Source organism: Strigops habroptila, chromosome 4 (assembly GCF_004027225.2).
Source record: "Strigops habroptila isolate Jane chromosome 4, bStrHab1.2.pri, whole genome shotgun sequence".
NCBI classification, from domain to species: domain Eukaryota; kingdom Metazoa; phylum Chordata; class Aves; order Psittaciformes; family Psittacidae; genus Strigops; species Strigops habroptila.
The window spans coordinates 48827802-48964435 of NC_046358.1; the positions used below are offsets into that span (position 1 = coordinate 48827802).

The 136634-nt window shown below is 48.0% G+C and overlaps 4 protein-coding genes and 1 non-coding gene across 10 annotated transcripts; 3 read left to right on the forward strand and 2 right to left on the reverse strand.

Moving 5' to 3' along the window:
• Positions 1–287: 287 nt before the first annotated feature.
• Positions 288–50300, reverse strand: SLC25A22 (solute carrier family 25 member 22). 5 transcript variants are annotated; one of them, XM_030485363.1, is made up of 11 exons: positions 49905–50290; positions 32925–33008; positions 29882–29996; positions 25672–25797; positions 22641–22696; positions 16814–16904; positions 6689–6807; positions 4867–5038; positions 3922–4076; positions 2982–3057; positions 288–2126 (listed from the first exon to the last, which is right to left on the reverse strand). In XM_030485363.1, exons 3-11 carry the CDS (start codon positions 29899–29901, stop codon positions 1973–1975), a joined length of 969 nt encoding a protein of 322 aa, XP_030341223.1. In that variant the 5' UTR covers positions 29902–29996; positions 32925–33008; positions 49905–50290; the 3' UTR covers positions 288–1972. The 5 variants fall into 5 exon arrangements, with proteins under 5 accessions (XP_030341223.1, XP_030341224.1, XP_030341222.1 ...); XM_030485364.1 differs by lacking the exons at positions 32925–33008; positions 49905–50290 and adding exons at positions 45776–45880; positions 46308–46467; XM_030485362.1 differs by lacking the exon at positions 32925–33008 and having other exon boundaries at positions 49905–50300.
• A 7561-nt stretch (positions 50301–57861) lies between these two features.
• On the reverse strand, positions 57862–75118 carry PIDD1 (p53-induced death domain protein 1). Its single transcript, XM_030485368.1, has 18 exons — positions 75052–75118; positions 73284–73655; positions 71132–71545; positions 70215–70418; positions 69297–69351; positions 68891–69092; positions 68090–68218; positions 67603–67782; positions 66848–66995; positions 65678–65813; positions 65296–65446; positions 64782–64839; positions 64633–64673; positions 63615–63738; positions 62381–62499; positions 61835–61942; positions 60682–60887; positions 57862–59942 (listed from the first exon to the last, which is right to left on the reverse strand). The coding sequence occupies exons 2-18, from the start codon at positions 73546–73548 to the stop codon at positions 59705–59707; spliced, it is 2778 nt and encodes a 925-aa protein (XP_030341228.1). The 5' UTR covers positions 73549–73655; positions 75052–75118; the 3' UTR covers positions 57862–59704.
• Positions 75119–77569: 2451 nt separating this feature from the next.
• On the forward strand, positions 77570–81848 carry RPLP2 (ribosomal protein lateral stalk subunit P2). 2 transcript variants are annotated; one of them, XM_030485369.1, is made up of 5 exons: positions 77570–77754; positions 78268–78391; positions 79455–79503; positions 81198–81296; positions 81727–81848. In XM_030485369.1, exons 2-5 carry the CDS (start codon positions 78269–78271, stop codon positions 81801–81803), a joined length of 348 nt encoding a protein of 115 aa, XP_030341229.1. In that variant the 5' UTR covers positions 77570–77754; position 78268; the 3' UTR covers positions 81804–81848. The 2 variants fall into 2 exon arrangements, with proteins under 2 accessions (XP_030341229.1, XP_030341230.1); XM_030485370.1 differs by lacking the exon at positions 77570–77754 and adding an exon at positions 77798–77931.
• Positions 79663–79795, forward strand: LOC115607775. Its single transcript, XR_003991341.1, has one exon. It is a non-coding gene; the product is annotated as a small nucleolar RNA SNORA52 (small nucleolar RNA).
• A 5603-nt stretch (positions 81849–87451) lies between the features above and the next one.
• On the forward strand, positions 87452–118010 carry PNPLA2 (patatin like phospholipase domain containing 2). Its single transcript, XM_030485374.1, has 9 exons — positions 87452–88020; positions 104298–104530; positions 104774–104839; positions 107964–108173; positions 109100–109160; positions 110096–110263; positions 110708–110840; positions 111660–111782; positions 112561–118010. The coding sequence occupies exons 1-9, from the start codon at positions 87498–87500 to the stop codon at positions 112823–112825; spliced, it is 1782 nt and encodes a 593-aa protein (XP_030341234.1). The 5' UTR covers positions 87452–87497; the 3' UTR covers positions 112826–118010.
• Positions 118011–136634: the final 18624 nt, after the last annotated feature.

A 136634-nucleotide genomic window follows, 5' to 3' on the forward strand; every position in this document is an offset into this window, starting at 1 on the left:
AAGGAAATGCAGAACAAGAGCAGCATCGCAGCACTACACACAGCACAGGCATCTATCACTGCCTTTGCGCAGATACCTTCCCAGATATGCAAAGAAGCCATTAAGAAGAAAGAAAAATTATTCACATATGCAAACTGACAAACAACGAATCAGTCACAGAACAACTTATTGAAGAGAAAAAGGATGTGTTAAGGAACGCAGCCCTCAATACAGAGGTCTTGCAAAAGCCTAACCCAAGAACACTGAAACAGAGGTGGGTTTCATGTAAACATTACAAACAGGGGTTTGTTTTGGTTTTGGTTTTTTTTTTAATTAATTTAAATATACATTTGAAACACAAACACCAAGCAAATGCCTGGAGAACAAAGTGAAAAGAAAGAATGAAAAGTTAATTCAACCAGTTTAATTTAAACACCAAAGTCAGGTCGATTGCACCAAATGGAATAAATAATGGAGAAGATCACACTGGGTTGGTAGATCTCACAATATCTTTTAAGCTAGAATTAATTACACAGCCCAAGAGAGTACTGAAACGAGGAAGTCCTCTGGCAAGTGATGCTAGCTGGGGCAGTGTCCCTTTGACACAGTGCGTTGCAGGTGTGGATTTGCCCCCAGCCGCCCAACAACGATCACCACCCAGAAGCAAACAGGATGATGAGTTTTTATGATCCAGAGGACTCGACCCTGCAACCATGTACACACAAACAGCTCCTTGCTCGGATGCACGAACCCTCTGCCTCTTCGACATTAGCTGGCTCCAAACACACCCACATCAAACATCAAAGCACAACTAGACCTTGTGTTTTCACCTTGCAAGGTAAGCACACAGGCACAGCATTTCTTGCACTGCTCCCTGAGGTTGGGCACCACAGAAGTGGAGCAGGCACCTCCTTTCACACACCTGGGGCCAGGCTGGAAAAAAAAAACAGACCCAAAATCCGACAATCTACACTTGCAGCCACTGCTTTATCACCCTGGGGCTGGGCAGGCTGAAGGAATGTAAGTGGTTTCTTGTTGTTTGGTTTTGCCACCCCACAACCCCTGCGTTAAAAAAAAAAATCACCCAAACACCCAACCCACCCCCCTTCCCTGAACAAAAATAACTTGATCCCAAGTTCCTCTCTCCCCCCTGCCTGTAGCCAAGCAGGGAAGCACCTTCAGACTTTTGTGTGATCCCACAGAATGTGTTCCCTACAGAGCAGACATCTCATCTCTGCACCTCACCTGGATGTGCCTGTGACACCTAGTTAGGAGGAACATCCCTTTGCCTTAAAACAAAAATAATTACAAAGTCAATAGTAACAATGCCCTTTCCCTTCCTCTGATCTCCAAGAACATTGAAGTTCAACTTGTTTTTGAGAAAGGGAGAAAGGAGGGGGGAAGGTTTCCAGACCAAGGAACTTGCCAGGTCCAGCACCCCAACCCGCGGTGCCCCTGGCTGTGGTGAGATGAGCCCCTTTTGCACAGTGCCTGCTCTCCCCCCGAGGCCACCGGAGCTGAGGAGGGGCTTAGGGGAAGGGACACAGCTGCCCCTCCAGCTCCTCATCAGGTAGCGGGCAACTCCAGGAAGAAAGAGGGGAACCAAGTGGATGAGGATTCAGATTATTTCTTTCCCATCCCTCTTCCTCCCCAAGGCTGGGAGGAGAATTCTGGGTCTGCAAGCCCAGCCTGTGCTTACCAGTGTCCTTAAGAATAACAATTAAAAAACAAAAAAAAAAGGAAAGGAGAAGAAAAAAAGATAATGCATAATTAGGTATTGTCCGTGGAAGGAGCGGGAGGGGGCAGGTTCCAGACTGAGACAGAACAGGGACTCTCTCCCTCCCTGCATTTGCTCATCTGGAGACCACATCCCCTCGGCATCCCTGCGCGAACCCTTTGTGCTGTTGCTCTGACATCAGTTGACATGGATGATGAACACGGGGATGAATTCAGCGCTGCAGAGGGCAGGAGGGCACACAAAGGTGTGCTGGGGCTAGGCCCGGTGCTTGGGGAGCATGTCCAGCAGGAACTCCGCAATGCCGATGAAGTAGACAACTTGTGCAATGCCGAAAAGAGGAGCAATGACCAGGGCTCGGCAGTATGCCCCTTTCAAGAAGGCCATGGGCCCTTCCTTCTGCCAGATCTTCCTGGGGAGAAAAGGCACACACAGTTGAGTGTCCATCCCACCACACCAGGAGAACTTCTGGCCATGCCCTGGCTTTTTTGCCTCCCCCCAGAGACTGTCACCTGGCACTGCCTCCACAGCAGATCATCCACCATCCCCAAGTGCTCTGTAAAAGACTGTGCAGGAACATGCCCCACCCCTACATCTGGCCAGGATCAGGAGTGTCTGCCTGGGTCTGGATGTACAGCTAAGAAAACCCCATGCTTGCATCAAAAGGTCCCCGTGTCCAAAAGGTGGGCCCAGCTCCCTCAGCATGGGACACATCCAGATGGCAAGAGACTCTGACAACAACAGCAATACATAGAAGCTGTATTAAGCACTTGTGTTTTGAAATTCCCTTCATGTTTTGAAGCAGCCAGACCACAGTTTTGCAAAGGGTCAGAGGAGAGTGCAGCTGGGGACAGCCCATTCAGACAGTGCTCCTGCAGCTGCTGTTCAGAGTGGTCCCAGGAGGAATATAAGACTTAATGCTGTAGAATTTTCAGGCAACAGGGCCTTAGGAGAGACAACCACTTGCCTCCCTTTGCAGAAATAAAATCTCACAGTTATGACTGTTGGGGCTTGGATAGAACGATTGAACTATAAATGCTATATTTACCTTGCTCAAAATAGAAAAAAATACATATTAACAGTACATATCTGGTCATGTATCTATCATATATCTATCCATATAGATAGATAAAAGCACAGGTTCAGAGGGAACCCGAAACAGAGAAACTGCTGGTTGGGGGCCTAGAACCTGCATTGCCTGCCTGGCGGCAGGCAGCAGCAGATGCCATACATCTGATGTAGTGGCCTGCTTCACAAGGAGGCTTACTTGGTACAGTCCAGGATTCCTGAGTAGGTGTCCTCATTCACACCCCTCTGCAAGGACTGCAGCCGTGTTTTGATCACTGGGGAAAAAGAGAGGAGAGAGATAGGGGTGAGCACTGGGAATGTAGCATGCTCTTCAGCAGGCAAGAGCCACCCTGAGAGTAATGTCTTTGAAACACAGTCAAAACTAAATCACTAAAACCATAGACCATTTTCATACATTTATCAGCAAAAAAAAAGAGAAACCAAACCATTCCTTTACAAACTGATAAAAGAAAACCACAGCCACCAAAATCCCAACCACCTCCTCTCACTGTGACCAAGGTTTCCAAGGCTGAATTAAGCCTTAAAACACTTCCAAATTCAGTTATCCTTCTGCAAAGTGGGAACTGATTTTCAAATACTTATCTCCTTCTCAAGAAGTATCTAAAATATACGATGCTGCTCTTACATTTCTTCGCACCTTGGAGTGCATGCAGTGTTGCAGAGAAAGGATTTACTTTCTGGTGTTTTTCAGAGCAGAGAAACCAAGGTGGCATCTTAAGGCAAATGCTGTGGAGCAGGAGAAAAGGCCACAGATCTGAGTCTGACCTGGTTGTCCATGACTCTTATTTGTATACTATCACTCCACATGGAAATGTGCCTTTTCAGGGGCATGTTCGCAGCCATTCCTGTGAAGAATGACTGAAATGGATGACACCCTCTTCCTGACTTACCTAGTGAGTATTGCAAACCTCTGTGTAAGCTGTGGCCAAAGGTATAGGTCAGCTGAAGAAACCACCATCTGAGCTGGAGGCAGCTCAGACAGCAGAGGTCCCCATCTGCACCTCCCCGTGTGCTCATGCTGCGAAGAGGCAGGTACAATCACCCTGCTCCTCACCTACTCCGCTTCTGTCTCCTGTCACCTGGCACCAGATCACCAGCACAGGCTGCTCAGGACTCACCATCACAAGGGTTGACAGCCACCGCAGCTGTACTGCCAGCCACACACCCGGAGAGGAAGGACACGTAGAACGGAGCCTTGACATTGGGGTCTTTCTGGCCCAGCTTGTTCAGGTTTGCAAACAGTGGGAAGTAAACAATGGAGAATGGGACATCCCTGTGGTGGGAGTGAAGAAGGGAAAAAGAATAAGGATGAGCAAAGTCAGAGTGGGACACCAACAAACTGAGCATTGAAGGAAGGGCTGCAAGCATCATGCGTTGGCAGCACAGCCACAAGTACAACACAAACAACCCAGCTCTGCAACTGCAATGCAGACAGGAGCCAAAACCCAGCAGGGGCAAAACTGACTGCAAAAAAGACAACAGGCCCATGGCAGGGATACAGCCCTGCCGAGTCAATGGCCTCCCCCTGATTTTTCAACACTCAAACTGAAGACCGTAGCATATTCAGAAGTCAATTGTTTGTCCATTTCTGTTAATATCAAGAGGATTGCATCCTGCCTCATCCCACTGAGCATTGCTTTAGCTCTGCCTTTGTTAAGACGAGAGTCATTCTGTGAAAGGGTAAAGAGTGTCAGAGCAGACACCGATCCTTACATCCAACATACTCCATGGGCCAGAACCCATTTTGCACTCTGGAGACTCAGGCTGACAGTTCTGCTTTGACAGCTTACAAGGACTTCTCTACAATGTTAAAATATGGGCCACGTGGGAAAAAAATAAAACCTTCCACAGAAAGCAGCAGAATTAAATCTTCATGGAACAAAAAGGCAGCCTTCCTCACTTCCCTGACCTTCCCTTCTTTAATGTGCAAAACCTGCACATGGAAACCAAACCAAATCACACCCACACCCCCTGAAGCCCCTTTGCAGGCTCCTCCCCTGGCTGGCTGGTGCTTTAGGTTCAAGACTGGGAACACTGCTGCGCTCGAGCCCACGCCATCCTACCTTAGCAGCGTGGCCCCCAGGCCCTTGTAGAGTCCTGCGATGCCTTTGCTCCGCAGCAGCTCCCTTGTTATCTGTGTTGCTGTGGTGCGTGTTTCCACCACTGGCTCTGCCACCCTCGCCGCAGAGGAAGGGGAGAGCTGGGCCTGCGCTGCCATCAGCTTCTTCTGTGCCGCTGGGGAGGAGCAAAGAGAGAAGTGGTCTGCAAGATGCTCAACAGCAGCCTCTTGCTGCCCGGTGCCATGGGATAAGGAGGAAGAGGCAGATCTTACGGTGCATCAAAGCATGCAGATTGAGGCCAGCCAGGTGCCCTGAGAACTTTTGCTCTCATTCTGCCCATGTCCCTCAGCCTGTCCCAGTGTGTGAGCTAGCTGTTGCCACACAACGCTGTCTGCTGCACTGTCATACTGACTGGTTTTACCTAAGCAGGAGCAGCCTGTCACACACAGCCTCTGCAGTGCAGAGAAAAGGAAATGCCATGAGCAGGCAGAGGACGGTACCTGCTTCCAACTATGTCCCCGAGCCCCCAGTAGGACAAACTAAAGATATTCATAAACAAGAGAGGTTCAACAGTTTTGCTCTTTGCTTCCTTCCCTTGAAAGCAATCATTAACCTGGGAGTTCTCAGCCACATTTATAAACTCAACCTGGTTTTCCCAGCCTTTTCACACTGATGCATTTCTGCTCTTTGGCCAGAAGATGGAGAGCACATCAATCTGCAGGCAATCCTCTGGCTGCCACCAGCACACCACAGGCTTCTTGCCACATAGGGAACAGACTGCTCACAGCAGCAAAAACCTCTTCTGAACCCTGAAACCACAGCTTAATTCCTTCGAACATTTTAAAATAATGCACACAAAGAGGATAAGGTCTGCATTAAAAACAGCGAAGACAGAAAAAATAAATCAGTGATTATTCAGGAATGCCACATCAAAGAGAGATTAAAGGACAAAGTGGCCCATTTTCCAGGAAGGGCCACAAACATGGCATCTGATGGTGTCACACAGGGGCTCCTGGGGAACAAGGCAATACCCCACCCAGCTGACCTCTGGAAAGGCGACAGCAAACAGCCCTTTGCTCCAGAGACCCCAGGTCAGACTCCTGTCTCCATTCTCACCAGAAATGCCTCACAGTTTCAGCCAAAAGGCTCACATTGCCTCCTGCCTCTGGCTGCCAGCTCCTGCCCGCAGCCCCCACAGCCTGACCCCCAACCTCTTCCAAATCCAGTGCGCTGGGAGAATTTTATTTACTCTTTCAGCCGAGACAGCTGCTGCTTTTGTCAGGAAGAAAAAAAATAAAAAAGAGAATAAGAGGGGAGACAAGTAATTTAGAAAGGACACATCCCCTTGGGAAGCTGTTAGGGAGGTGATACAAGGAGGCAGAAGAGAGAACAGACATCAGAAAACATGCAGATGGAGGAACTGCTACAGGAAAAGCATTGGAAGATGCTAATCCCTTCTTGGGTGCACAGTAACTAACAAGTTTCAATCACTTGCAAGCTGACCACCCAGTCATCTCTCCTGTCTCTTTCCATCTACCTCAGTATTTACTGTTTCACTTGCTAAAGCTATTGTTTTGAGCAAAAAAAAGAAAATCATCACCTTTTATAACTGTAAGGGCTTCTGCAAAGCCACATGAGCAAAGAAGTAAGTAAGCTGGGAAGAGGAGGAGAAACCTCTGCTGTGGCTTGAGATACTTTTGACTTAGGAGAGCAGGTGGAAGGAAAAGTGTTTTCTCCACTCATTCCCTCCCCCTCTGCCTTGACAGCCCAGTCCCAGCCCTTTTCCCAAAGCTGCTCAGCACCCAGGGAAGAGAAGCCCACATACCAATTCGCCCTGCATCCTGCAGCTGGATTTTGAGCATCTCCATGGGAGTGGTGACAATCACCTGGCAGGTACCTGCGCCGCAGCCTGCCAGCATCTCCCTCAGCAGTGTCAGCTTCTTCCTGCCCCAAGAAAAGAGAGAAACAGTCAGTCGGAGGAGGTGGCCTGGAGTAATACTAGGGCAGCTGGAAGCAGGGGCTCAGGCACATCTCCGACCCTGGGGGTTACAGGAGAGGCAGCTCAGGGGACAGGAGAACCTTCTAGGCTTGACAGCTCAGCATAGCCCCGGCTTGGAATCTCTGCCAGCATCACCTGGTCTGGAAGAAGAGACCCATTTTGGCCCCAGAAACAGAACATTGAGAAAAAGCTACAAGCCCAGCCAGAACAGCCCCAGACGGGAGCGCACAACCCTTTCCATGCCCAGCGAGAGAGCTGCAGCTCTCTTCCAGCACAGCGCTGCCCCTGGTCAGGATACAGCCTTTAGAAAGGGTATCACTTTAGAGGGCAGCAGAGGACCTGAGAATTAGGGGGGATAAGCAGCTTTCCTTCTGCCAGCCTAGTCCTCTAAACACTGTCACCATCCCCACAAACAAACAAACCAACCACCTGGCAAGAAGGGAAAATACCTGAGTTGCTGCTTTGGAGTTCTTTGACAAAAGCAAAATAAATAAACAGCAAAGATGAGAGTCAGGGAGGCAGCTGCCCTGTGCCTGAGCTTCTTTATCTCATCAGCCTTCCCAAACTTGCAAAAGTAGCTTTTGTATTAAACTGGTCCTGCCTGAGGGACAAGGGGTGGGATGGTCCCCCATCACTGCAGCTTTGTGCATCTTCTATATAGAGAGCAGGGATTATCAGCAACATGTTCTTGCCTAACAAAACAGAGCATTTCATAGCTCCCTCTATACCAAAGCCATGGAACAGCCTGGCTAAGACTAAAGAGAGGAATTTAGGATGCAAATGCTCAGAAAGCATCAATTTTTAGAAACTGATGAGTTTTCACCCTGTTTACAGAAAAATAAAAATCTCACCCCTTGGCACCAGAAAACACTGACTTGATTAGAAAAAAAAAGGAAGTGCCTCTGACCTGCTCTTATCTAAAAAGGGAGGAAAAAGCAGCATATATAGATCACACAGCCAGAGGGAAACAGCCTCCTCTTTCTGTTTTAAATGCAAGTACTATTTTTACTCCCTCCAGCCCTGCTCCTGCAGCAATACCTCATCTTAACCTACTCAAGGCAAGTCCCACACTTGCAAAAGCAGTCCCACAATGGTACAACCTATTCCTTTGCAAAAGGAATAGGCTCAAGTCATACTCCCTTACCAGGGGTTTCATATGCACACAGAGCACAGCTGTGGCACTGTGGGCCAGCGGAGAAGTTTCAATGCCAGCCCTATAGGAAAGGGAGGGGAGATGCACTGTAATCCTGCTGATCCAACCACATCAGCCAGACCAATTTCTCCACTTCTCATCTTCTCCAGGGAGGATATTGGAGCAGGGGATTAGAGGCACAGAGCCACAACAGAGATTACCAGTGACTAAATATAGAGCTCTTCTGTGACGCTGAAGGGAGAAACATTTCACAGTCTCCCCTTTCCAAATCCCCCCATAGATGAGAAGCTGCAAAGAACAATCCCTCCCGCAGAGTTGTCCATGGGGCCCCTGAAGTGTGCGCAGCAATCTCTCCTGCAGGGTATGCAAGTATCAGGGTGTGCAAATCCAGAGGTCCTGGAGCTGGCCAGGACCAAAGGAGCTGGCTGCCAGTCCCCTCTACAGCACAGCAGGGCAGCTTCCACTTTAGCAAGAGCGCTGCAGCATCCCTGGAGTACGTATCTCCTAGCTCTCACCCAGGGCAACTGCTTTGATACACAGTTCATAAGATCAGGAAGATTTGCCCTATGTGTTCATCTGTGGATCATTGTGCCAACCAACAAAAGTCAGCCTGCCTTGATTGAACTCCATTGAGCTATGCCAGCATGACCCAGCAAAGGATTTATGTGCATGGGTGTATTTTAGAGATGTCAAACAGGCACACCAAAAGCATCTAGAATAAGGGCTTTCAGCTTTTGGTTTGCATATCCTGGGAACTGCAGGGAGCCCAAGAAAAAAAAAAATAGCCCAAGGTAAGCACATCTTTTGTCAGGCGTTGCCATACAAGGGTCAAACTCCCTCTGCAAAACATCACCAGTCTGCACATAAAAGGAGTTTGAAAACGGTTCATCTCTAGATGACAAAGGGGTTTAAATATTTAAGGCACCACAGGTCTTATCCTCAGTAGTTTAAAAACTGGCACATCTCAACTAACTTCAAAAGCTGCAACAACAGCAAGGATCTGGCCCTACAAACGCAGAAACCATCTTTTACCATAGCAAGAAGGTGTTAAATACAACATATACACAATAGCCCCGAATTGCACACTGGCAGAAATCAGTTGTTCCACTTTTTAAACTAACATGTAATTAATTAGTGACAAATTAACAATGTCAAGGGGGAAGGGTAGAAGACTCATGCTTGATCCAAATGAGAATTTCAAACTACAGCTTAAAAATAATAGTCAAAAAGCAGGAACTATAGGCTTATGAAAGGTTTTTCAAGAGCAATGTATCACTCCAAAGTTAGGATTTCTGAAAGCATTGGAATATTGATGTCACGTGGAAGTAAATCAGGAATTTTTTTTGAGTTTCTGAAAAATGTTGTCTGTGCATGAGTTCACCACAAACAGGGACCAAACCCAGTCATTCTAGAATAAGGATGACAAGATTTCCAAAGACAGGAAATCTCTGACCTAAGGAAACATCCACACAAAGCCGTATGTTTCTATCTGCTACCAAAGAGGCTACTGCCCCAGCTTCCTCACTCACAAAATTACCTTTGCTTCTGGTCTCTTGTGCTGGTTTTGGCTGGGATAGAGTTAATTTTCCCCAGAGTAGCTACTATGGGGTGATGTTTTGGATTTGTGCTGAAAAAAACGTTGATAATACAGGGAATTTTAGTTACTGCTGAGCAGTACCTACACAGACCTAAGGCTTTTCTGCTCCTCACACCACCCCACCAGTGAGTAGGCTGGGGGTGCACAAGGAGTTGGGAGGGGGCACAGCTGGGACAGCTGACCCCAACTGACCAAAGGGATATGCCAGACTATGTGGTGTCATGATCAGCATATAAAGCTGGGGGAAGAATAGGGAAGGGGGGAAATGCCCAGAGTGATGGTGTTTGTCATCCCAAGTAACCACTACATGTGATGAAGCCCTGCTTTCCTGGAGATGGCTGAACACCTGCCTGCCCATGGGAAGTATGAACGAGTTCCTTGGTTTGCTTTGCTTGTGTGCAGCTCTTGCTTTACGTGTTAAAGGTAATTACATCTGTCTTATCTCTACCCAGGAGTTTTCTCACTTTTACTCTTCTGATTCTCTCCCCATTCCACTGTGTGGGGGAAGTGGGCAAGGGGCTGCATGAGGCTTAGCTGCCAGCTGGGTAAAACCACAACATCTGTCAACCCAACAGACTGTAGAAAGCTCCCCAAAAGTTTCAAACCAGAGAGAGTAAGCTGCTTTCAAACCGTTTAAATAGTGGGTCTTTGGTATGGATTAGGGGACTAACACACAGGAGATGTCCTTCAAAGGGAGGGCAAACTGTCAGCAAAAAATGCCTCAGACAAGCAAAACAAAGCACTGATGTAGGACAGATCCACCTCAAAGTAATGCCACCAGCTCTGGCAGATGTTACTCCAGGTATGGTACAACCTACCTCTGGCTGCTCTGTATTGCACATTTGGACCAAGTCAAGAGGAAGGTGACCCTGTGCCTGAACCCATTAGATCAGGTTTGCTGTGGCAGGAGATCCCAAGCGTTCTGTTCCAATACAAATGTCTGTGGAAGTGAACGATGGACAGGGCAACATATCTGGGGCATGCTGAACATGGACACAACCCGTGTTTTGTCCCAAGATATACGCCTGGAATGGAGACAAGAGCAATGCTCCTCTCATGGGTGTATTCTGTGATCAAACAGCCCATCTCTAGCTCCCTCTACATTAACAGTCAAAAGTGCATTTACTTTCTGGTTGACCTTTGATGTCTACAACTTCAACCCACTGCAACTCCCTGAGCCTGTGTGCTAAATAAGAGAGCCCCACACACCCCTAACAGCTATCCCTGAATAGGCACAGTGAGATTATCAGCTCTTAACTGGCTCTTTCTCTGGGGGAAGGGCTGGATTCCCCCACCTAAAGTCCCAGTGGGTTGGATGAAGGTTATCTGCGTTAAGAAGTGTCCAGACATCCAGTGGGTAACTACTGGAGAGGCTGCTTTGGCCCACAAGGGTTCCTGCCCAGAGAAAGACCTAAGCACAGTGTGTGCAAGGTGACACAGCAGCTCAGCACCAGGACTAGCAGCATCCTCCCTCTTTCCTGTAGAGGGCCTCACTTTATAGCCTGTCTAAGCATTCTGCAGCTCAAGGATCAACCAGGCCGCACAATGGCTACCTAAATACATGCCACAGAAGAGATGGTCTGAATTTTTATCAGAGAGCCTGAAAGAGGAGCAGACGAAGGGAGGAGCTCTGGGGGATGTGTCAGCTGGGAAGGCAACAGAGAACAAGCTCCCCATCTGCATGGGAAAAGTGCCTTCGTTGTCTCAGGATTACAGCTGGTGACTTCTCATCTCTGCAAAAAAGCTACAAGGCAGGGGGAAACAGAACAGAAAATCTGCTGACGTCAGCAAAGACACCATTAACACAACCATGCTGGTCTTCCTAGGAAGCCAAGCTGCTCAGTCAGCAGATTTCCAGCCTTTACTCCAGAACAGCAACCAAAATGAAGGTCAAAACTGAAGAGGACAGGAGATGTAATGGTAGAACACACCCTGGAGAAGAGCAGCAGGAAACTCATCCAGGGACACCTGAGAGTTTTTATGAAGAAGAAACTGCTTTTATAAGAAGCCATGAGACACTTTCTACCACAGCCAAGGCAGAGTACTTAACCAAGTACTTAACCAAGTACCAAGTACTTAACCAAGAACCTGAAAAATGACCACAAAACCTGGAACACATGCCAAACACAACAACTGTCTGGCACCCACACTTTGCAAATAAACATGAAATCTTGTAGGACGCTTTAAAGGGATTGGTTTTTATTAAGTGTTTAACACCCAAATTCAAATGAGGACATAGAAAGTAGTCAATACTTACATTTATCAAAGAGGCCTCACACACTGAGCACCCAAAAATCAACAAATGCATGCTGGTGTACTACTGATTTAAATTGCTTTGTTAGCTTTATATCCAAGTGCTTCACCTAGGCCTAGTGACTCCTCTGCTCTGGACAATGAAGCTGCTGCTATTTTAACAGCAGTTGTGAGATTTTGGGTCTCTCAACACATCCAGCTTCAGAAATCCAGAGGAAAGAAAGAATCCCATCTGTTTCCAGCTGCCTGAGGGTTGGAAGTTTCCCCTTCTCACACATCCTGCCTTCCCCAGCCCTGCAGTCTAGCCAGCACAGAGCACCACAGGAACCAGGACCTGCCTGAAGACTTTTCTGTGGGCCACCTCTTCTTCTATTTCTCTTGGGAATTGCATAGGCCCTCAGGCCAAAATCATTACAGGATAATATTTGACCTTTATTGCCTTTCTTAATCAGGGTCACAGGGTGCCCTTCAGGTTTTTCAGTGTTTTGTTTTTCCTCCTTTTCTCCAAGGCACAGCAAAGGGGTTTCCAGCACTCATACAACTTGCTCATGCCTCCCTTGTTCCTAAATGATCAGGACAGCTTGGGAGGACCAAGAGAGTCTTGTTTCCTCATAAAACACGAAGCTGTAGCAGTAGGCTGTCATAATGGTCTTGACATCAAAATAGAAACAGGTAAAGAAGCAGGAATCCAGCCCTCTAGCCTGTGAGCATATTTTTCCTGCACCAAAAGGAGAGGAAAAGCATAGCATGGGAAGGAATGTCCCCCCAAGCTGGTCCCAGGGAGGAGGGAGCTGCAGGAATACACATCTCCAGGCTGAGAGGGATTGGTGCACCAAAAGGGCTCAAAGTCCCATGTGAGGTCCTACTGCCCCACTACTCTACCTCTAGCAGCATCTGAGAGCATGACCAGGGAAAAGGGAGTCTAGCACAAACCTGCTGTGATACACCCCCAAAATACTTTTCCAGCAATTTGCAGCCAGGAGCTTCCTACGCCGCAGATGTTGTTTTCAGTCTGGCCTTTCGAAAACACACTTTATGCCATTTTTTTTTTCCTAACAGTTTAAAAGCAAGTTCATTTCAACTTTAAGTTTTAAAAAGGATTAAAAAAATGCACACTAGAAGTTGTTGTGTAACTTGAGGCTATTTTGGGTTATGCTGGATTTGCCACACTCTCTGTAGTCCTTCTTCCACTTGCACGTGGAGGACATGCTCAGAATATTTTAATTAGCAAATACTGATAGAACACGCACATTTTATCAGACAAGGATCTCCAATCCATGCAACACATTTCAAGGAAGACAAGTGCTAGAAGCTTAGCATCGCAGGCATTCAATGTCAGAAGGTCTAGAAGACTCCTGCAGCTCCGAGTCAGAAAAGCACCAGAGCATCCTTTGGGATGCTGGCCTAAGAGCACAGCATACTGTGAATGTATAGCAGATAGTCTGGCTTGTGCCAATAGCACTTTGGTGGAGCTATTTGTGGTAGCTCAGCATGCAAAAGAAGTCCCCAGCCTTACACTGAGCTTAACTCCGTCAGCTGCGCTTTATACCATGTAGCACCTTCACTGTTGCAATCACATACCCAGAAATTAAACCACATTGACATGCCAGGCAGCTTGAATCTTCACCTTTCTAACCCTGTGCTCTTTTGTTATTTATACCTAGGCTTTGACTGGAGTTGTGAAATAGGTGGCCCAGCCTTGTGATGTGCTAGCAGTTATGTACCCAGTTTTGCCCTGGGTAGGAGAGGAGTTTGGATTCCAGCACTGCTAATCCTGCCCTGTCTCACAGAGACAATCGGGGAGGAGGGGACAGAAGCATCTCAAGGGAGAAACTGGCAGACTGCAAACAGCTTGGAAAGAGGGCAAGAGCAAGGCAAACCCTTGGGGGGCACACAGCTTTGTGAGTCAATTAAATGGCCCCTCGCCATCACTTCTATTTGTCACATGCAACAATAGGAAAAGATCTTGTGAACTGACAAAGGCAGCACGCAGTGACTGCAGCATGGCCAGGCACAACCCTTCCAGCAGGTTACATTCTCCATCTCCAGGCCTGGGATTTCCCTAGCATGGAGAAAAAGAATCCAACAATAAGCAGCTGCCCTACAGTCTCTAAGGGCACCTATCCTCACTGGTAATGTCATGGCCTTTTCCATCACCCCCTGCTCCCAATGTACTAAGCGAGGTCACAATATGCACCAAACCTTCCAGCTAGATTGTAGGTTCACAGCCTATACCAGCCACGGCTAGCCTGCAAGGCGTTTTCTTTCTCATCACATCTTGGAATGACATTTCTACTTAGAAACACTTCAAACCATCTATCACAGCAGTACCACAGAGAGGCTCTGCCTCTCTGTCCAGCTCATGCTGTCTATCCTCATGAGCAGAGCTGACAAGATTTCACTCCTCTAAGCCCCTCATAGTAGATGAATAAGATGAGTGACTCTGACTTCACATGCTGCATAGCTTTTGTCACCTAACTGTGGCTCAACCTTTCTTTTCTCTAAAGGATTAAAGAATGCTTAGTGTCAAGACACAAAGGCTCCTGACTACCTGAGTGGTATCAACCTTCCTGCTCCAGGTCACTGTAGTGCCAGTTCCACCAGTGCATATGTTTTAGGAGAACAGTGTGTCTTAGTCTTGCCAAAATTCTCTCTCCCCTTCATTCTGAATTGAGTACAGCACATCATCCTCGTCATGTGTGGATCAGCCAGGAACCCAGAAGTCAAACTGGAGGATGCCTGGGTGAAGACCTCAGCTGCTTGAGGCAACAGCTGCATCCCACTTACCCAAACACTTGCTCAAAGCCTGCCTCAGCACTGAGAGGCAGATGCACACATTTGTCCCATGAGGAAGTCTTTACATCTCATGGTGCAGGACATGTCATGTTTTAATGGCTGAAACATGACAGCAGTGATTGTCCTCACAGAACACCAAATACATTGCCATGCTGGTCTGATCTCTTTCATGGGCCACTCTCAGTGGTGGTACAAGGAGAGGCAGCTTGGCACCCTGTTGTCTTCCCTGTACCATCTACTAAGCTCTCAAGATACACGTGGTGGCAAAGAGCTAGCTGTGCTCCTGTTTACTGCAGTATGCCAAGGCCCACCGTGTTGTCTGCTGCAGGGATCACATCCACCACTTGGTAGAAGTGAGAAGCAACAAGGACATTGTTACCTCCCCTTGTCTGAGCAGAGCACAGAAGAGACACTATTTGAAGAGACAGAAAAATCACAAGCAGCTGCAAGCTGATGAGTCACACAGACATATGGTAGCTGCTACTTTAAAAGACTCCAGAACAAAAAAATTAGGTACATGAAAAAACTAGATCCCCAACCTGTGTCAGGCCACAATTCCCACTGAAGTTGTTCAGCCACTGATCTCCAGCAGCCAAGACTGATGTGGTACGTTATGGGAAGCTGTTAAACCAAGTAATTGTGGCAGAGCTTAGCATTTTCAGTGAGTAAGGACCACATCCCAAGCAGGCTGTTTTCTAACTACTGTCACTGAGGACTGGAGACAGTGCCCTTCACTGGCTGTCTCTGCAGAGAAGTCTCTGTCTGAAGGGAGACATGAGTGTTCTCCGAATTGCAAAGAAAATGTCTTGGTAAAAACAGCATTAAATATTCAGGGTCTGGCTCCTCTCAACTCCTCAGCTAGCATCTTTTACTCTGTTGTGGTTTAAACCCAGTCAACAACTAAGTACCACACAGCCACTTGCTCACCCCACCAGTGGGATAGGGAGGAGAATCAAAAGAAGGCAAAAACCCACAGGTTGAGGGAAGAACAATTCAATAATTCAAATAATATGAAACATAGTAAGAATAGAAATAATAACAAGCAACAATAATGATAGGAAAAAAAGAGGAATAGGAATAAAACTCAGGAAACTCCACCCCTGGTGGTGTTCAAGGCCAGGTTGGATGGAGTCTTGGATGAAATGGTTTAGTGCGAGGTGTCCCTGCCCAGGGGGAACTAGATGATGTTAATGTCCTTTCCAACCCTAACTATTCTATGATTCTATGAAACACAGGTGACGCACAATACAGCTAGGTGATGCCCAGCAATCCACCTCCTGGCTAACTCCCCCCAGTTTTTATACCGAGCATGACGTGCTGTGGTATGAATCTCTCTTTGGCTAGTTTGGGTCAGGGGTCCTTTCTCTGCTCCCTCCCGGCTTCCTGTGCCCCTCCTCACTGGCAGAGCATGAAAGACTAACAAGTTCTTGATGTAGGGTAGGCACTACTTAGCAAAAACTAAAACATCAGTATGTTGTCAACATTATTCTCACACTAAATCCAAACACAGCATTGTACAAGCTACTAGGTAGACAACTTACTCTATACCAGATGACACCAGGATATACTCACATTTTCACATTTAATTCATATGAACTAATCCCCACTTGCAAACTAAGCAGATAATTTTATTCCTTCAGCATTTATTTGCAGGTCAGCTGCTGGGCAACACTGCAAGTGCCCTTTGTCAATTCAGATTCACTACCTCTCTAAAACTATTTTCAAGCTACAAAAGGACAAGAGGGAAGCTAAGTTTGGGGTCTACAGAACTTGACTTGCCATCTGTTCAAGCCAGAAAGAGCATAACAGCATCCAATGGGATGCCGAAAATAAGGGCCCTCCCAGCAGCTGTTTGAGCAGTGGTTCCTCGCAAATATTTTGCCTACAAATTCTGGACCTGCTAGCCTTGGCTTAGATCTGAGACTATTTTTAGAAGCTTGAATAAAAAGCAGTCATCCAGTGGAGTGCTTTTCACTTCCCATTTTAGACATTACATCCTTAGCCCAAATGACACTACACCCTTAGCACCAGCTGAGCTGTTCAAGGTCCACTCGTATTTCAGTCACCACATCACCCCATTTGACCTTTGCCCTGAAGCCTCAGCAGACTTGTCTTTTAAGGTGAACACAAAAGGCCTGCACCCCCTACTCACCCGTCCTTGGAGAGGTGGTGCCGGAAGAAGTCATTGGCTGCCAGTTTGATGGCCTTTTCTGGTGTCACGAGAGTCAGGTTCACTGCAGCCCCTGGGCAAGGAAAAGAGGAAAAGGCCATTGGAGAACAAGAATAAAGGAACCGTTAACTGGATCTTTCAAGAACATGTTGTAACTCCTGCTCAAAACCAAGGACTTAGGAAGGAGAGCTCCCAAAGCACCAAAGGGGTTAGGAAGCATGAAACACCACTGGAAATTAATAGCATTTCTGCCTCCCAACACCTCGGGTTTTTGAAAACATCCTCTGATGTGTTTCTACTCCATTTGCAAGGCTTTTTGTAATTTCTTTAGCTTCACTACTATCCCCCACCATGCATATATGCATCCTCTTCTCTCATCCAAGGATGCATTCCTAAGAATCCAGAAGGATGCAGATCAGACCTTCAAGAAAGGAGTTTAAGTTGGTTTAATAACCATTCCCAACTCCCTTACAAATATTTCAAGGCTGAGAAGTGGAAGTCCCCCAACCCATGTTCTTGCTAGTGCTCCTGCCCCACTACCACCAAAAGCAGAGCAATTTGCTTACCGGGCAGCCAAGAAAAGGCAGAGCCATTGAAAGACCTGGAGGCTGGTTAAAGTCAACTGGCTCATCTGCACAGAAGTCAACCAGCTCTAGACCAACCCTTGCAGTTAAGTGGCTCCCCTTGTATATCGCCACTGGGTGTCACCCTCAGAACAGCCACCGCTGAAAAGTGGCTTTTTGTCCACCACAAACTGCAGGGTGCAGCAATTCCCCTCTGAGCACCATGGCAAGGCTTGCTGAGGGATCTGGAGTGTAGACAAGCCTTGGCTTCAACCACCAACTCCCGCTGGAATGTCCCTTTGTCAGGAGCAACAAACAGCAAATTCCTGTATTGTGCCTGCCACAGTGGAAGGTCCGCGTGGCCTGGCCGGCTGCTGTGGGCCATGGACACCAGTATTAGTGCAACACAGTGGCTGGGAAGCAGCTTTCAAGCTGCCCTCAGGAACATGTGGTGAGGAGAGGGCCAGTCCCTTCTGAACACACTAGGTTTTGCACCGCTATATTAATACTCCAGAATATTCTCCTTCCTTTAGATCTTATAGCTCAAAAGGTCCTCCAGCAGATGACTGCAAGCTCTCTGTGCCTGCACTGAAGCATTCTGAGCTCCAATGCCTCCGAAGGAGCTTCACTGGAGACTTCCTAATGGCCTATGAATACCTTTGCAAGGACAAACAGAAATGCTAGCATATACCTTTTACCATTATGCTTGTGGTAGAGATTTAAACAACTTGTCCCAAACCTCCGTTTTCCAAAAAGAAGCAGAGAAGCCTGCACTCCCACTAGGCTCTGAACACTTGGGATTAATTTTCAGAAGCTTTGAACCTGAGTTGACAGGAGCTATAAGGGCTCAACACACCTAAAGAAAGGCAACTCAATCCTCCGTTCCTCAGGATGGACTCCTCTCCCTCCAAAAAATATTAAAGAACTCCTGAATTGGACATGGCAATATATAGGTTTTGGGAGAACTTTCCTCAGATTAGGTAGCAAAGTTGCAGCTGGCACTTCTGGGACCAGTACAACTGGGACCAAGACGTGGGAAACCTTGGCTCCACATCCTCTGCTCTACATGTGAGAAATTGTACAAGAAAACAGACAGCTTTGCAGTGCAGGGCTGGGCAGCCCGACACATCTCCCCCTCTTCCAACTGCCACGTTCAGGTTTCACAGAAAACAGAGTAACCCTGCCTCACAGCAAACCAAACCAATGCATTCGTTCCACACTGGCCATGACATCCAACAAATGCCATCATCTTCTACAGGAGCCAAACTACTTACCCAGGGAACAGGGTAGCCCTCTCATACTCCTGAGTTTTTGCAGACTTCAAAGTGTACCAGTGATTGCGCTGCTTCAGTTTGATGTGCTTCCTACACACCACATGCCCCTGCCAAGACTCTTGCATGTGATGAGAAGCCACACAGACATGACCTTCATGCTCTATCTCCACTTTTAACGTCAATTACATCAGGATCTACAAAGCAAATCCATGCAGCCTGATTTTTACGTGGAAATGGCTACCCATGAAGTGTTTCCTGGAAACGCAGTTGAAGATAACTTCAGCCCCACTCCTAATGGCTAGAAAGTTAAACACCTGTATATCACTGTCCTGCAGCACGAATGACCATTTCCTTGGCAAAACAAGGAGAAAAAGAGAGAAGAATAAACCTGCTAATCTACCACCAGTGCAAAGGGTTCACTGAAAGAAAGAAAACAAACTCCAAAACATCAAGCAAGAAAGGTAAGCAAGAAGTACGCTTCGATGTGGTGACCTCCTCCAGGAGCCTAGAGGCTTTCACAGCAATTCCTCCTTCAATTGCAAATAATGTAGAGGGTAATAACGCACAATATACAGAGGAGAGTTAATGAACCTGGGTTTTCTCCTACATCTTTGATATTTTCAGTAAGCTGCTTAGCAGAGAATGGATAATCCCTGTCCTCAATAATCCATAACAGCTTCAATTCACTGGAGGAGGAGAAATTAGATACTTCAGCTGCTGGCTATATACTTCCCATGGCATTTTCTACATTTTTCATAAATCTCCTAGCTCTTCAATTCTCAGTGTGCCAATGACTATTTCCCTAACTAAAGCTAACCTTGGCCTATAGGCAACATGACAGGTACCAGAAGCAATGACACACAAACAGAATGCAAAAGTCAATTACAGTCATTAAAAACCAGAAAATATTTTGCAAAAAAGTACAGAAGCACTACAAAGAATTAAATCAAATACAGTCAAAACCAGCTGTTTGCCAACTGAACTTGTAAGTGCTCTCTTCTCACCAAGCCTTGGGCTTCGTTGTTAACACACATTTCTCATAAAAGGCATATATACCACCAGCGACCTCCCTAACAGCAGGACTGATTCATGCCCAGCATGGCACTGGTGCAATATGGAAGGTATTATTAGCAGAGGCTGGGGAAGGCTGCCACACTATTGTAGCTGAACTGTAGCTACCCTCCAAATGTCACTAACAGCAAAGGGCATTTCCCCAGCCTCATCCAGGCCTTTGACTCCTGCCAGCTAGGCTAAACAGCTGGTCTGCAAATAGCAGTGGGAGTTCCAGGACGCCTGCTGGGATCTCTAAGCGGCTTCTGGATGGACTGTGGCAGGAAGCAGTGGACCTCTCCAAGGTACCCTTCCACTGATGTCCACATAGTCCAGGAGCCTACAGGCACCATGGATTCATTTGCTTGGCATCATGCCTGAAGGCAGCATGCTGTCATCCCTTGAGCACAGACAGGGCTAGACAGCGCCACCCAGTTTTGAGGCACTGCTGCTACCTAAATGTAATGGAAAAAACCATGAGAAAAACACCTCTTTTTCCTCCACCAAACAAATGTAAGAATCCTTGTAACTTGGGAGAAAAATTGGGACTGCCTTATGCATCACACAATCCACTATGGCTACTCATACACAGCAAGGACTGTCTGCCCACATGCCCCCCTTAAGAGATGATTTGCAAAAAAGCACCCTACTGGCTCAAGCCTCTCTCCTGTCTGTACTGAGCTTTGATTCACATGTGAAGGAGATGTGAAGTCACACAGGGGGAATGGCTGCACCCAAGCAGACCTTTTCTGTTCTCCAACAGAGGCCAAGTGCCCTGTGGGGAAGACTGACGCAGTTGCGACTCCTCCACGGGGCACGGCAGGTGGCACTTCAGCACATTAACATATAATCCTCCCAATTTCAGGTTAAAGGCTGCAAATAAGAGCTTATGAGTCATCCCTAGCTTCTGCTAGGGAACTGGGACAGACTGAGGGAGCAGGAACCAATCCAGAATCTGATTTCCATCTTCCCCTGCCTGCAAGTCTGAGCTGTCTCTTTAACCTTCTTCCCAGAAAAGTACTCACGCATTCTTCATGAATACTGGATGTATTTTACCCACCTATCCTCTCCCCAAGAGGGAGCGAAGGGCTACTAATGTCAGCTCACAGAACTGAGGCACAGAACCAGGACTGCTGTACTTGCAGGACTCACCTTTGCACCCTGGCCATTGGGAAATATCTATGAATTTCTGGAGCTATTGACAGAAGCCCTTTCCAAACCCAGCTCCCCATTTAATCGTAGGAGGTGACAGGTCAATTCAAGCCACTCTCAGCTCCCTGAACAGAGAGGTACAAAGTTAGTGGCACATGGACCAAGCTGACCAGACTCATTATGGCTGGGAAAAGCAAGAGCTATGCAAAACCCACTGCACCCTTTGAGATTTTTGCTTGGGAGTGAAAAGTGGACTGGAGATACACATGCCCTCCACCACCCTACACCTTACAGGACTGATCTGTCTCTCCCAAGTGCCCCGATAGGTCCTACAGTCTCATCTGTAAGTCTCAAAGACCAGCTTTTTCCTTCTGCCCCCTGCCAATCAGCCTGCCACTGCATATTTACACCCAAAGTTAATGCAGGCTCTGTTTCCAGCTAGGCACACAGAAGCAGCCAGCTTCTGGGAAAAATCAAAGGGGAACGTGTCACTGCTAGCATTGAAGACAGGCCTTGCCAGGGTTCCTCGGGGTTATTTGTCTTGTTGCCTGCTCCCAGGAGAGCTGGAATGAAGCAGCCAATCCATCCCCAGCATCCACTGCACTCCCCCAAAACGCCCACTGGCAAGTTGGGCAAGAGACACTGCCTCGAGCTCCCAGCTCCCAGGCTGGCTGGCTGCAGCGGCCGTGGCTCCTGAGGAGCTATGGAAGAAGTGGCAAGAGATGCCAACAGCAAGGCACCAGCATCTCTGGATTCCCGCTTGAAACAACAAAGAGCAGGGACTCACTTAATCAAAGTAGTACTTTAATCAGGCTTTATCAGTGAATGAGTGCCACAAAGAATGTTATCAGAATGCCTCAGAGATAAAAAAGAAAATGCATATTCAGGCAATTGAATACCGGTACATAAAATGAACCAGAATTCAGTGACAATTAAGCCAGTTGGACTGTGCTGAAAGCCAAGAAAATATTCCACATTTTCCTCTCCTACAAGTAAAGTCAGAATTTGGCCTGCTGTTCCCTCTTCTCAAAATCTTTAAAAACATTCAATGACTTTGTGTTTAAACTAGAAAAGGTATAATGTCAGCTGAAGAACTCACTGCTGCAACAGACAGCCTAAGCCAAGGAGCCAGGAGATTGCTAGCAGGATAGCACACAACAACCAAACACCTGAAGCTCTACCATGAGCCAACCTCTGATTTTCTTACCACCCCAAGGGAGTTTTTTTCTGGGGGAAAGTTAACTTTTTTTAATTGCAGTTTATCTTAATACTTGAACAAAGCACTCAGGTGTGCTTGAAAGACAGCTAGTTTTGGAGATAACCTACCAATGAGATGGGACAGCAGGCCCGACGATGCTGGTGGTGGGCTTTGACATAAATTCAATCATCAACCACAAAGTAAGACATTTCAAGAGGTTTGCTACTGCCCCTCTGACAAAAGTTACTACGCCCAAGCTGAGAAACACACACACAGAGTCCTGAAACAAAGCCCAGCAGCTTCACTTAAACTGCTAGTAAAGATTAACTTCAGTAAATGGTAAGGTTTAAAACCAAAACAGCCACGGGGAGGACCCAAGTACTCAACGGTGGAGAGCTCAGCAGACACCTGGCAAGGAGGAGTTTATTTTCAAAAACAGCTGGACCTTTTAACATCTTATGATGTTGCTAGGTTATTGCTTTGTAAGCCAGAGAACATGGGGTTTTCCTCCCACTTACGCACCAGTGCCTCCAACACAAAAGCTGCGCCATGCCTGACTCAGCCTAACTTACCTCTGTACATGCCAAAGTAGCCTTCTGACCTAATTGTTTTAATGAGGCAGTCAGACCTGTGGACAAAACAGAGAGAGATAAACCACAGAGGCTCAAAGGTGGTTGACAGCAGAGAAAAACAAAACAAATCTCTTGGAGTGGTTTTCGTTTCTGATCTGTCAGCAAAACCCTGAGCTGAGAAGAGAACCGCGTCAGCCTCTGAATGCACCATTGTTCAGGCCCGAGTCAAATTTTAGCCCCTAATTCACTGGGGCTTTGAAACCCCCAGCTCACCCTGCACGCGCTGTCTGTTTTTGAGAAGCACAAAGGCAAGAGTGTCACTGTGCAGGCTGTTTATCCAGGGTCCCCTGTGGCAAATGTGCATGAGATGCTCCAACAAGCAGATCCCCATGCACATGATTTTAAATCCAGCTCTGGAAGGGAAAACCCCCAGTGCTGACTTGCTTGACTTACTCCGTGAAATTCGACACAAGCACTAGATGACCCGAACACTCAGTCATCTGTGACCTCCCATGAAGATTAAAGCACTTACTTTTAATACATCAGGTCCCATGGCAGGCAGAGAGCACTCAAGCTCTTGCCCTGGGGAGAGTGAGGCAGAGTGCCGTGGAGGTGCACTCCAAGGGGAAAACTGTTGCTTTGTTTCAACTACATTTACTGCAACTGGGAAAACTCAAGACTTTTTGAAGGCACAGACACACACCTAACAAATCTAGAGGCACAGTTCAGGAAGGCAGCGCAGATCCCCTGGCAGTGTTTCCCTCTCTAGACCACAGCTGCAGAGGTTTGGGAACACAAGGAGTAAACTTCATATCTGCTTTGTTGTAGTGCTGGTGTGGGAGAGAAGGAAATAGAGTTCCATTGAGGGCTTTATGGCCCACCTGGGTCAAGGCTTTTCTAGGGTACCCCATGTTATTTGGGCTACAGAACTAATGGATATGGGCACAGCAACACGGTCTACCTGAACTTGTGCAAAGCATTTGATGCTGTCCTGCATGCCATCCTTGTGTCTACATTGGAGAGACACAGATTTAATGAATGGACCGCTCGATGGATAAAGAACAGACTGGATGGCCGCACACAGAGAGTTGCGGTCAACGGCTCAATGTCCAAATGGAGACCTGTAACGAGTGTTCGGACCAATTGTGTTCAACATATTTGTCGGCACATGGACAGTGGGATTGAGAGCACCCTCAGCAAGTTTGCCAGTGACACCAAGCTGTGTGGTTCGGTTGGTACGCTGGAGGGAAGGGATGCCATCCAGAGGGACCTTGACACGCTTGTGAGGTGGGCCGATGCCAACCTCATGAAGTTCAACAAAACAAAGTGCAAGGTCCTACACCTGGGTCGAGGCAATCCCAGGCACAGCCACAGGTTGGGCAGAGAAGTGATTCAGAGCAGCCTGCGGAGAAGGACTTGGGAGTGTTGGTTGATGAGAAGCTTGACATGAGCTGGCTTCAGTGTGCGTTAACAGCCCAGAAAACCAACCATATCCTGGGCTGCATCAAAAGAAGCGTGATCAGCAGGTCAAGGGAGGTGATCCTGCCCCTCTACTCTGCTCTTGTGAGACCTTACTTGGAATACTGTGCACAGTTCTGGTGTTCTCAACATAAGAGCATGGAACTGTTGCAGCAAGTCCAGAAGAGGGCCACAAGGATGATACGGGGGCTAGAGCATTCACATCCAGGCTTTGTTGCAGAATCTTAGGAGGAGCCAGCTCAAATATACAGGGTAAATCCTGGGTATTCCTTAATGGCGCCTCATCCCACAACAACTCCTGGCTAGGGAACAGATTTGCACTTGACTGCTGGAGGTTAAAAGCCTCTCTCCTACTGATCTCCCCACCAGAGAGAAGGATCCTGGCATGCACTCCTAAGGGGACCCTACATCTTGCCCAAATTCCTGTTCCTCTTTCCTATCACATCAAGGGGAGAAGTGATCCTCAGGGAGGAGAGGTAATGTGAATCAGCAGCAAGAGCAGGACAAAACAAAAAGGAGAGGCAAGGCAAGACAGGAGGCTGCGTTCCGCCAGCATGCCTGTACACACAAACAGTGCAGGGAGCAGAGAGAGCTGTAACTGTCAAGGGAAACAACAGTCACTGTGACATGCCAGAGCCTACGACCTAAGTCAATGCACAATTACATGTTGTCAGCTACAGCAAGGAGCCCTGGAGACTGAAACCATCAACGTACAGAGCATTTCCTTCCTATTCGCAGTCTGCCTAAAATTCTTCTGGGCAGGAGAAAGGAAAATATCAGTGTGGAGAAGAAGGTAACACTACTTTTGAACAAAGTGGCAGGAGGACAGGACACAACTTGTCAGTCCCAGCCCCTTCTCCCCCCTCAATGACACCAGGACTTTTGGAAAACTAAGGCCTGACTCTGGTTCCTGCAAGAAAGCAATCTTGTGCTGAGTGTGGTGCACATTCCCACAGCAGATGCACAGCCCTAAGCATCCCACACAAATCCCAGGTGAATTTGGCAGGCTGTATATATTTATGCCTTCTTTTCCCACAGCACTTGATTATTTTGGACACAGGACTGCTGGGATAACTACAGCATGTGTCAACCTTTGAGCCTTCAAAAGATCTACATGCAATGCTCTAGACTGGGAATGAGTGACTGCTTCCTCTTTTTAAAACTGACACAGCAAATGAAGGACCTCCAATAGAGAGCGATGGGAACAGAAGAGAGGCAGAAATTCCCTCACGCACCCAACTGTGGCCCAGCACAGAAACGAATCGGCTCCTTGTGTTTTGGTCCTGTGCCCCAACAGCAGAGAACATGCCATCCTTAAAGCAACAGATAAACAGATGTGTCCTCTGCAGAGATCTCACCTGCTGGGCTCCACAGCCCGAACAGCTGCTTTATTTGCTTTATCTGCTCTAGCACAGCTTGGTTCAAGATTGTCCCGTCTTTCCTGAGGAGAGCCCAGATCCTAGAAATGCTGAACTCACCTGAAAGAGGTAACAAAGTGGAAGGCCTCCCCGCTGGAAGCCCCGAGGGATGCTGCCCATGCAGCGGTACTCACATGCTGGTGTACAGCCGCTGGCCATTCTGCTGGTTCTGCAGGCGAGTTTTTGCCAGGTCAATGGGAAATACACAGGTGACCCCGATCAGCCCAGCTATCCCTCCATTGATCAGCTTGGCAGGTAAACTGTAAGGGGATGAGATGCAGAGAAACAGATTTGTTAGCACTGACATAATGTCAGGGGAGGGAAAGAGGAAAGAATGGAGCTCTTTTGGATGACCAGAGTTAACACATCACTGTGTGACAAGGCTGTCCTCCCCCCATAGCACGAAGGGAGCTCTGAAGGCAAAGCTTGGCCCCTGCTGTACACAAAGGGGAAGACGGGAAAGCAGCACATAGCATCAGGACGAACCACTGGGAAGTGAAGTGGAGGCAAACAGCTAAGCTACACATCACTAAGAACAAGAAAAAACCCTGTTCCCCAGGACCCAAGGGTTTCTGTTGTCCCTAGAGGAGAAGACTGTTGGACCATCCTACAACATAAACTGACTTCAGTTAGGGCCTGCCAGCACCCAAGCCAGAAGGTTTACTGGCAAACGCTTTATAGCACCACAATCAGATATATGCCTAATGAGAGGTTCATGACACATCAGCTGCTACCATCATGTGGGAGTGAGCCCAGAAGCGCCCAGCTGGTAGCTGAGGAGCAGACGGCTGCAGCTCCAGGAAACTGTTTCCAGACCCATGGCCCAGGGCGAGGGGAACACACACAAACCAACAGCACGGCAAAACCACCGGACCAGCAGCCTGCACGGCTGCAGACACAGAGGTGTGAGCTCATACCTCTCAGGGAACTCAAAACCTGGCTGGCTCCATGTGCTTCCAAAATGGGGGGCCTTTTCTGCTCACCTTTGTGTTCCCACAGGGAATTCTTGCAAGTAGCGTTGACTGAAAGCCAGATCAGCTAGACATGGGTTTCCAGCAAATTCAATTGCGAAAAGTGTCCAGCACTTTTATGCTTGACAAACCACTACACACAGAGACAGAGGAAGCCTGTTTGAGTCAGCTCCTTCCAATAAAGCACAGGATATGGCTCTCTGAACACGGGATGTGTCAGATATTAAACTGATGGCAGTCCTGGGTTGCAGCTGGGTGAGTCGGCAAGGCTGAGTCCTCCCATGGCACGAAGGGGCATGCTGCCTGTCATGACAGTGACATGATGCTTCGGATGGGGACACAATCTGCATTACCCTCTGGAAGCAGCAGAGGCAAGGTTGGCCATGGCATGGTGGGGTGAAGCTCTGCAAACACATTCCCCCCAGCAGCACTGCAGAAAGGATCAATAAGCAGCCATGCTGAAAGAACTCCTCTCAGCTTCAGGCTTGAGAGGAAGTCAGGATATGGGGACTCAGGGTTTCAACTTGAGGTCTCCCTGGTGGAAGCAAACAAAAGAGGGTGGACAAAAAAAAAAGTCTTAGCCCACAAGTGCTAAGCATGACCTTGACACTCCAGGAAACTCTGTTCAGCCTCTGCTCTCCGCAGCCAGAGCTCCTTCCTCCCCAACACCTGCACCAATATAACACACACACACACGGCCCCAGGGCTGGCACAGCTGGAAGAAGAGGTGCCAAAGACAGGCAGACAGACCTGAGCTCAGCCCACATCCCCAGACAAGACTGTGCTGACCACGATTAAAACAAGCACAGTACATTAGGAAGACAGGCCCAAATCAGTGTATGAGCTCAACACAGGGCCAGACTGCAAGATCTCACCAGCTCGAGACTCTGTTGCCTCAGGGATCTTTGCACCACAGTCTGAGAAAGGCACAGATTTGCCTGCAAACTCCTACGCTCAACTTCTCAGGACATGGGAAAATTCCAAACAGTGAGCTTCGTATCATGGCACTCTCCTTACTCAACCCACAGTCATACTGAAAGAGGAGGTTAGAGACCAGATAAAAGCATGTCAAGATGGATGCACCAGTGGGAAGGAGGGTGCCTCAAGACAGGGTCACATCAGCATCCCCAAATTCAGCTCTAAAGTCACTGCTGGCAGATCACAGACTGCAAAGCACAATCAGTGCTTTCAGCCTCAGCACTGTCATCGCTTCTCTAAGTGTCCTTGAAACACCTGGGGCAGCAGACACTTGCCTCTTTCAACCTGTTCCAACAGTGAAATCATCACAGGGTTTGTATCAGGTGGGAGCAAGACACAGACACGTGGCAAACATCTTGTCTGCTGGCACCGTAAGTGCAAAAGATTCCCCAGTTTCAGCACAGACCCCAGCAAAAGAGGGAAATAGCCTGGTCTGCCCGGCCAAGCCAAACATTTGGGCAAGACGGGCTGCAAAAAGCCTTTCACTCTGTGGGTGAGAAACCCTTGCTCAACACCCCTATCACACCTAAAACTAACCATCCAGGTTCCCCCAAGCGCACTACAGAGGGAAGCTAGCATAGATGGACCGTGCAGCAGTGTCTGGTGAGACGGTGAGATCAAGTTCCACATGCACTGCTGCTGAAATGCAGTGCCCTTGATCTTACCTTGCAGCAAACCGCTGCTGTGGATTTTAGTCTTTTGGTATCATTCTCATCTTGCTAAGGGGTGACAGATGCACGCTGCAAGGGAGGAGGGGTTCAGTAGATCCTCCAACCTTAAATAGATCTCCTTAGCTTGGCTGCCTGTGACCACTGTAGACTTGTAGTCACATAGATGGGACAGATGACCTAAGCAGGAGAAATGAGGGATTTTGGGCACAAAGAATCTGCAACAGAGGGCACTGCACCTGAATCAAAAGCTTTTTCCCTTGTGACCAAGTCATCCCACTTTTCACGTCAGTGTTCCCTGCTCTCTCATGGAATAAGAATCCACTATGCTTGGTCTCTCTGTCCTATTTAGCTTCTGCACAGCTATTGCCTCTCGCTACCACAGTGCACAGGGCTTAGTGTAACGGGGACAACACAGGCTACCATACAAACAAAGCTGTTTCTCAGTTTAACGCCAGAAGGCACCCCAGTTCTAGTGCTCCTCCTCAGCCCTTTTAACTAGTCCCTGTAGCCAGAAAGGTCCTGTTCACACTGCCAAGAGCACATTGGAGGGGCTGGGGAAGATCTTGGAGGAAGCGTCTTCCCTTCCTTCAAAATTCCAAGCTTCAAATGGCCATGGACAGGTGGTCCTTTTGGTCTGCCAAGGCTATGAGGGACATATACTCCTTAGGCTCCATGGAGGTGAATCTCAGCATACCCTTCATGGGTGTAAGAGAAGTGTGCCAAGTGCTCTCCAGACTGGGTAGCATGATGAGCAAATAAACACTCCACAATGCTGTCTTGTTATCAGCGCGGCTCAGGATTGCTTTCATGTGCCGAAGGCAGGCATGCAGAAAGATATCCTTATCATAGTGAGCACTAAGAAGGGGCAACCCTCTTGCCTGCAGGATCCAGGCATTGCCAAGTCCTGGCCATCTGTCACCAGATTTTATTCACCCACTGACCACTTTTTGTCCTGAGCTGGTAACTCGGAAAAGTAGATGTTAGAAGAGGACCACAAAAACCCCACACAGGAATCCCACAGCACGTAAGAGTCATTTAACTAAAGCAACTTCACAAGCAGCAGAAAGTTAAACCTACATGCAGGACTGTGCAGATCCATCTATCACAGCTCTTAAGAACCTAAGGGTAAAACTCTATCTTTCCAAAAAATGCATCCCAATTCACTTCCAGGGAGGACTCAAATCCAGCCTTTGCATATGCAAGGACCACTGCTCCTAAGTTCCTGCTGTGCACTTAAGTGACACTAATTATTGTTGGTACTTCATGATCCTGCAATCACTCTAGCACTGACTGGCTTTAGAAGAGGGGCACAAGGCTCCATCTGTGTGGACTTTGTAATTACGAGCACTGCATCCTCAGCTGGTCAAGGAGCTGGCTTTGCTCCCCTGATGTCAGCAAGCTGAAGTCAGCAGGTCAAGCTGACCTTTGAAACAGGAAGCAAAAACAAACAGACCTCTGCAGGGTAAAGGGAGAGGATAGAAAGAAAAAGGCAGTGAGAAAAGAGAACTGAATAAAGCAGAGATGCGACAACATGGCAAAGACTGAAAAATAAGAGGTTACAAAAAAGCAGGTAAGAAAGGAGCAGAGAAGAAATCAGAACTGTTTAAGGCCAGAAGAGATGAACAGGCGATCTCGTCCAACCTCCTGTATCACAAAAGTGATTGAAAGATTTTAAATGAAAAATCCAAAGCACAACCAACAACCCAAAAATTTTTTAAAGTTACCTGATCTGTTTATCAGCCATTTAATTCAAACTTGATCTTGTTAAGAAATGAATCTGTTCCTTAAATCGCTTCTCAATTTCTTTTTCAGTCACTTCTTTTTCTCTTCAGTTTCTTCCTGGGAAAGGAGAGAAAGACATCAAGGAGACAAAGTTGAGACACTTGTACTCTTCCTGAAGCTCAGGTCCTACTGGGCAGGCTGCAGGGTGAAGCCAGCTGAGGAACAAGTGACTTAAGGAAGTACCTGCTCTCCTTGGAGAGGAGACTTCAGAGGGAGCCTTATAAATATGTGCATGTGCATAAATATAGGAGCACATAGGAAGGAAAGAGCTGCCAGAGTCATCAGGCTCCACCAGCATATGAGGAAGGGCAGCAGCCAGGCAGTGCACGAGCTCTGCCCAGCATCCAGCACAGCAGTACCCATCACAGCTCTCTCCAACTCCAGGGAGCATTTCAAACTGCACTGTATGGACCTCCAACCCTCTGTGGGTCCACCCAGCCACCCCAAGATAACCACATGCTATTGCAAGACTCATTCACCACTTCCCTCCAACACGTGCTGTTTCCAGAGAACAGTCTTCAAACACCTGCTCCTCCAGTGGTTACAATCCTTCCTTTACTTTCCAGCCCAAAAGGACAGCCCATGCTCAGTCTTGTGCCACACTGTCTAAGCAGCGCCTCTCCCTCCCCAGACTATTGATGTGACTTTGCCCTTTGGACCACTCCTTTCAGCCCAGTGCCTACCGGTACAGCACTGAAGTTCCAAGTCTGCAGAAAACTATTCTAAGACTCCTATTTGCTACTGTTTATCAAGAGCTGGTAGAAGTCACCACAGAAAGAAATCTGGATGCCAGAGAAAATTTCAGAAGCAGACACAACCTTCAGATTTCTGGAGGCATCTTTGTCTCCACCTCCAACCCGGGAATCAGGTGCCCCATGCTTTCCTCAGGCATCTCAGCAGCACTCAGACACTCTCCTCCCTCTCCCCTTCCAGATGCCACCTGGGTGGTGAGCCAGAAGCAGAGGAGATACCTTTGCCCTTTGCCTCTGGAATTAAATGTGCCCCTTAGTTGCAGATTTCCTAAGCCACACAGAATCTCACATCCAGCAGCGTGGCTCTCAGGCTGACACTTCTGCTCTGGAGATGCAACCTGAGGGCCAGAGGCATTCCTGAGAATAAAAGGACCCTGAAAGCGTAAAAAGCTGGTGATGGTACAAACAGCTATGGGAAGGAGCGCGGATGAAGTTACATACAGCTCAGCAACGACCTGCTCCCCTCCCTGTTACATTAAGTGCCGAGGACAGGGCAGCATGAAAGCATTTGTGCAGTCCCACACTTGGATAATGTAAGACTAAACCTGCCTTTTCTGGAGTCCTATGTTTAGCTAAAGCCATGAGAGACCAGAACATGAAGCTCGCTAAGGAAAGGAGCTTCTCTCCAAGACACTGCACACAAACCTCACCCACTGCACTATTACACCTTCCATCCCTTCTGTGACAACCAGGGAAAGGATGCTCCTGCTGCAGCTGCACAGCAGGAACGGGTAAAAATCTTCCTGGGTTTAAAATCAGACAAACTTACAGGTTCCCCTGCTGCTGGCTGTGTGGGCAGCAAATGCCAGGACTAGTGTCATCTCCCCTAACACAAGTGACTCAACTCACGGACAAGCGAGGGGAAGAGAACAATGTGATCATTTTACAGCAGACACCAGCACTTGATAACTGTTTATACAGCATCCGGCACAGCAGAGGCCTGAATGTGTCCATGGTCAGGGGATTTTAACGCATTAAGGGATTTTAATGCACTGAAGTGGAAAGCTTATTTGAACTGTTTGTTTAAACAGAGCTCCAGCAAATGACCATTTGCAAAACAAACCCAAGTCACTGCAAACTCCATCTGAGCACTTCGCTGCTCAGCGAATCTACAGAACTCCCTGAATCCCTCAAAAGATGGTGAATGCTAAAGCCTCCAGCACCCTGGGGAGAGCTGGACCCCAGTCTCTCCCAGGGCAGGAAAATAGCTGCTGCAATCCTGTAGCCTGAAAGGAGGAAAAACACAGGCTGGGAAGAGAACAGCACTAATTTTATAGGATATTCAGAAAATAAATCAAGAACAAATCCATTTAACCTAGAAAGGAAAGAGATTAAGTAAAGAACTGAGTATATATCCCAAGGAACACGATGGTCTTGGGAGCCAGAAAATGCAAACAAAATTAAAGCTTCTGCAGCCAAGCAGCAGAGTTGTCCAGGGCTTCCTGTTTGAGCAGAGTCAGGGAGCAGGGCTTGCATCTTCCCAGGAAACCTCCCACCAGCATATGCACTGGGGCAGCAGACAAGCCAGCAGTACCAGAAAGGTGCTGATGCCTCTTTGGTTAAACTTCACAGCCAGGCAGACAACAGCACTGCTGGAACTGGGAACCTGCATGGCACAAGGAGCAGAGGAGCTGGAAGGAAACTGGTAGTGGGTGGGCAGGAGAAACAAGAGCTGCCAGAGACCCACCTCAAAGCCGAAGAGGCTGAGCAGCCTGCACAGAAGAGGGGTCCTAAATAGAACATCCAGTAATTAAGAGAGTGAGAGCTGCACGGGCAATGAATTATGTGGCATTAATTCCTTCCTAGAGTGCTGTTAACACAGCTAGGCACAGATTAATGCCCCATTACTCGCACAGCAGGATATCCCTTCTACATTTATTAAAATGATCAAGCAAATTTAGTTTCAGAGTGACGCACACACTGCAGCATGGGGAATCACCTCCGTGCTAGGCAGAGCAGCAGTGTAAATGGCCCAAAGCTCACTCTGCTGCACACTGATACCCCAGGACTCTCCTCTATTCCCTTTTTGCAGCTCCCAAAATCCAGCTCCAGAGAGCAACAGAGCAGCCAGACTGGAGGTACCACAATGCAAACCAAGCCAGCTTTGGATGGTCCTTCACAACCTCAGCCACTGCCAAAAAGGTGCTGTTTTGCTTCCCTCCCTTGCCACGCGCCACACACGCTCACCCACCTACACTACCCAGGCAGCAAGGTCTTCTTCAGGATGACCAACCTTTGTAGACTGCAGACCTGCTGCACTCCTGATCAGCCCAGGGCACGGGGATGGACTTCTAACCTTCAGTTCTCGCCTTGTCACCTGAAAGCAAAGTGCTTACTGGAGAATCACAGCCCAGCCTGGGGCATGGAGGAGACAGCACAGGTTCATCACCTGCCGTGTGTGCTGCTGGCAAGCTTGGATGGAGATACATGCACACAACATCTCCACAAGCAGAGACACCACAGGAGAAGGAACAGGTTAATCTTACCCACACCTCTTTGACCATACTGATTGCATCTACTGTACCTATGCAGCACTATGGCTGTAGGTTGCCTCCTCCACCCCCAGATACCGCTGCTCTGCCCACAGTCTGACCCTGGGGGTCCCCACAGCTCAGAACCTTCCTTCTTGTCCTACTTAACCTCTAACAGGCTGCCTAAGCCACCACCAGCATCCTCTAAGCCAAGCTAGCCTACCGTCTCCCCCAGTCCTGCCAACAGCCCCCCCAAAAAGGCCAGCTCTATGCTTCTGCCCTCTGCCAACCCTCCCATTTCCAGACTCCCCCCTCCCAGCTGCTGTGCTGCAGCTGAGCACAGCCTCTCAGGCACAGGCTGTCAGACATGCTGATTTATCTGGGTGCACGCAGGCTGCCATTTTGACAGAAGACCTTTAGCCAACTGGCGCTGCGGCCGAAGGAAGCAATCCCGTCCTCTCCCTACACCCAACTCTGTGTTCCCATCCTGGCTGTCATGCCAGCACAAACATTTGTGCAGAGCGGTCAGGCAGGGATGAGACAGAACTGGAAGCCAGCACATGCTGGAGCCGTCACTGAAAGCAAACATTCAAACCACAACCTTGACTTGAAAATAAACAGCAGAAGGGGAAGACAGGACTCCTTTCCACATATTTCCATTTGTCTTGAGACAGACAAACTCGGTGCCCAGCCGGAGAAGCAGACATCAAGAAGCTGGGATCAAAGGGCAAGAAGGAGGGAGCAAAGCTGTGCCAGCATTCACTATGTTGAGAGGACACAGCCATGCAACCACTCACAATGCGGGGGGGCCAGCAATCAGCAACTAGTACCTGCTGGGAGAGGAGAAGCCCTCTGGGATCAGCACACTGCTTTCCTTCACAGGCAAATGCATGGGAAGGTGCAGACAGCCTGTCAAGTTTTGCTAACGACTGAAGCAAGGCAGCCGTTGCAACAATAATGTTTAAGGAGCGCAAACTGAACTGCAAGTATTTCCTGAGAGAAGCTATCTCATTTACCTTCACATAACAGCAGTCAAGAAAACAAAACCGGCCTTGGAAATGCAGCTACCTTCACCAGTCATCAACAAGGGAAAGGGCTAAGCACTCAAGAGCTTCTTTTGAGCTGGGCCAACCAATCCTCCCATCTCAGGGACATCAAAAGCTGCACCATATGCTGGAGACAGCTCTCTCTCTCTGTCCAGATTTGCCTGCTGGCCTCAGTCACTGCAAAAGAGTTACCGAACACATCAGACAGACACTATACTACACCTAGCAACAGTCCCTCCGTCTGCTTAGGCTCAGCCACACTGGGAAAAGCCAGCCCAGCTGCTGACTCCAGAGCAAGGATCAGTGAGTGGAGGAGCAGGTATTACTGGAAAGGAAGGGCACAAAAGAGCAGAGAAGGAAGTGGGGATCCTCCTGCCTCTGAGCAGTAGAAGCAGGAGGAACACACCCAGTTCTTCCATATTCTTCCTCTGGGCTCTCCATTCTGCTAGAAGCTGCAGGTTGGCCCCTGTTCCCAGTACGGTACTTTCCCTGCTTTGCTGAGAAACCCTATGCAGTAAGTCAAGACAACAAGCATCTCCTGTTACTTCTGTGAGAGCTAAGGCTCGGAGGAAGGCCTCCAAAAGGCACTGTGAGCAGCAAGAGAAACGGCTTCCTGGCCTGGAGAGCTTCTCATGGTAAAACAACCAGCAACTCACTTAGATTAGTGCAGAAGCTGCTTGCCCTGTTGCTTAACAGGAGTCGTCCTGTGGAGGCCCCTCCTTGCATCAACATGATACTTCTCCCAGACAAGTCTTCTACCCCTCAGCTCTACTCCAGCACAGCTCAGGAAACAGAGACCACCAGATATGGTGGTCATAACACCAGATCACACTCCAGTTACTAGAGCACATCCTACTTTGGCTGGGCAGAAAGGTTTGCAAAGGGCAACTGCTCAATGCCAAGCCATCTCCATTCAAGTCAGATAGAAAGACTTGAGCAAGCCTGTGCCAAACCGAAACAAATGCCAGATACACCCTTTGACTTTGCATGTCTTAGGAAACTGTCCTAGACCAAGAACCAGAAAGCTGATGTTCACCTGGAAGCTGGGCTCAGGTATCAGCACTGCAGCACACCAAGAGACCCCAAGGCAGATCTGGGACCCACTACTGTAAGGGCTGCTCTTTCAGTCAAGGACAATCCCTGTCCTGGAGGTTTTGCAGCCGAGCTGCAGGACGGGATGAGTGAAGACAGCCATTAAAAGTGACTCACCCAGGGCTCACACAGCAAGTCTTGCTGTCCAAGACATCGGGACTGCCAAGCGGAAAGAATCAGAGGGAAGGTTTCAGCAGGACAAATGAGTTTGCAGTCATCTCACTGAGAACACACAGCAGAGTTCTGTTCCATAGGAGGGCACATGTTAAAATACTCCCATAAAGTAGTAACTGCAGTATCTTCCCTCACAGGAGAGAGGGAGACACGGGCCTAAGAGTGCTCACAGCACCCCTGGCAAGACTGAGGGGAGCAAAGGGAAACCATGGGAGCTGTTGGCACTCTTCCCATCTGAACCTGCCTCCTCTCCAAGTTCTCAAAAAAGCAACTGGGTCTAGTGAAAGAGACCTCAAGAGACCTGGCTCTTCTGCACTCCACAAATGCCACATAAAGCATGCTACAGCCCTGCTCCCCTCATTCATCTGAAACACTTGCAACACAAGTAACAAGCCTCTAAACTATGGACAAACTATTCATGCTCAAAGACAAACTCAGTCTTGGCTCTCCATGGCTTCTACAGAAACACGGACCAAGAGGCACAGGAGCCAGAGGGCCAAAAACCCCTTCCATGCATCTCTTCTCATAAAATCTTCAGCGATGTGGTGATACGAGGCCAGAGCACGGCCACAGCAGAAATTGAGGCTCAGCATTTTGCTTGAAAATAGTGTTGGGCTCCAGCCTTTGGTCTGTAGAGACCTGCAAGTCCCTGCACCAGTCCAAAGGGATCTGTAAAAAGTAGCTACAGAACAATTAATCCATATGCAGACAAAATGAACTACATATATGTGGCAAGTTCCAAGGAAAATTATTATTTAAGTTTATAATGGTCTATGATGTTTTGCAGCTGAAGATCCAACAGCAGAAGCACAAGCTAACTGACAGATAGTAAAACTGCCCACACATGATCATGCTGGTGTACAAGCAAGTTTGCAGCTTGAACATCTTTGGACGACATAAGTGCGTGCTTATTGCCAGTGATGCCCCTTTCCAAGTGCCGCTTGAGAAATCATGTAGTCATACATCAAGCCGGTGTGATTCAAACTATTTTTAAACCCACCTTCCTCTGGATCAGTTCACCATACCAATTTTCATGAAATTACAGATTCAGAGACATGCAGCATGAGCTGGAGAAAGAAGACAGCTTTGCTGAGAAGTTGGAGTCTAGCAGATGGGAGAAAGAGCTGGGAAAACAAACAAGAACTTATACACAGCATTTCCTTTTCAATAATCAGTAGTGGTCAAGAAAAGCCAGAGCCAACCGAAGGTGACAGACAGACAGACCTGTCTTTGAGCTAAAAGGACCGACCAACCCTTTGATCTAGAAGGACTAATCACTGAGAAACTAAATGGTGCAAATCCCTCACTCAGGTGCTCTTCTAAGAGACCGGCAGAGTAGAAAAAAAGGTTTCCCCCTCCTAGTTTAAAGTAATTACCATGTAAAAAGCAGTAATTAAAAACAACCAACCAAGAAGCCCAGGGGAAAGTGAGGGTTGGATTCTAGATGACTCTCTAGAAACGAGGCAGAGCTCTGAGCTGAGGTCCTGGGGTGCAAAAGAGACTATTCATTTCCCACCAGCAACCAAACCGGGGGTCCTGGCTCTCAGCAGAACCATTTCTTCTGAAAGAAAGGGGCACCAGTGGCCTTGCTGGGCATCTTTTTGGGCCCACTTGCAGCAGTAGCTCATCAGAGCAACACTCAAACACCCACAGAGCTGTTCCTGTTAGATGCATCCTCCTGGGTTAGTGCTGGCTCACTGCAGTCAAACCCAAGGCTGCAGAGGGGAAGGGCTGACAGCGCAGGTCAGTGCTGTCCCCACTGAGGAGCTCCTGCTGAGAGCTGGTGCTCCTGCCTCGGGGCAGGGTAGACAAGATGCAGTTCAAGCCTCTGGAACCCTGACGATGGCCCTCAAGTTGGAGAGCTTGGCAGCAGCTGTGTCAAGGACTGTTACGGATGAGCACCACCTCCATGACAAAAGATGAGTATGGTTTTTCTCAGAACACTGCATGCAGTCCTGGAAAAGGCTTGTTCTCCTTGCAGGGGGCTGGTGGTGGTGGAATACAAATTCTTCTTTTGAGAAGAAAGGAAAACAACCAAGAAAATCCAAGTTTGCTTCCCCTGCCATGTACTCCTTCAGGCAGATAATGAACAAGATACAAGCCAGAAAGAGCCCCAACTTCAGCTACTCCAGGGCTATAAATGAAGCTGCACTCCTTCCAGCCCAGCAGCCAGCAAGGGGCCTGCTGAGCCGAGCCTGGTATACGGCTGCTCCCACAGCACAGTGAGAAGGACGGCCGATGAAGCCACTGGGTTAAACTCCAGGTCAAGGCTTCTCCTTCCTTCTCCAAACTCATCCAAGCCAGTGAGTAGACAGAATGAAGAGAGAGCGGAACACAACTCCTCACTGTCTAAAAACGCTGGCCTGGAAAATGCCCTCTGCCTTGCTGTGTGCCAAGCAGGCCACAGATCTGAGCCAGCAGGCTGCTGTGATCCTGCACAAAAAGCCTCTACCCACCAAGCCAAGCAGTGTCCCTACCTGCCCCTGAAAAATAAGGCGGGGGAGGGAGGAGGAAAGGAAGCACCACCTCCAACCAGCATCTGAGGTACCCCAGCAACCATTTCTCTTCCTGCAGACTTACATTCTTTTTCATCTTTTATTAGTTCCCCCCACACCCCACAGAGCACCCTTTAGGAGCTACACGTGGGGGATACCTCTGTACCACCAGTACAATGTATACTATCACAGCTCCTCACCCCACTAACCACTGACAGTACCTTCATCCAAGCATTGGGCTAATGTGGGAACAGGCTCTGAAGAAGGAGAAATAAATGTATCTGCTCCAACATACCGCAGACAGATGCGTGTGCAACCCTTGTCACTCCACTGAGACTTTTATTTTCCTACCGTCCCTCCCAGGAGGACCAGGTCTTCAGATGCAAGCCAGAAGAGCAAGTTGTCTCTGCTGGAGTCTGGGAGCTTGATCCTCCACCAGCTACAGTGAGAGGGCACATTCTTACATACACAGTTCTGTCCAATTTCATGGGATTTCCTTGTCTGTCTGTCTGTCTGTAACAGCCTCATCTTCTCAATGATGCTCCTGCACAAGCTCACAACGACCTGGAACAGTTCAGAGCTTTACAGCCCAAAATTACTTGGCAAGGGGGAGAAACAGCAAATGAGAAAAGTAAAAAGAGGGAGCAGTAGCAGGCAGGACAGCTGCATCTCACCCCAACAGCTACTTGCAGAAAACCTGACCAAAGCTGTGCAAGCACATCAGCTGCTTTTCAGCAGATTCTTCCTACTCATGATCACCGCGAAGAGCATGACCTGTGATTGTTGCAGGAAGGGGAAGAAGAGAAGAAACGCAGGAAGCCTCCTTTGTATGCACAGTGATCTTGGCTGAAAAGAGCCCCCCAAATGCTTAACTCACTAGTTTTAGAAGCAGTTCAGGACCTTACTATCCCACATGCAGGGCCACAGGAACACAGACGCATGCTGCCATCCTGGACTTGCAGGCTGCATCATTCCAGGGTGGTGGAGCACAAACTGTAATTCACCCCCATAACTTGCATCTTCTGAGAGGAAAACAACAACAACAAAAGACACAAAACACACACACACAAAATAAATAAAAAACCCCAAACAAACAAAACAAGCAAACAAAACTACCTGATGGCAAGCATCCCATGGGACCTGGCTAAGCTCTGTATATGGCAAGACCCAGAGCAGCAAAAGGGACTGAGCACTGCAGAGAATGAAATTGCTTGCAACTATTTTTATCTTTCAAAGAACCTTGCCCTTTTGCAGTTTCACTGATGAGTAGCACCAGAATACACCAGCCACTTCCTCTGCCCCAGGATTCACCGAAAGGAAATAGGTTAGACGAATAAGCAAAATTACTATCAGTATCTAATTCATAAACTGATTGGAGCAGAGTTCAAGCACGGGTTGCCAAAGTTTATTTCTGTACATTTCCACCTCCCAGCCTGTGTCATATCATGCTGATTCATTATATAGACCCTTTTCTTCAGGTACTGTAGAGCACAGGAAATAGTCAGGGCTGGCTGGCTAGCAAACCTGCACTGAAAGCTTCCTTCCGTCTACCGTGCCTCCTGCTAATTCCCTTCACAGCTCTGCTCATTAATAAAAATACAACACAATAAAAGAGAACCACACACATACACACCTTGCCCAAATTCCCTCCATACTGGCTGATCCTGAGTCACCACCAGCGATTAACTGTTGCCATGTGCTGAGGAGGACACAGTTATTAAATTAATAGGGGCTGCTTAACCTGGCTACAAATATACATGAGTTCTTTGTGCCTTAGTGAGCTAATAAGGCATGTGCTAATTACATTAATTCAAACAAGCCCAGTGCACCCTTAGGGCAAAGGGAGAGAAGGGCACAGCAAACCCAAGCTCTTTCATAATAGTTGCATGAGAGCGGAAAGTACTTGCCTTGACAGAGCTTTCGGAGGAGAAGCATAGGAGCACTGCAGCTTGCACCCTACAGTTCGGCTCAGCCCAGCTGCCTGACTCACGTGCAAAAGCCTTGCTCATTCACCCCTCTCCGAGGGGCCAGCCAGCTTGTTCCCTCCTACCTCTGTGGCCCAGAGCACATCACAAGCCTTGGGCTGAGAACCCGCTGCTTTGGGACTGTGAGCCTGGGACCATGCAGGCAGCCCCTTTCCCGCAGGCACCATGTGGCATGAGCAGCCTCCTGCCACGGCGCAGCACCAGGGGCTGCAAGCCACCCAGCATCCTGCCACGTGCCACGCCTCACGCTGACCCATGTCCTCCATGTCCCCAGAGTCAGCCGTGGGCAGCTCGCTGGGAGAGGCTGCAGTGCAAGCTCAACCAAGTTAGGCAATCCCAACCGGCTCCCTAAACCCATCTACAGTGGGGACTGGTGGGACCATGTGCAGCTCCCATGTCAAAATAGGAACAAAGCCTTCAGAAACAGGAGGGAGAAGGGACAGACTGTGGCAGGAAGGAGCAAAAAGACAGCAAAAAAGACACACGCAGTCCCAGCAAGGTTCAGATGTGCTCAGAGAGGAGCCTCCAGTCCCAAGGGTAACCAGTTCCCTCACCTCTGCCACCCCTGGCAAGGAGCCTGCCCCAGCATCAGCTGTGCTCACAGCAGGGGTGCCTGCTAGGCACTGCCATCACCTCCTGGCATGCAAGGGAGGGAGAGGAAGAGGAAGAGGGGAGGAAGTCGGTCGTATTTCTCTGCATCTCCAAGGACACGTGCTCACTGAGCACTTTCTAAAGCATGCACTTGTTCCTGTGAACACTAGGGGACTGTGCCACAGCAAAGCAAAGGTGGTTTTTCCCCTCCCTGTTCCCACTTCCTCCACGCGGTACATAGGGCCATCCCCAGGAGGCCTGGAGAAAGCAACCACCTTTCTCTGGCGGCAGGGACTATGCAATGCAAACTGCAGGGTGTTTTAAAGACACAATGCTGACTCTTCCCCTCAAAGAGAGAAGCTACAGTCAGGCACTAGGCGAGACCCAGGGCTGTGAAAGGGTAACACAACAGTGTCCTGCACAAAGAGGCACTGGTACAGACTCGATGCAGTCTTGACAGTGCAGTGGCAGAGAAGATGCAAATATTTGCATGAAGGAAACCATACGAGGGATTTTTAGCCCTTGGAAAGTGCATCTCTCTTAAGCCATGTGGTTCTTTTTTCCCAGCAAAGGCTACGGTTACTCAACCACTAGTCCAGCATGACTTCAGGCTACTTCCAAAAAAGAGGGAACTCTTCCTTCCCCCAGCAACCAGATGAACTCATTTCAGACCAGGCCTATTCCCAGGTCAATGCATAGCTGTGAAGACACAAATGCTTGTGCCAGCACAAAAAGAGAGAGGCAGGAGTGAGCAGCAGGGCTGCCCCTCCAGCAGCAGCCCCCAGCCTGGCTGTGGTGTGTACTGGAAAAACTAAAATTAAACCAATAAACAACAACAAAATAGAACAAGAATCCCTCCAAGGAAGCCTGGGATATAAGGGCTTCTGGGGCCTGAACAAAATTCAGAGCCCTGCAGGGCTGTATGTCAACCGATAGCTGTCACTTGAAGAGGGACTGCACAAGCCTGGCTGGAACCGCAACGAATCCAGCAAACCTTCCACCCTGCCACTGCAGCAAAGCCACAGTGCACTGACAGCACCAGCCACCAACGTGGGTGCCAATGCCAAAATATCGTAGGTTAATGAAACAGGACTCCAGGGGCTGAAAGGACATAAATCCTCCTGTGTCACCCTCTGGAGTTAGGAGCTGGGCTACACCTAAGGTAATGTGACAGAGAAGCATCAAGCAAGAGCTACCATGTAAGCATGCAACCACTGGTGTATAGGTTGCAAGCTCGGCTGCTTGCTAGAGCCAAGACTGTATTTCAGGTGCCTTTTGCACAAAAGACCAGGCCTGGAGAGTAGACAGGATAACAAAAGGACATCTCCCAGCCTCCCAAACACTGCAACAGCAGGTAGACACCTTCCAGAGGAGGGAATCTTATCTTATTACTAACCACTGAAGGCAGAATTTGACTAATGCTCCCAGTACACCAGAAGAATGTCAGTTAAATGTCATGTTAATCAATATTCCTTGACTCTCAGCCACACGAATAGCAATACAGGACACTGCTGCTGCCAGTTCCTTTGCTGCAGGGATACATGAATGTACCTGCTCTGCTCCTGCATCACAAACAGCATTTCCCTCCTCCCACCTCAGTTTGCTTATGCCAAAGCTGTTCAAATCACAGCAGAATGGTTCTTTGCTAAACGCACGTCAGTGGCCCCACACTAGTGTGTTTGTTGCTCCTAAAGAGGTTAGCAGCTCTTCCAGGGAAAGTCGTGCATGCTCTGTGACAAGCAGAGGAATTGTCTGCAAGGGGACTGCAGCCACCACCTGACAGCTCAGGAGTCTGTGGCATGATGCATTTACCAGCTCTCTGCTCACCCAGAGTGCTGTGAACCAGCAGGAGGGCAGGCAAGGAAAAGAAAAAGAGTGACAGGTAAAAAGTGAAATAAGTCAAACTTTGAAAGTCATTCTCTGGATATTAAATGTCTTACTTGGCTACCCTGCACGTGTGGTGCAAAGCTGCTACCTGCCAGGTGTATCCACAAGAATTTACCTGACACGTTAAGCATCCTCAGTAAAGCAATTCATCTTGCACTGCTGAAGAATCAGACCTGTTTTCAGAAAGTTTCCAAAAAAAAAAAAAAAAAAAAATCACCCCTGAAGCATACCTGACAGCCCTGCTCTAACTACCAACCAACACTGTCTCACTAAAGAGTTCATAGCAGGAACAGCAAACAGCATTAGACACAACAAAATTGTGCCAGCGAGCAATGCAACAGGCACATTGCGTGGGGAGACTAACAATGGTTTGGCAATGCAGGAACCAGACACGCTGCTCTGCTCCAGAGGTCCTTGGACAAGGATTTCTAGGCTCTAATCCATGAGCCATATCAGAGCCAGGTGCGGCTACTGGCTACTGACATGGGAACCTAACTGCCCCATAGCAGAGCCCATATAAGAGGTAGCACAGCCCACTGCTGCTGCCACAGTTGGTGTCAGGACCCCAGGTCTGGTACCAGCTGAAGAAACCATGTTCTCCTTCCCCTGCATGAGCAGTAACCTCATCAGGGGAGAGAGGAGGTTGCCCAAAGCAGCCAGCTCTGCTAGAGTTCTTCAGAGTCCCTGGCCATGACCATGTAAAGTCTCTTTCATTCCATGCCCTTTCAGGCTACCAGCAAGTTTGTCAGCTCACATATATGCATAGGTGTGTCCAAATAGCTGTTTGCCACAGCTGATCTGTTTGCCTCCAGCTCTAGATCACCTCCATTTGCACTGTCACAAGCACAGGCAACCGTGCCAGCGCAAGAGACCACCTGATTGCCGGAAGACCACGGTGTGATCTGACATCTCACCTTACCCAGTGCCTCTGCAAAAGTAACCACAGCTCACCTCCACCAGAGCAGCCCAGCAAGCCAAACCTCCCCCCAGGAGAAGCAGGAGCTCGCTCAACACCAGGGACCTGGCAGGAGCCGCAGGCACTGAGTCAGCGGTGCACAGATGCCTCCCGAGCAGGCAGGGGCTGCAGGAGCAGCCTGCTCAGCCTCCCCGGAGCATGCAGGCAAGCAGCACGCTGCACAGCACACGCAGGCACGCACCCACACACAGAGCAGCAGCGGCCTGGCATTTCTTCCCTCCTTTCCAGAGCCAAATTCAGACCATCTGTTGAGGTATTTCTGCAAATCATCCCTCTTTCAGGAAGGGCCGGGGGCTGAGTTTAGTTGTTTATATAGTGTCTGGCATTTCTGTAGTGCTTACCACTTCAGAATCCAAGCTATTTCTTTCAGGCTCTCCATTAGTTTTGAAGAACCAGAGTGGGGCACCAATGAATCTGGATTGTAAGTTTCTGGAGAGGAAAAAACAAACAAACAAAAGCAGGACAGTTCAGGGAAAGGGTCAGGCCAACACAAGGTAGTTTATGTCCTTTAAAAGAACTACCACCCTTAGAAAATAGCTATAAAAAATAGTTCATAAATAACAGCTGCTGCCAAAGGATGAGATGAACCAGCAAGTGCTCCTGTTGCCTTACAGAGAAGGGCTCAGCTTACCCAGGTCATGGAAAATGAAGCTACCCCCATCTTTGAGGAAGCCAACACATAATGAAAAAGGAAAATGAAGCACCCAGAAGAGACCATTTACTACATGAGATCATACCTTCTGCAACAGCTTGCACTGCTTTTGCTTACAAGCGGCAAAACCCTGGAAATGCTGCTGTCCCTATTCAATTGCAGGGGTAGGGTCAGAGACAGACATTTTACTGCTTATTCAAGGTCATGCTCTGGATCTGTGGCAAAGGTGAACGCTGCACCCAAATTCACAGTTAGCCCTGACATAGCCCTTAAACCATGACACCTGTCCCTAAAACATGCTTCCTTCTTTTTTCCTTTGTAAATCCCTACCTATCACAGACCACAGCACTGAACACCAAACACACCCCCAGTCTGCATGTGGCCTTGGAGAAGGTGTTTCCATCCCACTCTACCCTGCAGGCAACAGGGAACTGCCCTCATCTCCTCTGCCAAGGTGTGCAGGCAGAGTAAACAGCAGCAACAGAAACAACAGACTAAGCACACCACATGCTACCGCTTCCTTCCACACGTTTATCCATGCAAAGCCAGCACTTGCCGGGACTAGGAGCTTTCATATCACAGCGCACAGCTCCTTGAAACAGAAAGAGTTTCACTGTAAGCTGCAACTGAATGCAGAAATGAAGGTTCACGGCTACTGGATTGCCTTCTAGGTTGATCTAAATGAAGAGCTCACTTGCACAGCATCTCTCTCCCACTAAAATGACTTGCTGAAAGTCCTGTATCTCCATGTTCTAAGCAAAAAAGAAAAGCACACATGTCTCTTGCCAAAGGCCTCCTCCAAGCCAGTTAGTCACTCAGTGCAGCAGCACTGCTGCTCTATATATAAGGGGGAGTCTTCCTTCTCCTTCCCTCTCCCCACTTTGTCTATGAAGCTCTTCATAGCTGGGACAGCCTTTAAATCAAGAGTCAAACTCCAGGTGGGGCAGGCAGCATCTTTGGTGGGACTTCAGTCATCTCCAGCTGCTTGAATTCATGCCATTCTGTGAAACTCAGCTGGATCAAAGGAAAAAAACTAAACCCAGACAGCTCTGCTGATACACCACACCAGTTGCTGATACAACACACACCCTGAAAGAGCAGGGCACAGGGAGGTTTGACAAGGCAGAGCCACCCACCTACAAGAGCACCACCAAACCTGAGAACAAGAACCAGTTATCAAAATGTTTAACAAAAGAAGTGTAAGAGTGCATTGCTGTGAGCAGCTCACCACAGGCTGCCTTAAATCAATTGAGACCCCACAAATTAAATAAATGGTATCCCATCACATTTCTCCTGACACAGAATAAGCATTGCAGACCAGGTGCCTTTCCCTTCCCCAGGCACATAATCTCCATGTAGGCGGCCCTCCTAAGACAGCAAGTACTCAAAGCTTTTATATTTGCATATGTGTAAGAGGAAACTGCCAAACAGAAATCCAAACCGCCCAGAGTGACAAGGTCTTTTCATGGGGTTGTCTGGGGTTTTGCCTTGTTTTCTAAAGCTTTTGTACTCCCTGTTACTTTGCCTTCACAATTGGAACTACCAATCAATACTGCAAGGTTAAAGCAACATCCAGTTTCACACTGGACAGCTCAATCCACCTCCTTCTTCCTGCTATGTTTGCGCTAGAAGGCAAACAGAAGAGGACAGGAAAAAGTTATTTTTCTGCTATTGGGATTAACTTGAGCAACACAGCATTAGCTCTAGCAACCCACCGTGCTATTAGCTGGATATGGCCAAATGATGGTCCCCACTCCAACCAGGCACAGGCCAGAGGACTCAACCTTGCAGAAGAAAGGCGGCTTCATCAAATCACGGCCCTAGGGAAGCAAAAACACACTGTCCTGTGAGACTTCAGGCACCTCTTCAGCAGAGGAGGGGATGCACTTGCAGTTGTGTCCCGCTGTCTCACTGCACATAGACAGGCTAGAGTCCATGAGAGAAACTGTGCATTTATGAGAAATGCACCATGAAACACACACACTGTGTATGACATGTTCAACAGTAAGAAATGAAAACAATGCACTGGCTCGCACAGGCAGCATCCATAGCTCATTGGCCGTGAAAGCAATTGGTAATTCCAACTCTCCCAACTTCCTGGTAGTGCAGATGTTTGGGTACTGCTAAGAAAGTGTACAAACTGGGTATTAAAGCAGTCTTCTGCATTTCCTAAAAACACGGTTAAGGATTTAGGTGAACGTATACATAGATGTAAAAGGAATAATAACTCGTTATTTATTTATGTACCTGCAGTAGCAGAAGGCAGGATGCTGTGCCCAGGCAGATTCTTCCCCATCCTGCACTGTCGCTGTTGAAGGAGCAGCACAGGCACTTGCCCTTATGCAGTAGTGCAGATTTAAACAGGGGAGCAGAAGCAGCTGGGAAAGAAGTGTGTCCAGCTGGAAGCCTAACAAGACATTTAGCAAACCTGTGACAGGCTAAACAGGCTGAGTGCCCAGGCACTTCCTGTAGCTCGAGGGCTTCTACATGATAGCCCAACCTCAGCGGCTGCAAACCAGATTTACTCTGCTGTCTCTGCCAGAGCAACATCCACTTACTCCAGCCATGGGTGAAGGTGCACAGCTCCGGGACACTGCTGACCTGCCAGCAGCTGTGTAGAGCAAGGAAAAAAATCCAAACCAAACACTCTGAAAAAGGACAACCAAGGCGGCGGCATTAGGGAGAAATGCCTCTCTGTTCTGAGACAGCCTAGAAAAGGGGAGATTGCAGAAACTCCCTTCGTGGGACATGAGCATCCTATCATAATGCATATGAACTACAGTACTCTGGATCACAAGGAAACTCATTTGTCCCAGCCATTCCAAACCCAGTTTGGTTACACATCATCTCCTCAGCGTAGGATCTCCTAAAAACTGAACAAAAATATTTGGCATTTTTCCACCTCTTTTCCTTCTCCCTTGGTGCCTAGTTCAATGATCTTTTATGTCATTCTGGCAGCACAATTTGACTTGATCCAGGTAGAAACAGCCCATTAAGAGATACACCCTGTACATGGCATCTTACTGGCACTGGAAAATTGGCAGTGCGAAAGATTTGCCATTCCCTGCCCCTAAGTGAGCCCAAGGATCAAGTGACAAAAGAAAGCATCATGGTGGAACAGCCAGCACCAAGGGACACGACTCAGCTACTACACTCAATGCTGCTAACCTTTTCTGGCCACAAACTTCACAAGGACATACCACCTTCCAGCAGCTACTGTGACTATGGCGACTGCCCTCCCATGAGTGTTTTATTTCCACAGGGGGGTGAAAGAGAGTCCAGAGGCTTGCCAACATCTATAAAACAACTAACCCCCAGTCCAGCAGCAAACCCAAAGCCCAGCCCTTTGGAGGACCAGAGAGAGATCACACAGCCTACACCACACCGATGAGCTTCTTGCTGCAGCACAAGGAGCAACTCACCACTCATGCCTCTTACAGCCTCCTGGCTGCAGATTATTCAGATAAAACCCTAAGTGCCAGAGATAATTAACTACTTTTACAGCATGCATGGTCATCACGCACCCTGTAACAAGGGTGTTCCCTAAATCAGTCTTTACCCCTCATGGAAAAGCTGTTCTTAGGGGAATCTGCAAAACTGCTACCCCAGTCAGGGATGCTGACTCTAAACATCTTTTACTCCAGCTAAACACAGCACAACATTTTCCCACCTAAAACGCTGCTGCCCTACGCCAGGAAATGTCTTCCTCCTACTATTTCACAATTCTCAGCATGACAACAGTTACGCAAGAACAACTGTATAGGCACATGAAATGCTTACAGCTCCCAAGCAAGATTTTCCCCATTATAACACCCTCATCAGAGCACAGCTCCAAATCCTCACAGCTCGCAGGCTTTGAGGCACACCAGGCTCCAGCCACTGTGTTTCAGTACCTTCTCTCCATCACACCTTTGCTCTGTCAGAGACCTACAACACAAAACACGACACAGAAGCGAGCAGGGTGGCTGCTTCCACATGTACATGCTGCTGTCACTGTGGCCACCAGGCAGATATTTTCCCTGGTCTTGGCCACTAATTTAAATCTTGGCAGGAAAGGGGGAGCAAATGGCCCTGACAGGCTGTCAGCGATTTCTACCTTCTAGTAACTTAATACAGCACATTACTACTTCTTAAAATGACATCAGGAGGATCTTCTAGGGCCCTGGCATCTTAGTAAGACATTAACAAGATTGCTGGGAATCAAACAAGACTGCAGATTTTCCTTTAGAGCAGTGCCAGGCTCCAATTTATGACACAGATTTGCTCCTTACTCCACTTGGCTGTCCATCCCTGCCACCGATCACCCTTGCCCTCAAAACATAACGTTCCTTACTATGATGGGCACTCGGTGAACAAATGAGCCCAAGGGCGCAGCACCAGGAGAAAAACTTTATCTGTGTGAATGACAAGAAGCAGTAGTAATGCACAGTTAAAAATCCTACAGGCAAGACATTCAAAGGGATAAATCCTCATTTTCTGGTGAAGAGGTAACTCCTCCTGTTAGACCTCATCTACACCTTTCGTTTATAACAGCCTGAGAAGCAAAACACAAGCTGGGGACAAGAAGATGACCACCATCCAAGTTCCGCATGATACATCGTTATCAGCCAAGCACCACTCTAGTTCAATTGCCTTTTGCTTGCCATTGCCAAGAAGCAAGTTCTTGAGAGGCAAAGCCACAGTGACTTGCAGTGATTAAAATCACTGCAGATACCACCCCAAGAGCAGCAGCCACACCACAAGAGGTCAGATCCTACCAGCAGCGAGACTAACGGAGACGAATGCATTGTGGTAAAAACAACCAACCAACCTTTAGCTGTGAACACCTAATACATATTAGGCCAAATAAATATAGCTAGGATTCTGCCCTGATGTTTGTTACTCTGACAGCCTGGCGAGGTATGGAAAACAAAAGCTGAGAAGACCTGCAGGACAAGAGGCCCTGGGCATTGGAAAATCCCATTTCCACAACTGCGCCCTCACCCAGCAGGAGCCTAGCAGCTCTGGGGGGTGCAGAGACAGAGGAAAGGATGCTTGGGGTCCAGTTTCCAGGGTGACCTTGAGGAAATCCCACAGCCTATCCACATTTTCACATTCCCCATCCACAGGAGGAAGAGCACATTAACCTTGACCTAGCTCAGAAAGGCACAGATCTGCCTTAGGAGGGCCTGGAAGGAGCTCAAAGGGGCTTAGATGCAGGATCCTGACCTGTGTCCAGGGTAGCCAGAGGCTCTGAAAACGCGGAGAAACGTGCAAATCGCTTCCAATATAAAAAGCGGGAGCTCCGGGGCACTAAAGGGCACGGCTCAGACCGCACACGTGTCACCCGCAGCCTCCCCGGCGCGAGCAGGGGGAGGACGGGCAGCGCCGCTACAGTCCCCAACGCGCGGCAAGGGCAGCCCCGGCGCCACGGGAAGCACGGGGCGATCTCCCCCAGGCTCGGCGTTGACACACGGGGACCTGCGCCCCAAATCCAGGCAGAGGGACCGCCCCCCGGGGACCGTCAGCGGGGCTGCGGGGACCGGCACTTCCCAGGGTGAGGGGAACAAGTGGAGGGCTTACAACCCTCGGCATAAGGGAGGGAAAGCGGGGTCCAGGGGAGCCTGCGCCCCCCGGGATGAGGAGGGTACGTGGGGGGCCAGGGAGCCTGCAGCCCCCGGGGCGAGGGGCCGGCCCCCCAGGGACCAGGGGTGCAGGAAGGGGGCTCGGCACAGCCCTGAGGCGAGGGGCCGGTGCAGCAGGAGCCAGGCCGGGGAAGGCGAGCTGCAGCCCGGCGGCAGGAGGGGTGCCGGGACACCCAGCGGCACCACCCGAGGGCCGGGGAAAGGCCGCGCCCGCACTTACCGGTCCGGGGCGGCGGCGCCGGGTTCCCGCCGGGGCCGGAGACCGGTGCGGCGCGCGGTGCGGAGCTGCTCGGCGCGGCGCGGCCCGGCCCGGCTCAGCTCTGCCCCCTCTGGCCGCGCTTGGCGCAGGAAAATCCGCCGCCGTCGCCGAGCCCTCCCCGCCGGGGCGGCCGCCGCGTCGCCACGGCAACGCGGGCCAGGGCGGCCGGGCCTGGCCTCGGACTCCCCCGGCGCGGGCGCTTCCCGGGGCGCCGCGTCCCCAGGCGGCGGCAGGCGCGGGGTGCCCCGCCGTTCCCCGCCGTGCCCGCCGCCTTCCACTCCGGCCGCAGACACCCCCCGCCCCCCGCAAGAGCGAGGTGCGCTCTTGCTCACCTCACCCGTCAGCCATCTTGCGGCCACCTGGCGGGGCGGCCCGCGGGTGGAACAACGGGACACGCGAAAATGCCGGGGGCGGGGAGAGGGATAATAAATGTCATTCCCTTCAAAATAAAGACCCTTCAAAGTAAAGACCAAGCTGGTGTGGTCAGTTGGGTCACAGTGCTTACTGCGTGCTGTCCCGCTGGGCAGCCTCCAGGCCAGAGGCGGGCATGGCTTTTGGGTTTAATAGGCTCTGTCATGGTTTCGGGAGCATAATGAGGCCTGAGTCCTTGCACAAAAACATCCACAGAGACCCTTTCAGTGGCTTTGGAAGCTAAGCGAGAAGGTGAGGAGCACAGCAGCAGCCAGCCAGTTCTCTGTGCCTCTTGGGATGATGTCCCCAGGTGTGACACCACCAAGGAAAGAGGGGAAGGTGTCCAGGGGAAGGCTTCTGAAGAGCATCCCTCACGGTTCACGTGCACCAGGCGCGGCGAGCGTGGGGTTACCAGCTCTGTGCCAAAGGCTCTCAGGAGCCAGCAGAGCACTAATACACAGTTAGCCTGTGCAGCAAATTGGAGATGATCAGAGAAGAACGGCTGCAGGGCTGCTGGACTGTGTCAGGCTAATGAGGACATCGTGTACATAGGAGAAGCCACAATTAATGGAAGTCACAATGAACAGCCCAGAAACATCAGTTGTGCATACACCTGGAAATGAGAGGAGCTTGTTAGCACAGTTAGGGGCTTGTAACCCAAGGTGAGAAGATGTTCACCAAACGTCAGCGAAGCATCAGAGGCCAGTGCTAATGAGTTGGATGTAGGCAAGAAAGGGAGCAGCATGTGCACTTTTCAACCTGGCCTGGGCAAAGCATGAGAAGATAGAGCACAGGAGATGGAAAACTCACTCCAGAACAGTGGTGCCTCGCCAAGAAAGAAGACCGGTGCACCATGGCCATTTTTTGGTGTGTACTGGATGAGCACCCACCACAGGATGAAAATTCAAGCGCTATGCCACTGGCATAGTCTGCCCAACCCCACAGCCTTGTCTCCACCATGTCCTTGGGAAAGCAAGCAGCAAGGCACGGGTTGCAGGCAGGCTGCTGTGGCAGTCACTGACGTAGGGCTCCCCCAGTTTGAGGAACTGTGAAACAATGCATGGGAGCTGCAGTCACCCCTTCTGATTCCCCAGCTGCAAAACTCCATCCCAGGCCCTTCCTTCATGGTGGCAGGTCCCCACTCTGCCCTGTTTTGCAAAGGCGTCAGTGGGTTTCACTGGGCTGTACCAACTTGGACAAAAGCTGAACTGAACTCAGGGTGAATTGAGGTGGTTAGATGTTACCATTTATCATAACGTGCCATCCCATAGATGTGCAGATAGGACAGCATTGTCCCCTGGCAAAGCAGAAGTTAACACTGTCCAGCTTTGTGCTGAGTTTTAAGAGGACTGCAATCACCGGTCTTTATTTCTGGTTCTGCTGCAAAAAACCAACTGCTCTTTATAACCCGCATGACACAAAGGAGCCGTTTCTTCCGGCAGCCTTTAAGAGATGTGTTAAAAAAAAGCAGAAGAAAGTTCTCATTCAGCGAGTGCCAGGTTGTCAAGGTTTCCTCTGCACTCAGACACACATTTTTTCCATCTGACAGACACAAGAGGGATTTAAAACTGTTTAGTACAAAATGGAGCTTCAAAAGCAGCAATGTCCGTGTCAGATACAAGATGAAGAGCAGAGCTCAGGACCTTCTGTATGAGGCAATATTATCGTCATCATGGCTCACACAGGAGCATTATACCAAGTTTGTGCTCGGCTTGTCACAAAGCTCCCCCTGCATGAGTCTCAAAATCCTGTGCTGCTTTCAGCTCAGCTGCCAGAGAGACCATGGGCTGGTTTAGCCCTGCCAAGGACACGGGTCAAGTTCAGTCTGCTGGCAAAGAAAGAGGCTTTCATGAGGTCACGGTTTTCAGCTTCCTTCCCCATTTGCATTGCTTTCTATTTTAATAAATTGTGGTGTGGTATTGAAATCCCCACGTGCCCGATGAGTGTGGGTATTAAACCAATGCTTAACAAAGCCAAACTGGGGGAGATTGGTCACTGTTTCCTTGTCCTGGTGGCCATCCTGGAGGGGATTACCAGTGTGCTGATAGACAATTTAACTGATAAAGATTGAAGAGACAGTAACATATAATTAGCACCGGTCAACACTGTTTTCTGGAAAAATCAATCTCAGCTGAGCCTGATCTTGTTCTCCATTGGGAGCACAGGATGGGTTACCAAAGGCAACAGCACAGAGGTGATAGGGGAGGCATCCAGCATGCAACTGCTGAGAATACAGCCAAACAGTATGAATAAAACGAACAGATTCACAGCTGGCTGTTGGTTTAGATGCTGAGAATCACCCAGACACCACTGACCCAGTAGGTCTGGTTTCATTTTCTGTGCAGACACTTGACATTACAGAAGTGAGAGGGGATGTGGATGCAGCTGGAAAGCGAAGGGAGTGCACAAAGGGGACAGCTCTACCTCAAGCCCAGCTGTGTTGTCTCTGAGAGCTCAAGGCTGCAAGACCATGCATGTGAACCAGCATAAACAGTCTGTCTGTCCCCTCTCACCATCTTTCCTTGGAAGGAGGCTGTGGATGTCTTCTTAGTAGCTAAGTGATTTAAATGCCTAACAAATGGTGGGGGGGAAGTCTCTGATGCTCAAGGCACACCAGTGTTTTCCGCATTGCGAACCACCAATCACAACCCTCTGAGACCTGTCATTCAGCCAGTTCTCAATCCAGCTCACTGTCCGCTCACCCAGCCCACACTGGCCTGATGTCGTGTGAGATAGTGTCAGAAGCCTTGCTGAAGCCCATGCAGACACCTGGTAGACAGCAAATCAAGGCTCAGCAATATTAATCTCTGAAAAGAAAAATACCCAAGCAAAAACTTTTCAAGCTTCCATCATTAATCATCAATAAGCTAAAAAGGCAACATGTCCCACAGGGCTGGCAACCTCCAGTAGGCACCAGCATCTCACCGTGCCTAGCACCCATGGGGCTCTAGCCTCAGCCCTGCCTGACACCCAGCAGCCCTGGTTCCTGCGAGCCCTGGCTCCTTTGGCACCCAGCACAGGCTCCCACACTCAGCACAGAGAGCACAAGGGAAAGCAGTTCTGTGCCCTGCATGCTTATCTCCCGGGTAAAACAGCAAGGCACTTTTGTTTATTGAGTGCCGATGAATGGCTGCTGTCTTGGCTGCGAGATCGGCCTCCAGATCCCACTCTGGGCACAGCTGCTGGCCGGGAGCCCACAGCTGCAGCCACCTATTGCCACAGGAGCCCTTCAGCAGAGTTTACCCCCTCATTCCAGGCAGAAATTGCCCCACAGCATCCCACCATCCACATCTGCCCCTCTGCAGAGGTGGCACCAGATTTATGGGGCACTGCAAGACAGGGAACATCGCTGTCTTTCCTTGGGGTATGTGGCCAAGCAACGCCGAATGGTGCCATTTGCTCCAGGATTTATGGTGTTCCCCACTCTCCACTGCTTATTTGTTCATCTGCCCTTCCAGCACTGGCAAACAACTAAGGGAAATCTGTGGTTGCATTAACCTGCTTTTTGGGTCAGAAAGATGAGATGGCTCCATGCCACCAGGCTGGAGGGTGAAGTGGACACCGAGGACACAGTCATCCTGCCTTGGGCCAAAATGAAATGGCCTGACCTGCAGGGAGAGTCATGGCTTCTTGGGCTCACAGCCTTACCAAGAGCTGTCACAAGCTTCTTTCAGGACCATGTTATTTTGGGCCCCAAAAAACTGACGGATCCATTTGTGACTGCCTCTGCCCTCCATCCATCATCAATGCACAGCAGTTGTCACAAATAGCATGTTTCATCAGGAAAAGAAGGTTTTCTGCATTAGGAAGGAAGAGAACTCAACATTTTCTGAAGCTATTTGTGTTTTTATTAGAAGGTTTACCCTTGCTGCTTCAAGCAGAGGGCTGACAGGGTGGTGAAAGCCCGGAAACTTACAGCAGCTTGAGCAACTAAAAGACAAGGAATATTAGCTTCCTGTTTTCCCAAGTCACTCACTAAATGCCTGCAGACAGCATCCCTGAATCAGACCTACTCAACTTCTCCATGATGTGTGAGGCTGTCCCGTATCCCTTGTGATCAACCCATAATCCCTCATGGCCTCCTGTGACCCAGCATTTGATGGCCACACAGGACCTGTGTGGTTCCACCTGGTGACTCAGTGCATGGGAGCAGTGACCCAGTGCATGGGACTTGGTGTGCCCAGCCAGGAGACACCTCCAGCTGCAGGCCTCTGATGAGGTGCAGTGAAAACAAGGCAGAGTAGGTGTTTTCAAGCTTAGCATGTGCAGGGTCTGTCTCTCCCTTTGGGCAGTGCTGTCTGGTTTCTTATGGGTCACTACTGAAATTGCCAATTCAGGAGCAAAGCTCAGCCACATAGGGTCTAGGCAACAGCCACCTCTGACCCATGCAGGCATCCATAGGGCAGCTTCAGCAGAAGCAAGATTGTCTTGCTTTCCTAGAGAAAGCAAGTAGAGATGTCTGTTCTGCCTCCTCTGCCTGCTTTGTTTCCCTGCATACTCTGCTGCTGCTGTCTTGTTTATCTCCTGCCTGAGAAAGGCAGCCCTACTCTCTTGCTCTCTCCATGTAGGAATGCATTCAGCTTTCTGTATTCGTTTGCTTTTTAGAGGATCTTTTTCCCACCAATTTAACCTATTACTTTCTGAACATAACATTTATATTTTGTTCTCAAACATGTCACAGCAATGAGTCAGCGTTAGAACTATGCACAGTGGGGAAAAAAGGTACCTCCTCTTGCTTGTTTGCAGGTAATGTTGGAGTATTTCATTTGGTGCCACCTAGTTGAGAAACAATGGACGGCAAACAGTCTAGTCACAGTCTTCATCCTTTCTCAGGAGATGTAATACTCTGCTGTAAAAAGAATTCCAAACACTCTGTAGTACTCATCTCTTGGCATCCTTCCTGCCCCTTGCACATTTTCCAGTTCCACTATTTCATACGTGGTAAAGACAAGAACTGTGCTGGTGTTCAATGAGCAAACCAAGCAAAAGGATCTTAGTCCCAGCCTCCTAAAGCAGCCTCCTGCATGGGTTCAAGCTACAGGCCTACAGTGAGGCAGGAAGAGTAGAGGCTAAATTTTCCATTGTCATGGTGCCAGCCTGGTTTCTGCATTACCCGGTCACTAAGTTCCTTCAAGGGAGCTGAGCAGGGAAACGAGCATCAAACTTTCCCTGTGGATTTTCAAACCACACAGATTTACAGAAAAATCATGCTTTAAGAACATACAGTTTACTTCTGTGAAGTCCAGGAAATAGACACATGCTTAATTGTAGCAAAGGCTATTTTCTTCCTTTTAACAACATACAACTGATAAGCGTGGTGGGCTCACTTCAAGGCAGTCCCGGGCTGGGGCTCTGGTGCACCGGTGTCTGAAAACCAGCTCCACACCTTTCCCAGTGAAAGCAATTCTTGTCTTTAAAGGCTCAAACATGCTGTGATCCTCCTTTTGGGGGAAAACAGTGAATTTAAGGACCATCAGTTTTCCTTTCCCTTTCAATAGCAACAGCAGCATGATACTGTCAAGTATGGCCACTGTAGAGTTTCAAACAGCAGGAAATCTTATAAATTGGCAGGTTATCTCCTAATGCTCCCTCAGGTTTGTCTCAAGCTCAGTAGGTTCATGGCTGGACTATCCAGCCCTCAGTGCACTGCAGGTGTCTCCTTTCCCTTCTCAGAGCAATCCTATGGATGTGCTGTATTTTACAGTATTGTTGCCTGGCCACAGCAAACAGACAAACCGAACACTGGCCCTGCGGGTTCCCTCCCACCTTCCTATCTCCTTCAGGTCACTTAGTGGAAATTGTACAGCATTTTACTGCTGGGACCATGTAAGCAGTTTAACCCCCTGCAGGATACCGCCAGCCTTTGCCTTCCGTGTTTTTTTAATAGAATTACCACACTGATTTGAGCTTTTCCTGCCCTTTAATTTCTCAGCAATTTCTTTTATTAGTCTTTGCAGGGGCTGGAAGCATCTTACTTGAGTCTGTCTCCAGGCAGCTAGAGGACTGTCGTGGTTAGCAGAACCTGGAAGTGGAGGGTGGTGTGGGGGGAACACACGGGTCACCTCCCAGGGCCACCTGGTCATTCTACTGGAGATCTGCAAGCTTATGAAGTAGGAAAGGGTTTAACTATGAGAGTTAGAGAGGTATAAATGTTACATTCAAAAAAGGAGGAGGAAAAAATGTTCCCACTCCCAAACAATTTCTCCTTTTTTTTTTTTTTTTTTTTCTTGTAAGGAGGCTTTTCCTGGTTGAAATTTATTTGGGGAAAATTTGGATGCATCAGGATCATGCACAGTAGGACAGTAGGATCATCAGTAGGACACCGCAAGGTGCTTAAAAGGCACCAGAAAAAGCCAGATAGCTGGAAAGGGAAAAAGATTATTCTAGTATGTGATGAGTTCATGGAAGAAGGCAGGAAGGAAATCAATCTTTTGATTCCAAAGAATATATGCCACATCACTGAGGGGGGGCTTTGCTGCTTCAACCATCTCCTGCAACTGTAATCAGTATTTCCTGGCCATAGCAACTACAGACTTACGAAGGAGTTACTGTGCCTCAAAGAGATTATTCACAAAGATAACATCTGAAAATAACATGCCTTCCATTGACTTTCATCCAGCTCAAATATTTGCTGCCAAGTCAGCAGAAGGAAAGAGCAGTTGGGTGGTTCCTCTTATTTCACTCTAGCACCTCTGTATCCTCAGCTGCGTGCTTGCTTTGGTGTCACTGCAAGGAGAAAACCAGATGCCAGCGAGGTGGCCCAGCACAAGGGCTGCCACTCAGCAGTGGAAGACTGGAGAGAACAGTACTTGTCTGGGATAGTTACTTACCTTTCCTGAAGTTACTGGCCCAAAACCTGACTCCTGATGATACTGCCCAGGGTTTGTTATCTCCTGTCACCTGATGTGGTTGCAGCCCATACTCAGACCAACCTAAACACCTAGCACTAACCTGCCTCTCTCCTAGCCTGATCTGTTATCTGGAAGAGGGGTAGCTCTGCCGATTCAGAGAGTCCAGCCTACACATCCCTTATGTTGGCACTGGCTAACTCAGCTGTTGCCTGGCCATCACAAATGGAAATCTAAGTGCAGCCTAGCTTCATCCATGTGGATGCTACCTTATGCTACCTGTAGACTTCCTCAGCCTGGCTTTGCCTAGCCAGAAGCCTCCTGCACCTTTACCGACAGCCAGGCTAAGCCTATGCACCATCCCCTCTAGACTAGCGTTGTTGTTCCCTACACTTGCTCCACCTGAGCCCTAGTCATACACTCAGCTAGCCAAACCCATGCCCTGAATGTTTTGTTTCCTGCCTTATCCCCACTGCAGCACGGCGTAGCTACAGGGATACCATTAACTCAGCTGCAGTCTGTCCTGCGTTTTACAGGCAGCAGTACCTCAGAGCTCTTCTCCCATTTCTGTGCAGCACGGCCAAGCTCACCCATGTCCTTCTGTCAGCAGGCTTGTCTAACACCTCAAGGCCTTTATGGGTTAGCAGACCATGCTGTGAAACAGTTAAGTGCTTGTTTTATTCCTAGTAAGAGCAACATGCTCAAATGCATCTCTCCAAAACTGGAGGAAAGAACAAATATCTATTGGTATACATCAAAATTACACACAAGAACACATGACACAGCCTACCAGAGAAAACATACATACAAAAGAGAACTGCTGACTTGAACCCAACATGAGACTTGAAGGGCAGCATGGCCTAAGAAATCAGCTCTGACGGAGTCCCTGAACCCGAGGTGACAACTCAAGTCTGCAAGTCTTTGTCCAGTGCTCTGGACTGGACACTAATTACTCCATGGGCTAAGATGTTAGAATGGCCTAAAAAAAACCCCAAACAAACCCAAAACCAAACCAAAACAACCAACCAACCAACCAAAAAACCCCTAACCCCAAAAGCAGAACGATTTTATGCCTCTCAACAGTCCTGACAGCAGGTCTGAAACACAGCAGCAGGGAATTCACCGATGATTCTTCACAGGGGTAAGAAAACAGCAGGACTTCTCAGACCTGCAGCTCTGGGTGTTGCAATCTGGCATTTTTATGCAAACTTCTGTTTTTCAGACTGAGAATAGCCCTTTAAACATTGCTTAGAGAGCTAAGCTGAATCCAAACCTGCCTTGAAAGAGCTGAGGTTACTTAGATTACCGTAGTCTTTCAAAAAGCTTGCATGACATTTCCCTCGGTCATTAGTGGGTCATTAGCTGAGGCCCATTATGAGATGGGGAACAGGAAGAGAAGGGCACGTTAGTAGTCAATGATTGAGCAGTTAAAAAGCAATAAACACTTCCAGCCTTATACAAATTGTTCAGACTGCAAAACTGGGAGATTAGCTCAGCACTGTTAAAGCCAATCCCACAACAGTGCCTATTCCCAGCTGGCCAGACCAGTTTTTAAAAAGCAAACTTAAGTCATGCTTTCCACCAACCTTCACTACTACACCTGCATATTTCACTGGGAGGATGTGAGGAATATCCCTCTGAAGCTGCAAGGGAAATTTTTCTTTCACGTTAATTAGAGTCTGTCTCAGAACAGCAGAGTTATGGATTTTTACTTATTTGTAAACTAAAACTGGAGCTCTCTCAAAGGCCAGCAGTGCGTAGGTCTCATCTAAAAAGCTTTGCAGGTGCAGCAGCCTAGAGACAATGTGAAGTTTTATTTGTTCCAAAATAGCTTTTGGAACAGAACAAAATACCCAAGAGCAATTCTGCTAGAAATTTGTTTCTTCTCTTTTCCCCACTAATACTTTGGGCTTGGTTTGGGCTTGAGGGAACTGGAAGAGATTTGGCAGAAAACAGAAAGCATTTTCATGACGAATACAGTTCACATTTTCATATGAGCAAAACACAGCATTAACAGAAATAGCTGAACAGTCTCCACTGCACCACAACTCACATCACGACTGCACCTCGTTTCCCACCAAGCACTGGAGCACAAACACACCCAAATGCTCCCATCCAGTGTTTCCAGCAGAACAGAGTTTCAGGAATAAGTTATACATAGATATATGTAACATGAGTATTAATTCATTAATGGCTACTTCAGCCACCACTCAGCTGACAGACACTTCAGTCTCTGAATTTCTCCATGTTTCTGAAATCTAAAGCTCAGGGTCAAGAGATGGAATTACAGTAAAGTCTCATAAACGCACTGTAAACTGCCTGGGACTGGCCAAAGTGGCATGTGAGTATAGACCCAAGAGAGCTCAGTAGTCTGTTCACAAGTAAATCCATGTCCAGCTCCCTCGGAAGACACTGACCCTTGAGGTGGGAGCAGCATCAAGACATTGTCTCTCCAGCTATGCAGAGAGACCTCATATGAAACCCAGTTCCTTGTGCTTGGTGCTACACCATAGCTATTGCAGAGTCCTCAGTGCTGCTTTCCTGCTCCAAGCCCACCCGGCGGATGGACTCCCTGTATTTCTGACGGCCCAGCTCAATGATGGTTTCAACCTCATCGGCGATGTCCTGGCGGCCACTCTCTTTCATGGCTGTAATCAGCTTGCTCACACAGTCAGGATCCTCTGAGTTTTGCTGAGCCCATGAGAAAAGCATGTCCAGGATCTGCTTGTCAAGGTCCTCTCTGAAGAAACAGAGAAACACAGAAGTAACCAACACACTCTCCTGACTAGCAACCCAAAGAGGCCTTACCTGAGTCCTAACCCATGACTGGAGGCCCAAAGAAGCCATCCAGACACACAAAGCACTCGGTGGGCCTCCTTTTTCCCCACCCATACAGAAGCTGCAGTTCCTGCACTCAAATCTCTCTATAAAATGTTTTCCTAATGGAAATAGCAAATTAAAGCATTCTGCTTTTGAATGTAAATTCCCCACAGGAACAGTACTTTGGTCATAACAAGTCTAATACTCTCCTCCTGCTCTGGTTTTTTGATCAGACTGCACGTCCCATGACGTACCGCAAACTCTTTTTGAATAAGATGATATTCACAATTAATGCCATAGACCACTGCTCATTGTCAGAGATGGAATCTGGCCAGGAATCCAGATCACAGAACAAAACAGGAATGTGACTCATCTGAACTACAAAGCTCTTCAGGTTTGTTATTTCCCAATTTTGTTTTTCAAACATGCAGCTTTGTTTTATAATGGCAAGACAAAATAATCAGTTTTCCATAAAAAAACCAAAAGGTAATGTTTTGAGAAGAACCATTAGTCAACCCATCTTTTATCCAGTGAAACAATTCCAGTGGAAAAACTTTGAACCAACCAAGCACTAATTTATACTATTAGATAGATAGATAGATAGATAGATAGATAGATAGATAGAATGCATCGCTGTTGGTCTCTGTGTCCTATCTTACCTGTGATTGTATCCAATGCGCTCAATCTGCTGATAGGTCAAGCCCAGGTTCAGGCCGATGGTCTGCCAGTCAGCTCCCACACGCCTGGCAATGCTCAGCAGGTTGGCCTGTGTCAGGTAGCCAGTCTCAGCATTGCCCAGGTTCAAGGGAGGGAAGGAGAAGCCATTCAGGGGACCAGGGTTCTCACCCCAGCGGGGCTTCAGTCGCTGTGTCACAGAGAAGAGGGAGAGAGAACACGCTAAACAAATTGTTTCTGTAGAGGACAGTGTCTGGCCATTCAGTCTCCTACTAGGGAGGAAGGAATATTTGGGCCTTTAAGAGTCAGGCTGTAAGAAGCAAGGAGCACTCACACTGGCAATGACCAGCAATGCTTACTGCCTCTGAAAAACATCAAATCATAGCGTTCACGGTCATAGCTCACACTGGAAATTTCCTTTCTTGTCTTTGCAGAACATTTTCAATGAACCATCTCCGCAAAGCATATTTGTCTCAGAGAGACTTAGTCTAGATTTGTAGTTGAGGTTGCATGTGTCAGAAGGGGATGTGAGATCATGGCACATGATCTGAAGGGAAGCATTCAGCCTACAAAGCTATTTATTGTTTAAAGCTTCTTAAAAATCAATTAAATTCCATAAGCAAAAGTTGTATTTCTCACTGTAACATACAGCCTAGCCTTTAAAGCCCAGTGGCTCACACCAGAATACTTATACTCAACGCCTGTATTCAAACCCAGTCTAACTACCTTACTCTGGGCCTTTCTTTTTTCCTGTTGCATGAGCTGCGTGACTAAGAAATTTAGAAACAAACCAGACACTTCCCTTAATTACAGCGAGCTTCCTCCTGTTGTACATCCCTCATTCATCCAAAGGATCCACCCTCTCTGACCACCTATCCAACAAGCCTGTGGCTGACAGGAAAGATGAGCAGGAGAGATGGAGACCACTCCCTGCTATCCATGTTTCTCTTCTCAGAAGAGCTCATGGAGACTGGGAAATCCCCACCATGACATGGTTGGGCAGCCATTTCTCGCAGTCATTCATTGCATCTGTTCTCATGGTAGAGGACAAAATCAGCTGAGCAGAAAGGTCATGCTCTTACCCCATGCTCTTACCCCATCTAGATTATTTTTTCTGTAGGAGACAAAACAACTCACAGGCAGTTTGATGGGCAGAGTAACGAGCCAGAGGGAGTCTGGTCCTTTCCTCCTCCTGCTGGCCTCTTCAGGGATGCTCTCAGGAATTGCCCCTCGGTAGAAAGAGACCTTTGCAAACAGAAAGCATGCAGTGAGGCTCAGGTTCAAGCACACTGGCCAAGCCTGTTTGCACCATGTCTTTTCTGTCTGGGAAGGAATGAATTCGGCATTTCTCACCTATCCTCAGTCCACAGATATGGCCTCCCAATTAAGTGCAACTGGGAGGAGCACTGAGGTTCTGCCATAAAGGCTGGACTTACTGCCAACACCCCGAGAGTTAATGGCAGGAACGTAAGTGAGAGAGTTAAGTGATGAGTGATCCTTCAAGACTACTATTCTTGTTTATTCAGGGTTTAGTTGCTGACATGCAAAGCCAAGGGAAAGAGGAGAGGAAAAGAGTCATGCCTGGCACTCAGAGATTATTATGAGGAGCATTGTAAAAGCAATGATGATGATGATGATGATGATGAAGGAGGAAACAAAGAGTCAATGTAACTGGTTGCTCACCTGGCCCTTTACAGCTTGGTCCTTCCTGTCCACAGGGGAAGTCACATAGATTTCCTTCATGTTCTTCAAGTGGGAGTAAAAAATAAACGACAGACGTCCATCCACACAGTCTGGGCGATCTGTGCAGAGAAGCAGCAAACGCTCAAGTTGTGCAGAAAAATGTGCAGCTTTTCAAGCCTGACCAACAGCCCATCCTCCACTAGCAGCCTCCATGCTACCATCTACTGCTTCTACTCATGCCTGAAAGAATCGTTAACCCCGCCCCGCTTCCTCGCTGGGTAACACCAGAAAGCAGAAGACACGCTGTGGAGAAAGCATGTCCTACAGGTGAAAAAGGAGAATGGCCACAAGGTGGAGATCGAGTTCAAGAATGGAAGGCAAGGCCAAGCAAGACATTCAGATGGAGTCAAGTCCATCCGATTTCCCTCCCATCCTTGGTCCACTCTGTCCTTTGGTCCTTCGGAAGGTAGAATCAGCAGCAATAGCATCCTGTAATGCACAAAAATAGGTCTATCTTCACCATTTCTGCAGTGAGTGCAGAAATAAGAGTAGAGCTACAGGGAAAAAAATATAATCAGGTACAACATTCATGTATGTAATTATCAAGAAATGACTTAAGAGTCCAGCCTAAAGCAGGGCAGATGGACAGGCTCTGGCCTCATGAACTCATGAACTGAAAGACCTGTGCATTTTATCATTCTTTAAAGAGTTGTGCTTAATTTACTGCAGTGAAACTGAGCTGTATGTTCAGGTTTTGCACAAAATGGCTCAGTTTGCAGCTGTAACAGGTCTAGATACACTGGAGCATAAAACACCGCCTTGAGTTTTGGTCCTGCTCCTTCTTCCCTTCTCTTCAAGTAGCTCCATTACAGGGAATTCTTTACTCTGGATTATTTCAGAAATACCTTCTCCAAAAAAAAATCTTAATGTGTTCTCTCAGAGGCATAGCTGGCTGCAGAAGTGGATCAGTCATAAAATAAACACACTTGGCTATTGCCCTCTGCAGGCTACAACATGAGAGGAAATGAAAGCCTGCAAGTGGCACTTTCACTGAGAAAAGTAGACACAAAAGCTGGCTGACCAGAGAATGTGACAAGTTCAATGTCCATGGGCTGGCTGCTGTGAGTTGTGGGCAAGCTGGAGACAGAGAGGAATGCTATGGAAGAAGGAGTACAGCCGCCAACAGAAGCACGCACAGAAGGCAGGGGCAGAAAGGAGCCCAGTAGTACCATACCCATATCGATGCTGATGCCTCCCTCAAAAGCTGCAAAAAACTGCTCTCCCTCAAACATCTCCACCATGTCGGATGGCTCAGGTCCTCGATAGCGATCCTGCAGCTTCTTCAGCACTGGGTCAACCTGACAAGATGACAACACAGGACCCCATGTTTGGTCTGAAGCATGTCTGTCCCCTGACCAATGTCCCTATGCCCATGATGTTCCCCTCACCTTCAACAGGGGAGGTCCATTTTACACGGAAAGGATGTGAACAAATGAACACCCACCCCCTCCTATCCCAGGTACATTCACTACAGACAAGGAGGTGGTGCTCTGAGTTTTGTGGCTTCCACATTCCTCTTCTCAAGCAAAAAGCAGAAAAGCCTATGTGGACAAACAAAGATAGGCCATCCCAAAGCTGCCATTCAAAAAGTATTTTCAGCAATGTCTCTATCTATTTTGACAGGACAGCAACCTTCAAAGACAGGGAGGGATTCACTTGCTACCTTATCCCCCTCACAGCATGCCATTAAAAGACATTTTCTCTGCAAAAAGCCACATGCTACAATAGCACACAGCTGAGAACACCAGAAAAGTAATTTTGGCTTTTCAGCCAAAAAGTAATTTTGGCTTTTCAGTGATCACACTGGCAGACCTGGGAGCTCAGAGGCAGCGCAAGGGTCAGCCTAGAGCTGAGGTGTCTTTTCTTCTTGCTATTTGTATCCATAAATCTTCTTTCTCACCCCATGACCATCCCTGGCAGGAATATAGACACCCCAAACCCCGATCTCATTGTGAGTGCCATTGCTGCCTTCTCTGGAAACAAGTTTAGCCCAGAATACAAGATAAAAAGAATCCTTACAGGTGTCTTTCCCCACAGGTAATTTCAATACAGGAGAACAAATAAAGAAAAGGAGTAACCAGAGCAGAGGATTATGCAGAGTTGGGTACGCAGCCAAGTTCTGGCATAAAATAACCCTCACCTCACTGAGCTGCACTGTCTGTCAAGCTCTACACACACAGACGAACACTTACTTTGCTAACATCTGAAGCAACACCGCTGAGGGCAGATATCCCTAGGGCAGAGGTGGCAAAAGAGAATGCATGAGCACTTCCCATCTCCTTCCCATCTTCTTCCATACAAAGTCAGCCAGATTAGCTCAAACTAATAGCATTAAACTAACCTGGTGTTGCACTGAAGCAGATTAAGGAGGGCTCGTATGTTCTGTTCCTCTGCTTGAACTGTAAACAGCAAGGAACATGGGAAGAGCACCATTTCTAACCACTCCAGCTGAAACCAAAGCAGTGCTTCTGCCCACACGACTAGCCCATGTCAGACAAGTGATATATGAACTTTAGTATCTTTGGCTGAAGTTTAAGCCAACATGTTTTGCCTCATGTTCACTGGATGCTAACAGCACACACACGGCCTGTTACTGTGGCTCAGCTGATTTCAGCAGCCCAGTCCTCAAGGTTTGCATGGGAGGAAATCCCTGCGTGCCACGCACAGCTATGTAGAATGAGTTTTCCTTCTTCTCCCAGACCACAGTGACCCAGTATCACAGTACCAACACAGTGTGGTGACAGCATACCCCAGCCATGACCCTGCGGCACTGAACAGGATCCACTGCTGCCCTGACATCCTACAAAGGGAGGCCCAGGAAGCTCAGGAGCAAGACAATGCAACCTAGACCAGACCTTGTGCTTGGGGACACACTGTAGCAGGACTTGCTCGGGGTCCTTCTTCCTCTGCAGAGCAATGAAGTTCACCTGGTACATACGCAGACGCTCATAGACTTTCTTGGCAATGCCTCCAATGTAGGTCTTGGTGGTGTACCACAGCCAATACCTGGCAGAGAAGGAATTAAGAAAAAGGAGGGATCCTGCCTAGGAAGAGAAGCCACTGTCACACCCATGAGACTGTAAAACATGATGGGTAGAGACACAGAGCTAAGCTGGGCCTGGCTTGCAAAGGGAAAAGCGAACAGGTAGGGTTAATAGCATGAACCCTGGTCAGAGTATGGGAAAAGCAAGACTGACAAACATTCCACCTTTTCCTCAGGACTAATCCTACACTTACCAGGAGAAGTGGGTGACTTCAAACACTGCATAAAGATGGGTAAATTCCAGCACCACCTGACTGGTAATGTCATCCCAGATCTGGCCCTCCAGATCACCGTGGAGAAGATGCAGCCTTGACTGATCCAAATTTATGCCTAAAGACAACAACAATCAAGAGATGCTAGATGCAGCAGAAGCCTTTATTCATGGCTTTACAAACCCAGCCACACTTTTGGGTGATTCACTTTGTAAAAGCACCAAATTAAGGCCTGTGACGTTCTCTTCAGCATCCAGGACTGAACTTTGGCCGAAGAAGAGCAGCAATAAAAGGATAAGGGTACTCCCAATGCTTCCAGGATATTCTGGCAGAATATGCAGACTTGAACTGACAGTGTGCTGATTTCCAACAGATTCATTAGACAATTCCCATCACCAATATCTGAGGCTATTAAGTTCTCTCTTTCTAAACATTCATTTGACAGACTTTTCAATGCTGATGTGCTTCAGACATATAAATAGCAGGTAGTGTTACAATCAAGGCCAATCTGCACCCAAAAAGATTTTACTTCTTCACAGGAGAGCTAGGAAAGGTCAAACAAAATAGGATTTAGGAGACACAGGGTATTCAGCATGCAAACAGAAGAATCCCTGGCAAGGGATTGTGGCTGTTTGCTGTTTATAGCAGTATTCAGAGTGGGAAATGGCTTAGTGTGTGATCATACACTTTTAACAGCAGTGGCTTGGCAACTGGTTCATGAGCAAGCAAGTAGGAGAGAAGGCAGACCCCTGAAGGCAGCACCTTCATTACCTGCTTCAAGCTATTCCCAATCATGAATCAAAGCCCTTTAACAAAGCATCTCCTCTGTTGGCAGGAGTGCCTCTCCAACACATCATACCAAACCCAGCAGTCTAAATACACATGCAGTTTGGCAGAGAAATCCATATGCCAACCCAGTCTCCCAGCCTGTGCTGCTGGTCTGTGATGCCCAGTGCTGATCTGCTGGATCTGAACTACCTTCAGCTCCCACCACCCTGCACCACCACTCACACAGCAGACACACTTTGCTGCTCCCGCAGGAAAAGCAGCAAGCTTTATCAGGAACAGGAGAGGCAAACAAAATTCCCAGCTTGCCACTCCTGGTTTTCTACATGCAGCACTTCTCTTTGCCAATTTTGGGAATAAACTGACCTGTGACCCCGGGTGGGAGGGGCAGCTGAATTCTTACTGGCCTGAGAAAGTCCACCAGGGAGTCCTGGGAGAGGCAGAGCAGGGGACTGGCTCTGCACCCTGCATCGGCTGTGATTTCCTCTATCTCTCCTGCAGACACTGGCAGCACCTGGATGAGGAAGACAGCATGGTGAGCTGAGCAGGCAGGCACCCAAATTCCCACATCACTTACTCAGTCCCCCATTACTCAGATGGCAAACGCTGCTCTTGGCTCAGGGCCCAGTGAGAAATGGAAGCACAGTGAACTCTGGCTGAAGTCTGCTCTGGTGTCAACCAGGCAAGCTGGGACAGACCAAGGAATTATAGCAGCATTTAGCACTACCTAGCAACTCTACGGAAGTTCATTTTAGTGGGTAGCTTTAGAATTAGACCCATATGAGTAACCCCCCACCCCAGTCTCACTCACTAAGCTGTTCTTCCAATCACAGTATGTTTCGCAAGGGAACAAGAAGCAAAATATCCTTGTGTTCCCTTCACAGCAGCTACCTGCTTATCTGCCAGAGATCCCTTTCCCACACAGGGCAGCTAGGAGCACAGCCCATTTTGCAGGCAGGGAAGCTAAACCAGAAGGTGATCTGAGATGGGTCAGCCCATGAAGCATCCATGTCAGACACGAATTACCCTAGGGCAGACATCTCACCTTCAGCCCCGCTACATAGCATAGGACAACAGCTGCACTAGAGCTTACCACAGTTTGTTTTTTAAAGCGTGCATACCTGCATCTCGACAGTGCGAGGTTCTTCAGTGACTCCAGGAGGAAAGGTCACTTTGATGTTTGGATCCACACTGGAAAAGAGCAGTGTCCCCTCTGCTGGCACTTTGCATTCATTTTGCACAAGTCGAGCCACAACGAGGAACCAAGAGAAGTGAAGGACACTGCAGTGAGCCACATGCTTCTGTAACAGAAGACAGGGAAGAAAAGAAAACATATAGACATATAATACAATAAAGGTAAGAAAATAGGTGCCAGTAGCAGCTGAGCAGATGAAAGCACTAGAACAGGGATGATGCATGGCAGAGTGCAACTCATCACCGTCAGGAGACACACCTCCATGAGAGGAATCCTGGAGCTGAAATCTACATTTTATAGCAGCTGGTCAAAACACAGCTCATGAGATGTTTCAAATGGGCTCACTCATGGCTGGGCAAAACCAAAGAGGGGAACAGAAACATGTGTGTCACTGGTTGTTCCAATCTGCTTACCTTTGATTTTCTCTTCTGCTTCGCTCTTGTTCTCAAATCACTCCAGCTCTGCCCACTAAAGGTCCGAACTACCACCTCACGCTGGTGAAGGGTCTGAGGGGAGGCATATGGCATCGAGATCTGCACCTCCTGGCAAAAAAGCATTCCTGTGAGACACGAGTAGAAAAGTATAAAACCAAGCCTAGCTCTGCTCTGTGGCTTCCTGCGCAGATGAGGAGGGGGAGGGCAAAGCATGGCCTGTATGCAGGGAGTGGAAGAGGAGATAGGAACCTGCTCTGACCTGCAGCCACCAGGGAGGTGATATGAGAGATCAGGCCCACTATGTAGTGTGATGGCAGGAAGAGTTCTGCAGCTTGTGGGCAGTAAGGGCAAAGCAACTTTTGCAGTGAGCTGCTGTCAGCCATGATGGGGCTGGTGGTGTAAGTACTCACCAGCTTGCATGAAAACCACACAATCAGACTTTTAGAGAAGGATGCGAACTATTCTCCTTCCAGGCTAAGACCAAAGGCTGGAACAGCACTTATCTTCTGGCACAGGAGGTGAGTGAGGAAGGTTATAGCTCAGCTCAAGCAGGAACAGTGGGGAAGGCAAAGGAGGCAGACCAGCACAGTGCCAGAGAAGCTGGCTGTGTCCTTTCTGAGTCTTTGCAGTGGTGCTTCTTTGAAAGGCAGTCCTGCAGCTACTTAAAAGCAGCAGTGATGGGGGTAGCGCTCTCAAAAGTCCCAAAAGACTCTCTCAGAAGACTCTGCCAAGCTACTGCAGAGGCAGATTGATCAGGAGGTGGCCTGGATGCGTCCTCACCTGCTGGAATTTGACCCCATGAGGCTGCAGCTCCAGGACTCTACTCAGCAGCACATCATGGTGTCGCAGCTTTACCCACTGAGGGTCCGGTGCCAGAGTTCGGCAGCAGATCTGCAGAGGGTCAGAGGCAGCCCCCGGTGGAAAGTAGAAATGGATGCCACAGGCCAGGACCACTTTGCAGCCTTCAGAGGTGACAGTAAAGCTTCCAGAAAAAATGCATGAATGTATGACACCATGCAATGACTTCAGCCCTCCAAAAATCCACACAAGAATCTCCAACCTTTCGTTTGACTGGCTTACTGAGGCCGTAAGCTCCTACACATACGTGCAATACCCACCATACACCAATCTTGCCTGGGACCTTGTTACATGACTGTTATATAAATTATTGGTAACAGAGTCTTACCTGTCCTCTCCTGATGCAAGGAAGAGTCTTCGTAGTCTTCCAGCACTGGATTCATCTGCGGCAATAAGAAGGTTTGGATAGAGGGAGGACACAGATGTTACTTAAATCAGGGTAGACAAGAAAGGTTTAACTTGTATTTCAGCTTTGGCTTAATCCTAATCTGACAGAAGTCATTAAAGGAACCCTGTTCACACTGCAGCAGGCTTCAGACCAAGTAGCAGGATGTGAAGAGACTTAGAGGTCCCAAGACACACTGGAAATGCCGATTCTCCCCCAGGAAAACTCAGAAGCTGAGGGAATATAGAAAATATTTCAATCCACCACCCCCTGCAGCTCTCAGGGCCATGTTCGATTGCCTGGGGCCACCCCTGGGAATCTGCGCTTGCTCTTGTGACTGTGAGCACCATTAGGACACCCTGCTCAGATTCCCGCTCATTCATTACCTCCATCTTGGACAAGGAGCTGCTCCTCTGCAGCCTGGGAACCACAGGGAAGCAGGAGGTAACTGCACAGCTGAATGACTTCTTATTGCTCTCTGTGCTTCTAGCATGAGCCACCACCACCTTAGGGCCATGCAGCAAGCCCAAGAACTGGTGCTTGCCTCCTCTAAAAAGGCTGGACCCCTTTAGGGGCCTCTCCTGATCCGCCTCCTGTGAATCCCATTTTCACTTCCACTGTAAAACCTTTCCTAGAAAGCCTAATTCCAGGGACCACTGAGCCCTTCAGACTAGGCTTGGGCTTGTAAAAAGAGAACTAGTACCGTCTGTATCCTTACAACCTAATAATTATTCCAGACAAATAAATACTGATCTGATTCCCCCCTGCTCGTGTTCTCTAATCCAAACCCATCCACACCATGCTGGGCTGAGGGAGGGAGCAGCTGGTCAGAACCCAGAGCAGCAGAAGCCTTGCAATTACCAGCCTGTGGGGATGGCTCAGTTTCTCCTAAGGGATTGCCTCGGAGGCGCACGAATGGCAAGGTCTGGATCTCGGGGGGGACAGCAAGGAGGCAATTATTCTGCAGATCAAGCCTGGACAAGTTGGGCAGGCTGGCAAGCGAGGCAGGGACCGTCACCAGAAGATTGCTGTGGAGGTGCAGCCGCCGCAGAGACTTCAAATTGGCTGCGGGTTAGAACAAGAAGTGACCCCCCATCCATGCTGTTAATTGCATCACACGTAAGTTCTAACACCCTCCACCCCTGCTCTCCTCATCACATGTACAGACACACAATAAAGGAAAAGTACAAGAGCCCAAACATCTCTTTAGCTCACACAATAAAGGGGTGCAGGGAATTAGCTGAGAGGCAAGGCAGCCTCCTCCATCCTCTGCTTTTCAGTACCCAGCTACAAGTATGGATGTGAGATGCTTCTGTAACAGCATCAATGACAACCCCAGGCACAGAGTAATACAGGACCCAAGAGCCAGGAAGGTGGGCAGCAGAAACCAGAGCCTGGTTATGTGGACTGGTCCACACCAGACAGCATGATTTCAAGCCCAGATTTGCATCCCATGAAACTCCAGCTCTTCTGTTTCCAGACTTGGGTGCTACCCAAAACTAGCCAGGCCAGATCCTGAGTTACTCTAAGTTGTATTGAAATCTTGTCAGTCTTGCTGATCCACAGAAGCAGAAAGCATGGTCCAGAGGGATGTTAATGCTTAAAGGGACTGACTGAAGCAAGCATGCTTCTTCTGGATATCCCTCCCATTTGGATCTAACGTAACAGATGTTCTGTGCTAACAACTCTGGGGACAGAGACCAAGGGCCTCAGGGGTCCTAGACTGTACCAAAAGCTTGGCAAGCCCATGTCCTTTATTTCCCCTAGAAAACATATACCTAAGGAGTCTGGGATCCTTGGTAAGCGATTCCCGGAGAGATCCAGCTCTGTGCAGTTATGCAGATTCCCCACTTCTTCAGGAATGAATTCCAAAGCATTTTCAGAGAGATCCAGCTCCTGCAGCACTGCTAGGTCCCCAATGCTCCGAGGTAAGTCCTTCAGCTGATTTTTCATAGCAGAGAAGAAAGTCAGCTTGCTCAGAGACCCAAAGTCCTCAGGGAGTGCCACCAGTCTGTTGTGGCTCACCAGGAGCACACGAAGGCTGGAGAGATGAAGGATGCAGCTGGGCAAGGTGGAGAGGCTGTTGAAGGTGAGATCCAGGTGAGTGAGACACCTCAGGTTCCCCATGTCTGGTGGTAAGCTTGTCAGGGAGCCATGCTGACATGAACCAAACTCATCCCTGGCATGACCACCTGGGTGCGGAGGGAAGTGGAGGAAGAGGTCAATATGCTACAGGGATACCTCAACAGCCTCACGTGAGATTCCTTAGCACAGAGACCCAGAAGATGGGGAGCTACTGATCCCCGTGAGCAGCACTGATTACAAACTACTCATACAGAAATGGGTTTTCTGCTCCTTGCCTCCATTTCCTGATCAGTGAAAGGGGGTATAATGATGAAGACCTGTTATGAAATCAAGAGATGCCACAGTCAACAAGTAGAGCTCTGCTAAACACATCCGGAGTCGAAGCTCAGAAAGAGCCAGGCCACTCCACGTATCTACCACCCCTCAGCAGGGTGGCTCATATTCCTCCAAGTCTTCTACTCTCCTTCCCTACCAGCACCAGTGGCCAATACACCACACTTTCTGAACTAAGGAGACATTCCTTGCCCTCCATTCCTTACCCATGCTGTTGAGTGACAAACAGCCCTGAGGACTGAGATCTGCCCTTGCAAGACTGGAGAGCAGACATGAGGAAAGCAGTGAAAATGTGGGGGAAAAAAACAGGTAATTCAGTATTGTGTAGGCCAGACAGCACAAAGAGGAAAGGACACAAGTCCTCCCCCCAGCCTGTGACACTCAGACTGGAGAAGGGCTGCACCCCTGGAAAGTAAGTCAAGTGAACAAAAGGAAAACTTCCAAAACTCTCCACTTCTTCATCACGCCCCCTCCTCTGCTGTCTATTTGTATACACATACAGCAGAGGGCACCAAACATTTTTTATGCTGCAGAATGATAAAAATTTAGAACAATCAAACTAACAGGCACGTTGCAATTTGTACACAAGGAAATATTAGCAAACTATTTTATTGCACTTCAGGATGCTCAGGGGGTGTGTACATGTCACAAAAAAGCCCAATAAAAGGTATTGCTGTTACCCCACCTTACTAAAAGGGAAAAAGACAAATGAAATCATTAACATGAAAAATCCGTGGCAGATACAGAAACGAACCTCAGCCTTTTCAGTTTTCAGGTAGAACCCTGAAATCTGGCCACAAACTCCCCCTCTTTTCTCTCATTTTTCTTTTTTTTCTTTTTAAAATTCCACCTCCCAAAGAGCAAACGGTTCAGTCTGTCTGATAGGGAAATTACACCACTTGTATTGAGATCCTTCTATAATAAAGAGATGAGAAAGTCAAAGAATGATCTGATATTTATAGTTATCACAGTTATTACACCTTGCACATAATTATGTGCACACCCTGAGTCATACTTTTGATAAAATGTTGAGTATCCTCTTCTGGTCTGTCTTGAACTCTGTTAAACCTACACCCACTGAGATTAAGCAAGGATTAAGCTAGGATTGATTCAGATGGAAACACAGCTAAAACAGCTTGTTATACTCCCAAAAATTAAAGAGAGGCTGAACATTTACCAAAATATCCAACACCTTTCAATCCCCCTCTCCTTGCACAACTGTGCAAAAAATGCTCTTCTTCCAGAGGATGACTTAAGAAAATGTTGCAGCATCAACCCAACCAGACTCCAAAACCCGCTCCCCAGGCAGCTGTAGAAACAAAGGAAGGAAATAAAGGTCTTAGAAACTGTATCTCGTTGAAATCTGCATGCAAATCTGAGCAAGACTAAGAGCCAAAGCTGCCGTAAGGGGCACTAGAACAAAACAATTCCAAGGGCAGTTTGTCCTGCAGATGTACGGAGGAGGTTTAAAATAAGAAAAAGCTGAGCCTAGAAAAGTTGGATGGAATTTACCTTTGATCACCAGGGATTTCAGGTGCTTTAGATGAGGAAGGATGTCCAGCGTGGTGCCAAGGAGGTGATCATTGCTGCTGAGCCGGAGGAACTCCACCTGGAGCACCTCTCCCTGTCGCCCCTCAAACAGCTGGCGGAACCTGCGGCAGCCGTCAAGATACACATCCAGGTTCAGCCTGTTGTCTGCAAGGCAGGAGGCAGCAAGCGCAGGAGCCCCCAAAGCCCCCTCCCTGCACTCGTCTCTGAGCCCCAGCAGCTCTGCCATCTTCTGCAGCTCGTCCACAGGGTCCAGACATGCTCTGACTTGCCAGGCAGGCAGGCACTGGTGGCACCACGAGGCAGCCGGGACAAGGAGGAGGAGGAAAGATGGGTCTGAAAGAGAACATAAGTGCACAGTGAAGGCTTCCTGCCCCAATCCAGGGCAGCTGAAAACAGCTGATAATCACAGCAAGAGGAGAGGAAGGATTACACATACATTATTGAAAGCTTCGTGGGCACAGAAATGCAGGGTGACAGATGCCACAGAGGTTTCTCCTCCTAGGGAAAACCTATGAGTTCTCCCTGCCGACATGTCAGCAGGGAATGGAGCAATTAACCACCACCAAAATAAATAGCAATATTAACCTTAAAAGATATAAATGTAAATGCCTATGCCTTATGCAGATTTCAAGGTGTCTCAGTGGGAATCTTTACAAGTGTAGGGGGGAAACAGGGACAGGGAGAGCTGAGCCAGGAGGAGAGCCCAGAGACTGCTCGCAGGCTGTGACGGATCCTCATCGAACCCGGTTGTGAAACTGTGTGCCAATGGGATAAAAGTGAGCATAGATGAAAACGGGCAAAGGGCAGCAGAGCAAATGTGGCTGGGCCAAGGAGGGGGGTAGAAAAGGCACGTCAGTGGCACAGGAGCACTGGACTGCGCAGTGGGGCTGGGGCTCTTGCAGATTTGCCTCTGCAGGGATGCTCTAACGCAGCAAACCGGGCACAACACCATGGCAGGCTAGTTAGCAGCTAGTCCTTGTTTCCTCCTCTCACAGCACCCTCCATGGATAAAGAGAAAGGGGAAAAGTAGAGATCACATAGTGCATGCTAAGAAGGATTTGAACACGAAGGAGCAGAGGTATGGAATCTGAACAAATTAATTATTCCTCTGCCTTCTTAGTGTAAAGAAGCTTTCATCCACCCGGACTTTCAAAATCAGCCGCTATCATCACAGCACACCGTAATGCAAAGCTAAGCAGAGGCACCACACTTGTTTTTATACCAGTACTCACAAACTTCCTTCACACTTCCTTCATCTTTTGCAGCTCCTCCTGAGCTTGGCAATTAAACTAGCTAATAGTGTGGATATCAGTTCTTTTTAAAGATCTTTGGATCAAATACGCAAATAGAAGTTTCTTTTGAGTGAGTGATGCAGAACTACAAAAACTTGTAACGGCTTTATTATCCAAGGCCAGCAGAAGCAAGCTAATGCCCCTGCAAAACCCTGAGGAGCAGTGCTTCCTACTGGTAACCTGTGGGACATGGCAGCACTGATGTTCCCAAGGCACAATCTGGGAGGAGGCATCTCACCTGGTTCCCTGGAAGAGCAGAAACCTTGTGGACACCTAAGGACAGGAAGCACAGGTAAATGGAAACTACTGCTTTAGTAAAAAGCTACATATTTCTTACAAAAAGGTTGTACACAACACATACACAGTGCTCTTACAGATATGGGTAAGCAAACAGACAATCTGCTATAGCTTTGTAAAGCTACTGATGGTGAACGAACCAGACAGCTCTTCTGGTCTTCTCAACTGGACAGGCTGGACAGGCTCAGAGACCACCAATGCAGCCTTAGGCGTACGTACGGGACACGGGCAGGCATCCTTGTGCACATACACACACACATGTCCACATACACAAACACACACACGTGCACATACACACACACGTGCACATACACACACACGTGCACATACACACACACACGTGCACATACACACACACGTGCACACGCTCCCACACGCACTCTCCCGGCTGTCCTCACCTGCCCCCATGACCCCGCACCCCGCCGGGCCCCTGAGCCGAGGCTCAGCCCGGGGGGCTCCCGGCAGGACCTACGGCCGAGCGCCCAGGCGCACGCACTGTGCCCCGCGGAGCACGGCCACGCTTGTCTCACCCCCCGCGCCCGGTCCCCGGCACACAAACCCTGGGTGCCGGCAGCCTAGCCCTGCTCAGTTCGGTTCGGCTCGGCCCGGCCCGGCCCCGCTCGGGCACTTCCTGCAAAGTTTGCAGTTGATCCGCGCCGCCGGGGCGGGACGATCCGGAGGAGGTGCCGGATGCAGCGGGACAAGGGGCAGGCGGCTCTGGAGAGCCAGGCGCTGGCGTCCCGCTGTCACGGAATGAGAGGTGTCCAACACGCCGTGGCCTCGGCATCCCCGCTGGTCCCGGTGCAGCCCCCCCCGGGCTCACACTCTGCAGGAACGGGGGCACGGGCAGCTCCTGGTGGTGTGCTCCAGTTTTCCTGCACGGTGCACTTGAACAAAGATGTTTCTGCTAAGCCAGAGTTGGCCAAAGACAATATGTTGTGCAGGTCATGCCTAGCATATCTTCCTATAGACTGCTGTCATTGTCCTTGGAAGTCCTGAGCTTCTTGCTTCAGAAGTTCTCCCTCCGAACAGAGCATAGTTTGTTGTCAGCTATGGTTGGAGATGTCTGTTCTACTTGTGTTTCTCTTAACTGTGTTGTATTTATCAAATGTCTCCTTCTTGTAAGGAAGAAACAAGCCAAGTGCTTCCTGAGTTACCATCCATGACTGTCTGTGATTATTTCCCATTTTTTTCTTCTTGTTTTAGGTTCATTTTCCACCTTTATTTGTTACCACCTTGGATAAGAGGCGGGGTAGCACGAGCAGGGGCTGTAAATGCAGGAGGGCACACGACTGGGTGGTCTTCGCCTGCACAGAGCCACAAGGCTCTGCCACTGCTAGGCTGCTGCCCCATGCACTCTGAAGGGTGTCTGTCTCCAGCCTTGGAGTGAGGGACAGCGTTTGGTCTAACATTGCATCCTGGTGAGGCCGCACAGCGTTTGTGCTGCTCTCCATTTCACTGAGAGGGGCAAAGCCGGGCTCTTCTGTAACAGCGAGTTTCCAGCTGGTGCCTCGATGCTGTGGCACAGCGGTCCCCTGGGAGAAGTGCCCCTTGCTCAAAGCTGAACACTAGTTGTAGTGCCCTGAAAGAAATTGCTCTTCCCGTGGGGAGTAGACACTAACTGCTGAAAACTAACTGTTCCTCTGAAGCACCTACTTTTATAACTCTGAAGTTATAAAACTGGGAGCCTGCTTGTCTTCTGGAGGCACTAGAGAAGTGGAGAGCACTCTCACCCACACCTGGGCTTTCTGGGGAGCCTCCAGGGCAGCAAGGCAGGGACAGCCAAAGCCTCCTCACCGCCCTAGTGCTGTAGCACTTCTGGTTTATTTGGGTCCAGTGGATTCTGGCACAATATTAACTTTTCACTTTCATTCATTTCCCTAACCCAGGAAGAAATCATGCAAACCAAGCATGGGCAGTAACTCCCGTCACTGCCCCTCTACCCTGCTCTGGTGAGACCCCACATGGAGTACTGCACCCTCAGTACAAGAGGTGGATCTGCTGGAGCAGGTCCAGAGGAGGGCGACAGAAATGGTCAGGGGGAGGGAACACCTCTCCTGTGAGGAAAGGCCGAGAGTTGGGGTTGTTCAGCCTGAAGAAGAGAGGGCTCCAGGGAGACCTTATTGTGGCCTTTCAGTTCTTAAAAGGGACCTTTAAGAAAGATAGGGACAGACTCTTTAGCAGTGCCTGTTGCAATAGGATGAGAGGTGATGGTTTTAAAGAGGGGAGATTCAGGTGGGATACGAGGAAGAAATTCTTTACAGGGAGGGTGGTGAAACACTGGCACAGGTTGCCCAGGGAGGTGGTGGATGCGCTATCCCTTGAGACATTCAAGGCCAGGCTGGATGTGGTTCCGAGCACCCTGATCTAGTTGAAGATGTCCCTGCTCATTGCAGGGGGTTGGACTGGGTGCCCTGTGAAGGTCCCTTCCAACCCAAACTGCTCTACGATTCTGTGGTTAGCTCTGACGGGACACAGACACTCTGGTGACGAAGGGATGTGCTTTACACGGTGCACTCTGACTGGCTCTCGGCTCTCAGCCGCCACTCGCCGCAGAGTCACCCCCTCCGCCCCCTCGGCCCGGGGAGCGCCTCCTCCCTCAGGGAGGGGCCCCTGCTTCCCGCCCTGCGCACGCGCCCCTGTCCGCGCGGCGGCACCGGCCAAGCGCGCGGCTCCCCATTGGCCCGTGCGCTCCTCGCCTGCTGGGCCCAATGACAGCGCCCGTTGTTGCGAGGTGACGGGAAGAAGCCGTCGCCGAGGCACCGCCTCTTCCCTTTCGCTGCCGCGCTGCCATCACGAGCGCACGTCTCGGGCCTGTCTCTCGCGCCGCCGTCGCCTCCCACGTAAGCGCGCGGCTGCCCGTGCCCCCCTCCCCGCGGGGGGTGGTCGCTCCCGGCCCACCCGCGGCGCCCGTGCCGGGCCACGTGGGGCGGGAGCGCGTGCGGGAAATGGCGGCCATGTGCGCTCTCGGGCCGGGCCTGCGGAGGGAGGGCACAGGGCAGGCCTAGGCGAAGGCCGCGGTGAGCCGGGGTGGCGAAGAGGTGCGCGGGAGGCCTCGGTGCCGCTTTCCCTCGGGAGAGGTGTGGGGCGCCTGCAGCGTTAGGCCGGGCGGGCTGTTCGGGCCTCGAGGGAGCGGCGTCCGGCGCAGGGCGGGAGCCGCTGCGGCTTTGCGGTGCTCACGGGCGGTTATGCGCTGGCGGGAGGCTGGCCCGCGGCCGCGCGTGCCGTGGGGTGTCCTTCGGAAGCAGAGCAAAGCAGCAGTAGCCGGGAGGGTGAGGTTTCCTTCCCCCCGTGAGGAAAGAAAGGACGCGACAGCGGTTCATTAGCACTGAAGATCCAATTCTGTTGTTCTCCAGGATGCGTTACGTCGCAGCTTACCTTCTAGCAGTCCTCGGTGGCAACGAGTCTCCCACGTCAAAGGACTTGAAAAAGATCCTCGACAGCGTCGGCATTGAGACAGACGATGAACGCATGAACAAGGTGGTGTTGCCTCTTAGTTCCAGATGGCCACGGCCCAGTCAGCATCAGACACTGGAGCTGTTCCCTTGGCTTCCGTGTTTCTGTAGTTGCCTTGTTGTTGAACTAGTATTGTTTTGTTCAGGCATTCACTGATCATTACATGCATGATTTATAAGACACTGCCAAATGATCAGAACTATTTTTGCAACGTTTTTGTGGAAGCCTTGGCTCTCTTACTTAATGCCTGTCCTCCGCAAAGATTCCTTTGTCTGTTATTGCTGACTTCTGGCTATTCAGTCTAATAGTTTTCAGGGGTATGGTGGCTGCTACAGATAAGTATGTATTGAAAATAAGTTCTGTTCAGCACTTAACATTTAATGATGTGGCTTTTGGTCGGTACTGATTCAGAGCTAATGCTTTTGAAGGCCTGATAGTAATAAATTCTTACTTAGTGTACTGGAAGGAAACATCTGTTTCTTCACCAAGAAACAAGCGAATTATAACATGGATATTTAAGATAATTCAATAATAATATGTAGGAAGATTTTATCAATTTCTGTTGTGTTTTGCTTTTCTCATGCCTGGTTATACAACAAAGGTAGTAAAATTGAAGTTGGGACTGCCTGTTCCAGTGCAAGGATACAATAGCCAGCTTGGCTGTAACATTTGGTAATGCTAGGAACAGGACTCTGAGGTTTTTGGTCTAGAACCTAGCGCTTCAGAGCCTCCCTGTGGGAATCAAGCAAGAAATGTTGACAGTCCTTCAGTGATTTACAGACCATCAGTGGGGTTTCCTAATTGGCTCCACAACATCTGTGTATCCTTCTTTCTGCAAGGTCCTTGGATTCGTTATAAATACATGCTAACAGATTTAATGAAAAAGCTTTCACAGAAAAGTATAAAAGACTTAGCTGAAGTTTTCATTCCAGTGTCCCGTTCCTTCCACTGAGAAGTAAGGAATGTTGTGGCTGTATAAGCAGCAGGATGGAGGCATTGCACGTGATGATTAATCTGTACTTGTTTAAATGTAGCTTACACTCACACTGGTTTGAAATTATTAACATTCTAAACTTCATTTACACAGGTTATTAGTGAGCTGAATGGAAAAAATATCGAGGATGTCATTGCTCAGGGTAAGTACAGTCTCTTGAGTGTCACAGGTAATTACCTCTACTACTTTGGCAACTTAGACCTGAGAACACAAAATTGTTGCCAGCTCCCTGATTATTCATCAGATTAGCTCTGTGGTTGAGGACTTCCATTCTGGATCTCGGCTGAAATGCCTGAAATCCGGGTCCATTCTAATTCCCTGCAGGTCAGTGCCAGTACCTGCTGGGTTTCGCTTGTGGACCACATTAAACTGGAGAACTTAAGCATGCATGAGCTGACTGGTAGCCTGCTCATGATGTAGTTTTCTGGACATGTTGGTCAAAGAAAGAATTTAACTGTCCTTCAAATTCTCTGGGAGGTTTTTTCTTTGCGTTTACCCATTTGCAGGCATCGCATCACTTACGTAAAACAAGTAGAACAGACTGTTAAATGTAAATAAGTGTCAACTCCCATTAAGGATAGAGTTACACCCTCTGTGGTTAATATAAGCCTCTCTAGTACACGTCTCTTCTAGAGCTCCCCATGTCTGGTGCATCCTTTCCTCTAAGACAGGACTCTTGAGTGCTGACTTCTGTAGAAGCTTGTGCTCTTACTTGCTGGCTTTTGCCAAAGCTGGAACTTTTAACATTGAGTCACAGGGCTAAAATAAAGCAGAGCTGAGGTAGTGCAAAGGTTTTTGGTTAATGAATTTCTACTTTTTTTGCAAGTCCTTGGGCACAAGGGCATGTATTTGCTTAAAGGTGGTCAGGACTTTGCCTGGCTGTGCTGTTATGAGCAGTAACTGGATACTTCTATCCATGTGGTCTCAAGACCTCGGGGAGCCATTGTATGTGCTTACAACACACTTATGCTATCGCTTTCTGTACTATCTTTCTTTCTTTAAATAAATAGTTTTCGTAGAACATACTGACATGCATATGAAACATGTTTGTTTACTTGGCTAGTTTATTACAGCTTGAAGTAACAGGGAATTATTTAGAAACTGATTCTCAGAAATTGGGATACAGGCAAACATACTGAGTACGTGACCTCTGAGTGCCAAGGGACCCTTGGTATGTGAAAGGCAGATGCCAGAGAACTAGCTAGCTTTCCAAAGACAAGCATTAATCAGAAGTCAGTTTGTTAATCTCAAAGGAGATGGAATAGGGTTCATAGGGTGCTGGAGAATTTGGTTAAAATACTGTACTCTTTGCCATAAATACATCTTTTCCCCCATCCCCTCCATTCCTGTAAGTGGGATCCAGTCATGCCCTCACAGTTCTCTGTACCCTTAAAAAAAAGGGGGGAGTGGGAAGCCAGTGCTGCCTATATGTTATTTTTGAGGTATATTGAAATTATAAATTTCTGGGCTGTTACACTGTATTTGGAAAACATACAGCTTTTTCTGTATGTTTAAAATTGGATGTGTTTGCCACTATTTTTATACAACAGGTTTGGGGAAAAAAAATAATTGGGGGCTTTGTACAGCAGAAAGCTTACTAATAACTTGCTGGTGGTGTTCTTAGGCTAAACCTCTGTGAATCTTAAACTTGTTTTTCACAGAACAGTTTATATTTTCTTACCATGGGTGCAGTCTCGTGTTCTTTTCAGCTAATAATGACAGGTTCATTCCATGAGTCACAGTATCTGTTTTTCTGCACTCTCATGTCTCTTCCTTTTCACCTTACCTCTGTGCTTGCGATGGGCATTTAAATACTTTCTTCTCTGACCCTCTCAGGTAATGGAAAACTTGCCAGCATGCCGGCTGGGGGAGCTGTGGCAGTGTCTGCTGGAGGGGGCTCTGCTGCTCCTGCTGCAGCTGCTGCCCCTGCTGCCGGTGAGTATTTGTGGAGAGGCATTGTTACAGGCAGCTCCAGTTTTCTCTGTTAAAATCTTAACAATTGAGTCCAAATTTCAAAGCTTTTCCACTTTGGCAGTTAACTGTGTGATTGAAGTGTAAACTGAACAGCTAACTTTTCTTTGGGTAGTTGGAAGCATTTGCTCTTTATCCATCTTAAGATTGGTCTGGCTTAGAACCAGGAATCAGACTTCACTGTGTAGAGCACATCCCTTCAATAGTAGTGTCCATGTCCCCTTAATGTTTATATTTGGCTATTGAAAGAGAATGAGATGAGCCATGGGGGCTGAAATACCAATAGTATGGAAGCTGAGAACACCAAAACCTTTGGTCTTTTGAAACCAAAAAAAATTTGTGATGCAAAAAATGTCAATACTGACCATTGGCTTGGTCTTCTGTTTTCCTTCAGCTGAGGAGAAGAAAGAAGAGAAGAAGGAGGAATCTGAAGAATCTGACGATGACATGGGATTCGGCCTATTTGATTAATTATTTGTTATAGAGAAATTATTAAAATGCTTTGTTAAAAATGTTTTTATTGAGTTTATATTATAACTATACAAGTGCTATTGGATTCAGACAGCTGTTCGTAAAATAGCTCTGACAAAGCTTTGATTCTTCTGTCTGAAACAGGTATGTGAATTTTATGACAAGCTGTGGGACTCAACTGTCTGGAAAGTCCGTAGGAAACGGCTACATTTGTATGAACCTGGGTGCTTGTTTTGAGACTGCTATTTCTTAAACATTACGTGAAAGCTGAATCTACCCGATATTAACTAAAGTTCACCTTCTCCATAGTATTTTGCCATCCCTATTTCCTGAGGAAGAGTCCCACCTCTGCAGCAATAAAAGGACTGTATTTTTCAGGATCTGTTTAATCAATTCCAAAATGTGTGAATGGACAGGAGGTTGGAATAGTCTAGTAATATAATTTCAGAGCTAGTTACAGTAATTTTTGTAGATATCTAAAAGCACTGATTCCATTGCTGTGTCAGATTTCCAAGATCTAGGCGCACCACTAATGAGATGCTTGGCTATGCTTGGATTTTGTGTTACCTCTGCAGGCTTGCCATAGAATCTGTAACGACAAAAAGGAAAACCTGCATCCTGCTCTTTATGGGCCACTGAGATGAACACAGGGGTGCTCTTTATACTGAATGGCTCTTCTGGGATAGCTGAACTATCACGACATGAATCACCTTGATCTGAAAGAAACTGTTTTGAGGAGAATGGCATTTTGTGTGTTTTTCTGAGAACTGCATGTGTGCCCAGAAGAACACATCAGCTTAGGAGGCCAGTAAATTTTGCTTTATTTTTGAGGTGTCTTCTGCTAGGAGGGGACTTACTCTGACTTCTACAGCAGTCTTTGGCTGTCACCATAAGTAGGTAGAGTACAGGTAGCACATGCAATGGTATTCCCATGCCGTGTCTGCACACATAGTGTCAAAAAGAGGCATTCTGGAGCAGTCCGTACCGCGAAACTTCTAAGATAGTTGTGGGGTTTTTTGGGGGGGAGGAGGGAGAAAGCAGTAGCTGATAGAGCTGTGTTGGTTATGAGTCACTGGACAAAGCATGGCAAGTGCTTCTGAGGGGAGATGGGTGAAATGTAAGTAGCAAAAACTATTTCATTTCCCTGTGGTGTACTGAGAGAAAATGCCTGTTACATCACAGTAGCCAAGGGAGGGAACAGTTGAAATTTAGATCCTCAGACCTCAAAATGGCTGCGATTCAAGCAACTAACCCTAGCTGCCCTTTGGTGCCTGCTGCAAGAAGGAGTTACAGGAGGTAACAGTGCCAGTACCTTTGATCTACTTTGTCTCCTCAGTTCTAGCATGGTGATATTTGGGGGAGCGCTGAAAACTGTTCCTTGCTCACACTAGTTCTCTGACAGTTGTGGCAGCTGTGGTTTGGCACTGGAAGGGGCGCAGGTATACCTGTGTTTCTTCTCTTGCTGACTTCTCTATTTCACATCACTGAAAAAGAGAGGTACCTGGATGTGGTTTTACTGGGAGGTAACCCTCCCACCCACTCTGTGATACTGCCTTGTTTAGCTGCTGCAACAGTCAATGTTTTCACAGGAAAGAGCTGCCCTGTTGCACCACTCAGCAGGATTTTTCCTAGCACAAAGGAATTTGTTTCAGTGGCACTGAGCTATTTCATGGGCTTTGCTGTGCCCAGGCCTGTGGGATGAGACTGAAACCTGTGGTGCCAGCTGCTGGCTACTGTGATGAGGGGAGGACTACATCCAGGCAAACTTCCCCCTGTTTTTCTCTTCTCCCTATGACCTGTTAAATCTTGAGTTATGGACCTGATCCTGTGCTGGGTGTCCTCTTTAACACCTTTAAATTCCTTCCTGAAATGCATAATTTTAATGAAAACTGTTGCTCAATCTGATTTGAGAAAGATGGCTCATTTGGTAAACTGTTTAGAGAAGAAACTTTTTGGGACAGCTGTTGGAGAAAGCACTGAAAATCCAGCATTTGTTGCACTGCAATGGGGAGCCAATGTATTTTACATAACCACCCTGTAGGTGTTCCTTGTGAAGGCCAGGGGACAGGTTTACTCCAAGATTTCACATGCATTTTACAGAATTTTCCAAAACTTCTGCACGATGAACGTTTCTTCTGAATGCAAAATCAAGGCATTTTAAGCTTTTTTTCCTGTACCTAGTTACAAAACAGTTATCACCTCATGGCTTTGTACGTGAGCAGTGATGTGCCTGGAAGTCTCTTGCAGATTTGTTCAGTGCTCTGGATGGAGTTCACTGCTCTGTTCTGCTGATCTTAGTGACCTTCAGCTATAAAAGGTTTGGTTTTCCTGCTCTGTGGACAGTGTTCTGAATTTTCAAGTGTCACTGATGCCTTTTCAGACTTAGCTATGATTTCCAAAGGCAAGGATAGTGGTGGGGTGGATGTGTTGTATTCAGTGATGCTCTCGGAGAAAACTAGTGCCTGCAAACACTTGGAGTGGTGGCCTAGTCTGTCCCCTTGCGGAACCAATATTAGCTAGGATAGATTTTTCCTGACTTCATAAAGAAAGGCTCAAAGGCATTGAAGACAAAGGAAATGATAGCCTTGTGTCTGCAGGTTATGCTGGTAACTGATCATTACTAAACTGATGTTAGGGGAGAGTGACTTAGTCATGAGTTTGATGTTGGAACATGTGAGCTGTCCTCACTAGGGCACAAATGCTGTGCCATCTCCAATCAGCTCTGACTGAAAAGCATTCCTTAGAACCAGCATGGGGCAGGGAGAGTGACATGACATCTTCCCTACTTGGAACGCAGCAAGAACATCCTGGACACTACTGGAAAGTAATAAAAAAGTTCCCTAGTGGCACTGTTAAATTAACTGGTTTCACTCTTACTACTAAGGCCCAATTTTGCAAGCTGCTACATGGAGGTAGCCCTGTTGAACTCAGTAGGTTTGACTTACATAGGGCAGAGGTATCTGTAGTAGCTTTCCTAGAAGTAACAAGCAGTCCTAAGTGAGCAGGACAAGGGCGCCGCTGCATTGCCTCAGGAGATGTTCCTATGAAGCAAGTCCCAAGTATTTGCCATGGAATTGTCTGAGTATGCAAACATCACAGATAAGAAAAAGACGTCAAAGTCGGGCTTTCCAGTGATGTTAACAGCACTCAAGTTGAGCTTCATGGCCACTGCCTGGTCTTGCTGGCCACAGGCAGCAATACTAAAGTAACATGCTGAAGACAATAGTATAACAGACTGCCTCTCAGCTTGCCTTTAGAATTAATTCCTGTTGGCCACCAACTACCTGAAAAAGAGGTTGTTTTTACATTATTATTTCATATGTACTATCTGCTGACCATTCACTAGAAGAAGACAAATGTCACAAAGAAGACAAATGCAACAGAGATTGCTTGAGAAACTGCCTCTGGCATGACAACATGCAAGGGCATGTGTGAACTTGTAGTGTTCTGACAGGAATTTGATACACGTGAAAAGCTGCTGTGTAAATCTTGCTGACCTGGCTTACTGCGGAATTAGAAGCCATTGCAGGACTGTGGCAGCACTTTCTTAATAAGGAGAAGATTAGTGTTGGGGGATAATTGATTTTTGAGAAAAACCTGTTTGTGCCAGTCTGTTAGTGCCAGTACCAAGGCAGCACTCTGCAAGAGATTATGGTTCATGTGGTTTATTTCATTAACCTGTTTCAATGGGGCAGCATTAACCTCATCAAATAAGGAACATTGAGGGCCAAGGCAGAGTGATGTAAACAACTCAGGACAAGACTGCTGTTGAGCAATCAAGTGAAACTAACGCCAGCATTGTCGCAGCATTGTTGTTTCTATTTTCCATACACAGTAGGAGTCTTAACGTTTGTGAAATGCTGAAAAAAGAGGAAGCAGCGCTGGCTCAAGAACGAATCTGTTATTGTGGTTACAAGTGTTAGGGAGGTATCTGCAAACAAAGTTCAACATTCAGTTTTGCCACAGATTTCCACTAAAGTCACAGCCCACCAATTAGTTCTTCTGCAGCACAATCCCTGTTCTGGAAAATGCAAGACACAATGTTTTATTTGGTTTTGGCTACATGGAAATACCTTTCTGTGTCACCAGAAGCATGGGGTGAACGCACTATGATTGTCTTGGTGTTAAGCATCTTTAAGAGGGTCAAGGCTCAGGTGTGCCAATGCTCACCTCTTCAGGTGGAGGAGATGAGGGCTGACAAGGGTTATGCAACCACATCAAACACAAGGAATGAAGGAAATTACAAAAGTAGAGGCATGAGAGGAAGGGAAAGAGGGGTGGGTACAGGGCATAAACAGAGGACTTGAGACACATCGAGTGAATTCTTTAGGTGCTGCAGGATGGAGCTAATATGTATCAAGGGTAATTCCTGGCAGCTAGGTGAGGTCCTGGGCTCCAGGGTAGGACCTGGAGGGAAGATAAGGCTAGACTCCTGTCTGTCTGATGGAGGGAAAGAGCAAATGTTTAATGAAAAAGCACTCTGAGTGGAGAGGCTGGAGTACAAGGCCTAAACTGAGCTCAAATATTGGATTTATACAAGGGTTACTTGCTAAGTTTGGTTGATTCAGTCAGCTGGCTGAGAGACAGCTGTTCCTACAACCTCTGTGGTGTGGGTACCAGTCTTTGGAGCGCTGGTCCTTTGAAAGGACATGTGGAAAGAACAGGAGACGGGCTACTTGGATGACCTCTGCTGACATAAGTGGTGAAATTCGTTGTGGGGAGGAAGGCCGAGCTTTGACTATTCTGAGAGCTGTTAAAGACAAGTCTCCCAAATGAGAAACTTCTAACCAGTTACAAGAAAACTAATGCAATCAGATTTATGACAAGATGAATTAAGTTTTGGGTTTTTTGTGTTTGTGGGGTTTTTTTGTTTTGTTTGTTTTCTTTTTACTTTAGTAGAAAGTGCTTTTACCACATGTTGATTTTATTAAAAAGAAACCAACCTTACTGCTTTCTGTTTTGTACCCTTTCAAGCCTCCCTCCTGCTGATCTTGCTTCCTTGCTTTGAGTTGAACAGCTGCGTCTCTTGCTATGCTGATCCTTTTGATGTCCTTGTAGATTTTCACACTTCTAATTGTTCGAATGACTATAGTGTGTATTGTTTATGACAAGGGTATCTTTCCAGCTTCTGAAATCTATTTTGATCTCCTAATAACACTGGCCTCTCACCCAGTGCTGCTCTGTGGTGAGCTCATATGGTGTGACCTTGCTTGTGCAGAAGCACTACTGAAAATTGCAGTTGCCCTGACTGAAGATAAGTGTTTTGGTGAGCTTAGGGCACATAAAGAGAAATAAGAGGTCAGCAACGGTAAGCAACTCTGTGTGTTCTGGTGAGTTTAGAGACAGAGAAAGCTGCAAATAGAGCGCGGTTGCCTTTCTCTCTGGTCTTGTGCTGTGGCTGTGCGAAGCCGTGCCTCCCTCTGGCTCCTCAGCTTTCTATGAAAAGGGAAAGCTTCTACCTTCACCTCATGTTTCTTGCCCATCTCCCGAAAAGCAAAGGACTGTGGTAAACTCCAACTTGACGCAGAAGCCGCCAAGAAACAGTATGTTTTGCAAGGGGAAGACAGCCCCAATACACAGGAAGGCTTGGGGTGCTGCGAGGAGCCCTAATCCTCTCCTTTCCCCTTTCTCCTCCGAGGCACCTCTGCCACTGCAGGGTGGCGCTGGTACAGCTGCTGCGCTCGAACAGGCGCAATGCCCACGGGGGCTGGCGCTGGGAGCGGGGTTCACCGGAGGAAGGGTTGGGAGGAGGGGCCGGCTGCTTCCCGCCCAGGGCCGGGGCCTGCGGAGAGGAGAGGCCGAGCTGCCGCCGCCCCGCCTCATATAAGCTGGGCAGCCGCGACCAGCAACTCAGCAGGAAACCTCGCCGTGCTAGTGACTGTCTTATTCAGCAGCAGCGCCTCCCGGCTCTCGCCCGCCGTCCCGCCCGTGCAGGGGCGGTGTGACTCGAGCAGAGCCCCTCGGCTTTCCCTCTCCGTCGCGGCTGCTTCTTCCCTTTTCACCCCCCGCCTTCAGCGGGGCGCGGAGGCCATGTTCCCCCCGGACTCCACCTGGAATATCTCCTTCGCCGGCTGCGGCTTCCTGGGGGTCTACCACGTCGGGGTAGCCAGCTGCCTGCAGGAACATGCCCCCTTCCTCGTCGCCAACGCCAGGAAGATCTACGGCGCATCAGCCGGGGCGCTCACTGCCACCGCCCTCGTCAGCGGCGCCTGCCTCGGTAAGCGCGGGGCCGGCCTCCCAGCCTCACCTTGTTGTTACTAATTCGTTAATTACTACAGCAGCGGGGAGGGGAGGGGAGGGGAGGGGAGGGGAGGGGTGGTGGAAATAGCGCTCCGCCCTTCGGCTCCTCCTCACCCTTCCTACATGCGAGCGGTGCTTTGTTTTTCAGGCCTTTACCTCAGTGATTGTACTCCTCTCTGTCCCTGCGCGCCTCAGGCTGAGGTGCGGGGGGATGTCGGAGGTAAGGCGGAGATGCAGGGGTCCAAATTGGGCACCCGGCCTCCCTGAGGTGGAGGGAGGGAGCCGCTGCCCTCCTCAGAGCAGGTGTCCGGAAGTCAGCAGTGGTTTTGATCTCCACCATAATAAAACGTGGACTTGTGGGGGCTCGGTTCTTGGGTTTGGCTTGCTTGAGCTGCTGGTGAGGAGGTGACCTGTTGCCCTGTGCGCACCGGCTCACTAAGAGGGTGAACAGGAGGGAAGCAGCTGCGGATGGAGATGTCAAACAGTGTGTTGCATGTGCAGATTAGAGTTGAACAGCGCCTCCAAGAAGTCAGGAAATCTGTCTTTTTCTTAGCATCTTTATTTATAGAAGGGGGTTATTCCTCAGGATGTAGGGCACTAGGGAATTTTCCTGCCTTCTGCAAGAGCTAGATCTCCAGTTTAGCTAGATGTTACCTCTGTTTTTAAGTTATGAAAGAAACTTCTTAAAAGTTACCTCTGAAGCAGGCACCCAGTGTAGTCTGTCCCTGCTTAGGGAATGTCCAGGGAACAGCTGAAGAGAATGGTGTGTGGCGCCTCCTGGTTTTTTACTGTTCTGCTGTAAGGTCAGCTGTTTTGCGTGCTGGGTGAGAAGTCAAGCAGCATGCTAGAGTCTGTACTTGAAAGCTTTTCTTTTGAGAATAACAAATTCAGAAAAGTATCTTGAAAGGGGAATGTGGTGTGAGAGAATCAGGCATCTCTGTTTAGTCTCAGAATTATGAGCTTCTCCTTAGAGTCAAGTGAAACTAGAGCTGTTTACTGCTTGAACTCCTCTCACCTTCATCATAGGTGTCTTTCTGCAGCACTCCCAGTTCTTTGGGGACAGGGAGAGTTTTGAGATGTAGCCTTCATGCAGCAGAAGCATTTTCTGTGTAGTTAGGTTTGAAGTTTCCTTTTCCTTGTTTACAGAAATGTCCAGTGAAGTGTAACTGCTGCTCCTGGAGCTTGATGGGAAGCCATTCAAAGCCCAGGCTGGGATCTCAAAGGTTGTAGTCATGCCATGGTGCTAGCTTTTATCATGGGCAAGGGAAAAGGCCTCCTCTAATCCCTCCTTATGCAGGGATCCATTTGTTGGCAGCTGCCGGGGATTTAGCTGTTCCTTCTGTTGAAGAGGTGGCTGCCCAATCAGTTCCTTAACTGGGTGGTCCCCGTGCTACTCAGAGGTATGGCATGAACATGCGATGGGCTGGCAGTAGTGCCCAAATCCTTTGCCTTGCTCAGAAGCCATTACTGTGCTGAGCAAGTCTGTTGTTATGTCTATGTTGTTCTTGCTGTTGTATGTCCAGAGCACCCATGGTGTGTTAAGTGTTGCCCTCGAGGAGATAGTCAGCCTGGTAGAGAGCATTCTGTGAATAGGGGTTAAAATAGGTTTTCCCACTCCTTGTGAGGTACAAGGAGAGGCATGATAAAGAGGACAGAGTTAGGGGTCACCTTCTAGGCAGCATTCACCTCCTTCCTGAAAGAGGGCAAACCATGCTGTTTAAAGCCAGCCAAAGCTTGGATTTTGGGTGTTCAATTTCTGGTTGAAGTTTGACTTCTCAGGGATAGTTTTCTTTTGACTCTGCCTGTGTGGCTGGCATATATCTTGGGTAGAGAGCAGCTCTAAGCAACAGAGCTGACTTCTGAAAGTAAAAGTAAACGGGGTGCTTGGTTGGGGCATGGTATCACTGTACCTTGTCCCTGTTGTAAACCCTCCTGACAGGGCAAATTCCAGCCTGAGGTCCAGGGGTTAGAGTGAAATCATAGGGAAGAAGGGAATGATTATGCAGAAGGTGCAGCTGCAGCCTGTGCTAGGGGAGCAGTTCATCCTAGTACAGGCTGTTTTAGGATCCCGAGTATGCGTGTTTGCTCTGCAGCTGGTTCCGCCTGAGAGTAGGCATTATAGCCGGTGGGCTTTGAAACTTATGGCAGCTGCTACCCTGCAGTGTCTGTTGCCCTGTCCCTCAAACTGGAATGCTGAATAGTGTCTCTTAGTGGATGACAAGCAGAAGAGAGTTTTGCAGAAGCATTGCTTATTGGGTGCATGTAGGTAGATTTGGGTGCATCTGTACTTTGCTCTGAATTCAGCGAGACTATACTCTGCAAAGATAAACACTTCCTGGGGAGGAGTCAAAAAACCCCTTCCTTTGGGTTTTTTATTTGGTTCTGATCCTCTGAGACCCTGATCAGGGAGAACAGAAATTTTCCTGGACTTAAGTGTGTAAGATCCCGCTTAGTGGTTTCTTTTCCAGCTTCTTCCTTCTGGCTTTTGCATCTGTTCTCATGGAAAGTGTCTTTGCGAATGGCTGCGCCTGAGCTAATTCTGCCTTCTCTCTGAATTAAGAGCACACTGTCATTATTTGTATATGGCAGTAAGGCTTTGCTATGGGCTAACACTGAACTGAAAGCCCTGACCAAATGATCTGCAGCCTTGAGAGCTCACTATGGGCTTCAAAGGCTGATTTTGGAATACCAAATAAAACATTTTTGGGCATACATGCTAGCTAGGCAAAGGACATTATTTCTGAATAAGAGGCCAGGAGGTATTTATGGTCTGATATGACCACACCTAGCTCTTGTTAAACACCATTAAGCTGTAGCGATCTTGGATTTATTCTCTCGGGCTACGACAGTGGTATTGTCCCACATCTGAAGTGCTCTCTCCAGCTTTGAGATTCTTCTGTTCACTGGCATGAAAAAGCATTGCTGTTTTTCCACTGGAATAACCTCTGTGGCTGTTGAAGTGCATCGGGCAAAGTCTCGCGTGTTTGCATGTAAGTTACTTGCTTGTGCATGCTGCAGTGTTGGAGCGTTACTTGCTTGTGCATGCTGCAGTGTTGGAGCATGAATCACTTACTGTCCTGAGGGTTTTCTGGAAAATGGCTTTCTGTCATGCCTGTGCCTTCTCTTGTGGCTGTTGGAGGCTGGCACACCAGGAAATGCACCTTTCTATGCTAAGCAAGTGAGAAGTCCTTTTGTGCTGGCTTTGCGGTCTCTTCCTTACGTGCACCTCAAATCCTGCAGCTTCTCACAAACTCTAGGCTCAGAGCTCTGAGGATATTTACCTATCTGGAAAAAAACCCCTTAAGGCACTGGCCTGGATGAGTAAAACTGGCTTATGTGACATGACAAGACTGTTCTTTTTCACTCACGAGTAATGTTGGTTAAAATGCAGTCACCGTTGGACTCTTAAATCTTTAATACAGGGTAGGGGATATATTTTTCTGAAGGGTCTTGAATCATCTCACTCTAGTGAGCTGTATGGGATTTGGTGTGCCTGCTTTTGAAGTGCAGCAGCCTGGATGAATGATGGGGTGTGAACATGTAATCACTGAAAATCTGATTTTGAGTTGATGTGAAGGTCCTGGGCTGTACTTCTGGCTCACAGTTAACCAAGAGCATCTGAATTATCTGTGTAGCACATGAATATTGTCCTGTACAGCCCTCATCTGAGGGTGGGTTGGAACTGCTGAAATGCTGCTTTTTTGGGGGAAGAGGTGGGTTCTGCTGTCAGAGACAAAGCTGGCTATCAAACCTGCATCTGTGGGAGCTAGCTGTTCTCCTACAGCATGACAGTGTCAGCAGAAAACGATAAAGCAAGCTGAGGGAATGTTTCTAGTACCAAGAATACAGAAAGGAGGCTGTGTATCTGCTAGATTGAGCAGCGTTGTGTAGGGTGCTCTTTGGAGAGCTCTTTCTGGGTTGTTGACAGGATTTCTTATTTTCTAAACTAGTGTCTTAGCCAGGACTTGTCTCAGGTGCAACCTGGGATGAAGTAATAGTTATTTGACATTCAGGTTTGCTTGTCAGCTGTCACCATGTGACCACCAGGAAATACGCTGCTGAACTCCAGACTTTTTCCATTAAGTAGCAGGAGGAGGAGAGGAAAAAAAGAAACAAAACAACCACCAAACCCTCTTTACCTTTTGAAATTGAGACAATGAATGATAGCAGCATCTTAAATGTTGTGCTCCTGAAATTTGACTATGTGCATACAAAGGCTTAAGGACTGGTCATGGAGATTATTTTCTCTATGTGTGTGGACTCTTAACACCAAATCCCAGACTGAGAGAGGGAAATAAATCTGCTTAGTCTCTGTGGAGTCCTCAGGGCAATGCCAGTTTATGCTGTCCAAAGCAAGACTCATGAAGCTTATCTGAGAGGAAGTATATGTAGTGCTGTCTCGCATGGCTGTGTTAAGGGATCCATAGGTCTCCCCAGGTACGTGAGGGAAAGCTTTATAGTCTTTGTGGCCTCTCAGAACTCAAATCCTTCCCTGCACAGGAAGTTGTCACTTGTATCTCCTGCAGGGCACTAGCTGGGGCAAAAGTTGTTGAGCTCAGCAGCCCCAGCGCTGTCAATGAAAGGAGAGGCACCTTTATGTACATACATGGAGATTTGGATGGGATTCATGGAGAACTTTCTGGTGCTCCCTGGAAGCAGTAAAGCTGCTGCTTCTTTCTGTGGTGGAAAATAGAGTTGTGTGGATGTTCTGTGCTGACATAGTCGGAAATGTCCACTGGCTTGGCGGAGAAGCTACTGTGGCTGGATGGGTGCCACCAGTGGTCACAGGGCTGCAGGCTCGGGTGTCCAGATGAGTAAGCTGGCAGCCAGAGTACTGTGTGGTACCTTTTGCTGGGAGGGAAGGAGCCTGTTCCCACTGTCTGCCTGGCTCTAATAACAAAGTTCCCATGAGGAAAGGTGCTCTTGCCTGTATCTTGTTGGATGAGTGCAAGGGAAGCCAAGCAGCTGCTTTCAGTGAAATACATACTCAGCAGTGCACGTGTTTGTTCTTTTGTCACCCCACGTAGACAGGAGGTGTGCAGAGCAGCTTGGTGCCCAGCCTTGCTCCCTCAGCCGTGGCAGCAGCTGTGCAGACAGCTCAAGCCATCTTTACATGGTTGTTCTTCTGACCCATCATTTCAGCATCTCTCTTGAACTTGTAGCATGTGCAGGCTGTTCCACTTCTTTCTACCTTGTATTTCCCAAACTCTTTAAGGTACCCGCACATTCTCCCTATAAAATATGAGAAGCTTTTGAGTGTTCTTCAAAGTCTCATGTCCAGTTATTGATTATGTTTGGAAGGTAAGTTCAGTCCTGATAAATCAAAAAACCATCCTCAGGTTCCTTGCTCTGTCTTAGTTTCAAACTCCCGCTGCTGTAGTGGCTACAGCAGTTCTGCCTGCATGTCAGGTAGCTGACAGTGTTTGTTTCCTGTCTCTGAGTGCCCTCCTGCCTTCCTGTGCAGTGGGTTTGGTAATAACTGTACTCTAATGCTAGGCCCCTGCTTCCTGTGGGCTTCTCCATGTTTCCCTCAATGCCCTTCATGAAGCAGGGATGAAATGTTCACTGGTTTGGCTGGAGAGGATTTTCACCTCTGCTGTGCTTGCTTTGTGCTGTACTTGAAGAGGACCACGCAGGGGCTGGAGAAATAGCAATTTGGTCAGATTCCTTCTTTCTAGAGCTGTGAATGGACAAACCTCCTAACTCCAGGGACTTTGCAGAAGCTCAGAAATCTCCTCCTCCAAGGAGCAGTGTGATAGGTGACTCCTGTCCACCTTGCTCTCTGCAAGTCAAACCTTGTTGCTGGCTGGATTCCAAACTGGCCGCTACTTTCCCGTTGAATCCTCTGCGCTTCCACACTTCGGTTGCTCATACTCTGCCTCATGCTTTCTGCTAAGTTTTCCTGGGACTTGAGGTGAATATCAGGATGTAATGTCAAGAATCTGGGAGTCAAGGGCGCCCGTATGTATGTATTTGTCTCGGGCTGTCTTCCTTGTCAAGCAGGCATAAGGCACTAGAGAGAGTGAGAGCTGGTGAAAAGGAGGGGTAGAGGAAATGGCTCCACATAGAGGGTCCTAAATAAATCTGTCCTTGGGAAAAGGCAGAATGCATCCTGGAAGTGATAGGGTCTGGGGCAGTAAAGCATCCCTTCCAACGAACATGTAGAAGGGAGGGAATTGATGAGCCTTGGAGTGTAGAAAAGATGCTGGAGATTGTTGTAGCTGTACCTGTTGTAGCTACAAAGACAGGAGAAAAGGAGGAGAGAGTTTGGCATTTCTGATACAATAGCTGCTTGTGATGGGCCTGATCCTGTCCCAGGGGTTGTGCTGATCTGTGTACAGTGTGTCTGCGAGAGCTGCCTTCAGTGTTCCTGGAGACTGGAACTCTCCCCAGCTGAAAGGCTCAGAACAAGCCAAGCTCCATGCGATCGCAGAGGTGATGGGTCTGTGGAAGCTGGTGGTTTCAGTAGGACCCAGGGCTTTGTGCTGCCCTCTGGCACCTGCCCAAGCCTGAAGCTGTGGTGCTTTCTGGTACAGATAAAGGCCAAATCTACATTGATGGCCTCTGCCTGACAAACCCTCTGGAATCAGCAAGCTTCATGAAATGTCTTTATGCAGCTGTTTCCCAGGCTTCTGGCTGTGCTATGCCTGGAGAATTTCTTCTGAGAATGAGCCATTCTCTTCTTCATACACTGTAGTTTGTCTGGATAGATACTGGTTTTGGAAGCCTTTTGGGTTAGGATTTAGTGGACTGCGTACCACTTGAGCATTGGAGGCTGTGGCAGTGTCTCTGAGCTGCCACTCCTGTGGATTATCTAGTTTAGCATCCTGAAGTACAGGAGATGGCATCTGAGGGTGTAGATGAGTCGGGAGCCCTTTACGTATGTTAATTACAAGAGCTGCTCTTGCCAGCTTCACTGAATGCTGCTGATTCAGGGCTGGGCCTGGCAAAAATTATTATTCCAGTGTATCGTGGATTCAGGATGCCATAGTTATGCCATGCATGGAAAAAGTTAGAGCCCTGTTTCAGAGTGGGCTGGCAGCACAAGGGCACATTGCACTGATTTATCTAGCCCAGGGTTCTTATTCAGTGAGATTGGTAAAAACTTTTTTTTATAGGAACACAGTAACCATTTAACTACCAGCCATACTTCTGCACATGGAAGAGTTGGTTCTGTGTGTGTGAACTTCAGTTGGACATTGCTACATCTGTCGTGCTGCTCTCCTTGCTTGTGCACCGGAGGAAGGGTTGAACAGAGGCTCTTCCCTTGCAGGGGTCTGTGCAACCTCTGTGAGTCCTGCTCCTGGTTGTTTTTGGAACCTGAGTCATCTTGATGGCTGGCAGTTGTGGCTGGGGGGCCACTGCTGATGTCCATAGAAGAAAGGTAACGTCAGTCTCCAGATATTCTTGTGTCATGGCTCCCAAGCAATGCAACCTGCCTTGTGGTCTGCCAGAAGACACTTCCCAGTTAAGTTGCTTCTAGATTCCTTCTAGAGCAAAATACTCATGCCCCTCTTCTGAGAGCTGTTTTGGAAAAAAGCTGCTCATTCTCGCTTCCTTGCTGGAGCCTGCTCCGCTCATGCTGTGGCTAGTGGGGAAGAGTTCAGTTGTGTAAGGTGACACTTCACATGCCCATGTGAGATGGAAGAAGGGCAGAGCGGGCACAGCAAGCAGCACGCTCACATGTGCACGGGGAGGTGTGCGGCATGGGTTGGAGCAGTTCGCCAGCTGCACAAGCAGGAGGGAGCTGGGCACAGTGCAGGCTGAAGGCCAGTGGAGGGCTTCAGAGCTATTCCTTTCATTCTGTGCCAGGACTTTAGCAGCCACACAAGTGCATAGTGGGAAAGGACAGAGAGAAAGGAGACAAGGTGCTCTGCGGGAGAGAGCCAGCCATGTTTCTGGTAACATCTCTGATGAACACAAAACAATCACTGCCTGTAAGCGTGCAGGAGAGCGTTCAGCAGGAGCTAGACTGTAAGCCAGTCTTGGCTTTACTGTTGGTGAGTCAGCTGATGGTAGTGTTTAGTGTGTGATAACGCTGAAGGGGTGCTGGAGTGGCAGCTATTTCATTGGGCTCTAGACATACAGATGGTGACTGTTCACTACACTTTTTCATCATCGTGGATCTGTAGAGCAGGTGCCCGGCAAATGTATCTACTGCCCTGTAGCACTAATCTCTCTTTATCCAAAACATCTTACCTCTAGTGATACTGCTCCTGTGAAGTGGAAACAGTGCACCCTCTCTGGGTGCATGGTGCTGTCCTGCAAACTGACCTGAGAAGTGAGTATGGAGTGTGTGCAACATCGTGCGTGTAGGTGAGACTTGATCCTGCTGCACCAGTTCCTGTTCAGAATAACAGCCACTGAAGGCTTTGTGTTGGTGGTTTTCACTTGGATGTGTAAAGCAAGAGTTGGATGCGGTTCCACTTATGCTGCTGTGCAGGGCAGAGAAGGGCAATTTTGCATTATTACAGTATGAGGTTTGGTCTGTTTCTCCCCTCCACTTGCCTTCTCTTACCGATTACTTGCTTTTGAAAAAATTACCCCAAACCCAGCATTGCTGTGGCTCAGAGTGAAGAGCAGGGATCTGAGCTGTACCTTCTCTCTTACTCTGTGAATCCCCTTTTCTTGTCACCCCATCCAATTTGAGTTGCACTATAGCATCAACAGGGATTGATGGGTGAAGGAGGACAGGACATGGTTTTCAGTACAGTTTTCCTGGGGTCCTGAACAACTCTACCATTTCATGTGCCGTTATACCATTTAATTGCTCTCTAACGCAGTGAGCAGAAATGCAGCGTTAAGCCTCGTATTAAGGAATTACAGTGGAGAAAGATTAGGCTAGTGAGGATTGTTGTTGTGGTTGTGGCAGAGAATGATCCTGGCTGCCTGCCTGAACTGAGCTGCCTCTTGGCCTTCCTACTGATTGTTTTGCAGTAGCAGCTGCCCAGTGTTCTGATTTGTGTTGCAAAAATAAATGCTCCCGTCCTGACCACAGAAACAAAGCAGGCCTCAGCTTGCAGAACATCAGTTGGCTGGTGAGGCTTTGGTGTGCCAACGCTACGTTGAGTCTGGTGCAAAGCTTTAGCTTAGAGACATGATCAAGCCTGGCAGCTCTTATGCCTGTTCTCCCAAAGGCTTTTTGCTTCTGTACAAAACAGAGCAACCTGCCTCAAGGTGAGATCTGTGCTTTGGCTTGCGTGAGGGTCCTATCCTGTAGGTACCAGTGAGTGGACAGGCAGGCAACTGTCACCGTGTGCCGTCTGGTGAGCTGCTCTCTGCAAGAGGAAAAAACTCAGGCAACTTAAAAGCTGATGATCTCCTTATCCTCCCCATATCTAGGACATGGCAATAGTTCTGGTTCATCTATTAACTGGTATCTAGACCACACAAAATAACCATCTCTTTGTCACAAAGAGGGCAGAAGCCTCCTTTTGGTTTGGCTTTATTTAAGCAGAAAGTGACCAACAGTGTTTTAGAGTTTTTTCCCCAAATTTTACTTGAAACAGAAAAGCAAACATCTTGGGGACAAACACATTAATAAGAGGGAGGCTTCTGGCTCTGAAGCAGTTGCAGGTGATTGCATTTGCTTAACCCTACTGCTGCAGGTTGCATCTTGGCACAGTTTGTGCCTAGACTTTGCAATGCTGAGCACTAAGAATCTGAACCAGAAAGAGTTGTGGGCAGAGCCCTTCCTTCGGCGTGTGCCTCTGCCTGTGAGAGCTGGCCCTACTTGAAAAGCTGTCACTTCCTCTTGGTGTGTCTACCTGCTCCACCTGTAACGTGCTTACCACAGTCTGATAGGGATCCCTAGGAGTTATTCCAATAGGGTCTGTATCAGTGCCCCTCATCCTTGAGCAAAAGGTGGGAAAGGCCATTATTTACACCTGGTGGCCAGGCTTTCTGAGGAGTCCCCTTGGCAAAATCATTTGCTTGATGAGCTCTGGAGTTAAATCCCTGCCCAGAGCCCCTGACGGGAAGGGTTACCTGCCACATGGAATGGCTGGTCAAGCAGTAGGGCTGTCTGTAGGCTCAGTGGGTGTATGGTATAGGGGGAGTTGTGTTTGCTACCGATGTGTTGCCAGAAGAGATACAGGAAGGAAGCTTTTCTTATTTGGAGCCAAGTTTCTTATCTGATGGCAAAATAGTCAGAGAGACACTGAGTGAAAACCTCAAAACAATTATACCTCAGAACAACAAAAATTGGGGAAGTCACAGAAGAACAGCTTGTTCCGGTACATGGAGTTTCTCAATATTACTGGCTTACATGAATGTAAATGTGCAAATGTAAAAAGAATTGTGTGCCTTTGAAGGCTCCACTGCTGGCTGCCACCCCCCAGCCTCAAATGTTTAAAATGGGCAGTTTTATTGTGTTAAATAGTAGCAGTTGTACAGTTTCTGGCAAGTGAGGGATAAATATCCTTTCTATATCAATGCTTTTGGGCATCTGTCCAGGATTTCAACACAGAAAGAGCTGTCACAAGCTGTGGGATATACCTGTCACCCGAAAATGTCTTATTAGGGCAGACCATAAGGCATTACTCTCACTTTATTTCCTGGTGGCATGGATTTCTCCTTGGATGTCCCTTTGACATCCATCCAGCCTCACTTAGAGGCTGTTGGAGAACATCTTGGGTCAGATTCCCATTCAGGACGAGTCAGCTTCTGTCTGGCTTAGCTCAGCTGAAGGTCTGTCTGGTTCATGCTCTCCTGGGAAAATGTGTGGAAACCAGATTGCTTCAGCGTGAATATGGGAAGAGGAGCAGAAGTCCAGCAAAGCAGTGGGGTCTTTCACAGACTGAGGGCACTGCCCGCAAGAACTGGGGTTGTCCTTTGGTCACTGGCACGTTGCTCTGCACGGCTCCTTGGGGTGAACAAACGGGCCCTGTGAGGAAACATCCGATGAAGTTCTCTGTTAATTATTGTCTAGATGTCAGCTTGCAAACTTTTGTTTCGGTGCCTCTTGTTTACAGCTTTACATTTTTGGGGTGGTGACAGGACTGTGTTATAATTAGGACTGTATCATGCAGGAGAGGCCAGGCCAGAAAAGCATGTGTGTTGCTGACTCTCAATACTTAGAGAAGAGGCAGGTGCAGGAGCTGCATGTGCTTGGCTGGAGCAGCCTGGGGATTTGTGCCCAGGAAGAGCAGATCTCCTGAAACTCGTGCTCATCATTGGAAACTGGCTTTTAGATGAGATACAGGAACAGCTGAAATAGTGAGGGACAGGCAGCCAAGCTAAATTAACCTTGGGGGAGATGATGCTGGTAAATTCCTTCTGACTCGGCCTATTCCTAAATTCAGATCCTGTCTGGGATTTACCAAAAGGCAGCATGAGAGCTCCAGTGATGTTCAGCAACCATCTGAGTTGAAAGCAGAGTGTAAAGATTGCAGCTGTAGACTTTTGCAGGGAGCATCTGTGCTGAGTAAGGCAGAAACATCGCTTGAATAGCTAAGCAAATAGCTAAGCAGAACTTAACCAGGGACCTCGTTCTGGGGCTTGCTTATGCTACAGAGGAGCCGTCTCCTGTCCTGAAGATCTTGCAGTCAAAATAGCTTGGTCATGGCATCCCAAGCTAACAGGCATTGAGCACTCAGGGTGCAGAAGGAATGTCAGAAGCACCTGCACTTCCTTCTGCTAGCTGGCTTCTTTTCAAAGCTTTTGGTATTGGTATGTCTGGCCAGTCTGGAGCCATAGCTGGGTAATGGGGCTGAGGAGAGGAGTGGTGCCGCCTTGCTGAGGTGTAGGAGAGTCCATTTGGATTCTTGCTGGTGTTGAGTGAGAAACAGGTTTAGTGAGGATTGCAGAGTTTCGTGCCTGCCCCAGTAGTCCAGGTGAGATATGGCAATGCAGTCGGGGGTGTGACCTCTCAGGCCGTGCCTCCCACCATCAGGGGCAGGATTCCTACATCCATCAGCTGTCTGTGCTGTTCTCTTCTCCATCCCTGTTGGAGAGCCTTTCCTTTAAGCTTGCATCATGTTTACTGCTGCACTAGCCAAGGAGCAGGAATGTCCCTGGCACAGAGGGTGATCTTTGTGCTAATGTGGAGCTCTCCCAGAGAGAGCTGCAGCGTCATGGCTGAGCTGCAGTCACAGGAGCTGCTGGGTGGAATGTCCACAATGCCCCTCTCCCTCTTCAGCCTGTTCTGCTCCTATTTTTGGTTGTGCCTCAGGCTTTTTTTTCCACTTGTAATGCTTCATGGGTCAACTGTCCTTTTGCTGGCTGGCAAATGGCTATCAGTGTGGTCTAATGTCAACAGGAGAGCATCATGGTGCCCTTGACGTGAAAGCCCTGCTGCTGAAGATGCAGGTCTGGAGGGGCCCTTCTTTCCCTACTTGTCACCCCTCTTGCTGTGGGGCGTTTAACTTTTGGAATGGTTCTCATCCTTATGCATTACACGGGCTTGAAGTAGCTTTTCTGTTTCATCTCGGAGCTCTTAGCTGCCGATAAGGGTCTTCCCAGCAGCGCGGCTAACATCAGTTTTAGGTGGTTGGTGTTCAGTTCTTCTTTGCCAGAGGCAGAGTAGCAGCAGTCTGCTGAGGCTGGAGGTGTTTATGTACAGTTATAAATAGTACGTGCTGCTTGAATGCTTTTCAGGTTAGAGAAGGGTAGTTTAGGGGGGATGCAAGGCAGTGGAGACTGAGATACTGGGTTATTTTGGAGTTGAGCGTGACTGGTGGTGGTGAAAACCAGTCTTTAAGGGAATGACCTTGCTATGTCAATAAGCATAGCATAGAATAACATGAAGCGGGCTTCACATAGCTTAAAAATGAAATGCCAATTAGCACTGCCTGCAGGTGTTTTCCCCACGGGTAATGGTAACTTGCCGCTTGTAGCTGCTGCATAAAAATCACAGGATGAACCAGCAGAGGCGGAGCAGCTGGCCTCCTTTGTCGGGAAAGGGACACATTGGGATGTTTCAGGACATAACTGTCTGATGCTCCTTTGTGTTGTCACCACTGAAATTCAGATAAGGACAATGGCAGTATTCAGATTCGTATATATCACCACCCACTGAGGCGGGATAGAAGGGGGATATGGCTTTTCTAATGCAAATGGAATATTCCACATACTAATATGATTTTTAGAGAAATATTAGCTTAGTAAATCTGTATAGGAGAAAGTGTTGAATTAATTGGTTGGTGGAACAAGAATGAAATGTTTTCCCAGCAAGCAATACCAACTATTATAGGTTGTCTCTGCCTCTTGGTATGTACTTCAATAAGGGAAGAGAAACTTAATTTAGCTTTTTCACATGACCCTATGTCCTGAGTCACCAGATCCCTCAAAAATCATGGAAGACTTTTGTGTGGGCTGGAATTGGCACTGGACTAGTAATAATTGACAGTTGTGGATGACCCCTGTAGGACTCATCTGTTGACCACCTCTCATTCAGCTGCTCCCTCTGGCAGGCTGTGAGCAGAATTTGAGCTGGTATTCCTAGAACAGCATTTCTGGTAGTAATGGGATTAAAACAGTCTTACCGCTTCTGTCTCCTCCCAAATGTATTTCCAAGAGGCCTGTCATCTGTCACGGATCTAGCTACGTAAACCTAACTCCTTTGGCTGAACCCTTGGCTAGCCTTATTTCCAGGAAAGCTGGTGGTGCTGCTGCAGATCATCCTGTGCCTGTCTCTTCCTGCAGTTCTGCACTCAGCTTTCATAAGAAGAGGTTGGGTTGGAAAGGACTTTAAAGATCATCTAGATCCAATCCCCCTGCCATTCGCAAGGACACTTTCCATGAGATCAAGTTGCTCCAAGCCCCGTCCAGTGTGGCCTTGAACACTGCCAGAGATGGGGCAGCCACAGCTTCTCTGCACAAGCTGTTCAGTGCCTCACCACCCTCACCACATTGCTTTGGTGCAAGTGAAACAGCAAGTCCAACAGAATCACAGGTGCCCCTAGACTGAAATACCTCAGAAGCTCCTGTGTGTGTGCATGTATGCAGACATGAGTTAAAAAGAACCTAAACCAATAAAGACCCAGAAAGTATTCAAAGAATGAAATTGCTAAGTGGCAATAATTCTTATTTTGTTCTCTTGGCTATGCAATGTGATAGAGCAGACAGCTGCAACTCCAGTCTCCCGTCAGATGCTGAGACAGTCTGTTTCCTCACATAGTTGGGACTTTGCTGTTTTGTTTTCCTTAAAAACAAACAAAACCTTCCAGCTCAGTTTTTAGCTCAGTCAGTGATAAGCTCCATTTAATTGTGATTGTTTCCAGTGTTGCTATCAAGTCTTCCTGTTCAGTGAGATGCCGAGGGTGAAAGCATCGTTCTCTAAGCATCAATCTCCTGGGTGGTACGCACACCTCCGCACTCCCACCACCAGAGCTCTCTGTGCACGCAGGCTGCCTCCCCGCAGCTGTGTGCTCAACACCCACCCTCCCTGGGTGGGTTGTTCAGCTGAGCCAGCAGCTCCCTGCAATGCACTCGTTGCAGGGCACTTTGTTGGTGTCATGCAGCCAAGGTGCCGGGCTGGGATTCCCTCAGGCTTTGGCTCTGTTGCTGCTGCTTTGCGTGCTTTTCCTCCCCTTTTCAGATGTGAAGGTGTCTTAAGGAGCATTATGAGGGCTAATGTCATGGTGCTGATAAAATGTAATTCCTGGGAGGCTGACTTCCTTCGTATTGGACAGGATGTTGAACCATGTGGCTACTATCTGAACAGGTTGGGCTCAATGGCTTACTGCTAATTGAGTAAGATCAGAATTAGACTGCTAATCATTGCTCTAGGATAGAGCAGAAGACTGGGATTATAGTGCTAAAAATTGCTGCAGAGGGGGGGAACTTTTTGATTTTCTGCTAAGTTGCTTCCTCACAGTGCCTAAAATCCTCACCCAGAGTCTCTGGTCGTGTTCAAGGGTCTAGTTCTGTGCATGCTTGAGCTACTGGTGCTGATGGGTTTCCGAAGCACAGAATTACATTCCCAGGCTGTGTTGGTGGAAAATATGTTGCTGGCACACGTGTATTGCGAAAGAGTGGAACGTGTCAACACAGTATTGAGGGTGTTATTGCTCTTATCTCCATTTTATTTATTAACCTGGGTCTAACTTTGGTTCTTTCATTCTGCTGCCTCCTTTCTGCAATTGCAAGTCTATGTGGGAGAGCAAGATGGAGGGATTTCCAGTTGGCTTGAACTGGTAGTCTTTCATCTTTCCCCAGGAAATGAACTTCAGTGCTATTGAAGTCTTAATGTGTGAAAGCATGTGGTTTTTTCTCCTGGTTTCTTTAATTTCCCCCCTGACATTCTTCTCATGTGTATTCCTGATGCCCCTGGGAATGCAGTGATCGGCTAGTTCTTAGAACTGTTGTATCTCACCACAGCTAGATGTGTGTGGCAGTGAGAGTCGGTGTGTGCAAAGGGCAGCATTCTGAGGGTTTGGCTTGGGTTGATGTTTTTGTTTTGTTTCCTGCCATCCCTCCTTTCCCACTGGAGAGCTCTGATGTTCTTGCCAGATCAGGCTCCTAGTAACCATGAGATAATGGGCTTAGCAGATGCCTTCCCTTTTGTGCAGATGGGATGTCTCCTCTCCTCCAAACCCAGCTGGGTCACTGTGTGAAAGGGTAAAGCAGGCATGGCTTTGAGTTCTACTTGCCATCAGAGCCTCATTTAGTGCTATGGAACTGGACACAGAAGAGATGGGGCCCAAAGACTGCAGGAGGCACTAAGTCACTCATTCCCTAATGGAGCATAGTGTCTGTCTTGCTCACCTGAGAGGTGGCTGACATTCACAGTGGAGCTGGGATCTTTTAGCTCTAAAGTACAGACATTCCTGTTTACTGGCACTTTTTGCGTACAAGCAGATGACTTTTTCATGTCAGAAAAAAGAAGATGCTTACTAGAAAAGTGTTAGTGGGAGATGTTTGGAAGTGGATTTAGCCGTAAGCTCAAAGCTGTTAAAGCATCTCCCTTGTTTTCTTTGCTAGTCTGTGTTTTCACTAGGCCTGTACTGACCAGTGAAATAGGATCTAAGAAAAAGCGTGAGGCTTTAGTCAGATGCTAAGGTCTTCCTTGACTTTATAAAACATATGTAAGATGAGGGTAGCTCTTTGCAATGGGGGAGTGTGAAGGCCAAGATGGCAAACTTCAATGACTCCTGTAACACTGCCCGTAATAGCCTCTTGTCTTGAGTTATATATCAGCCAGTGGGGACAAACCTCTGAGTAAAACTGTGAATGAGGCTTTTTTTGTGTCTTGTTCTGTGAAGGAGAAGGCTGGTTTTTCTAGGATTTCATAGTCCGTTTTTCTTGTTGCAGGTGAGGCTGGTGCCAGCATTATTCGAGTGTCAAAAGAAGCCCGGAAGAGGTTCTTGGGCCCTCTGCACCCATCTTTCAACTTGGTGAAGACCATTCGGATCTGCCTGTCCAAGACAGTGCCAGAGAACGGGCATGAGGTTGCAGCAGGACGTCTGGGTATTTCCCTGACACGGGTCTCTGATGGAGAAAATGTGATACTGTCAGACTTCCATTCCAAGGAGGAACTGATCCAGGTAAATGGAAACTTACTGCAGAGGGCTAGGCAGGAACTGCATGCTGTTTTGTTTTCCCTTGGTCTCTAAATGTCCTTACTATTGGAGTATAATTGCCAGCACTGCAAGTGTGATGTTCTGAGAAGAGTAACGGGTTCATGCCAGATCAGGCTTCAGTGTTCTTCAGTGTGATGTTCTGAGAAGAGTAACGGGTTCAGTAGGCTTTGATCTGCTGCTTACATTCTGGATCTCTTTCTCCTTCAGGCCTGTGTCTGCAGCGCCTTTATCCCTGTCTACTGTGGGCTGATACCTCCAACCTTGCGTGGAGTGGTAAGTAAGACTCTAGATGATCCTTCGTTAAATCACGTGCTAATGAGTAAGAAGGCAGAAATGCTAGTACTCAGTTTTGCCTGTCTGCTGGCAGCAATTAGCCTGAAGAAGCACAAGAAATTCCCAAATAAACAGCTTCAACAGTGGGTGTGCCTTCTTTCCACTGCTGCCTGCTGGCTGTAATGTCCTGAAAACTAGAGGATTTAACATGATAGTAATATATAGCAATCTGGGCAAGCGCTGACAGGCTTAGCTAGATGGTTCTCCTGGCTGCTTGGTACAATTGCTGTCCGTCACTGAGGCTCCAATCCTCTCCGTGTGGAAAGAACTTGGGTCTGGGGTAGAAATCATGAGTGTGGTCCCTCTCCCACATGCCTGTTGCTTTCTGTTGGGTTTTAACTAGTGGTGTTGATACCAGGCCGCTTTTCCATCGAGTTCTTCCTGTTGTTTCTCTGAGAATAATGTTCTGCTGCCTGATAGAGCTGCTTTAACATCCAGGGCTGTCCAGAACACTTTCTTCCTTCTGTGTTTGCATTTTAGAAATGAAAACATTTGAAAGCTATGCAGAGCTGGAGCATCTCTGAATATTGCAGTCATGCTTAAGGGCTTCACTTGAGCTTGGACTCCCCTTGTGCTACGTAGGTTAATGCAGACATCAAAAGGCAGTTTGTTTGCAAACTAGATAGTCAAAAGGGAGAGGGAGAACTGCTATTAGTATATGTGTGCCCTGGCTTCCTATAAGTGACCTGCCCAAGATGCCTCAGTCTGTCAGAGCATAGCATCAGATCTGATCCGACTGCTACCTGTGTCCAAAAAGTGAGGTCAGTTTTGCTCCTGCATAATACATAGCTTGGCTGTCTTTGTCTTGTGCAATCACGTTGGGCAGGGAAATGGCCTAGAAGAAATATCCGGTCTGCAGGCAGGATTTTTGTCCCGCAGCTGGTGGGAGCATAGCAGTGGCTCTTGCCTGACGCTTCTCTGGGGCTAGTTGAGGTCAATGTGGATCAGGCAAAATCTCAGAATTCCAAAACATCAGGGTTTCTGGAAAGTGCAGCTGCCCTGGCACACTGAGGGGTGACTTCTCATGTCGAGATTCCTCATGGGGAAAGGTGAGGAGGGAATATATGAGATGAGGAAATCAATTCCTACCTCTTCCCCAGAAAAATCATTGCTCTTTGTGTCTCTCAAGGGGAAGGGTGGTGAGGGCAGAGGTTAAATTAGGTTGGGTATGAGCCTGAGAAAGGTTTTTGAAATGGGACTGCGTGGTTCCTAGCATGCCTGTGATGACTGTATTTGCCACAGGGCAGACTGACAGGCCTGGCATGAGGACAAGTTTTGAAGGCAATATGATTGTGTGCAAGGTGTAAAATCTATATTCTGCCTTCCTCCTAATCTTTTTCCAGTGTTCACTCTCTGAGCTCTGGTAGCCCCATGGAGTGGATAATGAAGATAGGTGGGGGGAAGGAAAAAAAGGAATTCTCAAATACTGGGAATGGAAGGGTCAGTGACTGACCTGTCAACACACGCTTTAGCCGTGAACTGTTCTGTAGCACGTGGGTGAGATGAACCCCTAACAAGGGTTGAAAAGCTGCGTGTCACTTCATGTGAGTGAGGGGCCCTGTAGAAAGGAGAACATGATAAGGGAATGGAACTGGGCAGCCCAGAAATTACCCCAGTCCACAAACCATTCCCAAAAACTGCTGCTCCTCATGCCGGAAGGCAGCTGGTGACTCCAGCCTGTGGCTCTGTGGAGTTAGGCTTTGCAGGGGGTTGGAGAGTGGTTAGGCTTGGGTTGGTGGAGGTACAGGCAAATGCAAAGAAGTGACAGCTGATCTTAAGTCAGGAATGGTAATTGGCACTGCCTAGGGGATGGCAGACCAGAGAGCGGGGTCTGCATGTGTGTTCCTAGATTTCCATGCAGTGAGAAGGCTTTGCCTGACAGCTTTATTTAGTTAAGCCTTCTCTCTAATGGCATCCGTGCACTCATGCTGCCACCCTCAGGGAAACGTATGTTTCTGCATCCTTACCGCAAAACTGGTGTCGTCTTATAAGTGAGACAAGGCAAAGCATGACGCAGGGTGGAGCACCTCCTCTTCCGATCAGCATTTCCATGCTCTGCCTGGATTCAGCCTCTGCCAGCTCAGCTCCTCACCCAGGAGAGAGCTGAACGATGGCACAGCTGCTACTATGGGGCTGTGTAGTTCCTACAGGATGGTTTGCATTTGAACCTGTCTGAAGGGACAGGTTCAAGGCAGCAAATGGCAAGATCACCCCTGATACAAAATCAGCAGGACTTTTCTGTAACCGAGGTTCATAAGAGCTTGAATTGTTGCTCTGCAAAGGTTTCAAACTTCCTGCTCTTTTGGCTTGACCAAGGCCCCCTTCCTTTATCTTCTGCATGTTGCTTACGCTGCCAAAGGCCTGTGATAGTGATTGTCTTGCTCAGCTCCTTGCGCAATTATGGTACACCAACAAATACTCTGAATTCAGTACATGCTGCTGGGGTTGTCCTTCCTGCAAGGGTAATGCAAATGTGTTTGTGGTATGTAAGTACAGAACATTCTCTGATAAGAGAGTGCCTGTTAAGAGCAAAACACTGGTCCCCTGTGCTCTGTTATCACACCACAGAAAGTAGATTCCAGATGTGTATACGCATGTTGGAATTGCTGCTTGATAAGCCTGCTAGCAACAAATCAGCTCTTAGGTAACAAACCTGCCAGTGGGGACTCGTGTCTGAGCTTATTCATTTTAAACACAAGTGAAAAATGGCACAATGTCACAGTGTGACAGCTTAGATCAGTGCTAATTTGCACTATAGGTGGTCGTCGTTGTGTCATTTTATTTAATTGGAAAGCTGTCAAAACCTGTAGGAGATCTAAGTCAGCAGTCACACAAGTGAATATGCCTTTCTCATGGAACACTTCCTATAACCATAGGAAGAGAGGCACATAGCAAAAGGAGATGTTTAGCACAACACAGCTGTGCTGTCACTGGTTTTGACTCCTTCCATGCTGGTGGGTTACTCCAATCTCTTCCCAAGTTGTTGGCACAAATATGAATACAGTAAAAAAGCTGCATGATCAGTTATGAGAATTGAGAGTGCTTCATTTGTCTTGATTTTTAGAGATACGTTGATGGAGGGATTTCTGACAACTTGCCACGATATGAGCTGAAGAACACGATCACGGTGTCTCCATTCTCAGGAGAGAGTGATATCTGTCCACGAGATGGTTCCACAAATATACATGAGCTGAGAGTCACCAACACAAGCATCCAGTTCAACCTTCGCAACCTGTACCGCCTCTCAAAGGCCCTGTTTCCTCCAGAGGCGCATGTGAGTTTCCTGGCAATACCGGAACTTGGACGGTAGATAGGCACTGGCTGTACTGTGCACTTAAGCAGAAGAAGATTCCAGACGCTGTTAGTTTTGTATCTCTTGTTTGTTTTTAACCTTGACATTATTAACCCAGTGACTTGGCAAACCTTGACCATTTGCGCAAGGTGTTGTATAGGTGGCTTGGGTTTTCTTTTGCTACTGGGAGATCTGGAATTTAGGTGGTAGCAGTTGCTTGGAAAGTATTTTCACATTGCTCTCTGGAGTAGTTTGCCAGGAAGTCAGGCTCACTTGTAAACAAGGGTGTATCAGCCATGAGAACCCATGTGCTCTTGAGTGTTTTATTGTCAGGTTGGACCTAGCAGCCTGCAGGCAGTGACTGTCTCCTAAAAAGTGCCAGTGGAGCAGGTGTCACTGCGAACAGCTTTGTGTACTTTGAGCAAATGCAGCCTCAGATAACCTCAGTATTTCAGCATGATAAGTATGCTTGCATGTGCTGAATTACTCGGACAAGCTTTTTCCTCCCTCTCTCTAGTCTTGCTGGCTTTATCTGCAAATGCAGTGGCCCTTCCTGGCACCTGCTGAGTAGTATTCTGGTCTGCTCGTCAGAGTGACCTGCTGAAGGCTGCACGCAGCAGCATCAGCTCTAGATGTGGAAATGAAGTGGATACAACTCTAAGCCCATACTTGGGTAGGATTCCAGGTGTCCCTTCCAATCGTGAATTATCATGTGATCCCCATATCCAATGTATTTATGTTATACCTCCCATATCTGCTCAAAGGCTGGGAAGAGCTGGCAAGGATGAGACTTGTTTTTGGGATAGCTCAGGAGTCAGGAAAGTTCCTCTAAAGCCAGCACTGAGCTGGGCATTTGCTCTGCTCAGCCAGTCTCCAAATGACTTGCTCTTGCCTTCCTCTGCCCACAGGTGCTGCGGGATATGTGCAAGCAGGGCTATCAGGATGCACTGCACTTCCTGAAGAAGAATGGTAAGGCTCTGTGTGTTTGTAGGGTACACTGACTTACTTCCCCTGTGGCAGGCTTCGTACCTTGGCTTTTAGAATAGTCAGTGGTGCATATGAAAAGTGGAAGGGCAGAATTGAGCTGTGCCTCAGATATTGGAATATGGCATTTCTCTTAAGTCTATTTTAGCACACCAGGATGCAGAAGTGGAGTGGACACCTTTCTAGTGCAATGCAGAAGGATTCTAACCATTCTCATACCAGAGTGGTGGTTTTGGCACGTCTAAGTGTTGAAGCTACTTAGCATGTACTCTCTGCTACACCAACACAGTTGTTAGGCACTGGTGTCATTTGGACCTCCTGCAGATACCCTGCTCCTTTTTACGTGCAGCTAGGGTATGTCTACTGTAGCACAGCAGTGCAGAGCACAGGCATGCCCTCAGAAGCCTCCCGTGCCTGGCAGTTTGACGCTGCTGTTTCACTGTCGTCTATCTGCAATCCCCGGACTTTATAGCCTCTGTTGTAGCAGGTTAAGCGTGTGTTTGATGCCACCTAGTGTCAATTTACAGCAGATCGAGCACATTTGTTTGCGCTGTGATGCATACCTTACTGGGGTAAGAGCTGTCAATACAGCTGTGTTTGTGGATTAAGCTGCAGGAGGGAAACCTTGGTTTCTGCAAGATTGGTGGCTGGCAAATTGTAGCAACAAACCACTGCCAAACAGCACCCTGCAGTACTTAAAGGGGAAAAGTTAGAATTTCTAGTGGGGAAAGAGAGGATGATCTTAAAGCAGCAAGGTTTCTAACTTGTTGTGGTAAGAATTACAATAGATGTAAGCTAAAGAGGCTGAGTATGATGCCTGTCTAACTGAGGTGGGTTAGGGTGAAGACTAACACTCTAAGGGCCAGGGAAGGCAGGCCAGCTAGTTTATATCAGCCTTATGGTATGACTTCTTTTCTCAGGTCTCCTTAATCGTCCAAGTCCTGCCCGTCCTCTCCTTGCCATAGAAGCCCCCCCAGGAGAGAAGAAAGAGGAAGAAACAGAAGCTGAGGACCAACTAGAGGACAATACTGCCCTTGCTGAAGTTGAAGAGCACATCTTGGAACACTTGCCTCCCAAACTGAACCAAGGTATGATCCAAAGAGAGATCCCAGGCAATCTCCCTGTGCTGCCTGGTCCGCTTCAGAGGATTACTGGGTTGTGTTGGGTATTGCTTGTGGGTGGGCTTGGCCATACCTAGGGATTTAACTGACACCCACTGATTAGATGGAGTTGTGGCCTCTTAGATAAAATTGTGGCTTGCCCTGTGGAGGCTATTGGGAAAGGTTGACTCATTTGACATTGCTCTGAATGGTAAGGAGAGGAGAGGATCTTGCTGCTTGCTTCTTTGGGAGTCTGATAAAGCTAAAAGCTGCTGTTCTCAGCTCTGCTGAGGCAATTACTACCCTGAGCAAGACTTCCTTAAGAAGCAGAAGGTGCAGAGGGGTGACCTCAGGCTGGATAACTTCTGGGGTATGGCAAGGAAAGAGAGAGTCCCACTGAGGGGATTCAACCATGTTCTTGTCTGTCTTCAGCTCTTCTGGAGGCTTGTGCTGAAAGAAGAAGTTTCTTGACTGGCATCGCCAACATGCTGCCTATACGTGTGGCCACAGCAATGATGGTGCCCTATATGCTGCCTCTGGAGTCTGCAGTTTCCTTCACTGTCAGGTAAGCCATTGGCTGGTTCCCTTTGTGGTGTTCTTCCCAGTGCAGTGAAGTTTTGATACAGTGAAACGTAAATGGCTAGAGGCTAGGGTCCTCTCTGACTCTGCAGTGACCAAGTACTTGGAGAAAGAGTTCCTGCCACTTACCAGACATAAAAAAGTTTTAAAATAAAAGCCCTCTTCTCTCCCCCTGCCCTCCCCCCCCCCCCCCAAAAAAAAAAGGCAAAAGAAAACAACCCAACAAATGCCTTTTCCTACCTTCATATGTTATTTAGCTACAGCAGATACTTCCAGCTTAAGGGAAGATGGCTGTGGGCTGGAACTTGCCCTAGAAAATGGTGATAAATTTTGGAGCCTGGAGAGAGACTCATGAAGTAATAGCACAGGGATGAAAGTGGGAACCAAATGAGGGGAGGTTCCCCTCTGGAGTGAGGAGCAGAGTAGTCCCAGCCATTTCCAGCTCTACACTTAATGGGCCAAGAAGATAGGTCTGTCAGACTTGTTCTTTGTATGAAGTACTCTATGAAAAGTTTCTGGAAGGGGATAGTTTGTGATAGATAAGCTTAGGGGAAAACACTTTCAGAATCTGAAAATGGATGAAAAATATGGAAAGTGCAGACACAAAACATGAAAACAGCCCAAGAACTTATTCTTTAACCTTCATAGCTTCTCTCCATTAATTCTGTGAATGGTAATGTAAATGGCTCTTTATGCATTTGTAACTAAAAACAATGAGTAACCATTGATAGGATGCAAAACTGGTGTTTTTTTCATCCTGCCCTTTGTGTGGCCCAACTAATGCTTGTCTCCTGTCTCTTCCCAGGTTGCTGGAATGGCTCCCAGATATTCCTGAGGATATTAGATGGATGAGGGAGCAGATGACTGAAATCTGCAACTATCTTGTGAAGAAAGCCAAGAAGAAACTGGGCAGCCATCTTTCAGCCAGGTATGGCTGCTTTCCTCCACAGCACTGTTCGGGAGGAGCCCTCCATTTCCCCTTTCATCTCTGACTCCAACAGACTCTGCTCCTATGCAGCTGATTAAGTACAGCACAAATTGACCAGAAATTGGTCTGGTCCATGGTCTCTTGGCTTCCTTAACTGAAGGAAGATAGGATAGACTCAGCATATGGTCTCTTTCCTTCTTCTCATTACACGGCAGACCCTGTAATGAAGCTGTTAATACAGTGATAGGGCAGAAGACATAGGTCTAACTAAAACAGTATGCTAGCTTATTCCATGTTCCCTGTAGAAGATATAGGCGCTGTCTGTGTGGCATTTTCTGCCCCAAAGTCCCCTAAAAATTCCTTCCAAGAGGTACGTGTGTTCAGATGACCTTTTCTGCCTTGAGATCTAGGCTTGGTTTAGGGTGGCACTAGGGTGGCCAAGAAACATCAGAAGGTTTCCAAATGAGGCAGGGTGCCTAGGTCTGTGTTGGTGCCTGAGCTTCTGAGCTGAACTCCCTGCAGTAGGCCATGGCTTGAGGCTGAGGCGAGACTGTGTTGGGTGGATGAGGATAGGGAGCTGTGTATTAACAGGCAGAGGGTCCCAGCTGTGATTCGGACCCTAGTACAAGAGGGTGATTCTTAGCTACGAATGCTCATGGTTTTGAATAATGAAGAGATGTGAGGGGGAAAATGGGTACACACAGAGAATTCTGACTAAGATTATGCAGTCAGCAGTAGAATCCCATGGACTGATTCTTTGCATGTGTTTGTCTTTCAGGCTTTACTATCACCTCGAGCTTGGACAGCCTCAGAGCCTGCCAATTTCTTCTGCATCAACTTGTGGTGAAGCATTGCCAGTGTGGATGAGAAGCAACCGTTCTCTGTCCGATGTCATGATGAAGTGGGAGGAGTACCAGCGCCAGCTCATGCTGGGCTTACTCTGCATCAACGTGGACATGCAGGCCTCTCTCTTCCCTCGGGAAGGGCTTCAGCTAAAGCTTCCACCCCTAGACTGTGCAAAAGAGTGTCTGTCACTCTTCTGAGCCTGCTGCCCTGAGGGGATGAGGGTGGGTGGAAGGGGAGCACATGTAGGGTGGGACCAGTCTCATCCCTCAGCAGCAGGCTGCCCTGTGCTCATCAATATGCTGCAAAGGGGATTTCCCCGGGATGGAGACTGGTGCCATTTGGAGATTGTAGCCATTTTTTGCCCACTGGGCCAGGCAAGGGATCTCTGTGTTCAAAGACACACACAGGCTGATACCTTGCTTTAGGTTTGTGTTGAGGCCTGGCCATTGCCCATGGCCAGGTTGATGCTGACCCAGCTGGGCTTTCCCAGATAGTGCACTTTGAATTGCCTTTGGCTTTTTACTGCCAAATAATCAGGATGTAGGCGATGCTCTCAAGTTCATACAATTTTTAGCTTCCTTTGTTTCTTAGAACATGAGTCTTGGTTTTGCTTAAATCATCTGACATCCCTTAGCTCTTTGTGCTACTGAAAGATGAAGCAGCCTCTTGCCAAACCAATTTTTCTTGTGGCTTCCAAATCTCTTTTTGACTTCTGTGCTGAAGCCACATCTTTTCCTCTGTCCCTGAACTGTGTCCCCACTGGAAGCCAGAGCTGGCCCTGCTGCAGACTGCACCGGGACTGCGGAAAGGTAGAAAAGTTATGTATTTACTTAGGTTTATGTTGTTGTGATCTCCCCCTTTGTGTTTTTGTCCTCATGGAACTGCTGCAGCTCGAGCTGTGAGTGTTATGCAAGTCATTGAGCTTATTTGAAGAAGTAATTTAGATAGAATTTTTTTCCAGGGGAACATGTTAAATTCAAGGCCCCATTCCTGTCAGTGTTAATGGAATTGGTGTGGGGTTGCTCTGGAAAAGCTCAGCCTGACTATTTCAGGATCAGCTTAACAGCTGAAGCAATGCAGGGTGCTTGTAGGAAGGTGAGAATTGTGCAGGGCATGTTACTTTCGAGTGGTTGTGGTAGAGTGTCACAGCAAGTGCTGGGGAAGTGGCTGCCTCTGACAGGGGTTGGGCTTTGCTCCTTAAGGGACTGTACAACTGGAGGAAATTCGAAGTGGGTGATACAGAAGGGATCTCCTGCCAGACTGGAGGCTTGACCTTATCTTTTTTTTTCTTGAGGAGTTTGAATATTGAGGTTTTGGAGTGAGAAGGATTTAGGCTTGTAGCTATACCAGCCCCGCAGCTTGCCTGCCTCCTGTTGTGGCTCACAGGTACAGCTCTGCAGGTAGCAATAGCAGGAGCATGAGAAGTGGAAGTGAAGTTAGGACTGTTGGTGCACGTGCAGCCTGCTTGGAACAGGCTACTTTTGTGTTGTCCCTTGACAAAGACCACAGCTAGTGAGTCTGTAGCAGGGCAGGACTGTGCCTTCTTAAGGTATTCCTTTTTCAGTGGTGGTCTGGTTGCGACTTGCTGTGCAGAAACATGAACTCTGTTCTTCACAGGGTGAGACATGGCTTCCCGTGGGGATTTTATGTACTTAAGCTTAAATCATTGCTCTATGACACAAAACCAGCTGCTGGCATCTTTTTTTCCTCTTTTATTCTGCAGCATGTCTAGCTGCATGAGGCATCTTCTACCTCTCCTAGCACAAACAGTATGCAATTGGCCAAAGCAAACGTATGCTGTCTTTGCTGGGGAGCAGGACAGGGTACCTGAAGCTGACTACATAGCCTATACAATGAATAGTGATTTATAATGGACTCTCTTGCACCTTTGATTTAGAAAGGAAAAATAACCCCAGAAGTTCTACTAACAGCTGGAGAAGGCAGTGAATCTGCTCAATCACATCTGCATGAGCAGTGTGGGTGATGTGGGGGGTGCTGTTTCCTACCAGCACAGTTGCACTGGGTATGGTTTGAATGTTTGTGGTGATAACCATCAGGCCTTTTCTGCAGTGGCTGTTGCAAGCTGGGAGGCAATAGACTGGGCAGCTGTGGTGCTAACCAACTGTCCAGGAGGTGCTGGTGCACCTATGAACTTGTGACTTAGAGTATCACCCCACTGCCCTTCCTGGATGTAACCTACGTATGTAACACAAGGGCCTGCATCGCTTATGAAGTGGGCCTGCACTTCGTGGTCAGATTTAGTCTTAAGCTTCACATAGTTAAGGCATTTAGGGAACAGAAAAGTCATTACAGGAAGAGAGAAAAATTGGAGGATTCTGAATCCAGAATAGGAATATTGGATTACAAAACAAGTCAATCTTGTGGTTGCCTAAAGCCTGCAGAAAAAGCTTACTGCCAGATATATGTAACTCCAGTTGAAGTGAACCAGCAACAAGCTGCTGTCAGTTATTGGGAGCAGGATGAATTTGGTGAAAACTGGAATTAAGGTGTTTATTTTGTGGTTTGGTGTGGGATTTCTTTTCTTCCACTGCTCTCTGGGCTACCTTCTCTAGGGGAATGGCACATACACAGCTGCTTCATTTGCCAAATGCGCATCTCTTGTCCCTAATGCACACGGAGCAACTGGCAAGAACCTGTGGATGCTTAGTGGCAAGAAATGAAGGCATTTCATCCAGAAGCAAAACATCTGTGAGGGCCAAAGCTGGAAAAGGAAAATCTTGCGCTTAGAAGCTGCTGCCCTTTTGACTCTGCCTTGTTTGTGTTAATGTATGGGTGGAGAAAATGATGCAACTATTTTTTATTTTTTTTTTATCCCTTCTTCCTGGACTGGTAAAACCACTGAGCGATTATGTAAACCACTAAACTATGAAACAAAATTCTCCTGGCAACAGAGCGTGCTAAGGAATTGCAGCTTGGCACCCTTATCCCCTGGATCTCTCCTGTTCTCCTTTGGCATCAGAACTGACTGGGCTTGTGCCGCTGTCTTCCCATGCTCTGATCCAGAAGGCTTGCCGGTTCTGGTCCATGCATTTCAAGAGATTAAACCCTGTGCCTGGTAAAAGGCCTGAGTTTCTTTCTGCTTCACCTCATTTGTCGTTTTGTTAATTATATTGACCTCTCAAAGGGAAGCTTCTGCGCACTTTAAACTGTAACCACAAACCAAAGCCTGGCTTTAAATATAAAGGTCTAACTCTTCAGGGAGGAAACTCCTGTTTTCCCTATGCTGATTTGCAGGGTGTGAACGGATACTGGGAAAGCACCACGCTGTGTTAACCCTTTCTTTGTGTTTATTCCCCAAGTCATGCAGTGACTGTTGTGCGATAGCTTGTTGGCTTTATAGATATAAGTTCTTAAAGGAACTGTCAAACTGTAGATCTGTCAAAAATACCTCAAACCTACCGTCCTCCTTCTTAGGAGAAGTTTCATGTATTTGCTTGAAATCCTTGCTGCTCATTCATCACAGATTGCAAAGGATGAAGAAAGTAGGAAGATCTTGCCTGCTGATACAGAAAAAGGGTGCAGCTGCTTTGGAAGAATAGCTTTTTGCTATGCTGTGCTGCCTCCTCTAGATCAGATCTCACTTCTTTGAAATCCCTGGAAACCTCATGATAGGCTCTGGATTGGATATGGAGGACTTTATTGTGATAACTGGAATTCTTTGAGCCCTTGCTCCACATGTGCGTCGTGGCATTTATTATCTTCTGGGCAGGAGTTGCTGATTAACCTCCATTTGTCAAGTTCGTAGGAATGAGGTAATAATCTGTAGCAGTTGGCCCCTTCTTCAGCAAAATGTGTGGCTGGGCAGCCCAGAGGGCAGTTGCTAGGGCCTGTCTGCTCTCCAGAATATGGTGGTTGAGAGGTCAGGTTCCTGGACCAACAGTTCGTCTCGTAGTCCATGCCCAGTTGTCCTTACAGCATTCACTTGAACTCTGCAAGAGTCCCAACCCTTGCGAGGGTCTTGCATTCAGGAATCCACTTTTTTTTCTCTCCTTCCTGTGGTACTACTTGCTGCTTTTAACAAGGCTAATGGTGAACTTCTTGTGCATCTAACTAGCCCCTAACCTGAACAACGCTGTAGAGTTGTTTTATGTTGCGTGCAATGGTCCATATCTATGGCATGCTCCGTAAGCCACAGGAGTGTGTGGTATGTTGGGTTTGGTTTGCTGCCTGCCCTACTGCTAATATTGTTGCAAGCTGATTTTCAAAGGGTAGGAGAAAATACTTCACTTCTGACCACTACCTATAGGACCTAGGAGGTGTTTTCTCGTGACTTTCTGGAGGGCTGCGTACCTGCAACACTTGGACCAGAGGATAAAAGGCAATCTGCTGTCTGCCAGCACTGGGGTGTCCCTAGCACTCACTGTGTATTCACCAGTGGTTTGTCCACTTTTAAAAATGAATCTAGTAATTCACTCCTTCCTCTGAGAGAAGAGCTCTCACTTTTGCCAGTGCTGGTGGGAGAAATACCTGAAGCTCAGTGTGTGTGTTTCCCTTAGGGGTCCGTTTCTGCTAAACACACGCTAGATGTGGTGGGTGGCAGGGCTGAGTGTTGCCAAAGTTGGAGGGCATTGCCAACGGTTTTCTTTTTCCATCTTCTCCTTAAATCAGTGAGGGAACAGACCACCTCACCTGGCTGCCACATCAGCTGGGTTGCTCGTGCCAAACACCCTGTGCCTTCACAGTGGGTTCTGGCCTGCCTGCCCTCTGTGTCCCTGTGGTGGCTGCCCCTCTGACTGCAGCAGTGCTTGCTCCCCTCTCCTCTCCCTCCTTCCCCTTGCATGTACCAGTGGGACATTGCTCTGGTTCCAGTCTGCAGGCAGCTCCACCAGGACGGTCTCTAACTGCATCCATCTCACTGTGTAGATCCACATCAGCCCTTCTGTGCAGGGAGGGGAAACCTAGTTCCAAACAGAGGACTTGGAAATGTAACTTTGAAATAAATACCTCTTCCTTCTGGGTTTTCTCTTGCTCTTGAAACCAGCATCTAAAGCAGCTCTTTGAGCTCAATGTGTCCTGAGGCTCCACTGCTGTCACTGAGTGGGAGCAGAGCCTTAAACACACAATGCACGTAGAGATCCTGTGGAGATTACTGATGTCAGAGCAGCAACTAGACCAGCAATAGCATACGCAAGTTTTGTATTTACTCAGCAATGTCATTAAGTAGTGTTCACAGTCACTTTAAAAGTTCAGTATTAAAGTGTTAATGCCTTTTTTTTTCTTCCCCTTTTTTTCCCCTAATGTTTTGCTGAAGAAAATGTAACTATTTATTTTAGCAGAAATATAACTTCTAATAAAAACTTTCTCTATTTATCTGGCTGTGGTAGGTTGCTTGTCTTGCTAATTAAAGGCTTATTAAATATTTTTTGAATGCACTTTATGATGTGGGTTTGTTCTGCTGGGCCCTATCCCATTCTAAATCCTTTCAGGGTAAACATGCATCCACCTCTGACGAATGGGGGCATCATCTAGAGCTGAAAAATTGTGCATTTTGGCTCAATTCTTACTCCCTGGTTTCCAGGAGGAACTGAGCACCATCTTGTGTGAATTGCGGGTGCTTGGCACCTGTTAGTAAGAAGTTAATCACAAATTTGAAACTTCCCCAATTCCGGGGCATCTTCTGGGGAAAACTATTCTGTCACTTATGCCTCTGTTTACCAGTTGTATCAAATGGATCAAACTGGCTGCCGTCTGTCTATTTCAGCTGGAGGCCAAGGTCTGCCCTGGTTAATCTGCAGCTGGGCACATGGAAACCGCCAGCCCTTGGCTCTGGGAAAGCTGGGGGCTTTCCTTGGTGTGAGTCCATGGAGCTGTGCATCGCTCCCCTGGCACTGCTGGGCGGGCTGCGGAGCGGGGACACGCAGGACAGGGACAGTAACCCCGCACGGGTTGGGGTTTGTTACTGCAGGTGCCTGGCAGGCGCCGCAGGGCTCGGGCTCTTCTTCCAGTCTTTTGACAGCAGTAAACTGTAGAAACCCACTTCGTTATGTGCCATCGCAGGACCGGTGCAAGTGCTGTAGTTACTGTAACACGCAGCTGGTACAGCAAACAGCTTTTCCACCTCTGCTGCCAGCAAAGGACGAGCATCCCCGCCCGGTGCCGTTAGCCGCTGAAGTTGCTGGTTCTCCCGCCAGCCGGGCTGTGCGCTGCCGGGGGAGCGGCGGCGGGCAGGGCTGGGTGCGCACGCCGCAGCCTGCGGGCTCCCTGCCTTTTGGCGGCAGTTTGGGGCCGGGTCGGGCCGGGCTCGCTCGGTCGGTCCGTGTCGCTGCTCGCCCCGGCCCGGTGCAGCGCGGCCGTGCGGCTGGTTCTCCTCTCGCCCGTCCGCGGCCCCGCTCATTTCCGGGTCGGGGCCGCATCCCGCGCTACCGGCGGCTCCGCTCGCCCCGCTGCCCGGGCAGGGCGGCCGCAGGTGCCCGCCGCGCTCTCCCTTGGCCGGAGCAGGTAAGTGGTGCGAGGGGCTCCGCGGGGCGGGCGGGCTGAGGGCGCGCTGCCCCTGGGCACGGGTCCCCTCACCGGCCCCTCGCCATTTTGTACGGCCGCTGGCGCCCGCGCCGCCGGGCAGGACCCCCTCAGGAGCCGGCAGACGAGGTGTCGGGGAGCGGCCGCCGCAGCGAAGGGCCCCGGCGGTGCCTTCACCCGCGCCTCCGCCGTCCCTCCGTGCGGCTGTGGGGCGAGAGGAGCGGAGGGCTGGGGGTCCTTGCCTGTCCAGGGTGACATACCTGCCTCGGCCCCAGCTGCCGCTGGCCCCTTGCTGGTGAAGGACGGGTATGTCCCGCCACACGCTGCTCCTGGGGCGTAGCTGACACCGTGGCCATGGGAGGGGGCACGCTGCCATGGTAGGGTCTGGGCTTGGGGAGCTGCCGTCTCTTCCCTTCTCCCCTCCTTTGTTGCTCTGAAGTCTGCAGCCTCCTTTGAGATGAGGTCGTGTGCTGGACCTGAATGGAAATCTTCTATTTTCTCATTTATTTTTCAGCATCCTCTGCTCAAGGAATGTTCTTTCTTGCCACAATGCAGGTGCAGATGACACTGCACAGTAAAGATGTGTCAGGTGCCTATGGCAGCTGCATTAGTGCTGCTTCTCCTTCTCTTTGGAAGGAAAAAAGAGCAGTGATTTCCCTCTCCTACGACTGCAGCATCTTTCTCTTTAACATCCCGTGCGTATGAGATGCACTTTGGTGAACTTGTGTGTTGAACCTCAAGTCCTTCCTGTAGGACTTCCTGAAAACAGCCAAGGGGAAAAGAGGCCAGTGATCGCCAGCCTCGGACACAAGGAGATGGCCGTGTCCAGAGGAGGCGGGATAATCCCAGCACAGTTTGTTGTTTAGACGTGACCCTCTGAGTTCCTGCTTATTCTGACAGGGATGATGGCTGTTGTGCATCAAGGGGCTCTCGGAAAACTGGCAACTTGTAATCTTGCCTTACCCAAGGACAATGGCATCTTCATGTTCTAGAGCTATATTTATTTCTGAGGATTGTATAAGCAGGTACATACAGATGAATATATATTTATATACATACACATCTGAGGGCCACTGAAATTGCTTTCCCAGATCAAACTGATAATGAGTTTAGTCTGTACTGTCACTGGCCAATTTAGATGGTCCAGAGGAGGTTCTGAGATGGGCTGGAGTGGAAGAATCCTCTCTTTGCCAGTGCCTCCTGCTGCACAGAGACTGATGTGAGGCCTGAGACATAAAATGTTAGGATCCTTCATAAGACGGTATCAAATCTCTCTGAAGCTGCCTTTACTGGGCAAACAATGTTGTTCTCCTTCTCCAGAGCACCACTCTTCTCTTGGTCTCTCTGCTGTGGCAAGCTACTCTGGATAATATGAACTGTCTGATTGGAAAGCCTGCTTGGCTCTTTCGTCATCATCAAATAGGAACATTTCTCCTCCCACACCAATTTGATGCATCTAAGGAATCAAGACCCTACCATCTACTGATCTAAAGATTGTATTGCAAAGGAGGGCTCCATGTGGGGCTGACTTTAGCAGCCCACAGGCAGTGCTGAGGGACTGCTGTTAACTCGTGACTTTGCCAGGCAGCCTCAGAGAATAAACTAATGGGATGAGGACAGTTGGCAGTAACATAAATCATATGGGCACAGCTCCATGCACAATGTTCTTCATGGTCAGAGAGCTTGCAGATATTGATCCTTATGTGCAATACACGAGGTTTGGTTTCCATAATATAGCCCACATGCTATTCACTGTCTAAATCTTTTTTTGGTTTGATAAGGCTGCTCTGGGGACTGAATCCTCCCACTTCTCCTCGCCTGCTTGCAGGAGCTCATCTTAGATGTAAAGACAGTGACAAGAAACTTCAGCTGTAGCAAATGTGTTGTCTCCCATGGAGCAGAGCAGTCTCTTCCCTGTTCCTGCCAGACGCCTTTGTTTGATGTCTGTATAAAAGTCTGAGGTGGAAATACTTGGTTTATTTTGAAGACTGGATCTTGAACGGTCTGGGGTTTTGTTACATCAAAAGAGCAGAATTGCAACAATTAGTAGGGCTTCTGTCCTTTGTCACTGTGTATCCTTTGAGGTACGGATAGCCCAGCTGCCTGAAAGTGAGATGCTATTGATGTTCTGATCACTCCTCTTAATACTTTTCTAGCAGCGTTCTCTTTTCCTCATCCTGCATCCTAAAGCTTTAATTTCTTGGCTGATGCTGAGAAGGTATTTCCCTGTGTATGCACCTAATAGCACATTTTGCGAAGCAAACCTGACGTGTGCTGCTGTGCACCGTCCACTGGAGTGGATCCACTAAGTATTCCCTGTGTGCTTCTGCTGTGGCAAGAAGCACAATGTGCTCTTCTCAGGCCATATGCTCAAAAGGTTTGCAGCACATAAGTGTCTTTGTGTTAAAAAAACCCCACAAAAAATGAACTGATGTTCTTTATTTGCATTCTCATGCTGATCTCTGATTGTCTTGGAGGTTTCTGCACGTCTGTGTAAGCTGCCAGGAATGGTTGAACCTCAGTATTTCACTTGACTGCAGGACCTAGGGCCTCAAGTGGAATAACAAATACTGTGAGCTTTGGGAGCAAGTTTATGGTATTTGTGAGCTTTACCCTAAAACCTCAGGTTAATAGCTGTTGTGGGTTGTGTGGAGGTTGTGGTACTGTGAACTTCCAAGTGAAGTCTGGAGCCATGGTGGCTCTGCCCGTGCTTTGTTTGGGTTGTGGTAATGTGACTGGGAAGTCCTGTGGACTTTTTAACCAAGTGTTTTACTTGTAACCATGTGTCGCAGAGCACTGAAACAGGAACAAATACTGTCTTGTGCGCTTAGAGACTGTGACTTTAATCATAGCTTTGTTTTGGAAGAAATGGGGTATGGTATGATGCTCTGGAAGGGTAGAGTGCTCTCTTCTGGCTGGCATAACTGGAGGAAAATCTGTTAAGTAATAAGCTTGAGAGCAAAGAGGCTTGTAACATCCTGCTTTCCATCTAACGAAATGTGCGATTGCAGTGAATTTAGCAGAGATGAGATCTGAAGGAGGAGCTGTTGTTCCTGCTTCTGTAGTTCTGATCCTTGTGCTGGTAGATGACTTTGTATCACTTTTCTGCACCAGTTAATGGCCCTGTCTATGTGGAAGGGACTACCTGGTTTGGGAGGATGTTTGAGGATTACATACACCTGAAAGCCCTGCAGGAAAGGTCTGTTTTGTTATGAGGGTGGCAGGAGACCTCTAAAAATGTGACTGGGAGCTATGAACATCCTGGTGTCTGTTGTGGTGGTCCAGCGCTGCCTGGGCATGGGGCTGGCTCGTGGTGCTGGTGAGATCCTGGCAGATGCAAAGATGTTGCTGTTCACAGCAGATGGTGTATCATGGGCTGAGGCAGCCTGCATTTCTGAAGAGGACATGGGAGTATGAATAAGGGGAGAACTCTTAAGACATCTTCGACAGCTTTTGAAAGAATTAGCCTTTATCATGTGTGCTGGATGAAGGCTAAAGCAGTGCAGCGAAGGCTTGAAAAATGTCAATTGCAGCTGTGCAATCAAGGTAACAGTATCTGGCTGTTTATTGCTTCCTATCTCGAGCTCGTCAAAAGAATAACAAGCAGGATATCTGCAGACCTTTGGGGGAGCAGGACTGGCAGCTGTGTAGTGTTAAAAATAAGATTGTGGAATGTCTAGATATGTTGGTTAGGTTACAGAAAGCAAACCTTTTGGGAAACATCCAACTATGTCCGGGCACAGCGAGGTGAGTCCAGCCTTTGGAAAAGGAGGGTTAGAAGCAGACCTCAGGCTAGCTGCAAGCTGCAGAATGGGTGTAGAGGGAGCTTGGGAGAGGTGCAGGTACGGGCAGGCAGATCTGACATGTAATACAGGGAAACTTGGTGGCCCTCACTGCTGTAGTAGCCGAACACCTCTCCATCTCATTCAGAAAAACATCTCTATGTAAGAGTAGTGCTTTTATCTGCCTCAGTTTCCACTCTGTGAAATGAAGAGGAGGAAAGCGAGCTCATCTCCAGCTGGGAATTTAAGCTGTAAGGGACCTGTATGTTGAAAGCACGATCGACGTTGAAGTCTTCTCTCTGGACAAATGGTCTGGCCCCCTGTAAAATAAAACTGACTGGCTTATGTATTGGCAAGGACTAGCATGGCTGTGCAGTGCCTAGGGAAGGTGAGCTGTACGCCCGTGCAGGCAGCTGAGGTGAAGGTGAGATGTATGAGTATTGCTGAGCCTTATTTTCCCCATAGCTCTTGCTCATGGGCTAAATGCCGGTTGTTTGTGGGGTGGGCCAGGCAGGCCAGCAGAGCCGTCCTGCGCCGGTGCGAATTGCTGCAGGCTGCAGCTCCTGGCCTCAGCCCAGCTCCCCTCCTCCGCAGGTGCAGTGCTGCCGAGCTTTGCCCAAGGAGGAAGACTAGCATCGTCATCATTGCTTAGATAAGATAAAGTGTGACCGAATCCTTGTTACCCTTGGCAGGAGTGGCTAGATGCTGGCTGGGATTTGTGCAGCTCTGAGGAATAGCCCGGCACTGCACCTGTGGGGAGAGTTACAAAGCTTCCTTAAAACACAGATACTTGATGCTGGAACGTCTTAAAGGAGTCTGCAAGATCTCTGCTCTACCTTTCCTTCCTCCCAGGCACACAGACAGAGCAGTAATCCTCTGCTCCAGTACAAATGCAGAAACCCCGTTGATTTAATGCATTTCCTATGGCACAAGAAGAGTCCTTTGCTTCCCATGCAAATCTGTTTGCTCACTCAAAGCTGCTAAACGCAAATGTACCACTTGTAGCTGTTCTGTATGGGAAGAGTGGTGTGGGCTTTATGTAAAGCATGAAGATAAGACCTCAGGAGCATGGAGAGCAGAGCAATAAGCAGATTTGCACTGGAGAGAGGTCAGCATGGCTGTAGCTCATTCACAACCTGTTTCCAGACTCGTGAGGGGGGATATTTCAAGCTGTCAGTATCAAATAAATAAGCATTTAATAGAAATGGATTAACACTTACTAGTTCTGGGAGTGTGGGGGCTGATCAGTTGTTCTCTCCCCACTCTCTTTACCACCTCCCTGCTGCACCCAAGTGCAGAATCTGTGGTGACTGATATTTGGTGACTCAACCTGTTCTGACGCCTGGATCCCTTTCCTCTATTCAGGTTGAGCAAATAATGTTCAGTCTGTAATCATGCTCAAGAGCTCTTGCTATTGCCCTGGATAATGATGCTTACATTGGCTTAATCCAATTCGATCTGAAAATCTGCTTCTCTGAACAATAAATATTGCATGTGAGGGGTGGTATTCAAGTGTCTTTACTAAATCAAAAACCTTTTTGGCATCGGTGGTTGGAGCCTTTTTCTTTGTGTACCGCTAAATGCACAGGATGTGTAGTATGGTTGAATTAGCATTACTATGGGAACTGTAACTTTTTGTATTTCCTGACCTTTATCCATGTAATGCTAAGGATTCATTAATGTGGCTCCAAAATACTATTTATTTTGTTCTAGTCGGTACTAAGAGAAGCTTTATAAAGGAGCCCAGGAGAAGATTAGAGACAGGGCAGGCTGAAAGGTGCAGAAAAGCAGTTTGCTCTGGGTTTTGTGCTGTTCTAGCAGCACCCCAGCTGAGACCACGGTTCAGTGTAAGCATCGCCTCTGCAGCAGCAGTAAACAAAATGGTGAGTAAACTCTTCTGCTCAGGGACAGGTACCTGGCATGGGTTGGTTTGGGGTTTTTTGTTGTCTCAGCTACACTGCTAGAGCCTCCCCCAAAGGATGTGTGGTCCCGGGGCTGTGGCAAGGCTGAGCCCATAAGGACTGGAGAGGTGATCGTCCTGGTCTGAGAGGAGCAGAGCTGCCCTCCGGCAGCACAGAGCCCTCTCAGATGGCTTGGGGAAGCTCACTGGCCCTGTTAAACCTGCATTAAAGACAAATGTGACAGTTTGCAGCAGTCCTCATGTACATATTTTTAGTCTGGGTTTTGAAATAATTTAAAAATGCTTAAAATAACTGGGAAGGACCCACCTTCACCTTTGCTTTCTGCAGGCCCCATCATCGCTTGCTGCTGGGAGGATGGGGCTATGTGGAGCTCCTCTCTTTGCAGGTTGATGAGGTCTCTGCCATTCAGATACCAGGAATCTCAGTGGGAATCAGTGGAAGAGTGGGTTGCTCTCTGTAGGGGCTGGGCTTGCCTGCTCATGAATTTTATGGTATGGCAAAGCTTGTTTGCTGGGCAAATATTATCCTTGAGGGCTGACACAAAGAGGCATTTGGGGCAGTGGTGAGCAGAGGGGACAAAACCATACTGCTCTTCATACCAGGTGGTGAAGTGCCTGCCTGCAGGGTCTCAACATGTTCTTTTTTTCTCCTCTTTGTCATCATCCAAGAAGTCTTCAGGTTTAACCAGTAGGAGCTGACACAGCTGAGGGGCAGCTTCATGCTGCCTGAAGGCCCTGGAGCTGCCACTGGGTGTCAAATCTCCTTCACCATCTCCAACTGTCAGCAGGCAGGGGTGGCTTTGCTTCCTTTTGGTGGTGCTGTGGGATAGAGGGGCACTCTGGTCAGTGGCGTGATAGACAGTGACATCTCTGGCTGCTTTAGTGAGGAAGTCCTGGGGTCCGCACCCCACCCCTGGGGTATGTTCTACGGTGCTTTGGAAAGATGCTCCTTGCGCTGTCATCTTGCACTTTGCCTTTCTTTTTTCCTAAGCTTTCTGTGCTTCACTTTGTGAAACAGGTTGCCAGCTACGTAGAAGTGGAAGTAAACTTGAGGCAGGATTCACAGGGGTGGTTTCCAGCTCTGCCCCTGTTGAAATCGGGTGGGAGGTAGGCAGTGAGGTACCTACAAGAGTGGGTAGCTACAGCTACAGCTGGAGTTACTCAGGGGAGGTAAGGTCAGTGTGAGATGAGGGATCATCCGCTTTCTTACCACTTCTTTCTCACTTGCCTAAGGCAGCTCAGAAACCTGCCCTTCTCCTTTACAGCTGCATGCAAGGCAGGATTACAAGGAATTTACCTTGGGAGCTTAGTGACAGGTTTTCTTGTGCTGCTTTCTGAACCCATGGCTGCTAGCCTACATTGGAAAGGGGACGAGATGCGTAGGGAGCATTGCAAACCACACCTCCTAGCTTGGACCTGCTCTGATACTCTGTTTACAGTGGCAGTGTTTGTTCTCCACTAGTTTTCTGCTGCGGAATATACTGCTGGTTCCAGGGAAGGGAGGCGATACTGTCCTGCTGCTCCAGGTATCTGGGGACACCTGCAGAGAGAGCAAATGGGGTGGAGGGGAGGGAACAAAGTGTCTCTGATTTGGGCAAGGAATTACTTGAGAAGGAGGTCTGGACGACTTTGCAGGTTGCTGTGTCTCAGCAGTTTCTCCCTCAGAACTTTCTGTTCTGACTTCCTGCTTTTGCTTTAAAGCAGCAGAGTAAACCTCAGTGCAGTGTCATTGTATGTTACTGCAGAGAAAAAAATGGTCATTATTCCCATGACGGAGGAAGGAAAATTTATTGATTGGTTTTCAAGAGCTGGAGGTGTTTAATTAACAGATGGTTCATGCTTCAGTTCGGATCACCCAAGGTCTTTGCAAAAGTTGAAACTTGCTCTCAGTTCCGATGTGGTTCTGCAGGTTGCTTAACTAACTCTATTGACTCATTTATTTGGGAAACTGCTGTTTTAGAGTAATAGCTGCAATGATTACATTGCAATGTAATGATTACTCAAAAGTAGATGGGGAAAAAAAGAGCTTATAGTATGTGGGATTATGATATTTGTTTTCTTATGAAATGGATGTCTTGAGCTGGTTAGAGTGAAAACTAAGGATTTTCTGCTGCATACTTTGCGAAGACTTAGAAATTTTTCTCTTAAAACATTTGTCAGGAATTTTTCCACTGTCTCTCACAAGCATACCTATGCCACCCCCCCAACTCCCCCTTAACCCTACATCAGTGTTCCTGCTGTGGCCTTCTGAGTCAGTGTAAGCTTTTGTCAAAGAGGGGAATATTCTGCCTTTCACCATCCCTCCTTCTTGCCCCCCCCAGTAATTTCACCTTTCCCAGAACAGTTGTACAAGTTGAACAAAAGCACTTCTCAGATGGCATCTGCTTCTGAGTTTGCTTCAAATGCTATTCCTTGCTTTGACTGTTCCTTGCCCTAAGCTGTGCCTGGTATGAAGGAAATGTGTCTTCCAGTTGTTATCCACTTTGTGGAAGAGCAGCTCAGGGCTTGTGGCTGCTTAAAACATTCTTTAGTTTTCTGGCTTGTAGAAATCTGAGGATTTAGTATTTTGGTGTGCTTGTCCCCCCTAATGAGAAAGAGAGAGGATATTTCTGGTATCTCGTACGAGATCCTGGAATTTTTGGACATTAAGACCGATCCTCTGTTCTTTTGGGAGAGGGAGTGGGAATGTTGACTTCACCTGTGGCCTCCTCAATGGTCTGACAGCCAAGAGGTGTCTCTACTCACGGCATGGATTTCTTCCTTTTCCAGTGCACAGATTACACTGGCATTTCAGGAAAGGTGTCTTGCCTAGCACAGCCAACACCTCCTCAGCTCACAGGAAGGGGCAAATCGTTACCTGTATACCCACTGTTATCAGGGTAGATCCTTAGCTCAGAGGTAACCAAGTGTCACGCACCTAGGCATATGGCCATGTTCATCTCTGTGAGGCAGAGAATGGGTTAAGCATCTTCTTGGGAATTGGCTTCACCCAGCTGCCTCTGCTCTGTTTGTTGTTTTAATAGCATTTGCAGAAAGGTCAGACTGTCTATGGGTCTCATACATAGCTCCTGGGCAAAACCAATACAGCACCAGCCACGTAGAGGCTTCTCCAGGGAGTTGAGGTGCCTAGAAATCCTCTCCATACTCATTCCTACTCGTTAATCTTTGCAAACCACTTTTGTCCTTTAAATGCATCTTGCAGATTCAGAGTAGTGACGTAAAGCTTGTCCTCCTGGTCCCATTGCTAACATACAGCCTAGAAAAGATTATGGGGGTGAGATCACTGTGTCCAGTTCTCAAGTTATTGGAGGTGAATTTCCTGGGATGGAGAAAAGATGCTTGAACTTCATACTTCATGCATCCCGCTGCAGTTGTGACCCTCTGGATAAGGAGGTTTCAAGTGCTGCAGAGAACGTGCCAGCTCCACTGGAGAAGAAATCAGTGTCTATCACTTGTATTCAGTAAGCAGTATGAGTGGGGGCTTCACCAAAAGGAAGTTTCTCCTTTGACAGGGGATTGGGTGGTCTGATGTTCTGGTTTGATATTTCATCTGTGCATGTGTATGCTTGGGGAGCTACTGGAGGACAACATAAGGCTGCGATTTTTTTGTTTGTATGAGGCTGATTTCAAGACCAGGGATCTTGATCAACAAAGATAAGGCTCTTGCCCAGTTCTGTGGTACTTCAGCTGAGATGGGATTGTCCCAGGATTTTTAGCCTTTGCACAAAGAGGACACTAAAGTGGCTGAGGAAAACTTGCAGCTGGCCAGGAGGGGCTTGAGGTCAGGACAGTGGGTGGCTGTTGGAAAATTTAATGAAGAAGTGACAGACAAGACTGGGAGCTAACTAGAGGCAGCAGCCAACCTTTCTCATTCAGCACCCCAAGGCTGGGTGGCAGAAAGATCATCCTCCATGAAGCAAACACCACTTGTACTCCTCTCTTACAACAGAGGTGAAAACTAGTGACAAGATGCCTAGAGAGTGCGACTGACTTACATCATGATTCTGCTGGATGAGCGTGCACAGGCAACAGCAGCCCAGGGGGGTTCCCGTTGAGGTTAGACAAGGTGCATGGCTGTCATAAAGATATTCGGCTTCTCGTTGGAAAGGAAAATCTTTGTTCTGGTATTGCATAGCTAGAATCTGAGGACTCCAAGGGGGGAGTCTAAGTTGAGTTTGGCACCCAAGTTGTGGGTCTGATGGCAGTGATAGTTGTGGGGAGAAGCCTGACCTTTGGCTGTTGGAGTACCATGTCCAGTTCATAGGACAGTCCTTGGTGAAAGTGCTGTGGTCCTTTTGGTGGAAGACTCTGTGTACTTTGAGAGTGGTTCCTGCTGATGAGGAAGGATCTTCTGTTCATGCTGGGGAACAGCCAGGCTGAACCAGCACTGTGTCTCCAACAGCAGCCAATGGCAAATACCCTCATCTTCCCAGCATAAATGTGTAACGATACTTTCCTAGTACACTCTTCTGGCTGTTTGGGGCTCAGACCAAACAGTTTTCACCCAGAGAGATGTTTTGTGTAGTAGTCCTTTATGGACAAACTCGGGGAAGAGGAAAACCAGCCTCTTCTGCAGCCCATGAACTCCTGTGACAGCCTCATCATCTTGTGTCAGCGAGACTCATGCTTTAATGGTTTGCAGAGAAGTGCCTCCTCCTGTTTGATGTGCAACTGCCACCACCCATTTTATCTGAGGCTCCTGGGTTCTTTTCTTAAAGATGACAGTGACTGAGGACAATTCTTCACCATCTCTGCTATTCAGGAATTGGTTACACAGGCAACTCCACAAAAACCAACCTTTTGCATTTGAAGCTTTGCGTATCCATTAGAACCTTTCACCTGTTTGTTCAACAAAAGACTGTTTCTACATAGTATAATTTTGCCCTTGAAGTGTTTCGAGGACACTGGCAGAGTGTGTCTAACTCGCAGCCAGCACAGGCCTGAGGTGTGCTCCTTTCAGCCTGAGTTTTCTCTGCAGGACACCAAGAGTGGTTGTGTTCCTGAGGGCTGGGGGAGAACCTCATATACCAGTGCCCCAGCTGCTCTCGGGTTGTGAAAGGAGTCTCCGCAGCAGCACTTCTGCTGATGTGTCCTTGCTGTGCTGTAGCAGCCAAGGTGGTGCTCATCATGTGTCGAGTTTTCCTGAATGACATCTTAGCTGTTTAATAACCAGTGGCACGTGCCCAGAAGAAGACTTCTGGTGGTTGTCTCTGGTACAACCTGCTCTGCGCTCAAGTGCTCCCTTTGCTAAAGGAACAGGTAAGGCAGGAGGAAGTTGCCAGCAATGTTCAATTAAACAAGCTGAGGAGCTGCCCTGGATTCATGTAATTTCCTGTAAAGACTATTTGAGGAGCTTTGAAATGCCAGCTTAGGTCTGGAGCTTGTCTTTCTTCTGGGACCTTCCTGCCTGCCACACCATCCCTTGGAAAAGAAGGGTTCCCAGTACTCAGTTTTTACTTTGATTCAAAAATCATCCGGCATGTCTGATGTCAAGTGCCAAGCCCTTTGTCTTCTCTCCTCCTTTTCCCACATCTCGGCGCTGGCAAAGAAAGTTTGTTTGCTTCCCACCTGCATGGCCTGTAGGTATCACCAGCAGAGCACAGCATTTGCTCTGCGGTCAACATGCTTGGTGTTACGCAGGTGTAATCTTCCTACTTGCAGCATCTACCTCCAACTTCACAACACTGTTCAGCTGATGTGAATAAAGGCTACATTATCTCTTCACAGCAAAAATATCCTGTCTTTCTCAATTGTATTCTAGAGCTGATTGTCTCTGTCCACTGACAACCACATATTTGTGGTAGAACATTAACAGCAGTGGCATCAGTGGGAAACTCAATACTGCTCAGAGCCTTTTCCACTTGACTAAGTGAATGATGTCTACTTACAGCTGGCTAACCGCGTCCTTTGTGGATGTGCAGCACGATCTCCAGCCTATGAAAATACAATGAATTCTTCTTCTTGACGCCAAAGGTTTTTCCGTTCCTCTGCTGCTTTGGTATATTAGATGAATCTTTATGTTGTGTTGTATGAGATGGTGCAATGTTCTGTTCTGTCTCTTAAGAAACGTGTAAGTTGTTATAAAGTGAAGGAATTTACAAAAATTAGTTGGTTTTAACCTGGCTGTTCCTATTTGTCATGTCTTATTGCAGACATGCTCTTTATTTTCTGAAAAATCAGCTGTGTGCTAGTCGTATCGACAGATCCAAGACCATTAGCTGTTTATGGAAAAAATATGGTTTGGATTTTGCTTTTAATTGCCGAGAATTAACTCCTGGCCCACATACTGTTAGAGGAAAAACTGATGCTTTCTCTCTCTACTCCCCAAGCGAAATAATCCAACAAAGCTAAAACCCCAATTAGCAGGAGCGGTTCCAGTGCAAACACGCGCCCTCAAGGTTTGCAGTGCCAGTACTGTGACACGGCCAGTGTGAGAGAGCTGAAAAGCATCACTGGCTCGCAACGGGCGTAGCTGGGGAACAGCATGTGGGTGTGATGGAGGATTTGTGGCAATTTCTGGGGGAAAGAATGTTGCTTTGGTATGTTGTGGTTACCTGTCTGTGTTGAAGACTTCTTACATTGATGGTCCTTGGCATGTGTTGGTGCTTTCTGTTGTGCTGCTGAATCAGGAAGCATCAGTGAGTGCAGTTTTAAGAAGTTTATTTGTTCACTTCTTGAAATAAGAAGAGAATTGTTACCAGTCTCAAGGTGCTTGCAGATAGGAGCATAGAGTCTGCATCAAACAAGTGTCTCTGTGGCAAGTTTTTTTAGCAAAGATTAAGAAGTTTGTATGATAAATTCCTCCTTGCTGAACTTCGGTGAGGGAAATGGTGAACTGCAGCAGAGCACCTTTCTTTAAGATGCTAGTCAGAAGGACTGAGCGCCTTGCAGCTGCCCGTGTTTCTGGGATATACCTCTGTATCGTACTGGCATATCTCATGATGTAGTCATCCATTGATATTGCAGCATGGGTTAGCTCAGGGCTATCAAGCTGGGCTAATCTGATGAGTAAACAACACAAAGGTTCCTGGATTCGTTCCTGTTTCCTTAAAGGGATACAATGAAGTGCAGGCAATTAAAAGAGAGAGAGAGAAAGTGAGTGAACTGTAGCTCTAGATATTCCATCTGACTTCAGGCTCCCTGCCCAGGGTGTGTATGGGTTTCTTAGGGGTATTTTTTAAAGAAAAAAATAAAAACTGCTCACAAAACTATTGATGTTTTTCTAATTTTTCAGTGTATTTCTTTTCCTGCTGTTCCCTTTGGGAAGGGAGAACCCAACAACCACCCAAACAAATTCAAAACAATGGAAACAAATTTCCTAAAGAAAGGAAAGAGCAAAATTAATTTTGTGCAAAGTACACTGTGGAATAACTCTGCTCTGCCCACAGCCTTTTCAGGCACTGTGCAGAGCCTTTTAAAACAATTTTCACCGGATGGGTGCCCTGTTCCTTTGAGCAGCTTTTGGGAATTCAGCCTGTGTGGAAGCCAGTGTGACATGGGTGTCAGTGCCATTCCTTGGCAAGACTTCTGCTCTTCACCTGGTCAGATTTGTGTGCCTGTGATTTTGTCAGTGCATTTGGAATATGTGCTTCTGCATGCAACTAGGATAGTAATTGTAAATATGCATATTTGATCACTGAATCTCACAGTACTATAAAATCTGGGATGCGTAGATGTGACTGTGTCCTACAACCAACACTTTTTATAGTAATTATTTGGCTTCAAAACATTGGGAGGGAAAGGAAGGTAGAACAAACAGAGCAAATGGCATATGTTTGATATAAAATGGCATAAGGGCCTGTGAATCTTTTATTACCCTTTTCTTTTAAAACATACTTGTTACTCAGCTGCTCCTGAGTGATCTCCCATTCCATGACCAAGCAACAAATGCTTTGTAGCACCGCGTCTTGGCATGCCTTTGCTGTGCATTTGTAATTTGCTGAAGCACCAGGCTTCTGCTGCAGGGACCCCTTACCCCAGCCCTTCATCTCCTTCTCCTTGTGCCATGTCTTCTTGTGCATGGGATCGAACCTGTCTCACTCAGCTATGCGTCAAGAGCTGATAAATGCACACCTAATCACCCAGTGAATTCCTTCCTTTAAAGTTGTAAGACACTTTTTCTGCACCAGGACTAGAAAGGAAAGGGGGGGGGAGTGGGAAGTTCTTCTGATCTGTTTAAACAAATGGCCTAAATATTTAGCTTTAGTATGGGGGTGGTTTTGTTGTTTCTAATAATATTGTCTTAGGCAGAGATACAAGAGGATGTCTTCTGGGAAACTTCCTGCCAAGTATTTGAGCACTTTAATTTGTGGTATACCTTGGACACCCACTATACCCTTATAATGATTCTTCTTTAATATTCCTTTCTACCACCATGTCACCATAAATTCAATGGTGCAGGAAAGCAAAAACCTTCTTTCCCTTACAGCTCTTCAGGACCCAAATGCTGGACTTGCTCTGTAATCCCGGTTAAGCCACTTGGCCAGTTGTGCTTAGTTTTTTCCGCCTTCATTAACTGTTGCTTCATTGTCTTGCACTGGGGCAGGACTGCTAGGAATGCTGTGTGTTCAGTGTGTCTACAATGCCCTGCGGTGACTGGGGTCATCTAAGGACCAGCTGTGGAAAATCTGGCTGCACTCCCCACTTTCCTTTCCTCCTTGTCATCGGGCTGTGGAAAAAACCATCAGACAAATGAAGTTGTCGTGTGCACGTGGTGGTCACAGTCACCTAGATAAGGGCTTGGCTGTTGATAGCATTTTAGCCATGACTTTTCTGTACCTGTTCAACACTGCTTACTGCTACAAGAAGAAGCTTTCTGAGACAGTAAATTGGAAACCATGAGCCTGTAATAGTACTTTGAAAGTAGAATCTCCACTTTTCAGGAAAAGGACCTTGGGTCTGTTCCTCTGTATGTTGAAATTTGCAGTTTCTTCAAGTTCTGTGTTCAAGTTTTTAATTCTTCAGCTTTGAGGCTTTGAAACTATTTTGATGCTTGAGTTTCATATGTAATTATCAGTCTCCAGGAACTGAGTCTTAAAATAAAGTGCCAGCTGTCACAAGCATCAGAACCAAACTGGAGGAGCCGACAATCTATAAGCATAGGCAGGTGACGTGACTTACCCAGGGCCATATGGCAAGCTGAATCAGAATTAGAATTCAGGTCTTATATTTCCCCAAATAATACCATGCCCATGGGATCCAGCTGACTTTCTGGCACAGCTTTGCACAGGATACTGCAGTTTATGCCTCAGGTGGTTAAAACACGCACTTAAGACTGGTCTTAGTTACCTCTGTGTAGAAATCCAAGACTTGGTATTAGCTGTCTTTACTGGCAGTTGCATTTCCCATTCTGTGCTGTGCCTGAGAAGGTCTGTGTTTGCTTTTCAGGCCCTGGGAAAGTTGTCTTGCAGGAGCAGGTGAATTGCTGGCCCCAGCACACACCGTGGTGGTAGATACCTGGTGTAATCCACAGGTCCTGAAGGCTGGCTTTCTCTCAAGCTCTGTATCAGGTTGTTCAGATGTTGGACACTGCCCAGATCTTGACTGTGCAGTGTCAGAGCTGACCTTGAGTGTAGGCAGCTAAACCTCTGGGGGTGTGGAAAGGGGGCTGCAGAAAAACATTACACTCTGAGGCTGACCAGGGCGATTGGAGCCCGTTGGTGCCCCTGTGGCGCTTCCATCTTCCTGGTAGATCTCCCAGGCCCTGACAGAGGAGTTTTTGGTCTGTGGCACGGTTTCCAGCTGTGAAGGTGGCAGGAAACACTTGTTTGAGTTGAAGCTGGGACTCTTGTGCAGTGAGTGCTGGTCAACCCGTGTACCCAAAAATTTGGAACAGTCTTGTGAAGCTTTGTCAGCACTCACTGATTGCAGCAGGCACCCCATTTCTATCAGCATGTTCATGTGAACAGCAGATGTTTACACACTGATTCAAAGGGAGGCTGGGCAAGTGTCTTGGAGGATGACAGTGGAACCCTGTGGCTCAGGAATTGCCCCAGGCTGACAGTGGTTAGAAGCTGGCAGATCTCTCCAGGGAGCCTCTGAGCTTCTGTGCTTGCCTTGCTGTAATTTTTTCCTCATCAGCCATTCACGGCCATTGTTGAGGGCAAAATGCTGGGCTAAATGAACTCATGACCCGTTGTGGGTGTTCTTACGATGGAAATCAACAGCCCAAGATACAGAGCTTGTCCTGACTCCAGGCTAGGTGTAGAAATTAATTCTTAACTGGTGCTGACTCAATGACTACCTTGTCCTGCCAAGAGACTTTGAAAAATGCATCCTGTCAGGAAGTTTTGTTAACAACCTCTGGCTTTGTCACTGGAGGTGGCTTGGCTACATCTCACTGGGGAAGCCTGGCAGGCTTGCCTCACCAAAAGCATTAGCTGCCCATACCTATCTTTACCTTCTCCACTTGTGTCCAGCAAGCATGGCTTTTCCCAAGCTGATCTTTCTGCACCCAAGCCAGCTCTGCTGGCCTCACTTTTGGTACCAGTCTACAGTTTTAGGACACTAGTGACCTCAGCCTCTTTCAAAGTTGTCTTTCAGTGATGTTCTGAATCTTTCTCATGAAGCTGCTTCCCCAGTAGCTTGCAGTGATGACCAGTGACTGGGGAAGGTATGACAGTGATTATTAGACTGAGATCTGCTTTGTGTCTTACCTGCATTTGTACCATGCAGTGCTCTTACGAATGGGAATGGAGATGAAGAGCTTCTCAGTTAAAGGCCTCTGGGAGAGAAGCCCATCAGAGCTGCAGTCTGCTTTGCTTACCAGGGATCTCTCTTATTTGATGTTTTGTTCCTCTACTAGTGCTGTCTCACCATTGAAAGAGCCACATCTGGCTTGAGGCCACCTGAAGCAGCTTGAACAAGTGACTCTGTCCTCCAACTGTTCAATTAATGGGCTTGATCTTTCCCATGTGAGTGAAGTCTTTTCAGACTCTTGTCCATGTCAGGCTCCCAGCTCTTCCAATTAAGAGGCTTTTAGCTTAGCCAACACTTGGGAGCTACAGTACAGCTGGGCTTTTGATAAAATGAGGAGATGCTAGAGGTAGGGATCTAATGGGTCTGATTTCAGCTTGTAAATATGTCTTGGAGAGAACAGAACATCCTCCTTGTACAATCTCTTGTTTGCTGCAGCAGAACTGGGGAGACATCAACTGTGTGGGCTGCTCTGGCTTTTGAAATAGAAATGATGAAGCTAATAATAAGAAAGTCAGATTATCTCTACTTCTGGGGACCTCAGTGTCTCTTGGGCAGCCAGAGGGATGTTTCAGAATACATTTCTTATTTGTGCTTTCACTTATTCTGGCTGTTTTCTGCAACGCTGTCGTGGCTCTTGCTTTGAACTCCTGTTTCATTTCTTCCCTTGCTGCTGCCTGCACTCACCATCTGGTACAGGAGCTGCTTGTGCTGTGACTGTGGCTTTGCAGAAGGAATGGGTCTAGCAAAAAGCTTGAGCAAGGTGGCCTGTAGCAGCCAATAATTATCATTCATCAGTGAATGACCAGTGTGGCTATGTGGTTCCCCACTGTAATCACCTGTAAAATCTATGCAGCATAAGATATTTGGGGTTTTATTTTTAATTTCAAGGCCAGCTTTGCAACTTTTACTTGAATGTGAAAGGTAAGCTGGGGTTCTTTCAGACTTACCATGAGAAGCAAGCTGACTGTCCATCTAATGGATATAATCAAGCTTTAGTCTCCAAATTTTGCTGTGGTGGCTCCACAACACATAAGAAAAAAGCTTGGTGGGAGGGTTTGTTTGAAAAAGAGCAAAAGAGACAGCCCCTGCCTTCTTGCTGTTTATGCTTTCTTCCCTCCTTTCCTCTTA

Coding starts and splice junctions, on each gene's coding strand:
- RPLP2 (XM_030485369.1), top strand. CDS start 78,269: ATGCGTTACGTCGCAGCTTACCTTCTAGCAGTCCTCGGTGGCAACGAG. Junction 78,392..79,454: donor ACGATGAACGCATGAACAAG/GTGGTGTTGCCT, acceptor TCATTTACACAG/GTTATTAGTGAGCTGAATGG. Junction 79,504..81,197: donor CGAGGATGTCATTGCTCAGG/GTAAGTACAGTC, acceptor TGACCCTCTCAG/GTAATGGAAAACTTGCCAGC.
- SLC25A22 (XM_030485362.1), bottom strand. CDS start 29,901: ATGGCTGATAAACAGATCAG. Junction 3,058..3,921: donor GGCTGTCAACCCTTGTGATG/GTGAGTCCTGAG, acceptor CTTTTTCCCCAG/TGATCAAAACACGGCTGCAG. Junction 2,127..2,981: donor GGAATCCTGGACTGTACCAA/GTAAGCCTCCTT, acceptor TTTTCTCCCCAG/GAAGATCTGGCAGAAGGAAG.
- PIDD1 (XM_030485368.1), bottom strand. CDS start 73,548: ATGGCAGAGCTGCTGGGGCTCAGAGACGAGTGCAGGGAGGGGGCTTTG. Junction 71,546..73,283: donor GAAATCCCTGGTGATCAAAG/GTAAATTCCATC, acceptor CTCCGCACCCAG/GTGGTCATGCCAGGGATGAG. Junction 62,500..63,614: donor AGGCATCAGCATCGATATGG/GTATGGTACTAC, acceptor TTCTCTGCACAG/ATCGCCCAGACTGTGTGGAT.
- PNPLA2 (XM_030485374.1), top strand. CDS start 87,498: ATGCCCACGGGGGCTGGCGCTGGGAGCGGGGTTCACCGGAGGAAGGGT. Junction 109,161..110,095: donor GCACTTCCTGAAGAAGAATG/GTAAGGCTCTGT, acceptor TTCTTTTCTCAG/GTCTCCTTAATCGTCCAAGT. Junction 110,264..110,707: donor GCCTCCCAAACTGAACCAAG/GTATGATCCAAA, acceptor GTCTGTCTTCAG/CTCTTCTGGAGGCTTGTGCT.